Source organism: Xiphophorus couchianus, chromosome 11 (assembly GCF_001444195.1).
Source record: "Xiphophorus couchianus chromosome 11, X_couchianus-1.0, whole genome shotgun sequence".
Classification (NCBI taxonomy): domain Eukaryota; kingdom Metazoa; phylum Chordata; class Actinopteri; order Cyprinodontiformes; family Poeciliidae; genus Xiphophorus; species Xiphophorus couchianus.
This window is the reverse complement of record NC_040238.1, coordinates 2,979,903-3,101,798: the sequence shown is the minus strand read 5'-3', so window position 1 is coordinate 3,101,798 and position 121,896 is coordinate 2,979,903. Positions and strand designations below refer to the sequence as shown.

The window sequence follows — 121,896 nt, the reverse complement described above, 5'->3', positions numbered from 1 at the left end:
AAAAATATAGTATACTGAACATCTTTTCAGAATTTGCCAAATAGATTTTACTGGTATTAGATGGAAAGTAAAATTGGATGCTATGCCTTTAAAATGGCTTTACAGTTTAAAATACTTCTAGAGATTTGGTTCCATCAAGTGATTTGTCACACTGAGGACCTGCGAAACTATTCTTTAATCCCAAGAGTCTGTGAGAACTCCACAGGAAAACCTGGCAAGAAAGAGATATGTTGTGCTGTGACAAGGACACACTCCTACACACGGACAGAAACGACACACTGCAGGAAAGCTGACTGTGAAAGTAAACGAGCACGGCTATCTGCTCCTTTGCAGAGTTCCCTTGTGAACCGTAAGCCGAGGCCGAGGGGCCGAGGGAGAGTGGATGCTTAGCAACATCTAGTCTACATAGTTCTCCATGTCAACAGGGTGAGCATCCCTTTAGGCTCCATGATCCCTGCTTAGGGCTGCCCCACAGAGGAATGGTGCTACAAATGCAAATACTTTGAGAAATAGAAGTCCACTGACAACAAAGAAAGTTTATTTGTCAAGCTCTTGGAACAATAATGGTTGGACATGGGGGATGAGGAGGAAGTTAAAAAAAACTTTAATAAATCAAAGATATCTCTATTTAAATGAATAACATTTTAAAATGTAATTTTAACATCGTAGCTAAAAATTGGTTTAATGTATGTTTCTACCAGTTTTGCACCTTAGAGGCAAACTTTTTGGTTTTACATGATATCTCAAATTAAGTCCAATTAGATGTTTTGTATCTGAATATCAGTCATCAGGTCTTGCCACATTGCTATCTAGATGAGTTCTGGCCTTTGACTGGACCTCATCTTCAGAGTTACACTGACCTCTAGTCTGCTTCTCTGATAAGTCCCCTCTTTGCCTGGCTAGTCAGTTCGAGTTAATGGCCAGATTTAGGTTAAATTACCTTAACTTGGACAATATTTGCTCATCTGGCATGCTTTTCTTAATGTAAAATATTTTTATTATCTTTCCACTTCACTTTTACTCAGTAGATTCTCTTGATTTATCACATTAAATTCTAGTAAGTTACATGGAACTGTTGCTGTCGTGACAAAAAGGCACAGGATATATCATTCCTGAATCATTCAGAATCTGAGTATGTTGAACTTGGAATGGTTCCGGTTCCATTCTGGGTGTGATGTACATCTCATCGCAGCTCATCTGCGTCTCTGCATAAAACAATGAATCAGGACTGGCACACAGTCTGAATCATTGGATGCTTCCTTTTTTTACACGAAGAGATGAATAATAATTTCTTCCTTCTCTCCAGAGCTATCACATCCTGCCATCCTTTCACAACACCCACAACTTCATTGTGGCCAACTGCTCTCCGAGTGCCACATGGTGCAAACTGAATCAATCTCCCACTATTGTAAGGCTGAAGCAAGATGTTGCCTTTAAGTTTGACATCCACAATCATGATTTTGTTGTCTTTTGTATATAGCAGTCATAGATAATGCCTTCCATTAGAAACATTGATACTTGGTCAAAACCTGCTGTGCAAAAATTCTAAAGGTCAACACATTACTTCTCAGAACATTTTTAGGCAACAGGTATTTTGTCTTTTGGTCACATAGACTAATATTAATCAGTCAACCATCAATTGGTTAAATTCTCCTTAAGATCAAGGTAAAGTATAATTTTGTGCATTTATGGATCAACAATAAAGCATATTTAGCATTTTCTGTGTAAGTGAAAGTCACAATTTGCTGCAAAAAAAACATGCATCTAGTAGATGGACCAACAGTCAGTATAAAACCTTCACAATAAAAGAGAACTTAAAGTTGGAATTGCTTAGATGTAAATATAAGTAGAATTTCTTGGGAGCACATACAAAATCATGTTTACATTCTTCATCCAGTCTGACTGAACCTGACCTATTAAAGCCAGGTGTAATAGCAACAAGACATGTTTTTTCAAGGTATGAAGTAATAAGGCTATGCATACTTGCTAGACTTTTAAGATTTTTATTTGTGTCAATCTTTTATTTTAAAAAGGCCTGATAAAATATATTGACTGCATTGGTTGTTTGACCACATTTTATTGGCTGGTGTAACAAATTATGTCACAGCATTATAATCAAGTATGCAAACATCTTTGCATTGCATTCATATGAACTACAACTATGAATCCAAAGTAGAATTGAAATCAGTTTAGTCCCACGCTCGCCTGCAGATTGGGTCAGTTAGTGAGGTAACAGCTGCTGCAGCCAAGAAAAGAGTTCAGATTTTCAACTTTTCTGCTCCAAGTGCTGTGTTTGAGCAGAAAAGCTTTCCGCTTATCGTGCCTCTGGTCAACCTGCTCTGCTCTGGCTGCCAAAACTGCTGTAATGTTCAGTGGACCTACGGTTAAATAAACTTGTCTCCTGGGAGAACAGTGTAAAGAAAACTGCAGAGGCTTGTGTACAAACTGGATAAAGAGAGGTCTAAAGAGCAATGTGTAGTAGTGCCACAAGAAATCTAACTGAAATTTCTTCTTGAACAAATAAAAATACTTAGACAAGGTCACTTAGTTGCTCTGTTGTAAACATTACACAGCTAAGAAAACAGAGGAATTTGTTTTAATTTGACAGCATCTTGGGCCAATTTAGGCTCTTCTCTCTGGAAGAACATGTTTGTCCTTTTAACTATTAAATCTTCATGTGGATATTTGTTGATTATTTTGTGCATCTAAAACTGTTTTATAGGTTCTCTTAGATGTGATCAGCTAAAAATAGTTTATTTGATGAAGAAAAAGAAATCTGGGGCACTTGGGTTTGTTACTGATTCCCACGACGACTTCATGGAGTTTACGTTTGAAGATCAATGCTGCATGGAGCAAACATGCCATAATGAGGTTTGTTCACGTATCGCTACCAGGCTGAAAAGCCTGGTGAATTTGAACAGCAGTCACCTCCCCTCACTGCTGCTTTGTGATCCAAATAGATATATATATATATATTTTGGCAGTAATAAATAAATAAATATAGAATCGTGGCTGAAAATAGCTTTCCTTTTTTAAAAGGAATGGCAATGTTTCATTTTCTAGCAGCACTCTGGTCATGGTTGCAGGTGCAGCAGGGCGTGAAGACATGTTTCCTCAGGTTCCTCCTTTTCTTTTTTGTAATTCAAATTATTTATCCAGCTGCATTTTTTTCAACATAGTGCGTTTGTATCAGTATTCAAGCCATTTATCCCAAGTTACACGCATAAAGAATCAATCAAAGGAAAGCAAGACCTCTCAATGAACAATTAAAAAAAGATGGCTGATAAGAGAGAGAAAAATGTTTAAATATCACTAGTAGATAGCAACAGCAAAGTCTGGGGCTGGGACATTAAAGTAAATTTTTTTTAACAATAATCTTTTGTTTAATGTATCCGTACCCATCTTTAGCAGAAGAGCTAATAACTGTGAATTATGAGAGTGCTATATCTTTCTACTTTCTTTTAGAAATTGTTCTAAATGACTTTTTCACAAATATTATGACATTTATTTTGTACAACTAAATAAAAATGGAGTGATAACCCAGTTGCATAAGTGTGTACAGCTTTTAGCTATACGTTTGTTGAAATATGTTTCAACTCGGTTTCAACATTCAGAATTTTTTGATAGTCAAAGCACCACATATCTTGACTTTGATCACTGCAGTTTGCAGAGGTTGTTTGGATCTTTGAACTTATGAAGACACCTCTTGACCTCTGATCTCTTCAGGTGACCCCTCAGATTTGGACTTTAGCAAGGCTCTTCCAAAACTTTTGTAATATGTACTTATGCATACAGCAGCTTTTTATGTTTGTAAAAGTTTGCAGAATTGAACAACTCCAACTACAAATAGTTATTTTTGTAATCAACATGTACTGCTCTTGGTTTCTTTAATAATGGCCTTCTTAGTGTTCCCCAATTACACTACCTAAAAAATTTGCATAATGCCTTTCTAATGGTTAATGCAGTGCCTCATAGGTGACAAAGGAGAGCTGGTTTAGTTTGTTTTGCACTTTTACCTTTTCCTGAATGAGAGCAGACTTTCAGGAGCGGTATGGACAAACAACTTATCTACCATGAAGCTTTTAACTCATAGACTGTTTAAAACTAAAATCATTTCCATTCTCAGGCACTGCAAATGTTCAGACCTGAAAAATGAATGAATAAATAAATAATGATCCCTTTCTGAGAGCACAGGGAGTCACTGTAGTAAATATCCCCCCTCTCCGAGTGAAGGGGATTTATGCATTGAATGTCCGCTTGCTGTACTTGTAGATTTCTCATCGCCTGGCATCATTCAGTGAGCGGCGGTAATGAGAGATGGAAGTGCGAGAAGTATGCTGTTTATTTCAACCATCTGTGACTGGACTGAAAATTCCCTTTAATAGATTTTTTTGTGCATTGCACAGAAAGAAAGTGACTGTGCTCACAAGCAGATCTGTGTCAAGGAAGAGAAGCACCCATGATTTAGTTGTAAGAGCAATAAGTCGATTTCTTTTTCAAGTGAAAAATTTAAAATATCTCTGAGCTGGTGGTGGCCCTCATGGAAAAATAATAAATTATGAATGTCACTGCTGTGCTTGGGGACTGAATATTTTATCATACATTTTGTAGGAACAAATGCAAAACTGATTAAACGAATTTTGAGAGTTAAAAAAAATGTCAGAGGGAAACTATAGTGGGTGTGAAAGCCTGTGAATGAGGTTTTACCAAGAAGCTTTGAGATACAGTGCATTAAAAGAGGTTTTCATATCCTTTGAACTTTTCCACATTTCTTCACATCACAATCACAAACGTCCATTATTTGTTTGGGACTTCATGAGATAGATCAACTCAAAGTAGAATATAACTGTAAAGTAAAAGAAAATCCATAATTGTTTTTATATATATAAAAAATAAACAATATAGAATTTCCTTTCATTTCTCAATGATGTGCTACTTTGTGTTGGTCTATCACATAAAATGTTTTTTTGTCATTCAAAAATGAGAAAAAGTTAAAGGGGTAGAAATACAAATACAGAAATGCAAGGCAGTATTTTCAATATTTCACTATGTTTGTATGTTTGTATAACTTATCATGCATCAAACAGTAATGCTCTGGTTGTCTTTGTGGTTGTCGTTTTATATTATAAGATATTTTGGAAGAGAGACAGAGGAAACAAGTTTAACTCCTAGCAGATGGTCAATCATGATGTAAGCTGACATCTTGTTTTTCTTGGTATATAATTGTACTTCCTGAACAAATGATTACAGATTGAACTTGTGTTAATGCTACTGTAAAAAAACACTCAAATTATACTTTAAGAAATGCAGCAAAATAAATCACTTTAATGTTGCATGTCACACCATTAAAGTTGCAATACGCAAGAATATTAATAGGACTGATCTTAGAGTGCAATGAAATCTAATCTGATAATTCTATCGCACATCATTAAATTCAGCATTTATTACCGTAGCATTTAATCTATTTTTGTCAAATCTACATAAACATGTTTTCATTAAATGATGAGTTAATATTGTTCAGAACAGTCAGTTAAAAGCCATTTTGAAAACCATGTATACTTTTCCTTCCAGTTCATAATTATACATCACTGGTCAATTGGCCTGTCTACTGTCTCACAGGACACCTTTAAAAATATTTTAAAGTTCATGGTTGTTACCTGAGAAAATGTGAAAAGATTTATGGGTTGTTTTTATTTTTTTCTACACTGATAAATAAATTCAAAACAGTACTTATATTTACATCTTGCTTTGCAGAGTGTCTGTAAATTCTGCAAGAATGTGTTTTGTTTTCACTTCAATGCCTGTTTGCTTATATGTCTTTTGGTGTGAGGGTTATATGTGCAGATAAAGAAAAAAATACATATATAGAAACTTTTTTGAAAATTAATAGTTTGAATATCTGAACAGTTTAAGTGTTTATTTTATTTGAATTTCATCCAACCAGAAAAGGAACCTAGAATCTCAATTACAAGGGCACTCTGTCAATTAGTGCTAAAATAGAGCAAGCCATTAGATTCACACACAATAAACATTGAAGGTCACCAAAAACATATTCACAAATACAAACAAAACTTAAATTAGTCCAATTACATATGACAACATATGTAATTGGACTAATCAAGCAAAATTATCAGTCAAAGTATTGTTTAAAATTTTGATGAGGTTTATCTTTCACGCATCAGGAACACTTTCTGTCAACTAAACAGCTGTAACGGTGTGGGGTCCCTCCATAGTCTGGGAAGGAGAAAACAGAAGAGGGCGCTGTTGGGCGTTTTTTGAACCGAGGAGAGAAACCCCACACGTTGTTCCCGCTCAGTTACACTGAGAATCGCTCATCTGGGCTGTAAATATTTTATCTCTAGGAAAGTAAATATCCAAATACATTTCTGGAAAAGGCAAATCTGGTAATATTTAAATTGGAAAATCCATATTTGATTTATTGAAAGAAGCTTATAGCAAATCGAATCAAGCTGCAGACCATATTAATGTAGAAATAAAGGCACAAAGATGGATGCAGTACTGGCTGTGAAATCCCGAAAACTTTAAATTTGACTCATAAACAAGTTTGCTCATTTTATTGCAACGGCACGGCCTTCATGCATTATACATGTAGGATTACAAGTGTGATAAATATCGAAGAAAATGCACAATTGTGTTTTTTGTTTTGTTTTTTCTTACAGAACGTGCATGTGTGTTAGTATGACTGTGTGAACTAGAGGAAGAGGAGGGGGGACAGCACAGCAGAGGAGAGAAAAGAAGACACCACCCAACTCTGTCGGGAAGGGGAGGCTGAGGAGGAGAGCAGCACCACGGACAGCTCCCTGTAGCAGCGGCAGCGGCGGCGGCGCGGACTTTCTGCTCTGAAAGAAAAAAAAAACAGAACACATGGATTTTGATTTTTATACAATTTAAGAAGAGCAAAGAACATCTATTTTTATGACTGTAAGGACAGAACACAGAATCAGCAGCGAAGTTTCTCATCACTTCAAGGCGTTTTTTCTCCCCCCTGTTTGGACTATATCCTAAAAATAAGTTGATCTACTTTCTTCGAATGGAAAGCTTTTTTCTTTGTTTGGAAATACTACCAGGAACAAAAAAAAAAAAAAAACGCATGCAAGGCAAGTTTTCTTCACTCAATTCATTAAGGTTTCTTTCAGCGTACATATAATGCTGTTTTCCCCAGAGGCAGTCTACTGCCTGCAGCCACTAATGTGAGCCTCTAATTCAGTTTTCCACTCTCGCAGCACTGATTCTTTTCTTCCTCCACCAAAGTCACCCAGGAGGCGAGCTGCATGCCCAGCAACGGATAAATAAACATACACTAGTGGGTTTTAATGTTACCGAATTAATGTCGATGGAGGGAAAACGTAAAAGGGGATGGTTCTGAGATGAAGTTGGAGACTCTGTCACCAAATACAGGAGGACGCACCTTTTGACAGCCTTTATTTCTATTTTTTCATTATATTGAAAGCTCCTGCAGGGAGACGAAAAGAATGGCGCTGAGTGGAAACTGCAGAACTATTCCCAAAGACCTGCAGGCTTCAGTTCAGAACAGTTTCCCAGATGTTGTTGAGTTAAACGTAGGAGGGCAGGTTTATTACACCCGCCACTCAACTTTGGTGGGGACCCCGAATTCGTTGCTCGGTAAGCTGTTCTCCTCCAAAAAAGACGCATCTAACGATTTGGCGAGAGACCCCAAGGGCCGGTTCTTCATCGATAGGGACGGGTTTTTATTCCGATATGTTCTGGACTACCTCCGGGACAAGCAAGTCGTCCTCCCGGACCACTTCCCCGAGAAAGGGAGGCTCCGGAAAGAGGCAGAATACTTCCAGCTGCCCGACCTGGTGAAGCTTTTGACCCCAGAAGACATCAAGCACAGTCCGGACGACTTCTTTCACAGCGACCACGAAGATGGCTCTCAGGGTAGCGACCACCGACAGTGCCCTCCGCCCTCTCTGGTCCCCGCGGACAGGAAGAGCGGTTTCATCACGGTGGGATACCGGGGGTCGTGCACCATGGGCCGGGAGAGCCAGAGCGACGCCAAGTTCAGGAGAGTACCTCGGATACTGATCTGCGGCAGGGTGGCTCTGGCTAAAGAGGTGTTCGGGGAGACTCTAAACGAGAGCCGGGATCCGGACAGGACCCCGGAGCGATACACCTCCCGGTTTTATCTCAAGTTCAAGCATCTGGAGAGAGCGTTTGATATGTTGTCGGAGTGCGGTTTCCAGATGGTGGCCTGCAACTCCTCAGTCACAGCCTCGTTTGTCAACCAGCACACAGAGGACAAGATTTGGTCCAGCTACACTGAATACGTCTTCTACCGTAAGTGTGAAAATCTTTGTTATCGTGTTTTGCAGAGGGCAGTGGCGGTGCACGGTTGGATGGTGTCCTGGGACTTTGTGGGGGTGGTACTCCCAGTTACGTCCAGAACCAGACCGCTCAAGTCTTAACTAAACTGCTTCTTAATCAACCGGTCAGACAGAAACTTGTGGTTTAATGAATGGCAAATACACAAATAGTTATTTTATAGTTTATAGTATACTTTTGTAGCATTTTATGAAACTTTTTTTAGGGTTTAAAATGAATAATGGATTCATCATGCAGGAAACATTCACAGTTTGATAGTGAATCAAACTGTTAAATGTATCTGATTGATAATTTCTTTTCCATGTACTGTCTGGGGTCCAACTTCATGTTCACTGTGACTGGGAATTATTCACTCCCAAAATGACAGAGTTCTATGTGTGCTCATTTCTTAAACCAATTAAACTGGATGCTTCTCCCCTACCATACTTACCATACTGCCTTTATGACACAACTGCTATAACCAAAAGAGTCAGAAAAATAAACGTCAATTTGTTTTCTATAACCAGTTAATTCTTACAGTTTGACTATAGTTTGGTACTGATGCCAAAGAACTCAAAAAGAAACCTTGACTCGACAGGAAGACCATGAAAACCCCATACAGGAAGGTCTTGAGAAGGGTGAACCAAGACCCTCTTGCTGCAAAGCAAGAGTGCAAACTGTACCATAGTTCATCCAGTAGCAGTATTTGCTTACTGTAATAAAACACATTTAATGTTAGCTGGTGGGACTCAATTGGAAGTATGGACTTCATGTAACCCTTGGCCAGCTCGACAAATGACCACTAGGAGGCGCACCTGATTTGCCTGGAGACTTTATAAAAACATCTAAAAAATCTGATTGGTAGAGAGCAGCTTTTTTGTATCAGAGTGCTAAAACTCATACATTCGGTCTAATTTCCTTTGACACAATGCAAAACATTTTTAATCAGAGCTTTCTGATTTTATGAGAGATTTGGGTAAATAAATGCCTCATGTTTATCTCTCTGGAACCGCAGGGTACGTCTTCTAGGCTGCAGGCATGCACAAAATATTTCCACGCTTGGTTGGAATCTGAAGGGTTTTTTTGAACCGTGTGGAACAAAACCAATTAGAGATCACCTCTCATAATTGGGGTTAAGTCAAGGCGTTGTTATCACTCAGTGGAAGCAACAAACACTTAACTGACAAGCTAATTTGTGTTTTAATCTCACTGTGTTCAAACCTATTACAGCATGTTGCAGCATTTGGCTGGATCTCCTGCAAGAGTTTAAATTTCAGAAGATTTAACCAGATTTTAATCATTTCCCCTCAGCACTGAGGAAGCTGTCAGAGCAGTGATCTGTCATGGGGTCTGCCATTTCTCATCACGGTGCAATTTGCTTCTCCACCTCCTCTCTCTTTCAACCAGCCAGCACTTTCTTTCAACTTCTTGCACTTCCTTCTGGCTTTGCTATTGCTATCCTTCCAATTCTCCATCTGTGCGGCTCGCTAGCTGCTATTTAGGATTCCTGAGGGGGAGGGTGTAGGAAAGAGCTCATCATGTGTTTTATAGTGGCTGTTGTAAGATTTTATGAAGCCACAAAATGATCCATATTCTTTCACATAACAGTGCATGAGTTATCTCAAATCTGTGCCTGAATTCTTTGCACAATTACCAAAAACAAAGACAAAGTTTTCTCTTTAATCCAAAGAGCTTTTAGCACTGAGCAGGCTTGACAGGACAGAAAAGAAAAAGAGAAAAGAATAAATAAAATAATGCTGCAGTGCTGAAAATGACATAAAAAAAATTTGGATGGTGTCATGCAATGGGCAAGTGGGTGATTATTTCATCCTGAAGATAATTAAATGCTGAAAATATTTTCTCTCTTTTTCAAATCACTTAAAAAACACCTTGCACTGAACACGCATACACACATACACAAGTGCAGCTTTTGGCATAGCCTTGCGGTATTACTCACGTCTTGACACATTCAATCACATACTTTCATTTTTTATCAGTATTGTATGTAACAACACAACACACAGTAGTACATTAGTAAAGTAGAAGGAAATGAATACGAACATCGACATTTTCTTATCAAATGTCTTAATGCCCTCAATAACCTGCAGTGTTCCTGGATCTTCATGATGCTATTTGTGCACTCATGTTCTCAAATAAAGCTTTGAGGCCTTCATAGGAGCGTCGTATTTAAACAGAGTTTACATTACATGCCATGTGTCATTTTCATTCTATTTCTCAATTATGCACAACTTTGCATTGGTTGGTGGAATAAAATCCTAATAAAATATGTTAAAGTTCATTTTCTTAATGTGACAAATGCAATCTTTCACATCTCAGTCCTCAGTGTGTGGTGAATTTGTCCGGTGTCAAAATTAAATAAAATATATTTTTCTCATTTATTGTGATGTAGAATTTATTGCAAACAGTATTAATCCTTGATTTTTTTCTGAATTCAAGGAAGAAAAAAAGCTTTTGAAAATGTCTTCATATTTACATAATAGCATTAGGAATTGAAAGTAACACATCTCTTCAGGCATATTGTTATCCCTCATCTTCTTGTAACAGATTTCGGTCTTTTTCTTCTATAAAATTGATCCATGCATTCTGTATCAAGGATAAGTTGGAACAATAGTCTCATACTAAGCGAGTGAAGAATAGCCTTTTTGTTGTGCTGTGTATTTCTACTGTAAGATCTTATATTAGTGATTCTCCTGAGCTTAAAGTCCCTCCTTCCTGTGGGAGAAACCTCACTTGATTATCTTATCACACCCACTAATATGTAAATGTTGGTTACAATCTGGTAATAAATTAGTTCCTGCAATGGTTAAATAATTCAAAGAAAATTCATGAAACTCAGACTTAAGTGAACCGAGGATCTCAGAGTCTCAATTATATTGAGGGAGACAATTTTTCTGTCTGTTTCTGCCTCAGTCCATTTGTTTCCTTTGGGAAAGAGTCAGAGCAAACATTTTTCTGATTTGAGTGTGTACTCAAGGAAGAAAATGTTTCCTTTTTCGAGTCACAGGAGGTCACTCGTAGTTTCAGTTAAACAGTATCAGACAGCTTGCTAAGCTGCCATCATCAATACACAGAGTGAGAATCTGTTGGAAGTGGGAAATATAAATCCTGGAGTTTTTCAAGATCAATATTAAAAGTGCACCGAAGTTATTTTAGCTGTGGTTATCTAATAGCTTACATTAAAAATATCAAAAATATTTTTAAAGTATTTTTTGGGTTGACTTTAGCCTGGTAAAAAACCAACAACTTGTTCTAAGCTTTGCTTCATGCAGAGAATCTGGACACTCAGCTAATGAGAAATGATTGCTTCCTGAAATGGTGGACTCTGTTGAAGTTTTCAATTTTACCCAATCACTAATGTTTGGTTGCAACTTATGTAATGCTTAATGAAGCTTACCCGAAATTGCGTGGACTGTAAACGACTCCAGGGGGAGTAGCGACATCTTTGCCAGCAGTAAAATGTCTCCTTGTCCTCTGACTTTAATTGCTCAATACTTGGAAGTGTGGCCAACAAACACAATGAATGGCTTTGTTTACTTTCTCAACTGCTATTGCTAAGCTTCATTTTAAAAATGGATGAATGCCTGAATGTAGTGAAGCGCTTTGTGGTCTGACAAGAAAGTCAGCCATAATGGTGAAAGTTCATTATGTTAGTTTTGAAAGCTGGGCAGTATAAGGTACACCTGTGCACTAATCATGATGTCAGATCAGCATTGATGTGGCACACCTGTGAGGTGGGATGGATTATCTCAGCAAAGCAGAAGACCTCACTATCAAACATTTAGACAGATTTGTGGACAACATTTGAAAGAAATGGTAATATTGTTTATCTGGAATGAATTTTAGATCTTTGAGTCCATCTCATGAAAAATGGGAGCAAAAACAAAAGTGTTGCGTTTATATTTTTTGTTGAGTGTAGTAGTTACCACTGGTTTGTAAATTCTCCTCATGCATCCGTAGGTTCTCTGTGGGCACTCAGGCTTTCTCCCACAGTAAAAGAAGACATGCATTATTCTGGCACGGTAAATTGCCTTTAGGTGCCCTTAGGTGCTTGGTGTATACCAGCCTTCTCTCACAACCCTGCAAGTATCCAGAAAGTATGGAGAATGGTTGGATGGATAGTGCTTTGTAAAAACTTTTGACTTACAATATTCTAAAAAAAAAAACATACAAACCCAGAGACGAGTATGGTAACCCACAGATGTGAGAAGGAAGCATTTTTCCTTTTTCTAATAAAAACCAGATTGCATTTAGCACTTGTGAAAACTGAAATTAAAGAATGTTTTGCATTCAGGTTTGAATATTCACAGCTTAAAAGTATTATCAAATCCTTCAGGTGGCTGACAATAAAAACAAGTGAATAGGCGATTTTCTTGCAATGTCATGCGACAAAACTAAAAAAATGTGGTAGTTTATGAAACATTTCAAAACATGTTGCAAAGTGCCTCATAAAAATACAATTTGCTCATTTTTCATTTTCTTAATCGTAGGTTTAATGTCTACCTATTTTGATTTGACTTTCTTTCAGTTAATTGTAATGTGTATTTATTTATTTATTTATTTATCTAGTAAAGAGAATGCTGACTGTCAAACTTCTAAGTCCCAGTTTTGATATTATCACATGTTGACACAGCTACCAGCTGCTAAGGAAGCACATGAGAATAATTTAGTGGGCTGGATTCAGGATAACTGAGCTCTGCATTAATGGCCTCCATGAAACACAATGACAATGACTCTGGCTCTCATAACTCCCAAACGTAGCTCTAACAAGGTAAATCAAGTAGTGGTGAGAGCTGCTAACAGGAGAAGCAAACACAGCTTGTTAATGCAATACCTGGCAGCATATCTGTGGGCTGCTGTTGCATCTTCTTGCTTACTGACAAAAGTAACAGCTTCTGGATTTTGCCAACAGTTGCTCATTAGGAGCAACTCACTTGGAGCTGAGGGTCTTTACTTCAATGCAAACTGTACACACAATAAGATGCACACTCATCAAGAATGCAGGGCACACAACAGCAACCAAGTAGTTATGTGAAAGCATACATGCTCCCTGAGAAGCATGCAGGGAGCTTGTTTAATGCTGTAGTCACACAGTGAATTAAATGCATCATCTGACAGACTCTTGTTTATTTGACTAGCTCTTCTCTACCCCACCCCATCCTCTGTTTTCGTCCTCTTCCATCTCTTTTCCCCTTGTCTTCTCCTTTCATGTATTGTCATTTTGCTCCAGTCAATCACAGCTGTCTTTTCTCTCTCGTCTTGGTTCCCACCTTCCCCTCTCTCCACTCTTCATTTCGCTGCGCTGCAGGGACAGGGAGCACAGTGGCGGCACCAGTTGCCTTTACATGCCTGACTGCACCGTCACGCCTCCTGTCTCACTTCTTATTCATATCTCTGTCTGTCTGCCCACCGCCACCAATTTTGCATCAACCGTCAAATTCGGCTGTCTCATTTCAGATTTGTGTGATATCAGGTCTGATTTTTATATTTTGACCAGGCTTTACTCAACTGTGTGCTTTTAAAATTAAAATACAATTGTTGAGAGGTCTTCCAATTGACTTTTACACAATGAAGAAAATTTCTCAGCTCAGAGTAGAAGAATCTGACTACCCGGTACAGTTCTGCCCTTAACCTTATCGATCAGCTACGGGATAAATTGCGGCATCAGCTCCGATCTAGATCTTCCTAATTTCACCTCAGACATGCTGATGCTGCTGAATGGCTGCAAACCCTCACAGCCGGACTCTTTTCAGAACAGAGGAATCTAGTTTATATTATAATTGCTGTGTTTTTATTATGTCTGTAACAAAAAAATGGTTTCTATGATCCATGTTCACATATATGTGCTTATATTATTACCTATGATGCCTCAACATGCCATCTACTGTTATTTTAAACAATAACTGATTAGTACTGATACCCACTTGACAGCTGAGTAGCTTTTAGCAATTAAGATTAGACAATTAAGTCAGAAGTTTACATACATGTATAACGTTCATTAATTTTTATTTAATTCTGGGCTTTTTTTTAACTGTATTGTGAACTCATTATATGAAAAACAATTTTGATTTGACTAATAATTGGTGAAACGTCACTCAGTATGTTGGACATGAACCATAGCTATCAACAAGCTTCTGGGATAATTCTGACCGGACCAGTCTTCTGATCAGAAATAGAAGAGCTCATTTTAATTGGATGGTTTCCTGGCACTGACTCGGCTTTTAAGCCACGTCCATACATTTTCATTAGGGCTGAGGTCAGAGTCATTCCCGAAGCCTAATGTCAGCCTCCAATATCCATTCTAGTTTTGACTAGACTAGTTTTGATGTGGGTTTCACTGGAATACCCAGTTGTGTCCAGGTTTCCCTCATCTTACTCAAAATACCAGATGAAAATAAATTGGTCACAATGATCAAAAGAACACTTCAACACCACTGGAATTACACACACACTTCACTGCAAGAAACCAGTTTAAGTGAGCTTCCCCAATTCTGAAATCATTGGACAAATACTCAGACAGCACAGTGTTGATGACTATAAAAAATGTTTGATTACTTTCCAGCTTAGCAAAGGACAATCATCCGAATGTTATTGTTTAACCAGCATGAATAATTCTGATCCCATGTGAAATAGACAGATAACCCACAATTCATTCATGTGTTTGAAATGTGTTTAGATTGTTTGCTGTAATGTCAGTTCACTGCTAAAAGCAAATGGTTTGAATACAACAATAAAAGCTCCAAATGTATATTTATATTCCTATAATGGATGAAGCAGCTCTTAGAGAGAAGCAAGACCTCTGTGTTTGAAATAGCTTTAATTGACGACAATGTGATCTAAAGATAAACAATACATTCTTTAGCACTAAACACAAACTCATTTGTCTTTTGCTGACTAAATAGTGGAGATGCTAGTTCATCAAAGCAATAACACTTTTTGTTTTGATGCTGAAATTATTGTTGAATGAATAGGGGCAAGCTGCCCAAGTAAAAACTGTTTAGACATGGACGCTGATCTCAGTCAATATGGTCACCGGCAGTTTATAATGTAGTTCTGCCCTTATAATAATTATGCAACACAAAGACAAAACTGTTTTGGTCATTTCTACAGCATGGATATTAAAAACAAACTTTTCTTCTCTAAACATTTTTATAAAAACTTTTTAAATTATATCAGATCAGATATTAAACTTGATTTCCTGAGGCACCCTGGACTACTGTAATTACTTAAAAACTATGCAGCTTATCATTTCTTGCTAATGGTGATTAATTTGAAATATAAGAGATATTTTTGAATTACTCTCTAAAAGCATCCACAACACTTTGATGAGATTACTTACTTAACATGACAGATCTGTAAGGAAGATAAATGCAGAGTGCGCTCTCTTTATGCTGTGAAAATGGGGTGTTTTTTCTAACTTTGTCTGCAAAAAACTATCAAATGAAATCTGTGTCCTTGAATTTAGTGTTCAGTCCACTGCTGCTCAAAGCTAATCGAGCTATAGTAAAAATAAATGTTTGGAGTTTTATTTGTAAAAAATGTTTAAAAGTGTGTATCATCTGCCTTCCATTTCACAATTATGTTTATAAAATCTCAATAAAAGACCTTAAAGTTTGTGGTTGGAGCGTAATAACATTCGGACAGATTCAAAAGTTACAAACACCTTTATATGACTCTGTATCTTTTATCCTGGTTGTTTGTGTTCAGTAACTGACATTTAATTTCCAGGTTCACCGAAAGAACTCTAAAATTGCCCACTTGAAAGATTCAATTTTTTCATGCCAAACGCCTCAGCCTCTTAGGTCAATTTCAACTTGTTATTCAATACCCAGATTCACTCCACTGACTGCAGGTATCAGCCTCTTTCTTTCTTTCTTTCTATGTATTTTTGGTTGTTTTTTTTCTTATTCAAATTCTTGATCATGTCTGGGGGCGTAAAAGGCTAAATGTATTTACCAATTTGCTGCATGTCTGCAGTGAATGATAATTAATCATCTCTGTTGGCAGCACTTTATTGAATCCACTTGAGGGTCTAACAGCAAAGCTCTCAACAGAATCATTTAAAGACAAACATGAAATAGTGGATATGGCATCATGGAAACATTCTTAAAATTTGGTATGTAAATAGAAAAATCTATTTTTCTGGCTTAGGATGTATTTTTCCCAGCTTTAGCTTTAACACAACAAAATGCCATCAGGTGAAATGAGTGTCATCACAAAGGGGGCTTTCATGTATGCCACTGTGCGCCACTCTGCACCATTAGCTTGTTACACATAGATGAGTAACTCCTCGTGGGGCAAATGCGTTTTGGCAGGTGGAAGCGGTTATGGGCTAGTGCTTACTTTAATGCATGACCCATGCTGCACTACTTGAAGCATTCGCATACCCGTTGAGCCATCAGCAAAACACACCTGGACTCCACCAGCTGCAGACATGCATTTATACTCGCACACAGCCGGCAAACCTCACTCATCAGCAACTCATCAGGGTGTTCATCCCTGCGAGATTCTCCCAGACCTGTCAGTGATGACATTAGGTGCAAGAGCTCCATTCTGCAAGCGTGTGGAAAGCGATTAGTAGAGGCCAAGACAAGCCTTCACCGCTCAGTGGAGAGTCTTGATCGGAACAGCTGCTGAAACAGCCTCAGCAAGAGAGAGGATCAGCCTATACCTCAAATCTGCAATGGTTGGACTGGGAAAGAATAAAGACAGGAGGAAAACACGGTTTGATCTTTAGCAAAGATAGCCATTATTATGTGGTTTGACTGCCCTGGAGCTTTGTCTAATGCACTGAGCTGGCTCAAGATCATGCCAGGCCCAAAGCAGAATTTAATTTGGGGGCCCACTTCCAGTTAAGCTCATCCCCCTCCTGGCACCAACACCCCAAAGTCAGCAATTAAATTGACCATGTTTCACAGTCTTTCTTGGCTTCAAGATAAGCAATATTATGTCCTTCATGAAATTAATAGCCATAAATAAAATGTGAAAATGTGCTTATCTCTCTAACTTGCTCATTTGGTCTGGCAGTCATATTTCGTGTGCAGCTTTTCAATACAAACTCAGCAGAGTTTGGAAGGAGGCGCAAAGTTTATTTGCATTTGCTTATAAAGAGATTGCATACAAGTTGGATGAGATGCGAGTCAAACAGCAGGAATGAGTAACGTAGCAGAATTAAATTACATAGCTCATCTAGATTTTCAATTGAACAGAATTTTTATTTAATTTTGTCTTTAAAATATTTAGAAATCTTCAGAACAGGTTGTTATAATCTGAATCTGTTGTAGTCTGTGTGAGAAGAGGCTCTGCTGACATTAAGGACCCTAAGCAGTGATTTAGTTTGGTTTATGACTTGGACTGGCTCTGCCAACACCATCATTGTTACACCTGTCTGATGACTTATTTTGTCTAGTGTAGTAAGACTGCATGTGTGAAGCAGATGGTAGCACCCTGGTTGTTAATGTCAGACTGTTAAATTTTACTTTATATCCCTTAAAAACAGCTTGAGATTCTTCCAAGTTTCCCATTAGGCTCTTATTTTGTTGGCTTGAGGCATCCCAAATAGGCTTACAAATGTAAGGTTTGGAAAACAGCCTTTCATACTCCACACAGTCAAATCTGATATTATATTCTTATCATTAGTTTACAGAAACATAAAATGTCAGCATTTTATTATAATAACTGTGCTGCAGCAATAATGGGTAAGAGAAGAAGGTGAAAAGACAAATGATCTGTAAAAAATAGCAGAGGAAGCAAAGAAATATTGAGGATTAGAAGAAAAGTGAATTCAATATTTACTTTCCAAATCGAGTTTACTTGAACCTTAATGTTATAAAGAGTACCCAAGAGTTTAGAATGACGAATGTCACCTGATTGGAACAATGTTTTATACTTATTTCTTTGTGAGACACCACAGAGAGACGTGGGACCCAGGTTGCAATAAAGAGACAACAGCTGAGACAAAAGAACAGAAAAAGTGGGTCAGACATGGAGAAATTACAGACTTTCTTGTTTGTCTCGCCTCCCCTTGACCTTCTCCTATGCAGGCTTACCGTAGCTACGTAACGTAGACTCCTATAATCCCATCCCCTGGAGACTCTGCAGGACTACAGAGCTCTGACAGAAAGAGACCGAGCCAGGAAGAAATGAAAAGGAAAACAAAGTGAGCAAAACACAAAAAAACAAGTTTCCCACAGTCCTGTAGGACAGCCTCCCCTCTCTGCCATCTATCAGTCCATTTTCTCCTCCTCTGTGACTCTTGACTTTCTGTTCTCTCCCAGTTGGTGCTCACAGCTGATACAATGCTGATGCTCTTCCCCTGTTGTGTTGGAATAAGTGTTCCACAGTGCGATGAGGTGTAGAGCGTTGCTATAATGACAGAAGCTGCGGCTGGAGAGACTCTTCACAGGCCCAGCTCAGCGGCTGGCTGCTGCAATGCATCAATGCTTTAATGGCCCTGTACTTTCGCATGTCCTGATTGGCTGGAAATGCAATAGACACAATTTGAATGGCTCACAGAAGTTCCGCTGGATTTGAAGTTGCCTTGCTTAATTACAGCAGCATCTGTTTTCTTTGTGGGATTGCAGTTCTCCTGCCATTTGCATCTGCGTCCACAGTGAGCAGATATAGATAACAAACAAGGTTCAATAAATTCTCTTTAATTTGTTATTATGTAACATGGCTCTGTGAGAGTGGGTTTAAGTTTAAAATGTGTCACTGAGAAGGTCACTTGAAATCTATTATTGTTTAAAACTGGGAAATATGAGACAAATTGAAAGTTTTCTTACATGAATAGAAATGCTCTTCTTAGATCCTCGATGGTGTTGATCAACTGTAGACCAAAATAATAGAAAAAACATCTATTTGAAATGGAAATCAGTAAAACTTGTCTGGTTCTAGTCTCTGGCTGATTGACCGTTGCATCTCTAGCAACAGTATTAATTTAAGGCTTTCTAGGCTTCCAGGTTGTGAATGGTGAAAGATATTATTGCATATTTGAGCTCTTTTCTTTTTCTTCTAAACTGTCTCTGTAAACCTAATTCATAGCAACCATGGCTCCTTATAATTACATGGCTCTCCTCATGCATATCTAACTCCCAAGCCTAAATCCCCAGTGTGCCTTAGACAGTGGAGTTTCACTGTCCTGCACGGAAAATTTCACCCAGGCTTTTTCCCCAAGCATGCTGAGTTCACTGGCTTAGACAAGCAAAGAGATACAGGATAAGAAGAAGAGGAGAATGAGCATGGGACTTCTGACTCAGTGGGTAACTGACCTGGCCAATTTAAAAACGCTCCAGATTTAGGAAAAATAAAGCAGGAATGAAGACGGAGGGGTGAATGGTTATCAGAATGAGATGAGGTAAAAAATGGATGAAGAAGCAGACAAAAAGGAGGGATATATTGAACTTTTCATAGATGAATATGGTGGTATTAGATATGTTTTATGTTTAATTAGGTTACACATGATTATGTGGAAGTAAAAAAATGAGAATAAATTCTATGGCCTGGAAGGAACATATCATATCAGTGAATAATTTTAAGCACTTTCTGAATGAAATGTAAAGGGATAGGAGGAGATGGTTGGGCGTTACTAGGAGGAAGCATAGAAAAACAAATCCACAGTGACCAGGTTACAGTTCACGTAACATGCACATTTTCAAACAAAACAGTTAAGGTGCATTTGTCTCTTTTACAGAAACAAAACCTGTTATACTTCTTCAAGTTTATTCTATTCCGTCATGAAACCAACTTTGCTAAAAGTGTGTGTCCTGGCAAAGACATTTAAGGAACTTTTCCTTATAAATTATCTATTGACTAAACATGATTATGTTCTCACTACAACTTAGGAAGAGTCTCACCAAGAATGGTGTAAAAAAGTCCATGCAAGAAGGCATTTATTCTACCTTTTTTACCCAGGCATTATTCAAGCCTGGGTAAAACATAAATAAATAAAAATATAGAAAAATACTGCAGTTTGAGATTTTTTTAAACCAAATCTGTTGTTTCACAAAAGCCTTTTCAAACTAAAAATTTTTTAAAGTTCAATCAAAAAAAAAGAAGAAAAGTTTATTAAGGGTTTTAGTTTCCATGATGAATCACCACTTAATGAATAAAATGTGATGTCAAATGAACATTTGAAGCTCAAAATAACTGTGACAGTCGGTGGCAAGCTGATTTTTTAGTTACTGACTTTTTTTAAATTGAGTGTAATAATACTTAGTAAAGGGGAGTAACAAAGATCATAACTGGACCCACGAGTTCTTTTAAATTAACACCCAAACCTGCTGATCTGATCACCTGCTGGATGGAAAATCTGGGGCAGCTCAACCTTTTTTTTATTATTTCTGATACACTCTGCCCCTGGCATATTAATATATAGAACTATTCCCTGTACAGTGGTACCATTTTATTGGCCGGATAAACTGAATCTTGAGATGTTTTTACCATGATTCTGCTTATCTTTGCTCTTTGATGTTGGGGAAATGCCAGCAGTAAGTCAAAATTTCTCTGCATCAAACGTTACCTGCAAAATTAATAACATTTAATTATGCAATTTTAATGTGGACTACAGTGATTTTGTTAACATTACATGTAATGATTTGTCTGAAGGAGCCATCATCAACTTCTTGTTTTACCCTTTTCATGCAGGTCTCATGCTGTTTCACAATCTGCTGACAAACTTCTCTCCCCTTGAGCAAATTATTTCAGGGCATCGTGTTAAACAGCTTGGGGTGAGCAAAAGCTGTTTTCTGCTGCTAAGCTGGTTTTATTTTTTGAATAAATTAAGTTTTTGATCTTGTCCCCTTAACATTGGGATCAAAGACTAATTTCACATGATGGGGTGTTTATATCAGTGTGAAAGCTTTTAACGAACATTTTCCTCACCATGACTTTGTGGGTGTTGTGGTGAAACTATCTCATCAATGACCTCTTATTTAAAGTCACTTTTCAGGTTGAGCCAATTGAATTTGAAAATGAATGCTAATGGCAGACTTTGGATTTTTTTTTTGCAAAACCCTTTGAAACCATATCCTTTTCCTTCCACGTGAGTGTCTGCTCTGCATTCTAATGTGACAAAGGTTCAACAGGTTTTCCTGATGCTTGCAAAGCCCTGCAGGTCCAACTTATCTTCTCATATACTTGCATTTTTTCCTCTTAATTTCCAAAGATAAGTGTCTGATTAAACAGATACTAATTCCTCAGAGACAGGTCCTTAAAACATCAGAGCAAAACTTCACAGTTTGATTGTTTTCGGATCATTTCTTGCTTCTTTGTGCCTCATTAGAGTCACACGTTGTCACTTTCCCAGCAGAGGTCCACAGCTTGATGGAGCATATGGTCATACTGCTTTAATTCCATTCCACAGTGTCTTGTAGCTTCCTAGGGCAGAATGTCAGTGGCATTTCATTTGGAAGCGGCAGTGAAGTCTTAATGTCCATTAAAAAAGCCAGTGGCACTAATGCAGAAACTCCAGGGAAATTAACTCAGACAGAAATTACAATACTAGCTTGTGATACATGCCCACTGCGTCCTTTTTGGTTCTGAAAGCAGAATATTGAGCCTGATGAAGGAAATAACATTTGTTTCAAATCTATTTTTATCATTACTGTGAGAAAACATGTGATATGTTCATACAAAAAGAGGAAAATGCTAACCTAATAAACAGTGGCAGTTTCCAACATGTGTTCTATAACTCTTTGTCCAGGGTGGCATTGTGTCACTGCTAAAAAAAGCTAAAATGTAATTTTAAGAAACTTTCTATTGCTTGTTAGCATGTCTAAGCTAAAAAAAGGGGGCATGAGAGGTGGGGATATACTCTCTGGTGTTGCACGTAGCAGAACTGATTATAATTGGCTCAAAATATGAGGAGTGACAAAAAACAGAAGGTGAATGTCTTCGCCACCCGGACTGAAACCCAACACACAGGATGCAATAGTGATGGTTGTAATGTTGGTAAATTTGAAACATTTTTCAACTTTATTCTGTAAAATTACAGGCTCACATGTGCAGGTGTCGGTGTATGAGCTCAGAAATTTCCCATGCACAAATTTTGGAGGTTGCTTGACTGAAGGAAGGCAAGGAATTGACACCTTAATGCACATGAGAAATTAATTAAGAGAGAGCAATGGCACCTCCAGTGTGTCTATTGGTTACATCCAAACTGGAAGTGAAAGTTGGTATCTGAGTCAAGTTTCTACATCAATTATTAATTGTTTAATTGTTTAATTGTTTTTTAAAAGCCTCTGGACTGAATTTGAAAATGAATGTATAATTAGAACCGTATCACTGGAAAGTAACTATTCATAGCACCATTTTAGATTTATTTATATCTCTATTTTTCTTTTTGCTAAAAACAAAAGGAGAAATATTTTGGTGCTGTTTGGGGTTCAGGATAACTTAGACTGAGAGAAGCAGGAAAACCACATTATAAACATATGCTGAATGATTCTGCATTGATCACAGATTGTCCAAAAACACTGGTTGGTTTATGAAATGTACAAAGAAAATGAGCAGTTTTCACAAAAAAGTTAAACTGTCAATTATTACCACTTAAAAGTTTACTGCCTGTAAATTGCATAAATTAAGGATTAATATTAAGAGCTCTGTAGTATTAAAACAGCAATTCACTTATAAGGTGACAATACTTTAAAGTTATGAGACAGGAGAAGTCATAACTCTAAATTTTAATTCTGTGTCTCATTAGTAATCCCTCCGAGTCATCTTAGTCTACTCAGCTGCTTGCAAGAACATTCTATTATTGCTTCTTCAACCCTAAGTAACTGTGAAGTTCATTAAAAATACTCTCATATATGATGGGCTTATGTTCACACCATGCATGCATAACCCCCCTCTTATCCAAATGTACACATAGAGGTTGCCTTACACAAACAGCTCACAGATGAAAAATGGTTCTCATTAGAGGGATGATTATAATTCACACTGCTCACTTGAACACACTTCACTGTTCGGTTGTGTCCCCTCTGTTGATTTATGCGAAGCAGGGTTGATTTTGATTAATGCCCCAGGATTCATTACAAAAGACACAAAATGTTACCCACACAATGACCCATATTGAGCTGGGCCAGAAGCGCCCCTGATGGCCTACAATGTCGGCTTCAGTATGTTTCCTTGGCTTTCATCTCAAGCGGCTTTAAAGACAAAGCTGGATTTACAAATCAAAGCTCTCACCTGAACCAGTGAGTTCAGTTCTCTGGTCTCTAGAAAGCTTTGAATGCACCTGGCTGAAGTATACATGTTCCGTAGTTTAATGCCCAACTTAGAGTGCAGAGTGGAGTTTTAGTGGAATTTGATTATTAAATAAGTCGAGAGCAACCACACCCTATATAATTGCAAAAATTTCACAAAAATCCAAAGACAAATGAGACAGAACACTTTCAAATAGATTTGAACACTTTCCATGCAGTTTGTAGTTTGACATATTAACTCACTTTAGACATGACATTAAACAAAATGTTGTGACAAAGATCATCTACACCCTAAGTGCAGTAACCTATACAGTAGATTAGTCAGTCAACCAATCAACTAATCACAGCCAAAGTTAAACAAAATGCTTTCATGTGAAGAAAGAGCCAATCTTTGTAAAATATACAGCCATACATGACAGGGTCAATCACTTTCAGGTACACAGAATTGATTGACCCCAAGTGGCAAAATCATTTGTAGCTGCATTTGTCAGAAAATAAAGCCACTTCTTCCAGTCCTGTAAGCCATTTTAAACATTTAACTTGGAAAACATCAAGTAGATCTCTGTCAGAAAGCCTGCATATAGAGTAGAATGAGATAAAATAATTTTGGTAGAATCATTGCAATGAATAGAGCTACATTACACTACTGGCTCGATCAAAGAAAGCTATTATTTAACTGTTTTTATTGGTTTCTCTTAATAAATGGGCCACTCCAAAGATAACTCATAAAAAACTCACTCACTTTAGTTGTGGCTTTGCTTGGTTAACATTTGGTGGATTTTAAGAGTTTAAGATTTTCTTTATTTTCTGTTTCAACAGCAAAAACGAACAATACCAAAACAATCAAACAAAAGATTTCAGTATCACACCAAGCCTGCGCCGCTGTTTATTATTCACGCTGAAATAAATTATTGAGTGATGCTCACAGAGGACTGTATCATCTGTGGCAGCCCAAAAGATGCCATGGCTGTTGGCGAAAATAATGGGTTGCAAAGTTTGACCCAATGCATCCATACCACTTCTGCGATGATCCCCAAAGCATCCACAATATTATTTGCAGAGTGTGGATAATGATTCGCCAGCTGTGACCATGTGTGATTATGGTCTGCTGTTTGTAAATTTGTTTTGCAGGACAACAGCGAGTTTATCAGGGTGTAAACATCTGATAACACAAATGCACACAGGTACACACTCGCACACATTATACAGATAAGATCAGACTGCAGTCCAGCTTAGAGACACATTGTTTACTGCAAGATTAACCTGGCTGAAGCTTTAGAGGGATTAGTAAACAGCACGTGTCCTCCTAAATCAACACACCAGCACAGACCAACAGTCGATTCTGTAAACTCCAGCCATACCATAGATTGAAAGTCTAGATCTGATCTCTGGAGCGTGGTAATGCTCATTTGGCCGTGAACATACTCGGGTCTGCTGGGGTGGGAAACAGGCAAATGGAGCAAAGCATTTATGCACATCCATCGGATCAGAAACTTGTTTAGCGAATTAAAATCATTACTGGCTGACATTTAGATACAGTGATCCCCTGTAATCATTAAAAATCTCTCATCACTGGTAAAATGGTGGGATTAGAGCCGTAATGTAACTGTGACAAAGAATAATGACTCCTCCTCAATGAAGAGCAAATCTCATTCAACCTGGTTCACTCTTTGTGCTTTTTGTGTGCTCCTGTGAGCGCTGGACCGGTGGCCTTTTCAGATTTAATTCTGATGTTTTCATGCAACACCCAAGAAGAAACAGCCCTCTCAGAGATCGCTCTTCCCCCAGTTCCTTCTCGTAACTTCACCCAGCCTCGCCTCTCAGTCACGCTTGGTTGCACTAATGGCCCAGCTTTGTTTTTTATTTCTTCAGCAGACAATTTTACAATTGGAAAGATGTGCCAGATTGCACAAACAAACAATGTGAAAAAAAATTGGTTTAAAATAGACAAAGCAAAAGCAAGTGGGGGTTAGTCAACCAAAGACTCAATAAATATTCAAGATGTTTCTCAGATGCAGATTCCTTCATAAATAAAATCAATTTAGAATACAAATCCTTTGGTCCTCTAGATGACTAAAGGTTATTTAATTTTTATTTTGTGTTTGTACTACTATTGTGTTGTTATTATTATTGTTAGCTACCTTAAAGAATCTTAATAATGAAGAGTCCAATATTAAGTAAGTTTAACATTATCTTACATATTTATGTAGCAGAAGAGGTCAAAGAACATTAGATCAGAAATAAAGGAGTAATGGTAAGAGTGAACAAGATAAACAATTTGCTTCCCTAAAATATAATGCGTGTATATTCCTGTACAATTTTTTTTTTTTTTTTTTTTTGCAGTCAGATATTCTGATATTACTCTAAATTAAGTTTTCATTTGTACCTTTGCTGCTTTTTAAAAACATTTCCATTTGATACCTGACCATATTCAGAGAATGGTTTCTGAGTCTGAACACTGAATGAACCATGTGCAGTTTGCTTTAACCATCCTTAAAGCCAACAAACAGCTCTACAAAAATATCACCATATACCCAGATTGAGTCATAGCACACTGATAGTTTTTTTGGGCTGAAATGTATAAGTGGGCGTTGAATAAAAAAAATGCCAAAAGCAATTTTTTGTTTCCATTTGTTTGTTTTTTTTCTTTCAGGGTCACGCCTTTCTGTTCTGTATCTGCTGCTTTAAGCATTTGATTCTCAGCCAGATGAGCCGATCAGATAGTTTCCTCTGGAGCGTTTGAAGCACAAAAGCATTATAATAAGAGCCCAAGCCTTTGTTTTCCATGAAAAATACCTGGCTGGTGGTTTACTGAGTCAGACATTACATTTCAAGGAGCAAAGCTTATAACATGCTAGATTTTTTATTGCCGTTTCTTTTACTGGGTTTAGAGTGCTGAGATTTTCTGGTAATATAGTTAGATCTCTTAACAATCCTTTTCTACCTTCCCGTTTCCTGTCACTGTGTCCTTGACTGTCAGCTGAAATTAGTTTGTGTCTTTACTGCTCACTCTTTTATCTCTTCCTGACTTTCCTTCTCTCTCAATTTTTGCCTCACTTGACCATTCTTTGTCCTGCAAGAGTCTGGTTTAGCTGTTATTTGGCTATAGTTTTTTGTGAGGGCGTTTGATTTCGAAGCTTTGTATTCATCTGAGTTTCTCTTTTCTTTTCTTTCCAAATGCCCCAGGACTAAATCAGTCACAGTCAAAGTATTTTCATTATTTTCTTTTGTTTTCCAGTCACCTTCTCGCTCACTGTCGAGGTACACTCTGGCACAAAGGAGGCATTTTTTGGCCATCTGCCACTCCTAAATTAAAGCTATTGGATCTAATCAACAAAATGTGGTCATCTAAGAACATTCTGGACAACACATGTCAAATAATACAAACTAATAATAATGTTAAAGTCTAAAAATACTGAATTACAGCATAAATAACTAAAACCTATGAGTTTTAGTTGGTTGTCAGCATTTTAAACTTATAATTAGAGATAAAAAGTAATTTCAGATCTTATAATGCTAAATAAGTCTCCTTATAATAAGGTAAAAAATAAAAAAAAGAGAAAAATCCAAATTAATATTGCTCCCTTAATGGTAATTTCTTTAGAGCCTGTCTGACCTTCAGTTACTGCCTGCTGCTTCTCTCACAGCACCTCCAACAACTTCCTGATCACTACCAAGTTTCAAATAGTTTAGATTTTCTTGCAGGATTGAACAAGATAATCCAAGAAATTAATTAAATAAAAAAACTGATTTATCTACGTACGTAGTCCAACTAAAACAAACCTCTATTCTTGATGCCCTTTTGTCAAACTCAAATCCTCTAGCGATTTTCTGGCAGATTCTGTGGTGTTTCCAGGCCAGATGAAACATTTAATCCTTTCATCATGTTTGGAGTCCGCCTCAGGGTCTTCTATTAGGTTTACGTGCTCAGAATACCTTGATAGCTATGGCATTCTTGTAATGCAGAAGACCAGTAAATCTTCTTTGGGCTTCTTATCTTGGTCAGAAATCTACTCAATCTGTCTTAGAAAGGCAAAACTAGACACCCAGTAAAATATACAGGCTTGTTATTGCAATCATACCAGGTACCCTTCATGACTGAGTCCCTTCACAAAATCATGCAACACAGAAGGATGAATTACATCAATGACTTTAAGTTGTACTGTATGAGCAGGTTATTTTCAATGTTTTACAGGTAGATTGAAGAGCTTGAAGTTCACAATGTTCAAACCTGCCTAATGTAAAACCTACAATAATGTACAAACTATCAAATTACGATGCAACACTCTCACAAGATGTAATTTAGAATTAACTTTATATAGTCTTCAAAAAACCACGATGTTAGTGCTAACAAGAAAGTTTGATGAATTTACAGACCAATGTCTATTAAAATGATATTTTCACTTGAGTTTTTGTTGCGAATCTAATGTAAAAAATAAACTGAAATTTACAGTAGATGGGTTTTTGACTCCAGGGTGAAGCTTGGATATGGTGTCCAATTTTCTTGCACTGGCATGTAGTCTAGTAACTGACTATGTGCTTTTTGACAATGGGGTTGAATTTGTTTCATAGGAATGATGAAAAGTTTCAGACAAAGTCAGTACCAAGTTTCAAATAGTTTAGAAACTTATTTTAATGTTTAAAATAACATTTCATGTCTTATGTTTATTATTGGCTGAATTGACCTTTTAACTTACTATTGTGTATTGATAATAATAAGTTTCTGATTTCAGAAATATGTGAACAAAACACACATATAAAAAGGTACTGTATAACTTTGCTTTGTCCTCCTCTGGATATGCTTGTATTGGTATAACAAGGGCAAAGACATGATTTATACAAGAATATCTAACTCTCTACATTTCATTTTTATTCTTCTTTCCTTTAGTTTAAAATGTCAGTTGTTTTCAAGTATTTATATTTCTATGCATCCTTGTATGTAAATCGATAAAAGAATAAATATGTGACGGACTGAAATACTGTAAAAGCTGAAAACAGAAAACAGTCTTGATAAAAATGATTATAAACCGAAGATACATTTTGTGTATAAGAAGCAATGTAGACACAACTTATCAATGGTCTCCTTTTCAATTTGCATTTCCAGTTCACTCTATCCATCTTCCTAATCTGATAAGCTTCCCACTAGTTGCCTAAAAAAAAAAGATTTCTGCAGCATGATTCAACCAAACCCATGTTTCACAGCATGTTCACAGTGATGTGCAACGTTATCTTTCCACAACACGAATTTGCACTCTCTTTAGGTAACAAAGGTTCAGTTTTGCTCCTATCTGACAAGAACAGCTACTTTCCTGGTTTAAGATTCCCCACAACTTTATTCTAAATCTGTCTGGTATATCTGGTGTGTTTCTTGACTTTCATAATACTATTTGTTCACTAATATTCTCCAACAAACTTATGAGGCTTCCACACATAGATGGTCTCTATATGATAATCAGGTGGCCTTTAAAGGGAGCTCAAATTTATTTAGAATCAGTAGAATAACTTGGGATGAATGCAAATGCATGCCAAACGTTTCTTACTTATATTTGTAAATACATTAAAACCATATATCTATCTGTGCATCTTTTCCTTCTATTTCACAGTTATGCAAAACGTTCTGTTAGTCTATCCATTAAAATTCTTCTATAATACATCCCGGCTTGCTTTATTTTTATTTTTGCGAGTCATTATGAAATGCATTTTTTTGTTCATTTGGATTTTGAGCATCTGAATTGCTCCTCTTGCGTGACTGTCTCATTTGCGCTTTTCCAAATGCTATTTAAATGCTTTTAATGTATCTCTTCATTTTATGTCACATTAAGTGAAAGCAGACTGCTTCGGTTTTGTTTTGCTCTTTCTACATTTGTTCCTTATGTAGTATTCTGAGCGCATCTGTTGATCATTGCAATCATGTGGGAGTTCATTTGTATTTGATGAAAATGTCATAAGTATCAATTAAAGGATGACTAATTCTAAATTTTGAAGTAATAAATTTGAATACACTTCCCTACTATACATGCACTCTAAAGAAAGTCAGGAATCCACTGGTGTAGTAAAAAAAGTGAGGGATGTCATATCAGTGGGTGGGATGCTAATATGAATGGATGCTTCTCATATATTTCATGCAGCTACCAGTCAGCTGAAGTGATGACTTTGTGCATTCACATTGAACGGAGGACTTCTTGTGATCAACTTTGTTAGGGTGTGATGAATGTGAGCCACAACGACTTCATTTTGGGGAGACTAGGTGCGCCTAGATGTGATGAGTTGGTTTCTGAATTTAGTTGAGAGCAGCTCTCAGACTGATGGAGTGGCTGCAGGTTCTCATGTAGGTAGAGGATTGGTTTCAGCTCTCTGTATTCCAGACAGTTTCATAATGTTGGTGAACATTCCTTCTCAGATGTCTTGGAGTTTTTATGACCTTGATGATCCAAATATTAGTAAATCATAAAAAACTATCATGTCGGAATTGAATTATGCTGCTGTACCCGTCTGTAAATATGATAATTCATACTGAACAAAATTTTAGGAAGGGAAAGGGTTTTTTTTCTTTTAGGTTTATGACTTGGGTTAGTTAAAAAACCATTACTTGGATGCTGCTTGTACGAATGTGTGACACCTGTCTTTTCTCACATTTTGCTTCTTCAGACAGAAAAGTCCAAACATCCTCCACAATAAGAGTGCAGTGCAGCACACAGTTGGTGCTGGTATAGCAGAACTGCCTGACTGAAAGATTAGGCTGAGGAGAGGCGACTTTTGTTTCCAAACCAGACTGTGGCACAGGACGCGAGGCGGAGGGAGGGTGGAACCAAAATTTTGCAATCATTTCTCTCTTTTTAATTTGTTAATTTAAAAAGTACAGCACATGATTCCTTCATCAAGACTTCATATTTGTCAGGAAGTAGTTCACTTTATTTTTACACAATAACCTGTTTATTCACATATGCTGTGACACATGCATTTAATCAGAACTTTTCCCACATTTTAGTGACAGTCATCTAATGCTTTATGCATGTTAGTATCATTCAGTTACCAAATTACATTGACCCCCAAGCTGTTGAAACTACGTGATAGGATAGATGATGTGACTGACATGTTTACCTAAAGTTGCTCAGAATGGCATTTGTTAAGATAATATAAATTCATGTGTTTGCTCCATGGTATCTTATCCTGTTTCTGCTGAGATAATGTTTTTTTCTGGATTGCTTCTCATATGGCCTCTTGGGAGTAAACAATCTTCTTCTGTTTGCATCTAAACAACTCCATTAGGACAATTACTATTTAGTTTCAGTATTTCTCAAAGGCACCTCAACTGTGGCAGGAAGAATTACACATCCACTCCTACCCCTTCATTTGCTTTTATAGCTGACAGCAAAGTAAGGCTATAATCTTTGTCTGACTAGGACGTTTCTCAGGTGCATCCCATGCATTTTCTGCACCATAAATTGTAAGGTCATGTCTGATAGAATAGGGGGTCTGATCCGTTATTATCAAGTGATATTTCTACTCAGTGGGCTGACTTTCAGCACTGCTTCACTTGCTCCTGGATCATCAGATAAAGCAGCGGTCTGACAGGGAAGATATTGGTTGGCAGAGCCTTCAGAGGCTCCCCTCAGTTCGTGATGGCAGCAGTAATGGTGTGCATGTTCTTAAAAATCCATCAAACAGCGCAACGCCACACTTAAAGATTGCTACAACACAAATAGAATGAAGTTCACATGAAACAGACACAAAATGCACAGTTTTTGACACACAGCACAACATTTAAATCAATGTAGTACACCACTGGGAAGGTTCTTCATACTCTACACTTTGTATTTTTATCCAATACTGGTCACCTACGTCTCCAGTATGAGACGTATAAGCTGCTGTGTTTCATGGAATAGTTTCAGGATGTTTATCTGACAACAGATGTAATTGGATTTGTTCAGGTAAACCTAAAAGGGGAACTAAGGATTATTTCCCTGTAAGCATAAAAAATGTGGATAGTCATTATTTAATGAGATTTCAGACTGTAATGTTTAAGAGTTAAACATTGACAAAGTTGATGTTTGAATCTTTTTGATAAGGCAAATTCAAAGAGTAAGTTTGTTCCTGATTGACTTTAACTTCAGTAAATATAAAGTAGTTAAATTATTAATTAATTAATTAGATTTTTATTTTTAAATGAATTCACAACTTAATGAAATTTAATTTTGAAATATGTAGATAGTAAATTGACACATTGGATAAAATTATATGTAGTTATTATTATTATTATTATTATTATGAAAAATTGTCTGGTTTGTAGCAGTGAAGGGAAACATGGACAATTTTTGGTAAATGGTAAGAAGACTGGCATAACCTTTCTGAACTTTTTCTCCAATCTTTTTTCAAAGCATCAGGTTTATATAAGAAAGGGAAGCTCTTTAATGTTTAAACCGACTGCTTTATCTAACTCACCATCCACTGCCCATGAAGGCATCTTTGAAATCTAAAGTTTATTTTGTGACACTTAGATGATGTACCACATGATTCAAAACCTGGCGGGACATCATGGAAAGACAAGATGAAAGAGAAATCGTTTAATCTTACTGAAACAAGTCTTCAATTTATGGCTGTGCAAGAAAAATACAAAGAAAACGGTTTGGTGCTGAACCTTTCAGAGAGACGCTGCTTTGAGGTCTGCCTGAAAACAATTTTTCACAGTAATTTCCAGGGTTGAGGTCTTTGAGGTTTTGATTGTTTGGGCTGAAACGTACTTGGTGCCTTTTTGTATATTACAATTCTGGTGCTGATGGCTTCAGGACATGTCTGATTCCAAATTTAATTCACTATTGAATTCCATTTCTATGTGTCTCAGTGTGCTCTGGGGACTTCTAGCTTCATAGCATGCAGTGAAAAATAAAATATTCACTGAGGTGCCATCCTTATTTCATAAATGTTCATCTTGGATCTCAGGAAATAAGGTCCCAGGTGGCTTAGACAGTTAGTTATCACACTGTAAGAAAAGGAGTTAAGAGATTAGTTTTTCTAAATACCATGTATTTATCTCTGATGATGAACAGTGGCAGTTTCAGCATCTGCTTAGTGTTTTGTCTTTGCATCATGACAGCTTAATGCAATACTTCCATCTTTGCTGAGAGTGTGTTTTATTCATATTATCAGAAATACTGCCTTGTTTAAAATAAAACAACATAAAACCAACTGCTCTACTTTAAACCCTCAAGTTTACATCTTGTCCAATAAAAACTGTGAAACTGTATTAAAATGTTTTAGACATACACTGAAAATAAACTGCATGTGTTTACACCTTAAACCTTTGGTCATTTTGTCTCATTTCAGCCACAAACTTAATGCATTTAAACTTAATTTTATGTATCATCCCACTTTACTCTGTTGGACCTCATTTAAAAAATGGTCCAGTTCATAAACAATATTACTAAATCATAAAATTCATGCACAAATGAAACTTTAACTTGCTGGTTGGTCTGGTGAACACAGTACAGATGCTTGCCTGTGGTCCACCACTTCCCCAGCTGTTCTGTAAATCTTTTTTGTCGGTACATTTCACAGAAGAGACTTTTGAAGCTGACAAACACCAATAAAAACGGCTTCTTGACAGATGAGATAAGAATAGGCAACATCTGCTACAGACATCAAAGTGTTGCAAAATCAAAGTGGGTGCAGGTTCGTAGCTGTCCAATTCCTAGGCTTAGACTGATGTTAATGTGTTAAAAAAAATCTACTGCAGGAGTTTAACAGCTGGGTTTCCAGCTGGGAGTTTATAAATCATGTGTCGGTAGAGGTGCTGTTTTTTTAGACGATGACTTTAAACCATTTAAACAGCAGAGATAATGAGTGGTTCTCTCACAAACTGCACTTACTGTTGGCTAAATAATAATAATTTTTTAAAGAAACAGAAAATATCAGTGCTAAGATTGACATAATGGTTGGTATTTTTCAGTTCCGCAAAACGTTTCAGCAAACAGTCTAAATGCACCGTTTATGTCATTCCAGGATGCTCATCATTTATTAGTTCAGGAAAGACTGCACTGTTTCCATTAATAAATTACAGTGTTTTGACCTGCAGTTTTGTTTGATCAAATCTCTGCAGGGAAGGTTGCTCTGTAAGGGAAGTTAGAAGAAAAGGAAGATATTGAACAAGGAGAGGATATTGAATTGAAGCATCCAATAGAAGAAGTGCAACTTTATCCAAGAAGGCTAAAGCAGTAAGTCTAAATAGATACATTTTATGACTGACTATGTATTTTCTATATTTCTTTAAAAGAGAATAAGTAAACAATTATTGTAGAAGATTTTCACTCATTTAAAAACTGTTCTTAACTTAACTGTATTAAAAACTAAATCAAAACAATGTATATCACCATCTGTTGTAAGCAGTAATAAAAATAAACAATCACATAATAAAACCATGTAGCACAAAAAAATTAATTTCACTTTGGGACATCTATGCAAATGGGTTTGTATACATAAATCCAAAGATCACTGCCATTCAAATGCAAATTAACTTACACATAAGTTAACAACAAATCACAACTGTAAAAAAAATGCAGCTCCACATTTTTTAGATTTTTAATAAAACCTTGACAATTCAAGATTACTTTACAGTTGGTTCATCACAAAAAAGTCCATGGGATCACATGCAGGTTTTTCAACAATGTATACCAGGATTATAAAGAATGACCAACGTTTTCAGTGCTACTATAAAGCCATTTTTATTGAAGTGAATCAAGATGTTTTAGCAACACCCAGAGAAGGAGGATTTAAGCTAAGGTCATCTCTCAAATTGCTGCCTGTCTAAGTGTCACTGTGATTCTGGAAAGAGTGGCAGCAGCCTCTCAAACTCTGACAAACATACACTCTGTCAGTTGGATTTTGAGTTTGTGCTTTATGTTATTTTGTCCACTTCTCTCTCTTCCTTTCCTTTCACTTCCTCTCATTTAGTTTCCTATTCTTAACAATTAACATAAATCAGTTATTTTAACTGTCTTTAAGAAAAAACAAAAAGACTACCACTACCCTCCGAACCTTTTCAGGCACAAATCTTCCTCTCTAAAGTACTAAATATTTGTTTCCGAAAAATCTGCAGCTGGATCAGTGTATGAGCTGATTTCAAAGCTGAGCTCCTCTGGGAACAGATGCCCCACTAATAGAAAGAGGACAGACATGGAAAAAACAAAAAAACAAAAAAAAACACACCTGAGCATAGCTGTTGTCAAGAAAACTGGTATGAGGTTTGAGATCTATCCAGGTACACACAGAAAAAGGTGCATGAAGGCCTGAAGGAAATAAAGCAATCTTGTGTTTTGATTTATAATGATTGAGTGTTTTGATAATGATTAAGTTGAACATGGATGAATACAATAGGTAAAATGACTGTATGTAAGCAATCACTGAATGATTCTGAAGTGTACGAATCATGATCTGTAATAACATGACAACAATGAAATGATTAAGGTTTGATGATTTATAATAAGTGAAAGATATAGTTAAAGATAGATATAGATAAGACATAGTTTTTAATGTTAAAAGGAAAAGGGGAAAAAGGAGAAGGGGAACTTGTGAGTTCCTGCTGTCGCAAGCAGTTCTGAACAGATGGCCAGACGCACAGGATGGGTGGGGCGGTATGGTTGGCTAAGAACAACACGCTGAGGAAAGGACGGTACTTTCCATCCCAGCCAGCAGACAGGAGGGGCCGACGGGGGTTTCCGTGAAATCAGCAGATGTTCAGGAAACCACGTAAACTAACACTCCCCATACACATACATGGCAGAGAACTGTATATAAGCAGACGGAAGAGGAGAAGTTCTTGTTCTTTGTCTGCGGCACCGAAGTAGAGCTAACAGAAGAAGCAGATCGAGGAAACAACAGCAGACCACACCCTGGAGCCACGGGAAAAGCTGAAGCTTCTTGCCGCCAAAGGGAGACAAGTTCCAATCGTCCAACCCGGGTTCCTGATTCGATCGTCGGTCTTGCCTCAACCCAAACATTGCAACAGACTTGGAGAAAAGACAAAGGTTCCGGAGGGATAAGGAGTTGGGTTTTCAAAACAATTGAACCCTCTCTACTTTGCTTCTATTCTAAAGAGGATTTTCCACACAAAGGACAAAGATTCAGACCAAGGTTTTCGGACGTTCCTGTTGCTAAAGATCCACCACCAACTGGGTATGAGTCGAACTTGCTTCCTAAAAAGCTATCTCAGAATCTGCGACATAGGTTAGGGAAAAGAGACAGTAGGGTATGATTATACATGTTGATCTTATTACACTGCTCTTGAATTATATACAATTGATTATTGATTTGTATGTCACATATCCCTGCTTAAGCTTGCTTAATAAATTCATACTCTAAAATTCTAATGAGGTTGGTGGACATTGGAATTAATTGAGTCATTTACTCATTTTTCAGTTCTTTTAATAAAGGTAAAACTAATGTACATGGTCCTAGTAAAGAGGAGGCTTCATAATTTCCTTTGGTGAGAGTAAAATAATGACCCAGGGACTTACATCCAAGTCACTAAATCTAGTCTAGTCGGTTCCAAGAGCTAGTTATATTTTAGAAAGCGAGCTACCGTTAACAGAAGTGGTTATTGGAATTATGCAGCTGTGAGGGCTACTCAGCTGATTGTTTCTTAACTGAAAAGGGTCGTAACTTCTGGATTGGAGGTAGTTAGAGCTAGACGAATCGCTTTCGACACCAGTTTAAATAGATTATCTCTTATAGATCTCTCTTAGGGTAATACCCAGGTCTTAGAGATTTTCCGGACCTGTTAGACAGAGAACTGGTCAGTAGTCAGCCCCGGAGGGTTGTGACGAAGTGGGCGGGGCTAGCTATTGTAGGATAACGGACACTGTGTAGTCAGTATTTGAACAACTACACATTCTTTTTATGTCATATCTTTGTATAATCATATATTTTTTTTCATCCTTCCTATAAAAAAGAATAATCAAAACCTAATAAATAAAAAAACCTACCCTGCCATAGTTCATTTTTTTATGCTACTTGTAGTAAAATGACAGTCAACCCCATTATGACTTTAGGGTTTTATTTCTTTTGTACTTGTGCACATGAAGAGTCTGCCACAAACTTGAAGAAACAAATAGTTATATAATGGGATCTGCTTTGTGTGTTTTTCTCACATAAAGACATAATAAATTATTTGTAGAGTTTAGTAATATATTTGTGGAGTAAAGAGAAGACAGCACAAAATGGCATTAATAAAAATAATAACTTCTGGTATAGATCTTAGATTGCTATGGCCACTTTTTGTTTACCCTCAATGTTGACAGATGTGCAAAATCCTTCGATTAAGCAATCTGTTTTGGAAATATCTGGTGGCTGAGAGCCAAAGTTCACCTAGTTATGTTATCATAAGATTACAACCATCAGTCATAATTTATGGGCAATTCGTTGTAACAATGTCCTGAAATCATCTATAAGACGTTTAATCAATAAGTGTCTCCTTATTTAGAGACCAACCATCCATCCATCACTGTCTATTCCAGCTCATCCTTGCAGAGGGGCTGGTGTCTCTCTTCGGCAGCCATGGGGAGAGAGGCAGGTTACACAGTGGGCAGGTCGCCAGTCCATCCAAGGGCAACAGAGAGGCACACAGGACAAACAATCTTACACACACACACACACACACTCATACCCAGGAGCTTATGTAGATACCTAATACACAAAAGTACTGCGTAAGAGAAGGGAGGATCCATCCAGCTATTAGCTATACCTGCTTATCTGTGCAGGGTCACGGGGGCCGGCCGGATGGAGTGCCACAGTGATCAAACGGACGTTTTGATACAGAGAGCAAATGTTCATTTACCAGACCGTCTTGTAGTTTGAACGATAAAGAGATTTCACTTCAAAAATAGTTTCTGTACAGTGACATAAACAGAGACATATTAATACAGCCACAGTGCTTAGAATAAATGTGCTAACATGCAAGTCTGCCAATCAGAGAAGTCTGGCTCTTGTGCTCCACAACAGCAAATTCATACTGTAACTGTACGAACCTTTGCAGGAAAAAGCTTGTGTTTTTTTTTGTTCCCCAACAGCAAACTGAACAATCTGCTATTTTAGATTATTAACTATTTTTATTGAAGGCTTCAGTACTACTTTATATTTCAGCTCCACACAACTATGAGATGTTCAGAGCACAATGTTAATAAATAAAAAATGTGTGTTAGAGGAAAACCTTTTCAAAAGAATAAAGTCAATAGTGCATTCATTTACCTTCAAAAGGTTTTAAATTAACATTTTAATCAGCAGTGTCATTACTTTGTAACCTACCAACCTATGAACAGACTGGCAACTATTCTGTCTTAGTTTATTTAAAATAATATGGTGTAACATGCTCTATGTTGTTTTGTTTCTTTTACCTAAAGTTTATCTTTACTAAAATTTAAGTACTGCTAAGAACTAAGTGATTTATTATCTCTGATTGGTAAAACAGAATAATCGAAAGAGGATGTACTCCTTTGTACTGTGACTATATCTTTCAGCTTGACAAAATGCTTTCCTGCTTACAGACAAACTACAGTATTTTGGTGCAGCTTTCTGCATCAATAAGTGATTTTAGCAGTCCCATACATTTCTAAGACCTGAGCATGTGGCAAGGTGAAACTGCAAGAGAGATGTTTTAGTTTATTTCTTAACAATAGTTGATCAATCAATTTAGGCATTTTTTTAATCAAGATGAAATCTTGATATGAAGCTTAAATACAGGCAGATTGATTTCAGACACCAACAACAGCCTCCATATTGTAAACACTTAATGTAAAAAACGGTTGGAATTTGTATTACAGAAAGTGATAACTAAAAGAACTTTCTATAGTGCTTCTTTTTTTAAGGTTTTATTGGCTCTAGTGGCCTTTATTTGACAGTGAATTGACAGGAAAGAGGGTAATGAGAGAAGGGGGAAGACATGCGGCAAAGGTTGCCAGGCCAGAAATCGAACCTGCAACAGCCGTGTCGAGGACTAAGGCCTCCATATGTGGGTTGTGCTTAACCCCTGCGCTCAGCACCCCAGAACTTTCTACAGTGCTTGAAACAAATAACTTGTTCCAAGCTGATATTTTAAAACAAGATTCCTTGACGTACGACTCCCTGTATAAATCAGATTCCATTTTCTATCTTAAGAACTACAGTTGCTGGTGGGACATTTTATTTTTGCTGACCATTGTGTTATAAACTGATGCCTGAGGTTGGTGTTCTTCGTGTAAGGCCGTCAATCTTTTGCTCAACTTCTTTCACCTGTTTTATATATTTTCTAACTTCGGACCTCAGAATGAATATAACCTTTGAGAGCCACTTGCCTGAACATAACTGCAAAGGAAAAGATAAATCATGATATGTGCACTTTATAAGAAAGTGGTTATGCAAACAGTGAAAATATTTGGCCTGTTAACGTTACCAAGCCCCACAACTTTGGAAAACACAGATATTTAAATAAACAGCAAATCTTGTACAACAAAGCATCTAAAAAGAGCCAAAAATGTGTATTTTTTAAAAACTTGCCTACTGTAAAGAGAATGCAGACATCTGAAAGAGACTTACTTATGTCTTTGAAAACACTAGAATATTCCCTCAACTTTGTAGGTATTATGGTTCTCTAAATTCAGGCAATTTTACAGCTGCATATTGTTAATTAATTAGAGGAAAAGATAAACACGTAGTGACAAAAGGTCTGTGAATCTTGTTTTTTAAAGGAAAATATTACTAATAGATTTGGTGCCTGGGGATAAATTCTCTCTCCAGAAGTGAGGTTGGAACCCTTCTACAATCAGTAGCCGGCATTTGTCCAGTAAATTTATCTTAATTTTCCTCCTCAAGCATGCTCTTTAAAGAAACACGATTTATATTCATGTCACCACCTGGGGGAGGTTTTCCGAACAACAAATCACTCCTGAGCAGCTTCAGCCGAAACAATCACAAGCTCTGGGTTGCACTCAAGAGCACAGCACTTACAGCCATCCATCTAACCTTTGAGATAAACCTACAGGTCAAGGAAATTGTTTTATAAATGCCACTTGGATGAGTGTCAGTGTGGTCATGGAGAAGGTTAAACAAAATTACAATATGTTAAGAAGGTAAGGGTGAATTTCACATAATAGATATTTTAATCAAAGAGTTTGCATCCTGCAGACTATGAGCAGTAACTTACATATTTTACAAGGATGACTCACAAATATTTTTAGTTCAACTTTACAACATCACAAACTCTGAACTATGAATCTTCAGAGACAGACATAAAAGACAGTCTGATGCTTTGAACTTTAATTTGATATATACTACAATTTTAAACTGTTTGCTCTGAACTTACAGTCTGATTTTTATATTAGACTGTAAATAAATGAACTTGTACAACATTTCTTTGCTGTCTTTTCTGAGAATTTCTTGTGTTAACAGGGAATGATGCTTTGAGAAATTTAACCTACAAAATGTGCTTCAATAAGTGGCAAGAGATGTACTTGTGAAAATATTATTTCTGCATCTTAAACGTGTACTACACACAAAGTTCATCATACAAGGGTTTCTTCTCATTCCTTGACAAAAACTCAAACTGACAGCTTGTACCACAGTGGTGTTTGCTATATTAATTACCCCATGTTTTTTAGGGTAATTAACAGTAGAGTCACTCTATTTTCACATCGACAAAAGGATCTGTTGAGGTGTTTTGGGCATTTGATCAGGTTGCCAAATATTTGCCTCTGTTTGGAGGACAAGCACGTCCTCCCAATGGGACAAGGAGATCCAAGAGAAGATCCAGAACTCGCTGGAGAACATATATATCTTGTCTGACCTTGGAATGCCTTGAGATTCAAAAAATTGAGCTGGAGGATATTGCTGGGGAGAGAGCAATGTCTGGGATTCCCTTCTGGACCTGTTGCCCCTTTGACTCAAGCTCATATAAGCAGAATAAACGCAAAGAATCGATGGGTAGTTTTTGGTTGAGGCTCTATATATTCACATGATAGAGCGGACTGTTTTCTGGAACACCTCACCATGAGGACGTCCAGAAGACATTCTAATCCATTCTATCTGATTAGGGCTACTAATCAACAAAATGACTTCTTTTAAGTCTTCCTGAATATGAGAACCTGGAAAACTGAGATGTTTCATTTGAAACAGCAAAATATTCCTTAAGCATTTTCTGAAAATGTGCATTTTTGTATTTTAAGCTTACAAAGTTAAGCACAGCAATTAATCATAAACTCTAGAGTGTGATTAATCTGATTTAATATTTTAATCGATTGACAGTACTAATAACAACCCACTTTATGTAATTTGATGTTTTAATTTGCTCCACAACATCTTTGCTGTACCTTTTTGAGTGGTTTTCTTCACTGAACAGCTAAACATTCCTTTGAAGGTTCTCTGTAATGCTCAGTGTGTTACGCCTATGGATCTTATGTCACTCTGATGTTGATAGATTTGAGTCTGTCTTAGGCCCAATTTAGTTTCTGGAGTAAGTTGCCATGGAGAGTTGCTGGGAGGGATTTTAGTGGCTACGAGTTTCAGAGGTTTAGAGCAGGGACACAGCCAAAACATCTAGGACATTTAGCCCTGAGGACTAGCATTGGGGAACACTGATACAAATCGTATGAGTGTGATTTTCCAATAAACTAAAGTGAGCTATTTATTTTCTAACAAAAACCTAAGGGTTTGTTTCTTATTACTGTGACTTAAAGATTAATACATTTCACCTTTCATCTCACTGTTCTGATCATATCCTCACATGGTGTGGATGTTGTTGCTTGAAAGCTCATTGAATTCATGAAGGAATAGATTTTCCTTGATGTTTTGGTGTTAGCCCTCATTATCCAATAACTAAGCAGGTAGTTCTCAGCCCTATTTTCACTCTAACCGGAGTTAAATTTGTAAAACTTCAATTAATTGATTTTGCAAAATCCATTCTCTATTTTCCCTTGTTCAGTTTCTGTGATTCTAAAATTGTCTCGCTGTGACTCTGCTAGAAAGTGGGTTACGATCCGATGACGTAACATCCATGACTACATTGTTTTCCTTAGTGAACACAGATCCTAAAACTTCCTTTGAAATTACTCTGGAATTGGGACACAGCTCCTTCATCTCTGCTTATGCGTTTCTCTGCGGTGCTGAAATATTTAAGCACCTCGTCTCAGAGCCACTGAAACATTTAAATGCTGCCTCTTTTTCACATATGCAGATTACAAACTGGTGAGTTATTTTCTATGTTTTAGAAATTCAAAATATGCATGTGATTTAGACATATATGAAATCGTAAAAACAAAAGTTTTCACGATAACATATAAAAACTTTTTGAAATGAGATGTATGATTTCATCACAGATTTTGAGGTGTTTATTTTATACAATAAAACTGTGCTTTCTGCCCACCCACACACAATTAGACTGTATTGAATTATATCTTCAAACATTTCCTTCTCTGTTTGAGGCCTTCGGAGGGAACATAAGTCTTTCTTCCTCAAAGTCTTATCCACATCAAAGTAGTCTGGTTACACAAAGATAGAACCAGACTAAGAGAAAGGGACCAAAGTGATGGAAAGAAAGTGAGGGCTCGCAAGTTTGCAGGCACATCGATTTCTGCTTTGACTTTCTCTCATATTCTGAGGCACGACACACCGCCTCGTCATTCCACACCATTCACTCCTCCGTGCACATGTCCATGCAGAATAGTACAATTGCATAGCAGAATGCCAGTTAAACAGCAGGGCTGTGTACAGATTGCAGAGTCTGTGAGTGGAGATGACTTCAGTGGCTTAAAGGATATTGGGCTAACAAGTCGATCCTGCAGACAAGACTCAGCGGAGCTATATGATCACTTGTGGATATGTTTACTTTCACTGTCTTCTCTCTCTTTTTGCTCTCTACCTCCTATATTTGATCCAACTCAGTTTTCTTATCTTTTGTCTACCTTCCTATATGTTTTATCCATCCATCTACTTCTGTCTGTCCCTCTGCATCCCCTTTCTCATTAAACTTTCCATGCTCCATCACTGATGATACTTGAGTTCTTCCCACTGCACCAATTTGCCTGGACAGAAAATTGTGTCAAAAAGTTTTCCCTTTACCAAGCAACCTCTTCTAGACGTTCAGGCTGATAGGACATGATGAGAAGGGTTTTAAGCCCAGAAATTGTGCAGTCATTGGAAGTCATAGAGGAGGTAGAAGAAGGTCCAGCAAATCAATTACAAATAGGGAGCTGACAGTGTTGTTTTGGAAGGCAAAAACACCTTGATTATTTTAGTTAAAATAAAGTAAAGTAACAGAGTGGGAAAATGTTTTACCTGTTGATTACTTTAAAAGAAAACTCCGAGACATGACCTGATTTATTTGACTATTCTTCAAAACTTTAAGAATAACGTCTGACTGTAGGGTAACTCCAGTCTGACATGCTCCAACTGTCTTGTAGTTTACATGAATGTACAGTACATCATAATAAGGGGACGTTCCCCACACATGCTTAATATTGTAAAAATTATTTTGTGATGCTATATTAGGATTTCTTCCTTTTGGTCTCTGTTACAGAATTTGAAGGACACACAGCCTCAGGTGTGCACACATTAACACCTGTAAACAGTTTAATGAATTTTCTTGAAACTGGGATTTGCATTTTTAAGGTAAGAACACTCAACAGGTGGGTAATTAAATTTAGTTGCAAGCCAAATGCTTTTTTGTTTGTTTTGAAAACAAAAATGCTCCACAGCTCTCAGTGTTTGGTAATGACGTTAATCAGCAGGAGGAATTGTGAGGCCCACATTCAGCCAAAAACAGCAGCGCAAATTAGAATACAGTAAAATGGACAATGACTCAGAACACATAACAAAAGGAGCTCAAGATTTTGCTCAGGAAACAGGAATGAGATTAGTCTGTAACAAGTTAATCAGCTTATTTCGAACCGATCAAGAAGCATTTGAAAGGGAAAGAAGATGGACCAGCAAAGAGAGATAAAAGACAGCTTCAAAGGCGGACACTCATCATTTGATGTTTGTCATGTCTTTCAGGTATCAGTCATCTTTAATAAAGATCTGGAAAATGTAAGTAAAAAGGAAGTTTTTTTATGCCTAACAAATTTACCCTAAAATAAATGTCATCAAATATACAAAACAAAATTTGACACTTTTTCAAAGGTTTCATTTTGTTAAACCTTCAAGGAGTTTCCAGTGAATCAGACTTTCTTGTAAAATACTTTGGATAGTTTTCATCTCTAGTACTCTGGACTTTTTAATTGTCTTTTCTTCAGGCTTTTTCTGGCTGCCTTTGCACTTTTGGTACCTGACTATGACAACACGTGGGATATTGTGTGCTTCAGAAAATAAGATGAAGAAAATTAAAGCAAAAAGGAAGACGTGTCAACGTGAATTAAATTCTATCTGAAAATGAGTCTTTAAAAAGTGATGAAGAGGTCTAAGAAAGACCTTACAGAACCTTAGAGTTGTATCATAATCTTTTTAAACTCTGCACTAAGTGCTAAAAGATTGTGGCTAACTATCTTGTTAAAGCTAATTGGTGTTTTATTTTTATTTTTAATTAACACAGTTATTCTTGGCCTGCTTACTGAAGTTCACTTATTAAAGTGAATAAAAATTGTATCTTTGTGAAAAAGCTAGATGCAACAGAGTCAAAGCATCCATCGTTAAACTGTTGCTTTATGATGCCTTTCAAAAGTATTTATCATCCTTGAATTTTCCACTTTTTGTAACATTGAGACCACAAACGTCAACATATTTTATTCTCTTATGATAAACTTAGAGAACATACTGCTTAATTATGAGCTGAACAGAAAAAAACATTGTTTTTTTAAATGAAAATAAAAATTAAACAATCTGCAAAGTGAAACTCTCTAGATCTACCTTTTGCAGCAGTTCAGCTGCTTTCCCTGAATGCTTTTCTCAGAAGGGATGCAATATTTATAGCATGAATTAAAACTGTAATAAATTTGGTCCCATGATAGTATAGTTTTTCACTGTATATTCATGAATGTTATAACCAACACACAACATCTTACATTTTTCCCAAACTCAGCTGTATATTCTAATTCACTTGTCTCCATAACAACTCAGTAATCTCATAACACAGAGCACAAAACATTAAGGGGATACACAGAAAAAAAAGATTAAAAATACTCTTCTATTCTTTGTCAATGGCTTGTATAACTGACAAAGGTCCAACTGCCCTGGATGCTGAGTGTCTTGTTGTTGCCCAGCCTGCTTTAGGGCCATAGTATAATTCCTTCACATTCAATAGCAATCTGATTAGAGCACGAAATTGCCTTTCCGCTGAACCTCTTAGTGCTTTAGCAGTTTCTCTCTCCTAGCACCATATTCTTGTTCCTTTCACCATCTTTCTTTTTCCCCTGTCTGCCTCATTCGTTTTCTATCTTTATAATTACTGCATGCCTTTCTATCTTCTTCACTTCCTCCGCTTATCCATCTTACTCCTAACTACAGCCGTAATTTCTTTAAAACTGCTCTACGTCTCTCTTTATTTTGTGCTTTCAATTCAGTGTCACTTCATCTGATTCTCACCGTCTCTTTCTTTCACATTTTCCCCATCCATTTCCTTTATTTTTTGTCATCGCCACTTGTGTCTTGTTATTTTCTTTATCCACAACAGCCAGAGTGAAAGCTGTTCTCCTGTACTTTTCCACGTTCACCCCATTAGCTCATTAGAAGCTGCAGCTAGATGTACATTATTCTGCTCCCAGGGGACATCCTATCACTTTCACACAGTCGGAGAGCCACAGAAGAAGGCGTGTACTGAAGGCGAGTGCTCCAGCACGCTTTGTTAGGTGTGTCTCAGGGTTGAACGATTAGCAATTACCCTGTCTGGCTAAACTTTAGGAGGAGTTGATGGAGTCAGCACTCTCTTCCAATCAGACAGAAGAATAAAGATGTTTTCCTCTCAGAATAAATAAATATTTGATGTCATTGTGTTATACAATTTAAACGGTATGAGATTAGATTTTGCAGTTGGCTGTTTATGAAAATTTTGAGTTTCTGAATAAGATTTAAAACTAGGGAAGGACAATCTGCTGGTAACAAAAAGTACAATGAAAATCATATACATTAGCCTATTAATTTTTTCTAATAAATAGGTCCAGGGGCGTGCTGTGGTGGCGCAGGGTGTTAGCACGACCCACAAAGGAGGCCTTAGTCCTCGACGCGGACGTCGCGGGTTCAACTCCCGGTCCCGACGACCTTTGCCGCATGTCTTCCCCCCTCTCCTCACCCTCCTTCCTGTCTGCCTTCTGTCAAAAATATACGAGCCACTAGCGCCACAAAAACTCTTCGGGAAAAAAAAATAGGTCCAGCCAGTGGTACAAGAATATGCCTTGTATGTAGTAATATCTTGGAAAAATGTAAATATGAAACATGACACATTATCCTTATTTACTAAGGTAAAGTTGTTTAACTGTGGCCAATGGAAGACAATGTATCAGTGTAAGATGTGATCTTGAAGTGTTTGGTAAATTGGAGATCAGATGGAATTATGATCATATGGATTTGAGACTGAATCTCCCTCTTTTTTGACCCCCAGCTTTAATCATCATGAGCCCACTCCCATCTGTGACCAGCCAAGCATTGCTAAGAATAATCAATCCACAAGAGAAGCATAACTCCTGATGATTCCCATCCATCTTTCCATCTACCTCTATGGTTCTGCTGTTACCCTGTCTCCTCCTCAGCTCTCTGGTCTGTTACCTGAGCAGCAAAATGATGGATTTGTTTTCATCAGACCTTGTGACCTCCCCTCTAGCCGTGAACTGCGTTGGCCAGACTGAAAATGACATTTAGCCCACAGCTCCCCACCCTGTCTCTGTGAGGTCCATGCTGGACCTTTAAACTCTGAGTCCAACTGGCATATTTACTCTGCTGATACAACATATAGAGAGACAAAGACAAAGGGGAGAGCAGAAATGAACAGAACATGTACTGGCAATGGTTTGTAACTGAGTGGAATAAAACACTGTGTGAACCTATTACTGATACTAGATTGCAATATGACAGAGAAATAGTCTTCTATGCATGAAGAATACACTCAACTTGTATAAAAATATTTCTAGATAACTTTATTCATTGATGTTATAGTAAGATGTGTGCATGTATTCCGAATCTCATCTCTTATGGTTATCCATACTCTCAACTCTTCCACAATGCCTTATCACCACCCTATAATAGTGGTTAAAATTCGTCTTTGAAGTGAAGCGCTCCTTCAAGAAGCAGATACACCTCCCACTGACTCATTCCACATAAATATAGACGACTTAATATGCTTGTATGCTTCATGTAAATAGCTATCAGTCATGCAGCAGACATCAGTATACATTACTATTATGCATTTCAGACAGGAATATGACATACTACGAAATAAAGTCATTTATATACCTGAACTACACTTTTTTATATTTATGTTCTACATTAAAAAGCTTATTTGTGATATTAAAATATGTTTATTTAGAAATTATTTCCATTTATGAGTGTATTTGAAAGCTCAGCCTTTATTCTCTTCTTAACTGAAAAGTAGGAGCTTTTATGGGCTAGCCAGCATTGTCCAATAGTCCTACTACTGGAGCAGCTGGAAAGCCATGCCACTTAGAAATGAAAGCTTACGTGGAGAGAATACACAGCAAGGAGCAAAACAGGATTCAGAACGGTATTGATGGCATTTCAATTAGGCATTTGCAGCTGTGTCATATTTCAACAAATCCTATACTGCATACTTACAAATCAATAACTCACCCAGAAGAAAACATTTCAATTTACAATTTGATTTATATTTTATCATTTACAAGCAATGTGTCTAAATCTGGGAACAATTTAATAAAACAGCTGTTACCTACCTATGTGAATTTACAGAATTTTATTATTTTTGTACCTCATATGTAGACAACTTTACATTTTATCTTTAATGTTATTACTAGTTGAATAAAAAAACACTGTGAACAAAAAAACCCAACTATCATATAAACTTGATTGATAAAGCCTTAATATCTCAAAAATGTAATTGAGAGAGGTCCAAAACATCTTCCAATGAAAATGTCCACAAATAAACATTAAAAATGCACAAATCACTCCATAGTTAATTTTGATGTGGGGATCCAGTGACATTACTTTGAGCTTTTACAAAGACGTATATTTAAAAATCCAAGTGCTTCACCCCTCCCTCTCACAGATAAAGCTCATCTCAGCTACTTGCATTCAAAATCTGATTCTTTCATCATTTCCTATATCTTTCTGACCAGAGGCAAGAGCTGGAGTTTAAATCAACTGGCAAAATTTTACCTTCATCCTGGCTGAGCTCCATGATCACCACAACAGCATCTGCAGCTGCAGGAGTTCCAGTATCACAATCTAGTAATTATGATTCACACTGCAAATAACACAAAATAAAGCGCAAATCAAGCATTTTAAGAGATGTTCCATTCACTTGTCAAAAAGTCATAAACCATTTTTTTTTTAAATTCTGTATCAAGTGGGTTATTAAAGAGGGATTGATGTTTCTCCAAATCCCTATTTAACACAGTGACAAACCACAAGACAACAAAAAGCAAGTGTACCATCACATTAAGCATGCTGTTTGTTTTCCAGTTGCAGCATGATCACATATTTGGTGTGTTTGGGTGTACAACTTGCAGTACAAGTACAAAGTTCGCGAAGAAACAGGCAATCTGCATTCTAAAAGCATAGAGGCACATCTCTGGCTCTTGTGTAAAAGCTCTAAGGGATTGTAGCAGCATAATGTACTGTGATACTGCTTACCGATGTTAGATGCATATCTTTTAGCAGCTTCACAATGACACAAAAATGTCACTTTTTCTATCAAGTCCTTGGACCTTTGAAATTGTTCTCCCATCACTTGTTCTGTGTTTTACATTCTCTGTGGTTTTCTGAGTAACTTTATGACAAGTTTTCAACCCCTACAAGCTATATTGGTGCAGACAGTCGGTGCAAACATAATCCAAACAAATGTTAAAGAGCGATGGTATGCCTCCTCAATTCCACTCCCTCAAGGTCTCACACAGCAAAATCCCAGCACTGGAAATGTCAGACACACTCGCAGCTCTCCCCCTCTATGTTTATCTCGTTCTCTGAGGAGGCAAATATCCAATTCTCCTTTTTTATGCATCTCCCACTGGCTGTGGATTTGATGTTAGCCCAGCTTGTTTAGGCCTTTGATAGGAAATTGTCAATCTGTCAATCTATTTGAAAGATTGCCACTCATGTGATCTCAAAATGTACAAAATGGAGACATACTGTATGTGACTGAGCTTTTTCTTATTGTTTTATTCTAGGTGGACTTTTAAAGACTGGAAGAAAATAAGTTAGGGGATTTTGCGCTGATGGCACATTTTGCAGCTTAGGTCAATAGTGTACACTGCAACAACTACAGCTTCACAGTATATCAAACTATACATGCCACCGCAGTGTCAGTTTGTGCCTTATTACAGTTACACAGAGCTGCTTTTATGCAATATTTTAAATTGCTTGTCAATGATATATTTGGCCACTTGGAATTCCTGATGATGGCAAAGGAATATGAAGATTATCATCGCCTTAATTCTTGGTTGATGAGGCAAAAATGCATTACCAAATGTTTCAGGTAAGGCTTTGGGTTTCAGTGTTAGTGTTTGTCAGAGGTTAGCTTTTCTAACTTTTTCAGTTGTTCGAACCTTTGCTTAAATCTGAATCATTTTCACTTTGTTTGCATTGTTTTGTTTTGTGTTATATGCAAAATCTCCACTAACAGCAGTTCTTTGATTGTGAATTCTTAGGCATAGTTGCATAATGAAAAATGCAGTGAAAAAACTCCAGAATGTGGGGGACAGTTTACTCCGTAAAGGTCAAAAAGTCAGCTGCTGATGAAGTGGACTGGCAGCAGGAAGAGGATGTCAATAGTGCCTCAGAAAAACGTTGTCACTCAAGAGTGTCACTTCATAAGGAAATGTAACTTTAGGCTGTGTTACACAACAAGGACCAATATCTGAGCAAAGGTTTCATAATCTCATCCTAACCAAACAAGAAAACAGTTGGATATGTTTGATGGATAAATGAGTATGTATTTAAGAAAAGCAGGAATACAATTCTACCTAGAAAAGACAACGATAAAGCACTGGTTAATATTTATGAAGGCTGTAAAAGTATGGCATTCGTAGTAAAGGGGTGCATCAGTATTCATGAAATGGTGCCATCTATGAAGAAGTGCATATTGCTTCCAGAATTTCTTTACTTCCCATAGTAAGTTTTTCTGTGAGATGTGAGGGAATGACCATAACACACTGTGGAGACGTGCGATTAGGTTCATAGCTGGTAAGGCAGTAACTTAATCATAATCAGATTTACAAATATATACTCCCTGCATGTTGTTGTTTACATAAGGAAATTTTGTGCATGCAAAAAGTGCTGGAGGGCAAAAAGACAATTTTTTCACATGCCATCCGTAGCCGTGTTGCCGCTGTAGAATAATTCCATTAACTCAATCAAACTTGAAAATGTAGACATTATTAATTTTGTGCTGTGCTCCACAGCAAAGGGAAAACCCGTTAAAGTACAACTCAAAACCACTTCTTTCTCGCTCTCTGTATCAGCGCAGCTACGCGCAGACTTGTTGCCATAGCAACTGATAACGTCACAAAAAAAAAACACTCAAATGTTTTGTACACAAAGAGCAGAACATTCAGTCTGTGGCAGTAGTATGGTTTTAAGTTTAATGTTTATTTTTCAAGTATTAAGTGATTGCTGTGGTAAGAGAAGAAAACTATAAATATATCGCTGCACTTGACTTTACTGTATGGTTAGCTCGCTGTTACTGTCTCTTACTCTGCAGTTGTGGTGTCACAATGCCATGAGGCAAGAAAACTGCTTGTCTCACCTCAAATCTGTTCTCTGCCGTTTATGATCACTCCTCAGCACACGAATCACGTTACACACATACAGTACAGACCAAACGTTTGGACACACCTTTCTAATTCAATGGGTTTTCTTTATTTTCATGACTACTTATAAGGCAAGAAATCCCACTTATTAACCTGACAGGACACACCTATGAAGTGAAAACCATTTCAGGTGACTACCTCTTGAAGCTCATCAAGAAAATGCAGAGTGTGTGCAAAGCAGTAATCACAGCAAAAGGTTGCTACTTTGAAGAAACTAGAATATAAGGGGTATTTTCAGCTGTTTTACACTCTTTTGTTTAGTGCATATTTCCACGTGTGTTATTCATAGTTGTGATGCATTCAGTGTGAATCTACAATGTCACTAGTCATGAAAATAAAGGAAACTCATTGTATTAAAAGGTGTGTCCAAACTTTTGGTCTGTACTGTACATACGCTAAATTATGGAAAATCAGTTAATATATTAAATGTTTTTTAACCATTTAATTAGCGACGTACAGAACCTAGAATCACAACTGACTGCATGAAGTCACAGACTTTGCAGCAATCCCTCCTCCTGAACAAGCATGTTGTCAGAGCGACCATTCAGTTGCATTGAGTCATTAAATTTGTAACAGTCTTGTAAACTCAGACTTGTTCCCCAGTAGACAGTGTATGGAGTGAAACTTTAAAGTCATATGGAAAACCTCATATCCAAGTTATACTATTAACACTCACACTTATACAGGAAAACAGTTTCTCACTTATGTACCACTATGTGTGAAAGTGGTACATAACAGAATTACTGTCATAAATATAATGAACTAGCTGAATATGTTCAGATACCAAACCAAGACAGAAAAAATGGTAGATCTCTCTTTTCAGTTCCTAAACTGTAAATTATCCACATTTTCCATTAGTATAACACGTAGAGAAAAATCTATTTGTTTCTTAGAGCATAAAAATGGAAAAAATGATATAAATAATCTGATCACTTTCTAATTATTTTATGTCACATTTTTCCCATTACACATGAAAAACTTAGAAAAAAGTAAGCCAATTACAAAGAAGTGCAACTCCAATTACATAAACCCTGGTATCTAGCTTGGCAGTGTCAACTAGCTGAATAGGACCCTTGCTGTGCTTAGACATGGCCTAATTTGTTTTCCCACTAATTGCATCTAAAGAAAGCTTAAAATTAAGGGTGTCAAGTGTCTCCTAAAATTAATCTTACGGTTCAGTCTTCCACACTGGTAATTTATTAGCAGGGAACTATGTTCATTCAAGACTAAGAGGAAAGTCTTGAATGAAGACTTTCCTCTTAGTCTTCATTCAGGGACTAAGAAGACTATCATCATTTATTTAATGATACCAAATAAAGAAATAACTGACGTAAACATAAGGAATGAAGAAAACAACAGTAAAAGCCATGGAATGGAAAAATGGAGAACAATAAAGGAAAAACAGAGGGAATCACAATGAGGCAGTATGCCTCACTGAATAGCCAGAAGCACGCCTGCAGGTGAGACATCTAAAGACTCGCTATTATCGCTGCAACTTTGCTTCCCTAAGCCCCGCTGATATCTTCTTGTGGCTAGCATATTGAGGTCAAGGCGAGTGTTGTGCTGGCAGTGGAGGTTGCATTTCTGGCCACACTCCAGATCCTCTGAGCTACAGATGAGCTCAGGGCCCAACGCCTGGCATGGAGAGAGGAGAGGAAAGGAAGAAAGACAAACTCACAGTGGCAGTCTTAAACAGTGGGCCTTGCTCTATCTCACACACATACACCTAAATGCAGACAAAGAGAGAGGTGCTGAGTTTCTTTGGGTAAAGTGCTCTAAACAGGAGATACATAATTTTATAATGAGGAGTTAGAATAAATATTTCTCAGTGTTCTAAACATTTAAATAATGCATTCTTTACTTTTTGATAAATGGCCCAGAGATGACCTGCTAATGTTTGAATTATTTTGCAGCACAATATATTAAGAAGAAATATAATCATAAAATTGGGCTGCACAGTGGCGCAGTTGGTAGAGCTGTTGCCTTGCAGCAAGAAGATCCTGGGTTCGATTCCTGGCCCGGGGTCTTTGCATGCATGTTCTCCCTGTACATGCGTGGACAGTCCCACAGTCCTCCCACAGTCCAAAAACTGTTAGGTTAATTGGTCTCTCTAAATTCTCTGTAGGTGTGTGTGTGCATGGTTGTGTGTACAGAAAATAGATGGATGGATAATCATAAAATAGCAATGCTGTGTACAATGCCATAAAATCTTATGTTGTGCTTTTATCCTGAATCCTAACGAGCAAAGTTCATCCTCAACCAACTTTCAGCAAATTGAACTATCCTGCTGATAATAGCATCTAACTAGAAAGTTTGATGACTTGCTAAGTTCACCAACCAACCACTCAAAAATCATAGGTAAACTTAAGAGGTGTCTAGATAAAGAGGACTGAATGAGAGCTTAATGACCACCTAGACACTGTGTCTAGATACAGTTAAGGTGTCTGAATCTCAGAGTACTCCATGGAGTACTGCTAGGAGTTTCCAGAAAGAGAACGGGTGAAACATTGGAACACTGTACACTGCATTCAATGGCACTTAGCTATAAAAGGCCTGAAGCAAATCCATGGCAGTTACACTGCATTTTTTCAAATAGATTTGGAGCTTAGATCTGAGAATGATGTGACATTCAAGTTATTCTAGTTCTAATCTGAAAAAAACAGTAGATCTTTCTAACTGACGTCAAACTGTTATTTGGAAAATAACTAAATGATAATGGAATTTGTTCATTAATATAGAATAAACATCACTATGTGTGCCACTAGATTAATAAGAAACAAGACGTTAGTAGTGCTAATAAATAAAAATATCTATTGTAATGCATGTGACAGTTATGTTGGATTCATTTGTATTTTTGCTTGGGAACTAAGAAAATTAGATTTTCTTACTTCAAAAAAAGTGTAGCTTTATTACAGATTCTGTGGTGTGAGAAACCAATTTTCATATAATATGTTTTTATTTTTAAGTCTACAACTTACTTGTTACTAAATATTTAATTTATAATTTGGCCCCAAAAGCTAATGAACACAACATAATCATAAAACAACATCAGATTATTTCTTTTAACAGCAACATTTTGGCATATTCTGATTTATTAAGTGACTCTTAAGCAAGTTCCCTTTAAAGATCCCTTTAGCAAGTTGATTTAAAAAAAAATAACTAGAGACAATTCCAGCAGCTTTTTCTGGTGTTACTGGAAATACATGGAAGCAAGTACTGTTCTTACTCATTTTCTGTGAGTAGCAGTTGTTGCCATGGGCCCTTTGCCCATCCCAGCTGGAACCAGTTCAATTCCCCCCTCATCCCTTCTCCAAATAAATGGTGCAAGCACAAAACCTCTTACTGATCCTCCCATGGCCAGGGTGGGAAATATAGAAATGCTTTTGTCTTAATCCTTAACTTCATATTCTGATTGTTGATGTAAATTATAAACAAAAATGATTAGAATTTTTAAAGAATTATAAACAATCAGAGAATGGTTTAGTTTAACTTTACATAGGTTTAAAAATCAAACCAAGCTGGCTGAAGGCTGAATGTATGTTTTATGGTATTTGTTTTTCAACTGCAATAGATACATTGTATTCCAGACCCAATGAGTCATCCATCATTTTAAGCATTAATGATTTTACTATTTCAAATAATAGTCGGAACAAGGTAAAGACTATCCAACGTGGGGCCACTTGTGCATTTCTAAAAAGATGTCAAGTTGATCATGGAAACTTTTCCAAATTGTTCTGTTTAGTAGTAGATCAGTAATCTACTACTGATCTGAAAGTGATTTCTAATAATTGTAGAACCCCACTCAAAAATAATAATAATAAAAACACTAAAAAGACAAATGCTACTTATCCAAGAGACAAAAATGCGTCACGTACACTAAATCAGAGTTTCTTAACAAAAGGCAGCTGCTCTTTCATGCACTTGAATATAATAGAAGTATGACATTTTTAAAATGTAAACACAAGGCAAATTCATGGACCTTTTAAGAATCCTATACTTTTCTTTTTACTTGCCATGTGTCATCAAAAATCTTTAATATTTCCCGTCACGTCAGTCGCCCCCTGAGCATAAAGAGGACTGAGTGAGAGCTTAATGACTATAGCCCAGCACTACATTTCTCTCTGTTGTCATAAAGTGCGTTCAGCATAAAATCTTGGCCTACAATGCATCTCCATTAACCACCACACTATTCCATTATAGCCAGGCTGCAGACCAGTCACGCCCATTCTACTTTGGAAATAAATTACAAGGACTGAGAAATGTGAAGTGTACAACCATATAAGAAAATACTGTAGGGCACCAAGAGCACAGCAGTGTGTTCAGCGTTGAATTGGAACTTAAAGCAGTTGAAATTATTAAGTTGAATTGAGATCTTTACCTCCACCCGCAACAAAGATTAAAATACAATTCCCTCATTGGTCAATTTTGAATTAAAATCTTATTTATAATATTTAAAATTTGTCTGCCACTTTGTTAAATGAAACTACCATGTATAGTTAAACATCACAGGCAACCAATTCAGATGATTTACTAAATAGCAGATGAACTGCAAGGTCAGCAAAAATGCCATACCTACTTATCCAAGAATCTGTTTGAAAAATAGCTTTCATCTTTTCTTTCCAGTCTTGAGTCAGCAGTTCAAATATATCTACATGTAAATCCATCAAATGCATCTCAGAGATTGATAGACCTTATTTAAAGCAAAGAAAGCAACAATATAACTGTGAAGTGGAATGCAGCACTCAGAAGTCCAGACAAGACAAAAAAAGAAAGAAAGAAAAATTCCTTATTGTCAATAAAATGACAATGTCTTTTAGAATGCATGTCATAAATCTGGTAATCATGCTCTCAGAGTCATGTCTACACAGTATGAATTAAAGTAGATGCAACAGTTTATCTAATGAGTTCTAGCCAGTTGCTGTCAGGATGACTTCATTCGATGATGCCCGGATAATTACTCTTAAATCATTGAACTACTCTTTAATCATCTGTTTGTCGGCATTTAGGTTTCTAGTAGTGATAAATGAGTGAAAGCTGAGACATAAACAATATGTAAGAATGGAAGGGGTAGGAAGCTTTGCTATAACACATGGCTAGATATTTAGAGTTGTGTTGAACTACATCATAGTCGCAGCACACACTTTCAACAGAAATAGTAAATGTTGTACTTTGAACAATAAATTGTTGATGTGAAGAGATAAAAAGAAATCACAAAAAGAGAGATATTCACTTGCTGAAAAGCCAATACAAATGGGGAACAAGGGCCTTTTGTAGCACAAATTTGAAATTTGAAGTTTCCTTGAAACTAATATTAAAATGTTTCAAGCATGAGGTAAGCAGCATCATGCTCAGACTGTGTTTCACTGCCTTTGGAAATGGTGCATTCAACACATATTTGATTTTTTTAACAAATACCATCCTAAAATAATCCCATTCAAATTCATCCTAAAAAAACCCAAAATTAATATATCAGTGAGTGCATGTATTCTTCTGACTGACCCTGTCTGAACTACCGAAATTATTCTGCCGTCTTTGTAAATTACTGTGCTTTTGAGTCATGCAACAGTTTATTCATCGCATTATTAAATAGAATGACTAGCATTACGTAACGCATGTGAAGAGAATAAATTAGCAATATAACTACAGAAATGAATATTACATAAAAATTTCAGAGTGGGCAACTGTATTACAAAGTAATGAAAATACAATCTATATACAGTCAGTCTATAAGTTCAAATGTTATTGAAAAGTTAACTTCTTTTAGTGACTAGGCAAAGTATTGTGTAGATTAGCTTGTTTTCAAGACTTTATTTTTAAATGATGAATTTCCACACAAACACATGGCATCTAAGATAACAAGATGAGAGTAGAGCATTAAAAAACATTTTCATGCAGAAATGTGGGCTAAACATATATTTAATACCTGCTTATGAATTGACATTCTAAAAAGTACTTTAATCTGAACAACAGGCATCAGCAGAATTCTAAATTATTCAAAATTACTGTAGAAATTATGACAGATAAAACAACTGTACTTTTACCTTCAGGCTAATTGTCTTTTAAGTAAACAGTAAAGTCTATTTACAATATCTAACTCTGAACATTTTCACTTCTACTCTGTGGTTGAATCTCTTGAAGCACAATATGTTCTGTTTGATGTCAATAACAGAACTTCTCCTTCTTTCCTCACTCTGCTATTAGGACTTGAATTCTGCCAGAATGAATCTAACAGCATTTTCATTCCTTATAAGTGCTCTTTAAAAGGCACTCTGTAGCTAGTGCAGTTTCAGTTCATAAAAATATAATCTAAACAAAAATATTCTTGGTCTGTTTCTTTTTTTAAAATTCATTTGGAATGGCTTAGTGAGCTTTTGGAAAGAAAAGCGCCTTTAAGTTGCTTATTTTCAATTAATAATTCAAATCCTTTTTGAATATTTCCATCTAATTTAAGACAATTTTGTTTTTTATTTTTGTTTGATTGCATAGCCTGTCAGAATTGCAGCAAATGTCTCACATAAAAACAAAATCTTTCTTTTGGAGCTATGAAAAAAGAAGTTATAAGATACAATTTGAAAAATATTCACTACCCTGAGGAAAACCCCCCGCAAAGACAACTGTGTGAGTCATATGCAACCACTGAGAGGTAAACAACATTCTGAAAGGTCAGTTTAGCTCATCTTAAAAATATCAATGACTGTGAATAAAGTCTTTAATGTACATTTTTATGTTTATCATATATATAAATATTAGAAAACAAAATGGTCATAACATCATTATATTCATTTAATGCCCAATTATAATGAATCTGCTGAGGCTAGTGGATCCAAAATAAACAAACACCCCTTGGCATCTCCTATAAGCCCAGGTCAATGTATTTAGTGCCAGTTTTTAATGCATCAGCATATGTAGATATAGTTTATGGACGTATTATCATGTCATTATCTGATAACTTCATTAGCTGCATGGAAAATGGAAGTTTAGCAGCAGCACTTGTGATGTGATTTATATTAAAATAGACCGCTGATCCAGTCTGTTATAGCTCTCCAATTTTCTGAAGCCAACTAGACATGGAATGAAATAATACTTTATGTACAGCAGCAAAATGCACAAGCAGAAACAATTCCCAGGTCATTTCATGCAAATTCAATCTGATATAAATGAAAATTTGAGTATCTACTTGTACTATTGGAAATAGGCAGCTTAAATAGTCCCCTATACTTGAACTTGCCAGCAGCAAGGTTGATGAACAGAGCCTATATGAGATTTTAATGTGAATAATAGAGGTTTCGTGTAGGCTAATGTTCAGAATAGACATTTTTGATTAGAAAAAAACTATAAAAGCTTTTGAGGTCCTGTAATACATCTGGAAATCAGTTTATGGCACTGATCATATGCCTCACAGCCAAGGGCAGCACACGCAGAAGTAGCACATCAAAGGCAGTTTTACAGTTGGAAGGACAAGATCCAACTGAGTTTATTTGTTTGCATTTCCAGTCAATAATGATTGGGTGCCCCACTGCGTTTTGGAATTTATAAGCAAATGTGGGAAGAAAATGTTAGTGTAATAAATGAAAGTGGTATTTGATTAGCTATTTCTAATTAAAAGTTGCATCCTGTTTTTCACTCCATTCTGGCCCTTTGAGGATGCAAAAGGAGGGGATCACCCAAAGCCTCTCTGGTGTCTGAGAAAAAGTTGCCTTGTTTGCAGAACTAAGCAACTATTAAGAAGGAGCGCATATATTTCACAACACAAGCGGTCACTTAGCTATGGGAAATTACTTTTGATCATTTGGTTTCTGTGGTTGAAAGTTTCTTTAATGAGATGCCATGGAAAGTATGGGCTGAGCGATGCTTTGCACGGTAATAATGCAGCTCTGACCCTCCCCCATCTGTTGCCACACACCAATTAAATAATCAGTTAATATCAGGTTTTTATACTGTCAAGATTTTTACATAAAGAACTAAAAGACAAAAGGAATTATATTTGTAAACATTTGTTGAAAGCTACTAAGAAATTTATTGTGTATTTACAACATATAAAAAAATCCAAGATAAATGTAAATGTCACAGTTGTCATTATTTTAACTGTTGTAATAAATCCTCCCAAGTATTTTAATCAAAATTACACATCTTTCACAAAAATAATATAAAAAAGAGCCTGTTGATGTTTTATTATCTCCACTTTAACTCCCTTTTTCCATTTTTTTCGTTTTCTATATTCCTCTGATAAGTCTGCCTAGCACATCTGTCCTTACAGGTTCTTTGTTATATCATCTCTGCTAAATGATGTATATCCACTTTGGACCCTGACATCTCAGTTATGATCATCTCGTGACAGCTGGAGTTACTTTGACACAGCTCACCTCCTCACTGACTGATGGATTTTATCTACTAGTTCCAAACATAAAAGATACATCATGCAAATGCTCTAGATGTTCATGTTTTGAAATAAGAACTCTAGAAAAGTCTTGAAAAGTCTAATCCTTTTAAAGACAACAGTACACAATATATTAAAAATAGATCGTAAAAACAACCTAAGTTGAAATCTTGTGTGTTCACTGAATAAATTGTTTAGATTTTTTATGTAGATATGAGTGTTAGAGAACATTTTGTCCTGTGAGCTGTTGTTGCTCTGCTTTTACTGAAATCTTTTAATTATAAGATGCTTGCATCAGTGAACTCCAATTTATACTAAAACATTTCTCCCTAACTCAACCGGCGTAAAAATGTAAATTTTTCTCATCTTCTCGTTTTCCCTTTTCAATTGTTCTATTTATTACAGCAGAGATATCACATCTTTACACTTATATTAATCATCTCCACTCATTCCTGTTCATAACAGTATTAATGTGCCTCATTTCAGACTAAATTCATTTGCATGTACTCTGCAGACAATAGATCTTTAATGTTGGTCTTCTCGTTTTATTCAGCATTTCAACACCTTAAAACTAAGCTAATATCTGATGTGTCAGAGTGTTCTAGGGAGGTGGATTTTCACATAGCTTGTACCCCTTTATTATTTATTTCATTAGGTGGCACAGAGTTGCTTGATTGAAGTTATTTACAATTTTTCAACTGAGTAACTAAATTGATTCTTAGGGCGATGGGCAAGATAGAAATTATTTAGAAACAGAAAGTGGTCATCATAAAAACATATTTTCTAACAGTAATCAGGTTTTAATCTTATGGTGTTTATCAAGTTCTTCAAATAACACACCAACGATTCTGTAATATATTCATCCACATAAACAAAAACAGAAACGGTGGTGAAAAACTAAAGAACGCCCCAAGAAAAAAACAATGTACCAAAAACATCATAATGCAATTTAAAATGTATTTTTGAAACTTTGTCATTAATGTCCAGTAGACTATAAAATAAGGTTCTAGAGAAAAGCAGTGGTATTCAGATTGGCAGCAGCAAGCAGCAATCTTAAAAATAGGTACTACCGTGCTTCTCTATGGATTTTTTTTTTCATCCACATGCAAGACATACTGTCCTACACGGTTAAAATTAGTAGAACGAATGTTCTTAATCCTTAAGCTCAGATGGTTTAGGGTTATGCCTGAAAAGTCTTCAGGATGCCTCCAGAGTGATCCATTTTTAACTCAGAAGAGAGATCAAGAGTAAAGAAGGGAAGATTCAGCATTTCAAGCAGAGATCAGTGAATAAAATCATTAGATGGATAGAGTAATGAATTAAAGAATTGTGAGAGAGCTTTAAAGTGTCTCTTTAAATATGCACACAATTAGTTCATGTTTTTATGCTCAAATTAAATTCTGAGCAATGAGGGCATATTTAGGGCACTAATCACAGTCGTAGTCGGTGAACAACTATAGAGCATACAGAAAAAAAAATCCAAGTTTCTGATTCTTCAGCTTTAACTTTGTGTTTAGAATTGCTGAACAGATGAGACACTATTTATTAGAAAACTCAAAGCACAGAAACGTATCTGAATCATAAAATTTTGATTTACTAACTTTTTCTAATTTTACAAAGCTAACGACTGACCAAAAACAGGGAAAAATAAAAACACTGGTTTAATAATAGTGGTACAAAACATTATGTGCCTATTCTGGGCCAAAAATTAAAAAAAATAATCACAATAAAATAAAACATGTATTACAATAATCTTTCACATGAATGGGAGAATGCTGATTATTTTTGCTGTGCCATGCTGGTTAGTGCTAGGATTATCATCAAAAACTGATGCAAAACCTAAACCAGATAGCCTTCCATATTTTTTGGCCAGACTAAAACAAAGGTAATAATATGTGATGGAAGAATAGGGAAAATAAGCTACACTAAGATAAGGATATTTGTTATTCCTGATGCTAACTGTTTAGTTAATAGATGTTACAGAGTTGCGTAGTGCTCATTCATCTTGCTCCGAAGTGATTTGCCTTTGATGTCAGATTTAGCTCTTGAACTTTGAAGTAATCTGCATTGCAAATAAATGCAACATTATGAAAAAAAGAAGAAAGCATTTTACATTGTAATGAGTCCAAGATTGAACAGAATATTGCAGTGTGATGTTAAGTGGTTGTGCAAATAAAACAATAATAATGACTTTGTTCAAAATGCAATATTAATTAAAAAAAACAATTCTAACAAAACATGTTAAAATAAGGGTAAAAACAATGTTTTGAAATAAAACATAATTATGAAATACTACAAATAAATATTGACATTGTCAAGAAAACTGGTATGAGGTTTGAGATCTATCCAGGTACACACAGAAAAAGGTGCATGAAGGCCTGAAGGAAATAAAGCAATCTTGTGTTTTGATTTATAATGATTGAGTGTTTTGATAATGATTAAGTTGAACATGGATGAATACAATAGGTAAAATGACTGTATGTAAGTAATCACTGAATGATTCGGAAGTGTACGAATCATGATCTGTAATAACATGATAACAATGAAATGATTAAGGTTTGATGATTTATAATAAGTGAAAGAGGTGATTAATGCTTATGATTAATGCTTAATGGAAATCAGCACATAGTTTTTAATATTTGACTGTGTTTGAAAGTTAATCAGAGAAAAGCATATAGTTTTTAATATTTGACTGTGTTTGAAAGTTAATCAGAGAAAAGCATATAGTTTTTAATGTTAAAAGGAGAAGGGGAACTTGTGAGTTCCTGCTGTTGCAAGCAGTTCTGAACAGATGGCCAGACGCACAGGATGGGTGGGGCGGTATGGTTGGCTAAGAACAACACGCTGAGGAAAGGACGGTACTTTCCATCCCAGCCAGCAGACAGGAGGGGCCGAAACCACGTAAACTAACACTCCCCATACACATATATGGCAGAGAACTGTATATAAGCAGACGGAAAAGGAGAAGTTCTTGTTCTTTGTCTGCGGCACCGAAGTAGAGCTAACACGAAGAAGCAGATCGAGGAAACAACATCGGACCACACCCTGGAGCCACGGGGAAAGCTGAAGCTTCGTGCCACCAAAGGGAGACAAGTTCCAATCGTCCAACCCGGGTTCCTGATTCGATCGTCGGTCTTACCTCAACCCAAACATTGCAACAGACTTGGAGAAAGGACAAAGGTCCCGAAGGGATAAAAGAGTTGGGTTTTCAAAAGCAATTGAACCCTCTCTACTTTGCTTCCATTCTAAAGAGGATTTTTTCACACAAAGGATAAAGATTCAGACCAAGGCTTTCGGACGATCCTGTTGCTAAAGATCCACCACCAACTGGGTATGAGTTGAACTCGCTTCCTAAAAAGCTATCTCAGAATCTGCGACATAGGTTAGGGAAAGAGACAGGAGGGTATGATTATACATGTTGATCTTATTACACTGCTCTTGACTTGTATACAATTGATTATTGATTTGTATGTCACATATCCCTGCTTAAGCATGCTTAATAAATTCATACTCTAAAATTCTAATGAGGTTGGTGGACATTGGAATTAATTGAGTCATTTAATCATTTTCCAGTTCTTTTAACAAAGGTAAAACTAAGGTACATGGTTCTAGTGAAAAGGGGGCTTCATAATTTCCTTTGGCGAGAGTAAAATAATGACCCAGGGACTTACATCCAAGTCACTAAATTTAATCTAGCCGGTTCCAAGAGCAAGTTATATTTTAGAAAGCGAGCTACCGTTAACAGGAGTGGTTATTGGAATTACGCAGCTGTGAGGGCTACTCAGCTGACTGTTTCTTAACTGAAAAGGGTCGTAACTTCTGGATTGGAGGTAGTTAGAGCTAGACGAATCGCTTTCGACACCAGTTTAAATAGATTATCTCTTATAGATCTCTTTTAGGGTAATACCCAGGTCTTAGAGATTTTCCGGACCTGTTAGACAGAGAACTGGTCAGTAGTCAGCCCCGGAGTGTTGTGATGAAGTCGGCGGGGCTAGCTATTGTAGGATAACGGACATGGCGCCCAACGTGGGGCGGAGCCAAGTAGGCGGGCCCTAATAAACCAAGTCAGTAAAAACAGAAGTGTGATTCTGAATAGCTCACTTGGATGGTTAACTCTGAGGGAATAGAGTTAACGGTGACTGATAAGGCCGTCAGTCACAACCCTTGCAGTAACTGTATAGCATGCAGGTGAGGGAAAGCTTCTACTGAGGATAAGTGATAGTATCCAGACAGTGAAGCCAGTAGCCAACACAGCCTGGACCCATCCCTACTCAAGAGCGCAAAGAGAGGCTTTGGGGGATAGGCAACTCGAAGACAAAGACAACTATGGATGACAAAGAAAGAGGGGAACTGGATCCCCTGCAAGAGCCAGCAAAGGGACAAGAGGCAAGCAACATCAGCCGGGATGGAGAGAGTCATCAATCCCATCTTTCCCAATCCACATTATCACAATTGCCTGTATCGTTGATATTACTCGGTGATGGATTGGATTCCTGGATTGAGGTAATTAGGAGGGTTTTCTTTGAATCTCACTACACCATCAAAGAGGACATGGCACGGAACTTAATGAAGTACCTGGTGCAGACTCGGATATACTTTTGCACACAGCTTAAACATGGTCACCGACTGGGAGTCGTTAAATGCCCGGTAAAGATAACCAAGAAATCGGAGATCAGAGAATGGCTGGAATGGTTCGCTGAACTCCTTGAAGGATGGACGATTGGTGAGCTGCGGATGGTCTACAGCCCCTCCGAGAAATACGACAGCCTAGTGAAGACAGCTACATTGGCAGCGGGCATCGAAGGGATCCTGGTGAACCCTCTCGCCAGTGGGGTGCGCAAATACAAAGAATATACCGAGGTTCTGCAGAGACTTTCGGCCTTCAAAGAGACCCGAGGAAAAGAGCAGGCCCCAGACAAAGCGGAATCGGAGGTGGCTGAGGCCCCCTCTCGACTGCCCAGCAGAGCCACAACACCGACTAACCAGCCGAAGCAAGATCAGCAGGACCTGATAGATCTGACGGAAGGTGATGACGATATCCCAGCTCGACCGGGAGCATCGAGGAACGACGAGATCCCCTCTGAGCAGTCAGAAGAGGAAAATCACGAGGGGTCGCTCATCGACGGTTTCGCTGAGGAACAGTTGGAGCAAGCGGCCAGGGATTGGTCCCCTCGACGGGGTCAGGAGTTCGGGTTTCATCCCCGAGTCCACAGCACGGAAAGGAGGCAGCTACTGCCACCTACGGAGACTCCAGCGGGCAGCAGCTCCGACGAGGACGGGGAGGAATCGGATGAGGAGCTATGGGACCCCGGCCGCCCTAAAAAGAAGACCCAGAAGTCGGATGTTTGGAGGAGCACCCGAGAGTTGGCCAAAATACCATCAGAGACCATCAGCTTAAGGCTGCAATCCGGGCTCATGATTTACCAGTTTATTGGAGGAATATGGGACCTTGAAGGTGACGGGCTGATTGTGTTCACCAATGATAAATACAAGATCCACAATCGAAAGTTTCGACGCAGCCTTAAAAACCAAGCTGGGAAATATTACCAAAAAGATTCAAAGGTGTTGGAGGCTTCCTGTAGTGAAAAAACTAGAGGAGACGTAGTGATGATGAAGGGCTACAGTCTCCCTTATGGTGCCGTAATCCTGGTCCCAATTGATGTTTACAAGAAAGGAGAGAGTCTGGAGGAGTATCGGAAGAAGATGTGGCATGGACTCGAAAGGGGCCTGGTGACCGCCAGCAACGAAAGCATGAGAAGGGTGATGGTGAGCGTGCAGGGACTAAGATCGGCAGATTTGCCAGGGGACACCGCCAGGGCGGTCACAGAGAACGGAGTGGTGAACATAGCCAAGACCAACAGTCATTTCTTTGTGTTCAAAGAGGTGGTGGTGGTGGTTGACCCCCGTATGCATCGACTCCGTACGGAGCAAGGTGTACGAATGGCAACTGAAATGGAGGAGCAATGCCGCATCAGCCACCCAGCAAAGGAGATCAAGAAATATCCCTTAAAAATACCCCAGAGTGAAGTTTCAAACGCCACCCAGACCAGCAAGGCCAAGGTTATGGAGCCACTCAGGATAAAGTTAAGGGAAGCACCAGTCGGGCCAGAGTCCCAGGCAGCAAGATATGTCAAAGAATTCTCATTCGAGGGAAGCAGCAGTGAACTGAGGCAACCCAACACGGACAGAGTCAAGAATGAGCAGCTGACGGTCCAGAGAGAAGTAGGACCGATGAAACCAGCCAAGATTCAACCGCTGAACTCCCCCAGTAGGGAACCTCTTCGACAACAACAGTATGAGGACATCAGCGATTCGGAGGACGGAGAAGAGCAACAGGAGATCGAACATTCAGAAGAAGAAGAAGAGAGTGATCACGGCAGCATCTTCTCCGACCCAAAGCAACCACCGACAGGACATAAGACACTCCGAACAGGACAGCACCGAGGAAAGAAGAAAGAAATAGAAACCTTTGACATCGAGGGTTCTTCTGAGAGACTGGCGAGAGACGTGACCTGGGGCCCCGTACAGGCTAAAGACGGACGGCGTACATATGTACCAGAGGTCGGTCAGACAGAGTACCAGATTCCAGCAGGATGGGCCAGCAGGCTGGGAGACAAGGTGCTGCTCGAAGTAGAAGCGACAGTCGGGGAGTGGGCTAACATCCTGATGACACCATCCTGCTCTACCCTGACAGCACACTATTCCCTGACCACCAACTTCAGGAACGCATACATGGGAATTATGTATGATGTGATGCTGCGACGACTGAAGAAAGCGGCCTACAAGTACTCCAGGGAGACTCGACAGAAGCTGGACGAGGTGTCGGCTGATGAAGAGGAGCCGCAGGCGACGTCTTCAGAGCCAGGACCACAGATCCCGCGGGGACCACAAGGAGTGTCAGCCCAGCCACCGGCCACTACTACCGGACAAGATGCATACGCAGAACTAAAGAATCTAAGGCTGGTGATTCGGAGTAAAAACGCAGACGAAAATAATGAGGAGTATTTGAAAGATGTCTGGCCAACTGTGCTATCTACCACCAACCACGAAGGGGCCAAAAAGTTGTGGCTGACCAGCGTGACTGCGGACCCGATGGTTGGAACAGAGTCAGCACAGAGCAACTATGAGAGATTAGTGTTGGAGGACATGGACGACGAAGAGTCCCAGGTGAAGAGGGCTAGAGGACGGCTGGACAAAGGAAGCCGGTTGGAACCGCTTTGGCACACACTAAAGCAAACCGTTTCTCCCGCGAGGTATGTGAAGGTACTGCGTGAGGTGACAAAGGGACGAAGAGGAGAGATTGTGTTTGTGAAACTACCAGTGAGAAGCACAACCGTGGCCCAGATGGATGTGGCAGTGCAGGGATTCGACCTGGAGCAGCAGTACTACGAGGACAAAAGGAAGAAGGAGGCTAGCCAACCAGCCAAGCCGCCTGGAAGGGTCAACATCAGACAGCCATCCAACTTCCAGAACAGGCCGTTCCCGCAGGGCACACAGCCATCCAACTTCCAGGGCCGGCCGTTTCAACAGGGAGCACCACCATCCAATTTCCAAAACCGGCCGTTCCAGCAGAAACCACCAGGACCAAAAGGAAGACCGACCAACCCGCCGGCTTCACAGAATCAGCCAGGGAAAGGTCAGTTCCTGACGGATGAGGAATATAGGAAATTGAGCCCAGAACAAAGGACGGCCCTCCGTGAGTCCCGTAAAGCCGGGGCCGGAGGGTCACCAAAGTAATGGCGTCCAGGTCGCGGGTCATTTTAGAAAATGCCTACTGGGAAGGGGACGAAATCTACGCCAAAGTGGAGGGAGTACCCTACCTAGTGGACACCGGAGCAGAGGTGTCTATGACCCGCAAAGACCTAGAAACAGCAGGACACCTGAAGGTTCAGTTTGCTAATGGAAAAATAGAAGAAATGCCATACGGGACATGGAAAGGAGTAGTGTGGGTGAAAGGTCCTTACAATCTACTCACAGTAAAAGACTTAGATGAACTCAGTAAAAAGAAAGGCACACATCGCCGACTAGAGCGAAGGCTGACGAGCTTGAAAGCAAGGTTGGTGAAAGTCGGCCCGACCCAAACCGGATCCGGGCAGCAGGACTGGTACAAACCGATTGACATACCAACGGTGACAGAACAGAAGCTCGCAGAGAGTGACTTCTCCCCGGCTGGGAAAGAGAAGCTGCGTGAGATCATCGTTACAGCGCAAGTGGCACGGTTCAAGAACGATTGTGGGGATTTGGGTCCAAAGTTTGTTCATCACATTGAAGGTGGGGTTCATCCACCTGTTCGGCAGTACCCGCTGAATCCGGGAGCAGTCGAGGAGATGGACAAGATAGTGAAGGAGCTGAGCGCCATGGAAATCATCAGAGAGGAGCTCAACCCGATCACCAACAGCCCCATCCAGGCGGTGAAGAAACCTGAATCGGCTGGAGGGGGTTGGAGACCAGTTATCAACTTCAAGGCCCTGAATCGGAGAACAATAGCAAACCGAGCCAGTCTAATCAATCCCCAAGGAGCGCTGAAAACTCTTCGAGTCAAGAAGTTCAAGTCATGCATCGACCTAGCCAATGGATTTTTCTCTCTACGCCTCGCCAGACAATCGCAAGGTAAAACTGCATTCACCCACAAAGGCAAGAGCTATGTGTGGCAAAGGTTACCCCAGGGATACAAGAACTCCCCAAACGTGTTCCAGTCAGCAGTGATGGAAGTACTGGGGGACGTAGGTGCAACTGTGTACATTGATGATGTCTTTATTGCTGATGACACAGAAGAAGAACACCTACAAAGACTACAAAAAGTGGTAGAAAACCTCACCAAGGCAGGCTTGAAGCTAAACCTCAAGAAATGTCAATTTGGACAGTTCCAAGTGAATTATCTGGGTTTCCAAGTCACGTCGGACTTGGGACTCTCAGACGGGTACAGAGAAAAGCTGACGAACATTCAACCACCTCAGTCAGAGAATGACTTACAGAAAATATTAGGACTATGCAACTACGTCCGGGACCACGTACCCAATTATCAGAAGTATGCCAAGCCTTTGTACAAATGCCTGAGAAAGAGTGAGGACGACGAAAAGGACGGAAAAAGACCCTGGGTTTGGACAGCAGCGAATCAACAGAACCTGGAAGACTTGAGAAAAGCCATTCAAGCAGCTGTGAGACTGGAGCCAAGAAGTTTGTCAGAACGACTGGTGGCAGAGATCAGCTGTGAGAATGACGATGCCATGATCAAAGTAAGTAATGAAAATGGAGGCTTGGTTACCCTGTGGAGTTACACCCTGACTTCTGTTGAGAGGAAATATCCGCAGGAGGAGAAAGAGCTAGCGGTGTTAGCTCGTTACTGGGGTGTGCTGAAGGATCTAGCACAGGGACAACCAGTTAAAGTCATCACACAGAGCCAAGTTCACAAGTATCTAAGGAAAGGTACCGTGGAAAGTACTAAAGCAACTAACACACGGTGGGGAAGATGGGAAGACATCCTGCTGGACCCGGAGCTTGAGATTGGGCCAGCACAACCCACCAGTAAGAAGAAACCGCCAGAGACACCTGACAAGCCAGGACAACCAGAATGGACAATCTACACCGATGGATCCAGAAAGGGGTCCGACCAGTCGGCCTACTGGGGATTTATTCTGAAGCAAGACGGCAAGGAAAAATGCCGTCAGAAAGGAAAAGCTCCCGGTAGTGCTCAAGCCGGAGAAGTAACGGCCGTACTGGAAGGATTGCTGGAACTGGTGAAAAGGAAAATCAAGAATGCCAGGTTAGTAACCGACAGTTACTACTGCGCTCAAGCCCTTAGAGAAGACTTGGCCATTTGGGAAGAAAATGGTTTCGAGACAGTGAAGGGCAAGCCAGTGGCACACAGAGACTTGTGGAAAAAGATTGCTGAGCTAAAACTACAATTGGAAATAGATGTTGAGCATCAAAAAGCACACACGCATGAGGGAGCTCATTGGCGTGGGAATGATGAAGTGGACTGTTATGTCCAGCAAAGAAAGATCGTCTTTGTCGGTACCGAGAAGTGGGACAGCACTCCCAGAGGACGGGAGGTCCCAGAAGAGTACGTGGTCGAGGTCGTGCGGAGCGTGCATGAGGCCCTTGGACATGCAGGCGTACGACCTACCCGTAAGGAACTGGAGGAGTAGGATCTTTGGATCCCAGTGAAACAAGTCCAACGCGTGCTAAGGGACTGTGAGGTATGTGGACAATACAACGCAGGTCGCCGAGGGCAGCGGATGGAGGGGTTATCCATCAAAAGCACGGTCCCCTGGGGTTCAGTCTGCATGGATGTTGCAGGCCCCATGGGGATAACAGGAAGAAGAGGTGAGAAGTACCTCTTAGTGCTGGTGGATTCTATGTCGGGGTTTGTAACTACAAAAGCAGCCAGGAAAGCAAACGGCAATAGTGTTGTCGGCATGCTGGAACAAGTATGCAGTGCCCTGGGAATCCCGAAAGAGCTGCGCACGGATAATGGGACTCATTTCCGTAATTCACAGGTTGACCAATGGTGCCAGAAGTTTGGAGTAATGCGAGTTTACTCTCCACCCTATACCCCACAAGCTAACGGAGTGGTGGAACGAGCCATAGGGTTAGTGAAAAGCTGGATAGCTAAAAATGCTAACACCAACAGTTGGAGCACACAGGCGGTGGAAATAGGGCAGGCCCTGAACGACAGAAGCAGAGCCGAGAGGCCCGCCCCTGCAATGGAGCTCAACCAACGGCCGTTCACCACGAAGGAAGTGGGGCGGAGCTCCAGCGACAAAAAGGAGAAGCTGAAGCCCAGAGTGCCATTCCGAGAGGGACAGCGCGTGTGGGTCAAAGCAAGAGAGCAACCTGTAAATGCAGCAGTAAAACCCAAGTTTGAGACCACTGACATCGTCAAGCAAGTACTGGATAGGAACACAGTATTGCTGAAAAGAAAAGGGATTCAAGGAGTTGAGCAGCTCAAGCCAGTTCCTGACTAAAGTGAAACAGAAGCCGGTGAAATGGCCAGTGAATCGTGTACCATTCCACCCTATATCGGACTGGCCACCGTGAAAGGGGTGGTTATAATTAGAAGAACACCTTCAGGGATTTGGGCAGGACGAGCCCTGAAGAAATTGGATTGGGCTAAAAAGGGAGTCCTGTCGGAGGAGCGAGAGATGCTGATATGGGCAAGAGCTAAAAGTCGCTGTCCGGTTTGTTTAGTAAACAACCCACTCCCCATCACCTGGGAGGGACCGGGCCGTGAGAAACCCAGGCAACAAGGAGCCACCGCAGAGATACTACAACATCTCCGCGTCTCTCCGGTTACGGTTTTGAACAACACCATCTGTGGGAACTGCCGGGTAGGTTACCTGCCCCGACTTCAGTTGGAGACCCAATGGAGCTGGCAGAATGAAGAACCAAAAAGCTGTTATTGCGTCTGGGATGGGGACGATCTCCATCACTGTTCTACTTGCGAAGACCAGCTGGGGAGAGGAGAACTGACTTTGACAGGTCAAGCTGAGGGATGGCAGGTGACGAGATTTTACAGCTCGCTGCGATATTACAGAACATATGGACAAGTACAACCAAATCACGGGAGCCCCATACCGATAATATTACCGGGACCGTCAGCTCCCCCAAACACCCCGGAAGAAGTGGATCCATGGGTGTGGAGGAGGGAAGAAGGGCCCCATGATGTCCTATGGGATTCTGTTCATGCTGCCTGGCCGTATGAAGCTGCCGGAACATCCCTGTCATTTCCACCATTGAACACCAGCCACTCCCCTGTCATCTTCCGGGTACATCGGCCTCACGCGTACCAACCATCAGCTGAGGGGCTAAGTGCACTCCCAGATGACACCAGAGACCAAGCCGTTAATGGGGGTTGGACAGGCCCCTGGGAGCTGACCACATGGGCACATCTGATTTTGGAAGTCGTCAATGACTGCACAATTCCTGTGGTGGATTTACCGGACGTGCCAAGGGAAGATGGGGTACGCTGCTCAGATATGTATTACTACACCACTGAGGTGGACGGGTGGGGCAGCAATGCGGTAAGACCTAAGGAAAAGTCTTGCCTGTACTGGATAACAGCGGAGTCCCAGTTTCGGGATGGAGTATTGCAACACCCGGGAGGCGTGGCCCACAGAGCGGGTACGCCCTCCGATCCTAGCACCTCCTGCCAGATTCAGCTGTCAGTGCGCATGATCACCGTCCCCTTTAAAGGAATCTACTCCGTCGGAGCAGCCATCAAAGTGGTGCCAGACGGGCAGAATTACGCCACCGTGTCCTACACCGAACCGGAGCCTCCTAAGAAGAAACCTAAGACCCACGCCTGGCAGAAGCTCGCTTCAGCATTTCCATGGAGGAAGAAGAACCAAGACTAACGGATAAACCGGAAGGGGAAAAACGAGTCGCCAAGTCCCAACGTCAGTTGAAACTCACAAGACGGAACGGTACAAGGGTTTTTGTAACTAAAATGTTCAAAGTAGGAGCTGGAGTCTCGTCGGGACTATCAGATAAAGGTCCGTTTCTAAGACTCCCTACTACCTCTATACTACTTGATATGCCGAGAGAAGATTTCACTCCTTCCAATCCGCTCACCGAAGCATATTTTCTCAAGTATCTCATATATCTTCGACCCACTAATTTCCAGTGTACAAAACATGTGGGGGAAAGTGAAGAGTACACGTCACCCCCTCCAACGAAGCCACATTTATTCATCCCTACCGCACCGCCTGCTTGGCAAGGACGAGGGTCCAGTAACACGGTCCATTATGCATCAATTTCACCTATGAGCCCAAGATCTCTGCCATGGACTTTTAATACAGTGTATCACAGGGTACAGGGGATCGAACTACGGATAAGGTGGGGTCCCCATTACCTTGAACCACTGCAAGGACTGTATTGTGAAGTTTCACTTAATGACATGATTATTTGGACCACATCACCAAGTATGGCAAAGACCATAGTAAGGAGGGAAATGAATCCAGAATGTTATATATTTAATAACACCAGGCTTCCATTGAAATTGGAAATAGACAGGGTCTACCCCAATCCACCACACCAGAGGACTTTTACCCCGTCAACCTGGGGGTACCGCACCAGACTAACTTTGCATGGGCAACCTTTGTACACCTACATCTCAGTACCCGCCCCAATAGGGTGCAATCACGAATCTTGGTATGACCAGGCGTTGAAAAACGGCACCGCCCAAGGCCCGTTTCCTCGGCCGCACTATTGGAGGGTGTTCCACTGGAAGTGGGTGTGGAGGGGGTTGGAGCCCGACTTACCCTACCCCTCTCCTATATTTACAGCCTTGCAACAGAGAAGAGCCACCAGACGGGTTGCGAAGAACCCTGCTCAACAAGGCTGCATCAAGGCTTTAAGAAAAATTTGTACAACGCCTGATGCACCGGATCCCAGAGAATCACTAATCTGGCCAGGATGGATGCCATCGGCATGAGGCGCAAGCCTACAGACCAGGGTTGGCTGGATTCAACATCGGATTCAGACAGCTCTACTGACACTGACGACGACTCGGACACCTCTAACGAACCTTTGCTACGGAAAACGACTACGATAACAGGAAAATCCCTTTGCCTGAAAGGGCTGCTGACGCTTCTTGCTTTGCTATTTGCTGCTGCTGTTCTCGCTACAATCTTCTACTTCATCGGAGTTGGACCGTGGTACCTTACGCATACAAAGGTCACTTATGGACATTCCAAGTATGCCACCTTCAACTGCTGGAATACAAGCACCACGGCTATTTTTGTGCCATGGGACAACGAAACTTCTGCCCAGAATCGAACCGGATTATTCGCCAAAGAAAACGGCAAAAAGTATGTGGAAAGCCGAGCCTACAAATTGAACGACTCCTCTCTAGACGACCTCCTGAATCGGACCTGGGAGATCTACGCCTATGACTTCCTCAACACCGGAGCGCTCTGCTGGATACGGGTTCTACAGCGCAAGGAACGACGGACCATCAGGTGTAACTGGATTCATCCGGATCGAGGATTTCCAGAATGGCATTGCAACATGGCTTGTCGATCACTACTACTGTTGCCGAACCAGGGGTACTGGGATACCGAAGTAGTATGCCCGGCCCCGCACAGGTCCTCAGGCTGTCGGGCCTGGCTCCCACGAGGGGAGTTTTGGGGTGACTATCACCTAAATTGCAGAGAGGATGTCAACATCACAGAGCAATCGCGGGTTAACAGCACCTCCCGAAACGACTTTCTCGATTGGGCAACGAGGCCGCCCCCCAACGACAGTTTGACTAACATTACGGCCTTCCTGATTCGACAAGGTCCAACACGGTTTATGTACCAATCTGACCAGCAGCATTGTTATAGGAACCACTTTAGGTGGTTAAATGCCTGCCTCTGGAATAAGTTTGTCAAATGCAGGGGCCAAAATTATATTGTCACAGCTGTAGAGGAATACCGGTCGGATTTCTGGCACTCTGTACGCTCAATACGGACAGAAATTGAAACCTGGCTAAATAACACATTCCCATGGACATATATAGCCAAAGACCAAACGTTCTTTGAGGGAGACTTCCCCGAGGGAGCAGTTCGCTCTCTTGCTGGGTTAGATGACTTTCACATTGCCAACTTACGTACTCAACCCCTTCCAACTCCTGATGACCTTCTGAGCGCTCCTAAAGGCGACTTTGCAAAGATTGACAAATGTGTTGCGCGCAGTATTTTTGACAGCCTTAATAACACTTGCTGGGTGAAAACCCACTCGTCACCACGATGTGACCTCGTACAAACTAGCAAGACCTTCTATTCCACCTGGAGGTATCACTGCCCTAGTCCTGACGTCCTTCCGACCGCTAAATGGGCTTTACGGGCCTGGTATGAGGATTATTCTCGGAATTGGGACTGGGAATGGTGGGGACTTCAGCAAAAAGAACTTCAAGCCTGGGTTATACCCTGTCTCCGTGAGTCTACCAATTATTGGATCAAGTACCAGTACCTCTCCACAGTTTATTCTAAGGATCGCATGATTTGGCCTGGGGTTTTTTGGAGACCTGAAAACTACGTAAACCCAAGACCTTGGCGCATGACTTGTAAAAATAACACAAGAAACATCCTCGAATGCGTGATTGGTTTGGCTAGAAGACCCTGCCAAACGGTTCGAGGTTGGGAACGCTACTGCGCACAGCACTATGCAGATGAGTATGACACTCACTCTTCAGAAGTTACTTGGCGCAAAATCAATGGCACATGGCGGAGGGCTATAGTGAGCGGAAAGACCTGTACCGACGCAATCCTAGGTTACCACCTCCAGAAGCGCAAGAGTATTCTGGGTCTGCCAGTTCCCTTCATCCCAAACCCCTTTATAGCCATCGCCGAAGGACATGCTTTCCGAAAGAGTATATGTGATGGGAAAGTAGACCCCGGGTTTGACTGGATTGGACCTAATCTTTTGTATTCCAACCTCACCTGCACAATCTCTAAGGAGATTTGGCAGAAATGTGGCGAAGGAGCGGACCAACACGACTGTTTCTGGTATGAAACTATGGGAGCAACCATCGTGACCGCAATCACCGAGGTTGTCGAAGAGGCTGCTAGTGTGGTGGAAGGAGGCCTCCACATTGTTGAGCAATGGCTGCTGAGTGCGCTGAGTATGCTGTGGCCATACATCCTGGGCCTACTGGGAGTGGCCGTGGCTTTAATCGTCGGCAAAGTCGTCCTGGAGGTGTGGCTGAAAGCACTTTGTCGTTGCAAAAAAAGGGAGTACCAGCCCCTCCCCCCGAAGGAGGAGCCTGCTTCTGCATAAAAGACAGCTACCGTGTGCCTGCGAGCCATTCAATCCTCGCTGCAGCTGCCGACAACATCGGAACCAAAAGAACCACCATCGGACATCATGGCATCTAACTCTTCAACCAACACATCGAACCCCAACTCACTTTTTGCTCCAATTCAAGTGAGTACCCTTGAGCACTTAGGGGTTACCCTGGCCTGGTTACTCTACTGCCACACTGGTTCCTGGCCCAGGGGACATCCTATGAGGATCTTCGTTGCGCTACAAGGATATGTCAAGCTTATCCTACGACCCATCATCCTCCAGAAATGTGGGTTAGCTTCATCCCTCTTCGCTTGTTACCTGATGGGCCGTACCCGCATCAACTGGCGCAGGGGCGTTGTGGTCTGCCTATGGCTCGTCACCGACACCACAGCCCTGATACTGGAGTTGGTCTTTGGGGGTCGTCAAGCCACTCGAACCGCCCCAATTAAGATCCTCACAGCTATTCTAGAAGGGCTCTTCGCAGTATCTATCCTCGTCTACTTAGCGCGCCAAGCCTTGTCCATCAAAGGTCGGAGCAGGCGCATATGGCTACAAAAGTGGATAGTTCTGGCTCTTTGGGCAACGGTTTGGGGGATCTTGGTGGTCCTCTACTGGCTTCAGGAAACCTCAGACCTAGCCATCGTTGTATGGATGATGACCTACGCTGCAATATTCCATGATTCCGCTCATGTCTATGATTGGGGCGAACCAGCTCCAGATCACGACATTCCGGTTCCTGTGATTAATTCTCCCTGGCTGGCAGCCCAAGCAGGCACACGAGCTTAAACCAGTTACACTCTCCGCTTTCGCTTTTGCATATTCGTTGTGTTATTGTTAATCCGAAACCCCTAATCGTGAAGTTACCTAGGTTGCTGTTTCTTCTCAGGCACCAACCTGCTGTGTGGGATGTGGGATCGCCGCAGAGTCCTATGGATTCATATGGGTTGCATCGTCCTCCCGCTGGTGTCACCGTTGCGTGAGCAGCCGTATCACCGATGTAACGGCAATTCTCTGCGCCACAGGGCAAGGAGATTTGCCTTACATAGCGGCCTCCACTTCTCGATCCCTGGAACGGGTGCACAAAATAGTGTGGACCTCTGCCTTTGGCCAAGAAGACGACGCCCTTACAACATCTCCAATACGCACGGGACTCCTGCTGCCCGTGATTCAGAAGTTATGGGAACACCAGCTTACTCGACAATGCCTGCCAACTCTACACCTTCTCGATGGACGAGTTGTGGCAGTAGGCGAGTACCTTCCACCAGCGTGTCCCGTGTCGCCGGATATGTTTATCGATGTCGGATGCCAAACCAGCAGTGCGACTAACAGAAAAGGTACCCAAACTGAGATTCTCAGTTCATCTCACCAAGCGTGCCAGACAGAAGACACCCTCTTCGTGTCATCTCCTTCACCAGATCCGCCTTCAACCGATATGGATTTTCAGGATCTACTGACTGAGTTGGAGGGGTACTGTAACAACCCACCGACACTGCCAGACTCTGAGATGGATCTGTCTTCGCTTCTGCAATCTTCCCTGGAGGACATTAGCCCACCCGGATCAGCAGGATCTCCACTTCCTCCACAGTTGGACGCCGAATGCTGGATTTCTCCGCCGTCCAATCTGACGGAGTATGAGGTTGTGGATACCTGGACACCATCATCATCTCCGGTTGCCTGCTACGAACAGGACATCTTGACTGCGGATTGCGGTGATGGACTTGACCTCTTTTGACTTCGGACTTTGTGTTTTCTGCGATGCACCGTCCGATCTCAAGGAGGGGGTGTCAAGAAAACTGGTATGAGGTTTGAGATCTATCCAGGTACACACAGAAAAAGGTGCATGAAGGCCTGAAGGAAATAAAGCAATCTTGTGTTTTGATTTATAATGATTGAGTGTTTTGATAATGATTAAGTTGAACATGGATGAATACAATAGGTAAAATGACTGTATGTAAGTAATCACTGAATGATTCGGAAGTGTACGAATCATGATCTGTAATAACATGATAACAATGAAATGATTAAGGTTTGATGATTTATAATAAGTGAAAGAGGTGATTAATGCTTATGATTAATGCTTAATGGAAATCAGCACATAGTTTTTAATATTTGACTGTGTTTGAAAGTTAATCAGAGAAAAGCATATAGTTTTTAATATTTGACTGTGTTTGAAAGTTAATCAGAGAAAAGCATATAGTTTTTAATGTTAAAAGGAGAAGGGGAACTTGTGAGTTCCTGCTGTTGCAAGCAGTTCTGAACAGATGGCCAGACGCACAGGATGGGTGGGGCGGTATGGTTGGCTAAGAACAACACGCTGAGGAAAGGACGGTACTTTCCATCCCAGCCAGCAGACAGGAGGGGCCGAAACCACGTAAACTAACACTCCCCATACACATATATGGCAGAGAACTGTATATAAGCAGACGGAAAAGGAGAAGTTCTTGTTCTTTGTCTGCGGCACCGAAGTAGAGCTAACACGAAGAAGCAGATCGAGGAAACAACATCGGACCACACCCTGGAGCCACGGGGAAAGCTGAAGCTTCGTGCCACCAAAGGGAGACAAGTTCCAATCGTCCAACCCGGGTTCCTGATTCGATCGTCGGTCTTACCTCAACCCAAACATTGCAACAGACTTGGAGAAAGGACAAAGGTCCCGAAGGGATAAAAGAGTTGGGTTTTCAAAAGCAATTGAACCCTCTCTACTTTGCTTCCATTCTAAAGAGGATTTTTTCACACAAAGGATAAAGATTCAGACCAAGGCTTTCGGACGATCCTGTTGCTAAAGATCCACCACCAACTGGGTATGAGTTGAACTCGCTTCCTAAAAAGCTATCTCAGAATCTGCGACATAGGTTAGGGAAAGAGACAGGAGGGTATGATTATACATGTTGATCTTATTACACTGCTCTTGACTTGTATACAATTGATTATTGATTTGTATGTCACATATCCCTGCTTAAGCATGCTTAATAAATTCATACTCTAAAATTCTAATGAGGTTGGTGGACATTGGAATTAATTGAGTCATTTAATCATTTTCCAGTTCTTTTAACAAAGGTAAAACTAAGGTACATGGTTCTAGTGAAAAGGGGGCTTCATAATTTCCTTTGGCGAGAGTAAAATAATGACCCAGGGACTTACATCCAAGTCACTAAATTTAATCTAGCCGGTTCCAAGAGCAAGTTATATTTTAGAAAGCGAGCTACCGTTAACAGGAGTGGTTATTGGAATTACGCAGCTGTGAGGGCTACTCAGCTGACTGTTTCTTAACTGAAAAGGGTCGTAACTTCTGGATTGGAGGTAGTTAGAGCTAGACGAATCGCTTTCGACACCAGTTTAAATAGATTATCTCTTATAGATCTCTTTTAGGGTAATACCCAGGTCTTAGAGATTTTCCGGACCTGTTAGACAGAGAACTGGTCAGTAGTCAGCCCCGGAGTGTTGTGATGAAGTGGGCGGGGCTAGCTATTGTAGGATAACGGACAACATGCCCATCTCCCATGTTAAATTTTGACTTAACTTATTATCTGAACATTTTCTTGTCTTGTATACAATTAATTCCAAAAGTATTCATACCCCTTATAATATTAAATGTAAAATTATTCAATAAGAAGCTTATTTCAGATAGGGGGTAAGTCTCCTAATAAAGAAAATTCAGCATTGAAAAGGAGTATTCATTTTTTTTAAATGAATAATTTATCAGTGTATCAACATTTTTTTTAAAACAAATGTCTGTCTTAGTTCTCTTCACAAGTTTTCTCTCAGATTCAAGTCAGGACTCAACAGTTGGGACACTTCAAATTGTTAATATTCGATCCAGTTTAAAAAAAAACTTTTTAAGAATATGTTCGAAATATTTGAAAATGACGAGGTTATTAAACATTTTGGGCTTAACTGTACTGTATAGTGGTAGATTGAGGGTCAATGGAAAAGAAAGAAAAAATGAAACCTTGCCAACAGTACTTTTGACAAACTGCCCTGGGAACTCTGTGCACATGTATGGGGCATCACCAGCTTTGAAAAATACAGTGGCGGATTTAATATTTGTAAAGGGTTGTTCAACTCCAGTCCTTGAAGGTCACTTTGTCATGTTGATTAGGCAATTCATCCATTTGATTCAGGTGTTCCTCCCCGTTTAAAGAACAAAAAGCCTTAAACCTGACCTGAGTAGCTAAACTATTCAGAGGTCTGTCCAGTCTGGTCTTCTGTGTCAAAAACTTTGCTCAGAATCAGCAGCAATAAAACTGTAGCTGACACAGAGTCAACTACCAAGAATAAATCTATCTAAACATTGCTTCTGTAGAATGATTTACTCAAAAGAAAGACTGTAACATGACTGCTGAGTTATAAACTTCTGGCCTTAGTGCTTGAAACGTCTTTATGATAGAAAATGTTTTGTTACAAGCCAACTTTTGACTCTAGGGCAATTTTCTTAAAAGCACTAGACATGAGCGAGGAAACTGAATTGTTCTTTTTTAAATTATCTGCTTCTGATCATTTTAGTATTTGCATTAAGTCTGAACTTTTAGTATTAGGAGCTGTTGAGTTGTCTTTTAAAGGTCACCTTAGTGATTTATTACAGACTGAATATGTTGTTGTCAGTCCAAGTGTTTGACTTCAAAACCTAATCTCTTCCCTTGCCAGCAACTATATCGCTCTCAGAAGACGTACAGAATTCATGCCAGCGCTTGACTGTCAAGTCACAACATGCACCAGAGCTTCAAAACTCTGAATGTTTCTGTGTTGCCTCCCAGTGCTTTAGGGAGACCAGACAGAAAATTGAGTCTGATAAACTCAAGCTACAGTAATGAAAGTGTGGAGACATCTGTCTGTCTCTGAGTCTTTGGGTTTCTATGGCTTTTTAAAAATTGACTTGCAACGCATCTCTCTTTAAAAACGCGGATTGCATCATTACACTCCTCAAAGTCATTCGGTTGAATGAGAGCATTTAAAACGGAATCAGTAGTCTTACTTCCATATCATTTAACAGACATCAGAGGATAAGTTTCTAAATAGTTTTGTGTAATATTCAAGATGAAATGTGACCCATTAGCTGGACTTTGCAACTCAGGATGTTATATAATGTTACATTTTATTCTGAGACCATACAAAGCATGACTGTTTCTTTAGGAAAAAAAAAAGATTTAATTGCTTCATCCCTCAAATAATGTGTCATAGTGGTCCATAGCCCTGTCCCGTGCGCCACATCTTATTGGAGTAGGACAGTAATGCATTACAGGTAACCATACATATGTCAACAGAGAGCAGAAAGCTATGAATGTCAAATCAAATCTTCCTACTGACTGACCTGTGGAAAGCATACACTGCAAAAAGTCTGGGGAAAAGATAGGGGCTTTTGCTGGAATCTGATGCATTGTTGTTTTCTTTACTTCATATAAGTACAAGAGAAAGGTGGAGTGTGTTGAAGAGTCTTCTGAGGTTGTCTATTTTGCTTAGTCACAATAGCCTCCTGTCAACACATGGACGCACGCACTCCCTCCTCCTCTCTTTATCTCTCGATTGATTGCTCTAATCAGTGGGATGCAGTCAAGCTCTATGAGAGTGCCACGCTATTTTCCACTTTACTAACCCATGAAGGGTAGGAATACTCTCAATTTCAGCTCAACCAGGTCAGATGGAAAACAAGTCAGGTAAAAAAAAAAGAAAGAGGAAAAAAGGCAGCATCTTCATTGAAGAAAACAACTTCTCTTTAAAGAAACAGTGAGATGAATACTTTGAGTTTATGTGGGTGGCAGACAAAATTGACAATTATTTTATCTCAGTAGATTCAATTGAGTGTTACATATTTTCAGAAAGAATAAAAATCTTTTTATTTTCTTGCATAAGAGGAGTTATGCTGAAGAGCAAAGAGGTTAATCTGCTGGCAAGTAAGAAATCAGGGTGAACAAGCTGCTTTACACAAATGCTCCATGTAGACCAGAAACCTTCAAGATCATTCAAATTTAGGTTTACGCCTGATGATGTTGGAACATACTAAAGACTCAAAATATGATATTACTGGTGTGCCAGCAAAGGAATATAAAAAACTAGAAAATGTGCATACAATGTGAAAATTGTGTCCAACAGTTCCTTGCAGAGGTCTACAATCACTAAGTATGAAAATCATGGAGCAGACAATTTTACTAATGTATTTTTTTTTCTATCAAAAACAACATTTCACCCTCACTGTTTTTGTAGCTATCACCAAACATATCTGATCATTCTGTTTAGCAAAAATGGTAGAGCTTATTTAACATTGTTTTGTTTCCTGGCATGAACCCTGCTTTTAAGCAATATCCATGCATATTAATGGAGTTCAGATAGTTTAATATTAAGCTTTCCAATTCTTCCCAAAAGAAGTGACAATGTGTTTTTGGGAGGTTTTTTCACTGGAACACGCAACTGTAAATAAATATCAGACCTAAGTGTTGAAGTGAAGACAAAAATTTGGAAGTACTCATTCTTAATCATTCAGTTCATATTGTGCAATCGGCACATACAAGTGGCAATGAAGGAATCTTACCGCATGATGGTCAAGTTCTCCTTTACTTTGCGCAGTTTCCCCACTTGAAAAGGATTCAACACAGATTTTTTATCAACAGGATTCCACTCAAAGGACCAAGTATTTGTCTTCGTTTATCCGCCATCTATTTATCAATGTCAGGGCACTGCTCTTACAGATGGTCCAGAAGCAGGTAAAAACCTTTAAGCAATTTCAAAAAAAGAAAAAATAAACATTACAGACCCGTATTTTTTGGGTGTACATAAATTAATTTTACACAGCCTGCAAAGAAAATACTGAGCAAACTACAAAATAAACCACTGCGCATCAACCCACAAAGTGCTAAGTGAAGTGAACAAATTGACTAACTTAAGTTCTTTAACTTTAGACATTTCAAATTAATATTTACAAATGTTTATTTTTTGATATTAATTATGAATGTTTATCTATAAATATTGTCAAGTTATTTTACCCAGATACATTACCCATATGTTTAATAAATTAGTAGTCAAATCGAAATCCAGCAGTTAAAAAACAAAACCCAACAATCTTTCCAACCACCCAAATCAGCCATTAAGATTCTAGATTTCACCACTACAATATAATTAAGATCTGATATGACAACACAGGTGTTAACGAGCCGGTGGCTAGGCTAAAGCTAAAGCAGTCATGCAGTCATGCTTAGTGATCCCACAATAATAATACAGTTTCTGCCTTACCGACTGACTCTCTGCTTGTTTGTAGATGAATCATACCAGCAGATCAATGTTGAAAGTTGACACCAAACTCCCGTTTTTTTTGTTGTTGTTTTTTTTGCTTTGTGTTGCTTTGCCTGCCGCTTCTAATTTTTCCGTCATTGTCCGTCCCTCTTTATGGTCCGAGTATAACAACGACTGTTCCGCCATGTTTTCTTCTGGCTGTCAATTCTTCAGCTACCACAAGTCTTTTCTTTATTTCTTGTTCCTTTTTTCTTTTCACTCTATTTCTTTTCACTTTTCTTCTCTTTTTCCTTCTCTTCCTCTTCTGCTGATTTGACTTCACAATGATTCTGTTTGATATTTGCTTGTTTTTAAAGTGTTTTCAGGTTTTGCATTTTGATGCCTTCAAAGATTTTTTTTGTTCAGTCTTTGGCATATTTAGCAAATATGTATCCAAATTGCATCTGGCTTATCTATGTGGATAGCTCCAGATTACAGGTTTTTCTTTCTAGATTGGCACAATCACAGTTCAAGTTTACATTGACCTTGCTTGACAGAAAGAGTGATGTTTCAACAGTTCCCAGATTATGATCAACTTGATCACTTGATTTGATGACTGCCAGGACAATGATCCCCAAATCACACCTCATTTATTTTTTTAAATGGATAAAGCAGGCTAACATTGCAATGATCCAGAAAATTATGAGGACTGTGCTTAAAACCAGACAGTTTAAATTAACTCTACTAATTATGCCAAGAAGACAGGTGAAATGTTCTGCCGGAATTATTAAGCAAGAATACGATGGACTGTCATCATAGCTTAAGGGAAGCTCTTAAATTTTCTTAAATATTCAGTGGCTAAATTTACTTGACAAAGGAAAGGCTTAAATGAAATACAGTGAAATGAGAAATACGATTCTGCAGAAAATGAAACACCTGTCTTCAGATTGTGTGTTGCTGGAGACAATGAAGGAGAGTCAGACAACTACTGTATGTTTTATTCATGTTCATCTGACTGTTGCTGAATGCCTGTTGTTACCTTGTGCTCTCCACACGAAGTAGTGGTTGCAGATTTTGTGCATTCATGTCGACAGAAAGGACAGGGAGTGGAACAACAGTGTGACAGGGACAGCCAGAGTAGGAGAGGGTGATGGAGACGCAATCAGAAAAAAACTCCAGTGAGATGACATAAAAGGCCAAAGGGACAAGAGGAAATAAGAGATAAACAATTGAGAGAAAGAGTACCAAGAGAAGAAAAGAGAAATGAAAAAAAGAAGCTCAGACAAAAAGTGTGAGTCACATAGTGAGAGTAAAAAACTTTAAGGAAAGAGTGAAGAATGAAAGTGGAAGAAAAATCAGTGTGGGGATGTGGGTGTGTGTGTGTGTGTGTGTATGTGTGTGTGTGTGTGTGTGTGTGAGAGAGAGAGAGAGAGAGAGAGAGAGAGAGAGAGGAGTGGGGGCAAGATTAGGGAGGTGATATCAGACTGTCCATCAGTGTCACAGAGCTTGTGTCCTCTGTAAGTAATTTCATTCATCAGCCTGGAAGCTCAGATTGTGTCTGGATGGCCTGTTTACTTATTCTACATCATAGCAGCGTGTTACAGTATATGTGTGTGTGTTATATCTGCTTTCAGAATAGACCTCTGTTGAATCAACTCTGAATATTGATGTAAAAATACCAGCACACAATTTTACATCCTGGACCACATGGTAAAACATCAGCAACAGATGGATGTAATATCACTTCAAAACACACTGGTTTACACAAAACTATAGTACATTTACTCTGGAATATTCAAATTTGAGTAATTTACTATCATTTCATCATTAACTTACTTCCTACTGTTTTAAAGATTAGTTTTTGTAAAAGCTCAATATTGAAAACATACATCTCGTCATTACTTTGTAAAAACAATTGTATTCCTAATGTAATACATGATCCTAAAGAGCTTTGGGCACTAACGTTATCATTTTTGTATGCAGCAGAGGAAAACGCTTCACTGAATTATGTTTAATCAGCGCATTCCTTTCTCCTTCACTGCTGAGCATATACTTGAGACCAAAAAGAACCACTTAGCAAAAACCCATCTGTGTTCAAATGAGGGTTGTCATCCATCAAGCAACCCTGTGCTCTTATAGTGTCAGTGTGGTGGCTGATTGACAGGAAACAGTGCATTATGTTTAAAAGTGACACTAATGTACTGGTGTTGGTTAACTGACTGACTAATACTATGAATAAATAATAAATCTACAGCAGATCAAGATAATAACAGTATAAGTGTTAACTGGCAATGTGAAGGAAATAAATGATATATCAAAATGTTTAAAAAATTGGTAAAAATGCTTTATTTTCATATATGATCATAAATATACTACTTCATTGAGCTTTATTGATTTCTGTTATATGCGCTCAGAGGTTTGTCCACCTTTATTGTAATGCTACTCCTGACATGTTATTGGCTTGTTTTCCAGATTAAATTTGAAGCATCGCCCATCAAACAGCAAATCAAAGGATTTTATGTATTACGCCTCAGAAGCTTTAGATCCCACAGTGTTTTCTTGTGGACAGATGGCATCGACTGATATAGCTCATGTGATAAAGCTATATCAGTCAATAAAGCTCTGAGAAGTGATAAAGCTCGCTACTCAAGAACTCAAATTCCTATTCTGTATTATTTTCTTTTTTCTTTTTCTTGAACTTCTTTGACTGTTTGCTTTTTGTGTCATGGGAAAGAACATCCATCCTCTCCTCTCCCCACTCTCCTGTTTCCTGTTTTTTTTTTCCTTTTTTGTTTTAACTGGCATTTGGTCAGTTGTGACACAGTGTTATAAAACTCTGCACTGTGCTAGAAATCAGTGATTGCTACAATTTTCTAGCCCTGCTTTGGGAGATAATCTGGTGCAACCACTAGCTGCAAGCTTCAAATTAGGTTTTCAACTCTACATAATTCTCCCAGGGGAATGTACTCATTTGCTGTTTTGCATGAGTGTATGCATATATTCTTGGAGCTCAGAAATAAAAAGTGCATTTCATTTAAACACTTCGAATGAACATGCATTTATCAAAACGCTGTGTGGGTTGTCAGAGAACTGCTCACCAACAGTGAAGGTCTACTGTAAGAGGGTTTTTCATATGCTTCCAAATGCATGCCACTAAAGCATGTGATTATGACAACTGGTGCTCATGACGATGCTCATTTGTTTATGCTAAAACAAGAGCAAAGGCAAGGAAGTAGAAGTAGGCACTACTGGAGACGTTTAGATTATCTTCCATTTCTTTATTTCTAGTGAGGAAAACAATTAATCCAACTGGCCTCATTTTGCCAAATAGTCAAGATGTGTCTGATGCGCCTCTCATACATTTTCTCATCTATGCCTTTCTCAAGTATAATGTTCCCAGCATTTCCATCAGTCATCAAGGTCCATTAAAGAGCCGTTCATCTGAGAGGCCACTCTATGACATTAGGCGAATAATGCATCATTTCGGCCTGATGGGAGCTGGTGGGGGTAAATTAGTGGCACTGATTGAGAACCCTGGTTTACATTGATTACCTCTAAGCCGTTGGAGCGTGGAAAGACATTTTGTAAACCTTGCCTGCTATTTCATATTGAGCATGTGCAAAATATTGTGAAAGAGAGAGAGAAAAAAAGACCAACGAAGCAGTAATAAAGACAAATTAAAGCAGCGTTCATTTCACTACTGCTTGAGATTGAAAAACTGTTGCCTAGGATACTGTGAATTTAAACAGAGGAGGGGGGGAGAAGCAAAATGGGCTGAGAATGAGAAGGAGTCAAAGAGAGATAGACAGAAAAGGCAGGACGTGTCGTTTAGCTTTGTGCCTCTTATCGATTCCACCCTGTCATCACTGAGGAGACCACTTAGCCATTAGAAGATTAGGCTTGTAGTAGGCCTATATCTCACAAGGACAGCCAAGTTGATGATGATGAAGTAGTTCATGGAGAGCCTTCAAAATGAAGCGATATATTACAAATTCATACAACAGAAAGAGCAGCAAAACAGAGATATATTTTCTTCCTACAGGGATGTAAATCTCACACAATATAACTCTTTAAGGACATGCAAATAAGTTCACTAATAACTTCAACATTCATGCTATATTTTCGTTTTCTTACAAAATGTTTGTAAAAACGGAAAAAGACTGTGGAAGGTGTTTTTTTTAATTGCAGTGGGAATCCCTTTTCCTTATTTAAGATCCTTCTGTCCATACACTTGCCGAGCCTTGCAAAAGTGTTCATACACTGTTACTTCTTTCATCTATTTTCACATTACAACCTTAAGCTTTTTGCTATGTGATACACCAGGATGAATGGTACACACTGTGAAAGAGGAAACAACTGAAGAAGAAATTGACATTTATCTAACAAAGACATTTTTAATGTTATTTAAAAGTTCACTTTTAAACAACATTAGCCGGTGTGTGGAGGTGGCAGCAACACTGAGATAAAGTGGTAGATTTACAAGAAATGTTACAGAAACATAATCAAGAAAAAAATAGAGGATGAATATGTGTGCATTTCCAATCTAAATTTAGATCTGTATGTTTTAGTTTTAAGTTTATTTATGTTTTGATTATTTTTTAACTTTTCCATACACTCTCATTTGACCAGGGCACCTTCCCCCACATGACTGTCCTTACATGGGTTGCGGTAAACTTTAAACAGGAAGCCTTATGACTGTCTTTCAACAATGGCTTTTCTTTTACCACTCTTCCATGAAAGTCAGATCCTATGAATGATAGTTGTCCTATCGACAGATCCTCACTTCTGATCTGTTCATCTTTGCAGTTCCTCCAGAGTTGCAGTGGCGTTTTGGCTGCATCCCAGGTTAATGTTCTCCTTGTCATTTTTATTATTATTCCCAAATTGCTGAGGCCTTTACAGTTATTATTAGTGTGCCAGTAAATTTCAAGGTTGTAAAAGTAAAGGGGCTTAATACAGATACAGGGCACCCTTCTTAGACCTTTGATGTATGAATTCAGAAAATCGTGTGTGACTTACCATTAATACATCTATTACATTCATTGGATTGCTTTATCAGAATGTATGACAACTTGCACTGAGTCATTTCTAAATCTTTTTAAAACAGTTTCAAATTGTTCCCAGGAAGACATTACTTTTAATTTTACAGCAGGATGTAGGTTTCCTGCCTGTGGGTACATGTGTCTGCAAGTCCAAAAGAATAAACCGTTTTGTATGGGAAATTTAAAAAAAACATTTGGATATGCATATGCACACGGGGCAATGTCAGAAGGCTGTGGAAGAGGTAAATGTAGGGTGTCAGAAGATAGCCTGCCTCAAGTATATTCAAATAGATACATGTGTGTTCATGCATGAATAACTAAAAGCACATCAAATAGAGACCTACATGCACTCTAGAACTTTGAAAAAAGGCAAGTGTCTTAATGACACTTAGCCTTACACCGACTCTTCAGACCAAGTGAAAGTCTGACTATGCCAAAAGCTGTTAAAAGTCAATGACCCAGCAAACATTGAAATTCATTCACATGATGCAAGCCCATGAATCAACTAACTTCAAAAACAGCAGCAAAACTCTCTGAACACTTTGGCTGAGATTCACTCCTCTAGCTTTTACGGCACAGAAATTTAAAGTGACATTCTCTTATTTTTTTACTTATAATCTGCCCAAGGTTTCTTTTGCCAAACGGATGGTCTTTAGTGGACACATTAGCAATGACACATCACTTTACTGCCACTTAGACATTTGTACTCTGTGATAGGGTTCTCTTGCTACTCCTGTCTTTATGTATGAATGTGTATGGAGAGAGATAAACATGCGATATTCCTGTCTCTCTGTGTTTGGTTGCTGTGTCCTACTTCCTCCACCTACCAGTCATACAGAGTCCCTAATGAGGCCCCTGGGAAGCTGTCAAGAGCTTGTGCTTCTCCCAAACAGCTCTGCTTCCAAGTCGATTTCAAAGCTTTTGCCTTTAAGGCTGCACAGCCTATGAACTGCCAGGTTTGGTAACCAGCCGTCCGATTTTGTCACCATTCTTACAAATGCTAACAGCAGCAGATTTGGCATGGCTGCCAGGATATTTGAAATAACGCTGTAGATCCATTTGTTCACACGTGTTTGCACAAACTGACAAACTTCCCTGACAAACAAGTCGACACGCACCCATCTGGTTACAAGCCTTTGCTTTATGTGAGCTGATTTAATTTAGTCTCTCCTCTCCCCAGTTTCTCTGTCTCATCATGAGTGCTCTTGGAGAGATTCAGTGATTACTTAAAACAAAGAGGTCCCATAAAAAGTGAAGATATTGCTTCACACTCAACAAATACATGCAATTCAGCAATACAATGAGCGTCTAGATGGAGAGAGCACAAACATGCAGAGATTTACAGCAATGAAGAATGCCACCTTCCCTGAAGGAAAAGTCAGATTCTTTCCAGTTCACCGACCATGCTTTTCTTCCATATCCCACTTTGAGCTGTTTTCCTGAAATCTTCCCTACTGAGAATACTTCAGGTGAAATGGGACAATAGCAATGAAACATTCTTCACCGCTAATATTCAGACTCATGCTTGTAACATAGAGAGGATACTTAAAGTGAACTGTAAAGAGGAAAAATAACTCTCAGCTTCTTTTGTTTCAAGAGAAAGCTCATGGACATGAGATCCCATAAAATGTGATTTCACTTGCAGAATAGCACCAATGAAATTTGTTACCTTGGTCATACAGGTTCTTCTTTTTTTTCCGTCTTTATATTACCATGAGAATGCTTCTCTTGTAAATTATTACAGCCTTAAAGCCCATTTTCCATTGTCCAGTCTTACTCTAACCAGTGATGTCTGGTTTGGTACCATCCAAGTAGGGAACATCTAAATTGCGGTATGTTCTTTACTATTATGGGGTGAATATGGGCAGCCATGAGCTGTGGTCGACAATCCAATGATGCTGTTTGCAGCGACACTCGGTAGCGACGACCTCGAGGTTGTGGTTTTGATGGACTCATATAAACTCAGAAATGTGTTTCTGCCTTAATGACAAACAGCCAGAAATGTCACATAGTTCAGATTAAAGGCTAAAATGATGTTACATCTCATCCTCCATTTAGGTGTTATTATGGTTTATTTAATTTTGTCTTATGAAAAGTCATTGCTGGCCCAAATAAAATTAAAACAATTTAGATTAGCTGATTTGTTTGCTATACATAAAATATATTTATATTGTGACACTTTATTTCTTAAACATGTTCAACCTTTGGATTTAGGTAAATCAGTGAAATGATGTAAACCATTTGCCACACATGAACTTTATTGAAAAGAAAAATCAAAACAAAGAATAAAATGCACATCACAGCAAACTGATGTTATGTAATTCTGGCATTTCCCTCTGGCTGGTGAAAAATCTGTAACAGAACATTGATCAAACATCTTTTCTCACTTCTTCATTCTTCGGAGAGACGTTTTGCTTGCAGGACTGCAAAATCACAATCATTCCAAAACTTGAAGCATGTGCTCCTGCTCACAATTCTTCTTCTTGACACTGAGCAGTTCTCTCATAGCAGACCTATTAAACATTTAAGTCCTCTAAAAACCTATAATGCAGAAGAGTTCATATTTGTTATGCTTGCTTCGTCATTGTACTGTGGTCATTTATGGATGTGTTGCAACTGACATCAAAACCTGCCAACCCAATCGATTATGTATTGTATCTGGAATATGTCAGTAATGATTGTTTAGAATAATTTAACTCTCCAAACAGTCACTTCATCCACATACACACCAACCACAAGATGGACAACACAACTGCTGCACAAGCACTTGATAACTTTGTTTGCACAGTCCACAGACTGAATTATTTAAATACAATTGTTCTTGCATGAAAGAGATTGACCATTTTCTTACTCCAGTATGTAAAAGTATATCTTGAAAATATTTTAGGGAAATAAGATGAAAGACTCTTATACAAGTTTAAATCTTTCATTTTAGATATTTCCACAAAGTTAAATACATGTATTCACTAAGATTTTCTGCAGCATCTTGGCACACAAGTTGTGCGATTTAATTGACTCAACACTGTGGTGTCAATGCTGATAAAAAACAGCCAGTGTTCTGGGATGTTCCTCTACCAGAGTGCCTAACCTCCTGGGATTCATAAACAGAGACAGCTGCAATCAGTGGCACGCCTGCACAGTCTGGTACCATCAGCATGTTTCATTATGTTTGCAAGAGTGCTCAGTCCTGAGCAGCCACATTTTTAAACTTATGTTTCTCATTTATTTGAATTTTTTAGGGTCAGGCCCCAGTGAAATATGCAAAAAAAAAATGTATTCAAAAACTTAAAATCCATTCAACATTTACAATGATGTTTTTCAATCTGTGAAGGCCAGGTAGCAATGTTTTCCAAATTTCCACATACATTTGCAATAGGCCTTTAAACCTAATGAAACCTTGTTTACTATTCACAATATGTATTGCATGCAAACATTTAGTCCTATATTTTGTGTGTGAAACCAAACCACTTCATTTGTACTTTTGTATTTCTGGATTGACTAGACCGTTTCTCTGAAGAAGCAGTTTTAAATATAGACCTTCATGTTTTGGAAGCAAAATAGCACCATCAAATTTTGGCCCTCATCACTTCTGTCCAGAATTAATTGCAGCTGACTATACTTGTATGCAAAGTCAATTAGTAACCACTTTTTTTTATTTTCAAGGTCATTTGGCCCAGTTCTGAAACAGTTTAATCAAAATTGGTCATGTGACACTGATGTAGCACCAGACTGAGTGTTAAACTGAAGCAATGTAGGTGGCATGGTAGTTTTGCATGGTGTTGAAAATATAGGAAAAATAAAATATTGGCTAGATACTGATCCTAAATGTCATGCCCAATTTCTCCTGCAGTTTGGAATATAAACTGGACGTGGACAAAAAACGTCAAACTATATAGAAGTCAAGTAATCCACAGGTTAATATTACCAATGTAGCATGATTTAATGTGGCACAGGACAAATCCATTTAGAAGAATTTGCACCCATAGAAAATCAGTCTTGGGCGGCGTCGCTTGACACGTTGTGGGCGGCGTCGCTTGACACGTTGTGGGCGGCGTCGCTTGACACGTTGTGGGCGGCGTCGCTTGACACGTTGTGGGCGGCGTCGCTTGACACGTTGTGGGCGGCGTCGCTTGACACGTTGTGGGGGCCGTGGCGTCGCTTGACACGTTGTGGGCGGCGTCGCTTGACACGTTGTGGGCGGCGTCGCTTGACACGTTGTGGGCGGCGTCGCTTGACACGTTGTGGGCGGCGTCGCTTGACACGTTGTGGGCGGCGTCGCTTGACACGTTGTGGGCGGCGTCGCTTGACACGTTGTGGGCGGCGTCGCTTGACACGTTGTGGGCGGCGTCGCTTGACACGTTGTGGGCGGCGTCGCTTGACACGTTGTGGGCGGCGTCGCTTGACACGTTGTGGGCGGCGTCGCTTGACACGTTGTGGGCGGCGTCGCTTGACACGTTGTGGGCGGCGTCGCTTGACACGTTGTGGGCGGCGTCGCTTGACACGTTGTGGGCGGCGTCGCTTGACACGTTGTGGGCGGCGTCGCTTGACACGTTGTGGGCGGCGTCGCTTGACACGTTGTGGGCGGCGTCGCTTGACACGTTGTGGGCGGCGTCGCTTGACACGTTGTGGGCGGCGTCGCTTGACACGTTGTGGGCGGCGTCGCTTGACACGTTGTGGGCGGCGTCGCTTGACACGTTGTGGGCGGCGTCGCTTGACACGTTGTGGGCGGCGTCGCTTGACACGTTGTGGGCGGCGTCGCTTGACACGTTGCCTAATCAAAGCCACCTCATCAATTTCCATTTGCAGTGATTGATTCAATTTACATACATGTAGTACTCCCTCTCCCCCTTTTCTTTAGTAGCCTAGGCTGCCGCTCCCCCACCATAACCTTTATGTCCATTTATAAAAAGATTTCAGACCTTACCTTCTTTAGCTTGTTGCTTCAACATAACAGTCATGGTTGGTTGAATGGCAGTGCTCCTCTTCAGAGAAATATCATTTTCTGACAATTCTGCAAATCAGACCACATTGTCATTTTCCTGACACTTTTAAAAGATGGCTTCACTTGTCAACTTACCGTCTTGAATCTTTTGCACACCATCTCTAGCGAGCAGCCAACTTGATCCTATGGACAAGACTTAGTTTTGTTGTACATTTGAAATGGTTGTTCAAATCTCATTAAGGTGGACATATCATGCTTTTAAATCCTTTTATACATCATTCACTTTGCTATAAAATGTAGAACTCAGATACTTTGGTCTCAATTCCTTTGTTTTTCTTAACTCCTAATTTACCCGTTCTGAGCAGAATCCGAAGGCCATGGTGTATATTATCTATGTCTCAACACAGCTTTGCTGTCAGTTTAGCTTCATTTAGAGCCAACTGCGTTGCTGTGTCCCTCCCAGTCTCAGAAGCAAAGAGGAACTGACCTCTTAATGGAAAGTATTTTTGAAAATTCCTCGATACAGAGGCAGTGGTTCGCAAGTGTGCCAAAACAAATTCAACCTATGTGGCTACACTCCCTGAGGGCGGAAAGTACAGCATAATGAGCCTTTTGACTTGTCTGCATGCAACTTCAGCACAACTGAAGTTGGATTTAGTCATTTACTGTTCAACTTTTTAGAAGTTGCACAGCAAATGCAGTGGCATCATAGAAACATCACAGTGAACAGAGATATTGACTGAAATCTTACCCAAAATAAGATGCTACACAATGCCAGGAGATAAGTTAAAAAACAAAAAAAGGCTAAAAAGGTGGATTTAGCATGATATGTGTTCTTAAAAAATGGTCTGGATTTTTTTTTAAAGCACCAGTAAGCCACATTGCACTAACAATTACATACAAACCTTGAAAAGAGAAACAGAGAGCATACAAACCTTTGTGAAGGCACACAGCCACCACACAAGCAAACAGGATTCCAACACAACCCATGGCTCCTGTTTCTACCTGAAATGCAATCGCTATCTGATGCTTAAAAACCTTTTCATGTGTAGGTGGCACAGCTGAAGTTGATCAACTGTAATTGGGTTTCTCTCCTGAAAATACTTTGTTCTCAATGAAAGCAAGGATTTCCTGTGACAGTCATGTTATGTAACTTGAGCTCACATGAGAACATTTGCATAAACAAGCACAAATTCAGCTACTTTTTAAAAAATGGGTTTAGGGTCTGAAGCTACTCGTATTTTACATAACTGTCTACATAAAATAAACTGAGATGAAGATTAATGATACACTTAATCTAGAACAATCTTTATTTATTATTTCTTAAAAAAAACATTTTTCCTATTATTTTTCCAGGCCTTGAAATTAGATCACTCTGAATGATTTTTACACCATGGACAGAAACATCTCATTTAGTTTTCTTAAAATTATTTTTTTAAGCTTCTTATTTCATCCTGCATTTTTGAAATTTTCACTTCAATGAGACAAATTGAGTCGTCATTTTGAATAATTTGTCAAACAGCAAATTTATGTAATGTGTTCCAAACCTTAAGTATAAGAAATTACCTTTTCTATTGCCATTCATATCACCAGATTTTGCAAACTATTCGCATTATCAAGCTTGAGGCACCAAAGTGAAAAAGGTTGCAGTGTTTGTGAACCTTGTTGACCAATAAGATATTTTCTCCTGGGTGCTGTGGTGGCGCAGGGATAGCGCACAACTCACCTAAGGAACCTGTTGCAGGTTCGATTACCAGCCTGATGACCTTTGCTGCATGTCTTTCCCCTCTTTCATTACCCACTTTTCTGTCTAACTATTCTCAAATAATAAAAAAAACCCTTTAAAAAGACATTTTCTCCTCTGGAATCCTTACTGTGTTTTTGGGGTTTAAATTTGAGTAATTCTGTTTATTTTATATTCTTCTGTTAAAAGATGTTTATCACTGGATTGGATGTTTAACAGAGCTTGCGTTGATAAATTCTGGAATGTGTTTATAATTTTTATTTAGATTATGATAAAATTTAAAACATAAATTTTTGAACCCTGAATATACTGCAACAAATATGTACATACTGATTTCTGCTGTTTTTAACTATAAATAGATTGAAGAGCATGGCTTGACAATCTGAGTGGCATTTTGCCAGAATTGATTGTTTGATCTCAAAGAAAACTTTTTACCAAGTGTTTATGTTTCTGTGACAGTTGGTGAATTTGCATAGTAAATGTGCAATCAATGATTGTACATATGCAGAAACATAAAGCTTTAATTGATGAAGGAGTTTGCTGATGTCCTAAAGCACAAACTGACAGGAGGAAGTGATATTCAGAGGGAAGGATAGAAATAAAAAAAAGGAAAAATATATCTACGTAAGGTACTTTTCTCATGTAGTGTTGCTCTGAAACAATGTGCAACACTTGTATTTGAGGTTGAAAAAAAATGTCATTCAACCAAATAAACAATACAAAACAATGTGATGCAGCCATGAAAAACACTACAAAACATACAGAAGAGAGAAAATGCTGGCAGATAAAAACAACTTGTTTTATAAAGCTCAACACACAAATGCATCATTTTACACCGCTGTGCAAGAGACTAATAATTTAGCAATGCAAGAAAGACAGGCAAGAAGAAAAATGAGTGGGAAGGAGGCGATGTAATTCTTCATTCTTGTTATCTATTATGCCAAGCTTGCAAATATTGTTCCGACCAAAAAGATGCTTATAGGAAGAAACAGCCCGTTGCATTCTGAAAAGGAGCATTATTATTTAAAAACTGACATCTTTGCCCAGATCTCCATTTCAGGAACACAGACAGTTTAATCAATAGCTGACCAACCAAGCTAATCTTCTCAAAGCTAAATAGTAGACAGGAGAGATGTAAAGCAGACACATGATTTGACCAGCATCTGTCATGGTGAAGTGTCCTTGGATAAGATACTGAATCACTGCCAGATTTAATTAATATTCTCCTGACCTCTTCTGGAAGCAAATAAATGTAGACAAAAATCACTTCATTGATGTGATTCAACCAGTTTTCAAGCATAGACGCATAATTTGAGAGTAAAATTTAGTCAAAAACTTTGTACAAATTATGTGACTTAGTAGCAGGGAAATGTGAGAGGAAATCAAACGTAGATGAGATTCCTCTTTTGTTTCTCCGTGAAAAACTAGAGCTGACACGTACCTTAGATCTTCTCTGTGCCCTTAGTCTGTATTTGAGTTTCTGAACTAAAATAGAATCCATTTTGTTATGCTCATACAGATCCTGACCCAGAAAGTAGATTTTTTTCCCTATTTTACCAATGATTTTATGGCAGGATGATGTGACACAGGGAGGACCATGCTGTCAATGTCATCTTAAAGATTACAACATATACATTTCAAATAAAAAAATAGTTAATTTAACACTGTAAAGCTGCACAAAGTAACTACAGATTGAGCATGCTGATCACCTTATTGTAAAAAACTGACTGGAAAACCCAAAATGTTTAGCCCCTCTCAGATTTTAGCTACCATAAACCATAAACCAAGCTTTATGGATCCAATTTTTTCTTAAATATCATAGATTTTAATTCAGCAAGCTCACAGGCGTATGTGTGCTTTCAAAATGTGCAGCCATTGTTACAAAAGCAAAGGTGCGTGGCATACAGTTGAGCTGAATTGGCATGAGCGCATTCATAAAATCTGTGTTGAAACATTCCCCAATATTATCTTGCTGAAACTTATTCAGTACAAGTAAATTTGTTGTGAAACAGCAATGTTGTCACCTTGCAGCTGATTGTCGAGCCGTGTTTGTAAAACATGTGTAGATCTTAAAGGAGCGTTTTGTTCATACAGCACCAGTCTAATTTATGGTGTTTATATAAAAACTGGAAAAATTAATTAATTAATTTATAGTTATGTTTAGTCGTAGTCCAATTAGATTTATTTTTAATTCATTCCACTTTGCCATATAATTGTTAAATAGATTTATAGTAAAATTAAAAATCCACACAGTCTGATTAAGTATTGTAGAATACAAAAATGAATAAGAACAGAACAGCTTGAAAAGACTGATTAGCAGTTAACCGAATCCTACAGCTGATGTCAAAAGTATAGATGAATTGAAATTGTTTAGTGCTTTGTAAATTTTTTATATGATAGAATAAAAACATTAATTTCCAGCTCATGCTGTTCTCACAAACTAAAGGTATTCAAAAAGAACTCATTGAAACTTGTATATGTATCTTTATGGGATTGTAGTTCTTATGCATTTTATACTTTGTATGATCACAGAGTAGTCTGTATGGGGTGATGGTGTGGGAAGCATTGTTAGGCATCTGACAGTCATGATGTTTACCCATTCATAGTGATTGCTGGTCATTTGCCTGAGATTTTATTTTTAATAACCAACATGCTTTTAAAATCCTCAATAGACATTACATTCTAGCTTTGGTTAACCATTGGAACCAGAAAAGGTCCTCTGAGGCTACAGAAACATTTAAAATAGAAATCTCTCGGAAGAAAAGATAAAACAGAAAAAAACATGTAGGAAACTGAGCAGGGACACAGACCCAGATGGCGGAGTTGAGATTTTGTTGTGCCAAGATCATTTATCTCCACTGAACAGCCTCCGAGTGCAGAAAGGCTGTATGACAGAAATCAATCAGAGGGCAATCGTCCATACAGAGGCACTAATGTTCCAACCTATCAATACAGGCAGAGCAGAGAGGAGAAGCACTGCAGGAGGAAGAGAAAGGTGAAAAAAAGCAGATGAGGTTTTCTGGGCTTTTCCTTAAGTAAGAAAACATTTCCGGTGGAAACCTTATTTTTCCTGCAGCTCAATGTAAGAAGGAAACAAAAATATTTTTCTCAGAACAAACCAACATAATAAAGTTAATATCTGAGTCTGTTTTGATTTACCATTCAACATTCTGGGTCAAGCAAAGTTGAATGATTCCACTTGAGTTAGTGAAGGCATTTTAAAGTAGCCTTTATCCTCAATTATGTGCTCCATCAGCTCATGCATTGTTGATATCTGACATTTAAATTTTCATGTTTCCCACAGCTTCAATGAGTAACTTCATAGTTCCCAGTTTGGTCAACTCTCCATTCAACTGCGCTTGAGGGTCCTTCAGAACCTCTTGTAGAATATAAGCAGCCTAGATTTATTACTTGATTTCGCCTTGGTGTCCATAGGCCGAACAATGCAGGGCTGATAATAAAAGCTGAGTCAAGTCACAAATTGTGGAAGAAAAGTAGCTGATTCAAAAATAGCATAAATTCTTGTAGTTCTTGTTGCTGACATCTAAACAGAGGCCGTACACAGACAGGGAGAAGCATGTCAAATCCTTTAGTTACTGTCAGCTTCTGTATCTATTGCATTAATTTGTCAAACCGTCTGCTATTTACGAATGGAAATGAGAAAATCTTCTCCATATGTTTACTGTGCCTGACAAAATGATGAAACAAGGTGGAAGGATGTTGCTCAATACTTTAAAAATATGTATCATGATTTCATTTTTATAGCTAACAACTTAACAGATTTAAGAAATCCAGCTAATGCACAATGTAGAGTAGAATAAACAAACAGTTATTCTGACATAAACAATTCTATCAAACACAAAGTAAAAAGAGAAAAGGACAAAGAAGGGATTGTTTTTGGTAAATTATGTACGTATACATAAATACTCATTGAACTTGTCCACATTTTGTCATGTTACAACCAAAACCTTTGTGCTATAACTTTCTTCCAAATCACTTATTTAGTAGATAGAGTCCGTCTATTTTATCTCAGTATAAATACAATTGTTCTGTCAAGGTTTCAGAGGTTTTTCAGTGAACTTTATTGAAAAACCAGCTTGACAGACCAAAGGATAAATTAGACAGGTCAGAGACAAAGTTGTACAACCTGTTTAATGTTTGTCCCAAGTCATATAGGAGGAGACACAGCTAGCATGGACAAAAGTGCTCTGATGAATTTAGGCCAAATTTAACTTCTTGACAAAACATGAAATCTTTTAGGGACAAAAAAAGAACTTCAGGCTGTGGCACAGGTTCACCTTCAAACATGCAACCCGAACTAAAATACATAAAACTAAAAGCATAGTTTTATAATATTTTGTAAAAGTTCAAACCAAAATCAATTTTAATGGCAGTGATGGAACTGACTATTGTTCATAAATACTTTCTATCTAGTCTGACTTTGCTTGTGCAATTTTGCAAAAAACAATGAGCAAAAGTGTTTTGTCTCTAGGTGTGCAAAGGTCCCAAAAACGACTTCTAACTGTTATTGCAGCTAAAGGTGCTTCTTTATCTCATCACTCCCTGAAGAGTCAAAAGCAAATGCATGTCATTTTATTTCAGATTTTTAAGTCTAAGAAATATTATGCCTCCTTTTTCTTCCATTTTCCCATCATACAAGACTTTGTGTTGATGTTACATATTGCTGTTTGTGGGTTTTACAGCGACAAAATGCAAGAAAGATGTGGATACTTTTTTATTGTACTGAAAACATCATTTTTGATTATGCAGTGTTTGTATAATTGCTGCATTGCTTTCATTCAGCTTGATCCCCAAAATAAATAAGCTGTTCAAAGGATATATTTTATGCCCTGCAGCTGCTCCTTTTAGAAAACAAGCAGACCAACTAATTCCTAATGAGAGAGCATGATAAATTCATTACAGTACATACCATTAGCTTTGACTTTGTGTGTTGTTGAGTTTATTTATTTCATTATCTCGAGAGTGTGGTGTGAATTAGCTTTGCTGTCCAGAGCTGACAAGAGTAGTAGAGGTTCCTGCTGAGATCAATACATCAGTGCCTGTAGCTGTTGTTGGGGGCTGTGGTGGGTTTATATGTGTGTCTAATAGCATGTGACACTCATTAGACTTCAATCAGACCTTCTGCCCACCTGCCTGAAAAAGACAAGTCAGTGACCACACAACTCCACTTCTGCATGTCACACGTCTCACATAGACATGCACCGAGGAAGAATGTGCACGCTGAATGATGCATACCAGAGGCATGGCTGACAGTCTGGCACCTCTGATGACACGAATGGAGACGCCACCTGACACCAGAATTCCTCTTTCTGCACAACATAACAGATAATAGTTCCAGACCTCGTTGTCACTTGCTCTGGGACGCAGAACAAAAGGTGTGCAGAATCTGCTTTCAAACACATCTGCACACAGACACACTGATAATGCACAAAATATGTGGAAAAAGGCAGACTTACAGAAAAGCACAAACTGACCCATAACACTCTATCATTTGGCATGTTTCTGCATGCACATACAAATATTATCATCCATGATTAAACAAACACTCACACATGCATGTATTCAAGCCTGAAGTCAAGCTTGAGCATGTTCTCACATTAGCGCTTGCCAACAACACATTGACATGACCTGTGGCAGATCTATAAGTAGAAATTCACAAACCCAAAGGCTCTAATGATGTAAGCTGCATAATTCACCTCCTTGTTTTAGAAAAATATTCTATTACCAAATGTGTAGCAACAATTGTTTAGAAATGACCCATTTTTATCCAAGCCACCATTCAGTTTGAGGGGCAAAAGGGACATTTTCTCCACTTTCAGTATTGTTCAAACAAACCCAAAGCAAGCCCCTTTTGTACTGTAAAAGGTTTACTTTCCCATTATTTTTATCGGTCCCTTCTGCACATTGGATGATTAAGCACTCTGTTAAAGGCTCCTAACAAATACTGTATCTTTGATTCACTTCCATTCTAACTTTTATCCAGAGGGTTCTACTTTAAATTGAATAAAAACTAAATATTCTCCTTTTAGATCCTTTTTTGCCCTTATTGACAGAAAAAGCTAGAAACATCTAGTTAAACGCTGCACATAGGTGCAGTTGTTAGAATAAAATTCCCACTCTGGAACCAAATGCTCACACTATTCAAAACAGGAGCACATCAAGGGTCACATGCATATTTCAAAGACTTCATGTTCTATAAAGTACATTATATTTCCTCAGGTTTCTGACCTACATAATCTATGTTTTTTTTAATTCTTCAGTATGACAAATTAAACAATAAGGAGGCATATGGTCATTATTTATAATGACCATTTATATGGTCATTGCAAACTGTATAAATAGTGTGAATAACAAGGTATGGACATGCTGCAATTTAAATGACTAAGTTTAGCAAAACAACTGACAATTTATACAAATACCTCCAACTTGGATGAGAAATGCACTAGTTTTCTCTGGGATAATTAAATGTGAACAGTTTATGTTGCACTTTAAAATATGAAACATTGACCTTTGAAGCAGGAACCTCTAACAAGGTAAATGTTGACACTTTCAAAAGGTGTTTGTATTTCAAAATTCTAGACTGAGGATGTGTGAGCTTTCAAATCTTAAGGTGATGGTGAAAATAATACCTACTGAAAATGTTTACTTTAAAGTCATATTAGTGCTATCTATGTTATATTTTTTGCTTCATATATGATTCCAGTATCATTTCACACGCGAGTCAATTTCCTTTGTACCTAATTTACATAGATAGTCATTTAACTTAGTTATGCAAGATAATGATAATGTCTTTAAGTAATATGAACATTAAAGAAAGCCACAGGAACAAACTTTATAGTTTCATCCTCCCTTCCCATTAGCATGACCACAAAACCATTCAGTGTTAATCCCAATGAGAAAATGCTCATCTGCATATTTACAGTTTCATTCTTCACTTCATTTAGCAAAGAAAAAAATCACCACTACCATTACTTGGTGTGCTTTGCTTTGACTCACTCATCAACACCGCATATTTAACTCTCCTTTTTTGTGAACGTAATTAGGGTATTACTGTGAAATTACAGAGACACCACTCACTTATTTCACAGATCTCAATTATCAGTGCTTAACTTCTCCATTTGCTGTAAAATGTTTCTTTCCCTCCTTTTTTTTTTTTACATATAAGATAGTCAAGGAGTTTAGGATTTCATAGGAATAAAAAGTGGTCAAAATTACAAATCTAACTCCTTGCTAGCAACACTGGAAACCTGTGAATTAAATTGGATTTGAAATGAAGAACTAGAAGGAGGTAGATATAATTACCAAATGCCAGAGTATAATCACAAAATCATATATCAACTGTACAGACACAAGGCTCCACAGACTCATGCTCAGAACAAGGCTCTTTGAGACATTTGTTATAACAGTGTTTGCCACAAGGTTCATTTTATGTGGACAAGCTGATTGTCTTGAAGCTGACTCTCCAGAGACTGGGCCCATTTTTCAAACCACTGGTTATGTGCCTGCATCTCATCGATCAGCGGACTCACTGTCCCCTCAGAGCAACATGAATTAACTCGTGTTCCTAAACACGGCCTTGAAGGAGATTCTCATTGCCATAATTCTGTTTCTTGGACCTGGATGATTGCGTTGTTTCATACAGGTCATGCATTTTTAGAAGAGCTGCAAATTTTACACTAACTGATTGCATTATTGATCTCAGTGGCTTCCAGCGCTCTAAATCCCCTTGTATCCACTTGTTGGTCTCATGATAAAGGGTGAATGTTTGCTGGGGAGGCAGTTTTTGTCCTGAGCATGCTATTTAGCTGTTCTATATTGTGCTACTTTGATTAGTTATGCTAGTTATTTACTTGCAGTTCCATGGAATACATGTGACAGTTTTTCTTTGACCAATATTAAGATATTGAAATTGTTGTGCACAGCACAGTATTATTGCACTTTTGTAAAAATGTCTTGAAAATATTTCAAAAATATGATTGGGAGATTAAATTATTGCACCAAGGTTGCACCAAGGAACTGGGATAATTGTGCAGAAACAGGAAATTAGTAGTAGCAGTAGCAGTCATCATAGTTGTGGTATTAGTGTTAATATTTGCATTAATTTCAGTCATTCACATAATACTTTTAACATATTCACACCAAAGACCTTTTGCATCAAACTCTATATGTTGTTAAGAAATATTTGGTCATGATAAATGAACTACTGCCAAAGTGAGATTGTGTCTTTAACAGTGGTAAAGGTAATACATAATTAAACATACATTAAAATAATATTTAACATATACAAACATATGGAAAAGTAATCCCAGGAAAATGAGAGTATGACCTCTACAAAAACTAGTTTGTGCAAAGATTTTTACAGAGAGGTGTGTATTGTTAATTTGACAACTGCTGTCCATATACTTTCATATGTGTAACTGTGTAATTGCTGTTTGTCAAAAAATCCCTCATGTCATTACAAGGGTTTAGTTGTTTTTTGAGTTTCAAACAGTCATTATAGCTCTCCTCACATTCTGTAGTTCTAACACATAGTTGCAGGCAACTATTCACACTGTTGTATTTCACCAGCAGAACCCGAGGTTTTTATTTGCTTTATAGTTTGCCGTTTGAAGTACAGAAGACAGAAAATGTTCCTTCAGGCTTTAAATGAATAATGTTTTAATGGCAGTTGTGCAAAAAATAACCAAACTGGTTACTGGTAAAGCCACACAAAAGTCTTGTGCCACACAAAAGACAAGATACCAAATGATAAGAGATTCACATTGATCAAAAATATTTAGAAAATCATTATTTGCTGAGATTAAGCAGCTGCTCAAAACTGACAAGTAGTTTATGAGCAGCTCAACATCTTTATTTGATATGTTTTGCACAGTCTACTTGTGAAGTTGGTTTTATAGATCAACTTCTGTTTAGACTGTTTAAAGAGTGTGATCAGAAAGTGATGGCTGGTTCTGTTGTCTTTAACGTTTTTAGGCATTTTATGAATAATTACAGAAATACTTCAATTGGATAACTTCTGCTTCTGCTTATATTAAAATTTTAATGGGTCAAACTTAAGCTAAATATCTCTGGAAAAGATTTTCTTATTTGGAGCAAAATTTATCTTAGCAAATTGAGGTGGTGAGAAAAAAGCTTGTAAATCACACAGGAAGAGTGAAAGTTGTTAACCATGACTTGAACTTAACAATTAGACAGATTTCTAAAGTCTTTCCAAACTAGATTTAACACTATCTGGTTTCTTGCTAACTTCATTTTCTCTCTATTCCACTTGTATTTGCAGGGAAGAGTCTGTGACAAAGCGTTTGAAACTTGTTGTCTTAATTATAATTATAAATTATAATACTTTATTGGGTTTATTGGGTAGCCATTATCAGTCTCTACTTTGCTAAAAATAGCTTTTTATCCTTATAAAAACTCATATTAAATCACCAAATATTTTATAAGAGGTTTTAATTATAGTATTGAAATTTCACTGTGACGTTTTAACCTCAGCATTATCAAAGCTTCATGCACCCCCTGTGATCATTGATGCCCCCCTAAGGGGAGGGCATGGACCCCAGACTGGGAAGCACCACTCTCTCTGTATGAAGGCGTGCACACTAATGTGTGTTTGTGTCTGCAGGAGCTGAGATGTGTAAATGCCAGCGGTAATTAAGAAGATCCAGAGCTGGGATGGTTGAAAAAGGGGGTTGTGTTCTATTTCTGTCAGTAGCTTTGATGGGTGAGGTTTACTTTGAACACAGAAGGCACAGTGTGTAAGAAGGGGTGTGTGTGTGTGTGTGTGTGTGTGCATATGGGATCTGGACCCAGTGTTAAGCTGTCCACAAAGTCCACCTATTTATACTCATAAATATAGTTATAGTGGCTGTTTATGAGTAAGACTCTGAGGAGCAAATATTTGTCTATTATGCAGGCGCCACAGCTATTAACAATCCAAATATGCTTCAGAGAATAAAGAAAATTAAAAGCAGGCAGAGTTTTATTTTACATAAAGTTATTTAAACGCTTAGCAATACAAGGAAAACAAAAAATGAGCCAATATTGTACCTAATGAGTAGAAGATGCATGACAGCCAGAATCTGTCATGATTCTGGCTGTCATGTGGAAATAAATATAAAGTAAAGCATTTCCTACAATCATCGGTTAGGGTGGGGCATGGAGGGTGTTTGCCTCCAGGGTTTTGATCTACCCTCACTAAACAACGAAGAGTCCATCAGCAACAGATACACTCTCAATTATTCAGGAGGTTAGCATGAAAAATGAATGGCTGCTTCCTGTAGTGAGAGGTGTGGTGCTGCACTGGTGCCTGAATGTTTCAGGCAGACCAGTGCGTTTACAGCAGATCTTAGTAAAGGCGACGGTTTCCTCTTGGTGATATGTGGATGGGTGCTTTTGTTTCATTACTGACTGAGACCACAGCTGCTGGACAGATGCCTCGATCTCATCAACACAGAGGAACTCAAATGTTTTCTTGTTTAGCACTCTGACTTGCTGTTAGGATGTTTTCTGGGGTCATTGGGTGCTTTAGGTCTCTAAAAAGATCAGAAATGTTTGGATGACCCAGCCAGGGCTGTGAAGACCCCATCTTATTTCTGATTAACACTATTCCAGTGAAAAATTCCCCTAACTGCAGCCAATGTAGCGCTTGGCTGTTGTCTCCCTCATATGATCTTATACCTTTACTAAAGACCTGTGCTGGTCACAAGATGGTAATCTGTGTACAAATCCTATGAAATGACATAACTAATAAAGAATTATTGATATTATGTTGTGTTTAGTTTATTTACAGATTAAATGTTTTCTGTTTGTTGTTGCGCAACACCCCCCCTCCTTTCTGTCTCTACTCTCTCACTCTCGTACTTCCTCTTCTGAGAGGGGAGATGTGCTACCAGCTCTCCGTCTAACGGGTCCGTTGAGTTTCCTAAATCTGCTGGGATTTACCCTGTCCAGAACTGAAGTAAACTCTGTTTAAGCTGGTTTCGAGAAACGATTCGCCTGGTTATCTGACGGCCTACATCCAGGTGTCCCACCCTTCTTCCCCCTGTGAATTAGCCAGACTGAGCAGCCTACAGCCAACTAGTTTCACAGAGCACACCTGTTAACGGTCGCTCGTTCTCTATTTTACAACTTGCATTTGTTATTGAACCAGGTAGGTTTTAGTAACTCGGGCGAGTCCCAAGGATGATGTTTTAAATATGGGCTACCAGCAACCTAAAAACATTTTCCACCTCTTCCTCTCCAGAATCAAACATCATAGCTATTTTACAACCATCAAAGAACTTTAAGGTGACTCATTAACTGAATGTCCACAACATCTTTAGATTTTCTTTATGCTAAATATTTTATTAGTAAGGCATTTTTGCAAGGGTCAGTACAGCTTAATTCAGTAGCAGAAATAATCAAATAAGTAAAATCAATCATCTAGTCTATCTTTCCCTACTGCTGATACTGAGTACTAAAAAAGGGAACCTTTGAGAGAGACGGACGGAGTTTGGCGTTTCGAACCCCAGACCTGGCTTGATGATGAAGAAGGTGTTGCAGCAGGAGGAAGATGTTGATCGATGAAGGCCAGGATCTCCGCAGGTCCGATGAACTTCTTCTCCGCATGGATGGTGAGGTCACACAGGACTTGGTGCTGGCAGGAAAAAAGGCACCAGTTCTTCTTCCTTGTCTTTGTCTTCATCTTTGTCTTTGGGGTCAGAACCCAGCCGATGAGAGAAGTGCGATTCGAAGCCACAGATTGTGGGCCAGACGGGTTGGTCTCCATGAGCAGGACAGTCTTCGTCTCTGTGGCCCCGGCTCTTCTTCAGCTGCAGAGTTCTTTGTCCATCTCTTGGCTCGAAGCTGCCCGGAGGATCCAACGAACAGTTCCTCTTTTGCACCCACCTTATATAGGGTTTATCCACCCTTTTGGTGCGTTTGCATTGGCTGTCTGCTTAGACAGATGATCTCATATCCATCACTGTCTTAAGAGACATCATGTCATGATGTCTGTGCCAATGTCTCAGGGTTGCTCAACCTCCTATGTCCCTTGCCTGCACAACCTTTCACCTACTCTCTACCTCCAACATATCAGTGATGTTTAATTGCAGTTATACAACCTTTTACACCTTTTCAAGTTCAATGTCAAAATCACATTTATATCACATTTATTTTCTTTAGCTTCTCTGATTTAGCATTCATTTATAATTTTATAACCATAACTTATATCACATTTATTTTCTTCAGCTTCTCTGATCTATCATTCATTTATGATTTTATAACCATAACTTATTAGTTACTCTTATTATGATCTTAATGTGAGTTATTACAGATGTTTTTCTGAAAAGAAACCAAGAATAATACATGATTCTAATTATTTACTACTAAAGTTACAGTTACTTGTTTTTCTTGTAAGTGTTCCCACAAATATAAGTGTAAGTATTATTACAAGTAAACCAATATTAATATAAGTATTTTACTTTGAATCTTATCCAATTACTAATAATGTTTAGATTTCATTCTTTAAAACTTTACCTTTAAACTAAGGAATAGTCTCAGCTATTTTTATAAATCTGCAGGCTGGAAACTTCCTCTTTTTCCAGGAAACCTGCTTTTCCTGTTTAATGACTCTCTCTGACTGACTATGATTTCTTATGATTAGATAGAAAAAAGTAGAATTAAAGCAAAGTTTGCATGAGACAAAAACAACACACACAACCAGATTTATTTTATTGACACTTAAGTCTACTGTTGGGCCTAGATGTCACTTGAGTGATTCATTTTAAAGATAACTTTATTTATTATTACTGTTAAACTAAAATCTCCAGCATGGGGAAGCGGGATGAGCTCGGATTTTCTTGACATGTTTCAGTTCTTTATTTCAGTTGCATTGTGACATTTGGCTGAACATTCTTTCAGGTAGGGAGACTTGCGATCTTTCCTGTTCAGGGAGAATGTGGGAGAAAATGTCAGTTTGTTTCTTATAATTTCTATGGGTTTAATTTGAGTTTGGTAATTGAGTGTTTACCTTTTCTGGTGCGTCTCCTCAGCAGGGTGGAGCGGCAAAGAGAGACAAATGCTTCAGGTGCTGCTGAAAAGCTCCTGGAGCATGACCATGTTAATTAAGAGGAGTAATGCTCTGAGGATTTATATTAAGTTAAATTTCTTCTTTGTTTGACCTTAGATTAGTTTAGTTCTAATGATTTGCATGCATGTACTGTAAATATTTATGGTGCCATTTATTGTTTTGTATTAGGTTTGTGTAAATAATGTTTTCTTGTTTTGTTTTTGACAACCCTGTTACTTGGTACGAGTGGTGAAATTGCCCAAGGTATTAAAGCCAGCTTCTTTGTCTCACTGTGTAATGGGTGTCGGTGGAAATGCAACATGCAGCTCTGAATAAATCCACCTTGACTGCATTTTGCTGAGCCATCGCCGGTCAAAGTAACATTATCTATCTGAAAACAAATTTTTGCATTTATTCTAGTTATACGTGTCTCACATTAAATTGATGAGATTATCTTAAACATCTATGTGAAACAAGCAAGCAAAAACAAAAGAAGTATTTAAGGGAGCAGATACTTTTTCACAGTACTCTACATGTACATATATCAATTTTGAACTTCTGCTTTCAATTTTAAAAAGGTTTTTAGCTCTTTGTTGATGTAAGTGGGTCGTGCAATGCAGGATTAACAATGCAGGAATGTCACACGTTTGCCCTCTTCTCTTTTAGGATTAGAGTGGTGGAAAGCCAGTTATTCCTGATGCCATGTCACTTTGTTCTAGGTGATAACTATTTGGCACTGGCTGACTGCTCATCTTTGTCTTCCCTATGGCTTCTTACTTTGTCTTTCTTTTTCTTTCTGAATAATTTGTGTCTTCCTTTGTCCTATTGTCAAGTTTCTTTTCCTTCAAGCAGATTGATCTAGAAAGAAAGGAAAAAGTGGGCGGGAAAAGAAGCTCCCCATGGAATCTAATATTAGCTCCTGTTCTGCTTGTCTTGTCTCCACAGGTGGTCCATCACGCTGGTCTTCTCCTCCATGTGACTGCTGCTGCAAGAACCACAAGGGTGATGGCGAAGGCGAGAGTGGCACTTCGTTCAACGAGCTTTCAACCTCCAGCTCAGAGAGCCAGTCGGAGACCAGCTCTCCCCAGGGAACAGTCATCAGAGGTCCAGTCACCCGTCAGTCGCACCCTCATGCCAAGGTCCAGACCCTCGACAGGCCACCTAAGAAAGGCCCAGTTAGCATGATTCAGCAGTCTGACCAGCGACGAAAGAGTGACTTGCTGCGCACTCTTACAGCCAGTTCGCGAGACACCAGTGGCTGCAAGAAACGACCCGTAAAAGAAAAGCCAACGGTTCAGGAGGAGCTGCAAAAATGCATTCAAGACTTCCACAAGATCAAGATCCCAGAGAGGTTTCCTGGAAGGCAGTACGTGTGGCAGACCGACCTGCTGAGAAAGTACCGCCTTTGAGCCTGAATTTTGGAGGGAAGCATGGAGGGAGCAAGCAAGCACACGGCCAAGGATCAGTTTACGTGTTTTTCCGTCATGAATCTTTTCAAACAAAATCAACTTTGAGGAGGACACTTCATGACAGGATGTTGAAAGTCAAAAGAAAGAAATAATCATCAAAAAAGGCAGTTGCAAAGGCTCTTGGTAAATGTAGTATGTACAGTATGTGTTTATATGTAGTTTAGACCAAGTAAATACTCTATGTATGTGCAGTAACTTGCAGACTGCATCAGCATTGGACCAAAACAGCAGATCAGCTAACTGATCAAACAACTGAAATCATTACTGGCTGCACCTGGTGATACTGATGGCTAATGGATTGCACGGACTGTAATCAGCCATCCTTTTGACAGAAAAAATTACAAAGCAACATTTCTGATCCAACAAAGACAAATTGTATGAGTGCGGTGGTGTGTACGTGTGTGTTTGTGCCCAGGTGGCCTGGAGGTCAAAGATAAATCTGCATCGGGACTCATCAATAATTTATGCAGTTCCAACAGAGCTCTCACCATAAATACTCCCTGAGATCTCTGCTGCCACAGTGGCACAAACAGCTGGGCTGATTACTTTACTTTTAGGTAACATTTGGAGAGTCTTGAGCCAGAAGGAGGCACAATTTCATCAGCATATAAATTAATTCCCCTTCTTAGAGGCAGGTTATGTTGCAAATGTGCCCCAAGAGCACCAAGCAGCAGCACATTGCTCTAATTTTTACAAAGCTGCCTGAATGTAGATCAACAGTCAGTTGTGAGGGATGAGGGAAAGAGAAAAAGCAAAGGTTTGGTAGAACGGAGTAAAACTCCAACACTTGGATCACAGTCATCATATTCACATAAACAAAACAAAAAAAATCCTCCTTATTCACACTGAACAATAAATCATGGTATAATTAAAGCCTCACTTCGTTTGACAGTGCCATACAGACAGAAAAGGCTGTACTAGTGGTGTTTTCTAACTCTGCCAACACGGTTCAAGGCTTTCCACACTTACTGTTGACAAGCTAATCAATAGTTATTGATGATCGGTCTGATGAAAGAGCTGATATATGTAGTTCTTGTTTACAGTTACTAATGAAGTCTTTGGGTTTTTAACAAAAAGATGCAACTCGTGATTCATTTACTCTTTTAGTCATTACTCTTGTATTTAAGTTAGTAGAGGCAAGGGAATGTATTGCAAAGCAGCAACAGACATTAGTATAGCAGTGATCTTTAATAAAAAAAACTGCTACCATACTAGATAAATAAAGTTACTTTACCTTTTTATTGCAATTATAATGGAAAACACTAAAGTCCAATTTAAATTATGTGGTTTAAAATCGATGACAATCAGTTGGTAAAAGTTTTTGTATTTATTTAAAAAAGAAAAAGTCTTTGTCAAACTAATTATTTTCTTTTTGCCAGAGTACATTTCACTTGCTGGGTCATCTGAAGAGACGTTTCATCAAAAATAAAAATAAAAATAGAGAATATGCCTCATTATTGAGATTTTTGAATGATTGCATTAAAGTAGTTGGCTGCAGTTAACTCTTGATATGTTATATTCTCAAAAGTATTTTCTTGTCCCCTTTCAAACATGAACTTAAGTTACATTCCACTCTTAATGATATTTAGAAACATCTTGCACAGCATAACATAGTAACAGAAGCTACTGAGAGGAGGATAGTTGGTCCTTTAAAAGACTTCAAACAGCTGCAGGACTCTAGAGGACTTGGTCAATAAGATGACATCAACATTAACCATTACTACACTGAGAGTAAGTGTGGAAATTTATGCTTTATAGAAAATGCAGAAATCCGCAAATACTTTACGTTAAATAAATAGAATCAAAATCTGTGACCAAAAATTGTCAATCAAGAAATCCCTAGACAACGGCAATACACTTAATATTAAACAGTGAGAACAACAATGAAACGAAATACTGTTGGTCCCCAGCTAACTGTGCATGAAAAAAAAAATGAAGCACTCAGAGAAAGGCTCCTAAAATGACATATAAATGGAATAAATGTAGTGTCTGTTGGAGGATATTTTAGGTGTCATCAAGGTATCTGTCTTGTGTGTAAGTAAAAAAAAAAAACCTTCAAACAGCAGCAATATATTTGGAAAAGAACTAATAGAAATCTGACATAAATTATTTTATTGCTTTTGAACTTTAATATTCTTAAAGTTGAAATGATTTGGGTTTTGAAATGATTAAAAATGTTTGTTATTCTTTTATTATTTCAAAGCACGCATTATTAAAACACATATAACAAACTTACTAAATACTTATCTAGATATAGGTTTATTTAAAAAATGCCCCTACAAATGCTTTATTACTATAGTTATTTTTATATTCAAAGGACTTTTATTTCAATATAATTACTGAAATGTTCTCATGCTGGCCACAAAATGAATTTAATGTGAGAGTTTGCAGAGAGCTATTATTCACAGATGCCCATTTATCAGCTCAGATTTATAGTAATTTATAGTAGGGCTCAGGAAACGTGTTGCAGTAGGTTCCAAATAAGAAACAGCCACTCTCCTCATGTTAAATGCGAGGTATAATAAGGCTTATTTTTCTATGTTTTCAGAATATTTCAGTTTTACTTTAATGTATTTTATAATTTTTGTTTAAAGACCAATTCTTTTCACCTGGGCTACATGTCATATGTAAATAAGCACAATAAATCATATTCAAGTAGAACAATGTAATATACTGTGTATATAAAACATCTCGATCCGCGGGGCGCTGCTGCTCTGTTATCTCAGTGATCCAGTAGTCCGCTTAAAATGTGTATGACGCTCTTTGTTTTGGCATGTAATGCTTGGCCATCACAGGTGAAAGAAAATGAATTACATATCTGTATATTACAACAAATTTTCTGTCATTTCATTTAGGACAACAGTATTAAAGGGAACAGTCAGCATTTTTGTCTCCGAATGCTGCAGAAAAAGTCAAATATCAGTAAGATATTTCAATAATCAGATTTTATGTAAGCTGAATTGTTCAAAAAGGATAATTGACTAAAAGTAAGTTTAAATTTGAAATGTGAAAGTAAATGCAAGCTGAACAGGAAGAAATTGTATGGTGCTGAACGTGTTTTACAGTGATTTATCAGTAGGTCTTCTATATTTTAGTCCAAAGCATCAGTCATGGATTATGCAGCCATAACTGCGTGGAAAAACCTTTTCAGTAAAGTTGGAATGCAATAAAAGTGCATTGTCAGGGAAAAATAATAGTGAAAAACCATCTGCACAAAAGAATAACAGCAACCAAGTGTACTCAAAACCAACAAGGATAAAATGAGTAATTTTGTTGAGTTCTTGTGACTACTCAATACATCCAATAGTCATGTTTGCTGTTCTACTTTCTGCATGAAATGAAACAGTAATGTAAAGCTAAAATTCAATAAGTTGAACCTATTTCATGTTGCTAGCATCCACATGTTTTATTTTTCCACAGTAGAGTACATATTATGTAGGGCCTTTTGAAAAAACACCTTAATTTTTTGATAAATATACATGTACAAGACAGAAGAGAAGGAAAAAGGATCAAATTTATTCTCCTAAGGCCCAGAATTGTCAGCAATATTGAATACAGTGTCAAGGAACAGGTTTTTTTGACATTGTTCCTGTCAATATCTTTGAAACTCTCTGCAAGCTCATAGAACTATAATATAAAACATGTGATCAATATGACTCATTTTATGTCACATGCCAGCTGACATTAAACATATGTTTTCAATAATTCAACGGGTGAACATACATATTAGTTTGTTTTTTCTGAAGCACAACTGAAAAAATATTCAGGATCAATTATTTGATCACTGGATTAAAAACCACTTAATTTTAGTTCAATCTTCTGTTACCTGAACTTCCATCAATATTGTTTAATGCTTGAATTCACATATCTGACAAGCATAAAGGTTCAAACACACATTACATTACAGGGAGAAATTTCTGATTGTCTCAGAGCGAAAGGTTGCATAGCTTTTAGCTCATATGGAGTTTAGAAAATATTAATACCCCTTATATATTTTTTTCAGATTTCACATAAACACACACTTATCTGTACTTATTTATTTATGTTTGCTTGTACAGAATAGTGTATCATTGTAAAATAATACACTATGACAAATACAAATCTGAAAAGTGTGGTGTGAATATGTATTCAGTACCCTACTCCGACATCCCTGGATAAAACTCCTTCATAAGTTATTTAATTAGAGATTAGAGTCTGATATGTTATTTCATCTCAGTATAAATGGAGCTTTTTTTAAGGCCTCAAAGGTTTTTTTTTGAAGAACCTTAGTGCACAAACAAATGACACATCAGATAGGTCAGGGAGAAGCTATAGAGAATTTTAAAGCAATGTTAGGTTATACAATTATAACCCAGCCTTTCAACATGGAGCCAAGTTGAAACTAACATCACCAAATGGAGAGCATGACAAATCTGCAAACCTATCAAGGCATAGCCATCCATTTAAACTCAGAGGCCTTGCAAAGAGAGCATGAATCACAGGAGCAGCAAAGAGGCGCGTAGTAACTCTGAAGGAGGAGCAGGAACTCATAACCCAGGTAACGCAGACTACCTGCAAGACTTTGGGAAACATTATGTGTGGTGGAAAAAGAATTCTCTGAACACACCATGCTTAACATAATTGGTGGTGTAATTTTGGGATAAATCTAAATGTAAATGAGAATTGTTTGGTAAAACTTTTAAAGTAATGCTCACAAACACTCTCCATCCAATGTGACTAAGCTTTAGTTATACTGTCAAGAAAACGGATAATTATTTCAGTTTCTAAATGTTTAAAGCTGACTATGACAAGTGTTTAATAAGGAAGGAGTTGGCAGAAATCAGGTGCACACCACACTGTTCAGAGTTAAATTTTTTTAAGTTTTGAAAGCCATGTACTATTTTCCTTCCCATTCAAAGTTAAATGCTACTTGTCTACATAAAAATGTATTAATTTTTGCAGTTGTCTCCTGCTGGAATGTGGAAAAACATCAGGGTGTATTGATAGTTTTGCAAGGCTCTGTAAAACTGCAAAGTTGCATTTGGCTTTCTTGCACAGTTCATTTTCAGTCCATGTTTAACAGGAAAAAATAAGCTGCTACCAGGATCTGTGTTTGCTTGACTCTGTCTGCTGCTTCTTCTTCTTTTGTTTTGCTTTGATACATTCTAGAAACAAGGTCATCCATGCAGCTGAAAGTAAAAGTCATTTGTAAGCATACGAATGATTGAAAATTTAAACGAACGTTTGACACCTGGTGGCCTTCTAGAGTTGTCTATAGCTGTTTTTGCACAATGTATAGAATAATCTACAACACACAAACAGGGAAGTATTTGAAAGCAAAGAGTTGCATCCATGTCCAGCACATCAGCACAGACCCAACTCATATCTATCTTCAAACATTTTGAGTGCATGAGATTATATGAGGTTCTTTCTGCTTGAAATTATACTGATTAATGTAAATTAGTAAATCACGTGTGCAATTTATGTCTTAGGACAAATGTGATGTTTGAAAATGAGGAAAGCCTGAACCAATGTAAAGTTTGCCAGTTTATGTTATTTTGCAGTACTTTTTATGTCTCAAACTGATTTCCTCCCCTAACGTTTTGGCCATGGCCTTTAAATGAAACCCAAGCACATGACTGAAGCCCTTGCTTTGTTTATGCTGCCTTTGACGACCCTGCCAGGCAAAAAAAGCAAGTCATAATATTCCAACATCACAATGGCAGACCTGGAGTCGTGTGTTTGAAGCAAAAGGGTGTGTTTTGATGTATGTTGATGTGACACACATTACAAAAAGAAAAAAAGCAACAAAACATTGTGAGCATGTTGGTATAAACTTATGACAGATTTAAATTAGTCTGTTCTTGTGAAATGAGTATGTGACAAACGAATATTTGACAGAAAAGAGAACATTTAAAAAAAAAAAGATAAGCACAAATGTGTCGATTGTTGCTGTTCCTCCACTGGTGTATAAAGTTCTTAATAAAACAATTCTGCAACATGGCTAAACTCCTGCAAAACAAAGCAACTCTCACGGCAAGCTTGATGTTAATAGAAACTTGTTACACTACAAATCATCATAGAACTTTTAAACATTATTTGCTAACTGTAGCATTTCATAACCCTGTCTTTAAAAATATTTATTTTTTTCCTTTGAACTGTGGATAAAAGTAATTCACCACAGTAAAACTGAATTTCAAGGAGTCTGACATCTGTGCTGAGAGTTGCTCTGTATTTAAGGTGTTATGTTCTGTTTCTATGTCTGCCTTTATAGACAGTACAATTCATTTGAAAGTCTTTAGATAAAAAGCTGTCATTTTGAAATGTATGAGTACAACCAATAAACAAGATGAACTATACAGCTACTAATAAGTAAAGCTTATTTTTTTTAATCATGAATATACTGTATATGTACTGATTAAAATCCTGTTTACTGTAGTGGAGCAATCATGCAAAGGACATTTTAGAAAAATTAATTAGAGTTTATTTGGAAACGGGTTTTTTTTAGCAAAGTTACTAGTGCTATGATGTTTATCAACACTAACATTTCAGGTTAACATATTCAATTCAAGGAATGTTTCATATTTAAATATTTTTAGGTAACAATTAGTAAACCGAGACATCCTGTCTCCTTAGAATATTAATATAGAGTAGCACAGTTTCTCATTTCTCTTGGCCAGCCTTAAAAATGGGGAGGAAGAGGAAGAAGGTTTCATTCAAAAGTGGCACATGTATTTTGATCCTCAGGAAATGGCAACAAGAAAACAAGCACTTGTCCAACCTCCTTATATCTGTAATCAGAACAATAAAAAAACCCTACTATAACTATAACTAGGGCAAAAAAAGCTGGATGAAAACCATCTTGTTGGGGCATCAGGTGGTGCAGTGATAGAGTGGATGCCCAGCATACAGAGCCTACAGACCTCAACGCCGCCATCCCCGGTTCAACTCCCATGCTTGATTTCTTTGTTGAATGTCTTTCTCCCTTTCTCTCTCTGCCCACTTCCTGACAGGTTACTGTTAAATAAAGGCCACAAAAAATATTTTGAAAAAAAAACAACATCTTACCAACATGCAGATGTAAGATGTAAGAAAACCCATAAATAAGCCTGAAACATACTCTGCCATGTAAAAAAAAAAATTACGTAGCTTGAACAAATCACACTGAGCAAGTTCAATATGACAATAACTCTTGTCAGAATGCATGATTAACTGCTGCCACACTGTCATGTCAGAAAGGCACAACAGACTCATTAGTCCAACGACAAATAGATAGCAATTTACGAGACCTAATGTGTTTATTTTTAAGATCACACGCTGGAAAAATGGAGAGGAGAAAAAAAATACAGCGATAGATGTCCTCATTGTTGGGTGAAATAAGTCAAAAATAAGACTAGTGTTACACTGCACACTTTTCTGAGAAAGTTTTGGACATGATGTGATATTTGTCAGGTCATCCTTGGTTGAGATAAATTTTTCTATCAAACTGAATGACCATGCACCAATTAAATTTTACGACCAGAAATTTTTTTTCATGACAAAATTTGTGTTTTGATGGCTGATATTTGCACAGTGTGACGCCAGCTATAGAAAAGTGCAGTAAGGAAGGTATCCTGCAGGTCACGAAGTCTTCATAACAAACTAGATTTGATCAAGCTGCAGAGGTTCATATGATCAGATGTCATGGATAACCTACAACTGCTGCTAACAGAAATTGCCCCGTATGCGCTGCTCAATTCACAGATGTGCCATCACCACAATAATGAAGCACCAAGATTTTGCCAAAAAAGATTAGGCATGCCCACAACAGTCAAGTGAGGAAATATTTTCATTATCATGCAAAACAAGATGCACAATGCTGTTTTTGCTAAGACAGAAAGCCTCTCCAAGACACTAAAAAGACTATGTGATTGATTCATCACTAAAGGTTAGACTATGTATAATCCCCTCTCCTAGAGAATACACGTAATTATGTCTATATGTACAACATAGAGTGAAAACATGTACACTTTTATTATGCTTAAATATGTTTACTGTTAAAGTGCGGTAATCTATATACTTTTTTAATATTTGCAATAACGGCAGAATTTTCTCAATGGTATTTACTGTATTTACTGTCTCATGTTTTATTGTACTGGTCTGTAATTTAGGGTTCAGTAAATTTATCAAATAATCAGCAGAAGGCCCAGTTTCACATTGTAGACTAAATTTCAGTGCTGTGAAAAGAGGAAATGTTTTATTTCTTTACAGGGATTGAACATTTTATGATTTTCAACCTGACAAGAGATAAACTGCTTTTTCAAAATCAAAGGTCAAATTCTACCTGAAGCAGAGGAATTTAGGTGAGTTGGTGTCTTGTTTGTGAGTGACGGTTGGATGAAAGGGCAGCTGGATAGGCAGACTGGCACCATCTACATGTGGACTGAGTCCTAGAAATAGTGAGCTGCTTCAACAAATAGTGAAAACTTGGAATAGATATGTTGCCCCTCCTTATTAAAAGAAATAAGCTGAAGGAGTTGCACCACCTGATCAAGACGCTTCAAGACGCTGGATCAAGACCGAGGGGTTTCCTGGGTTTGTGACAATGGAAAGAGATCTGAAGACACACTCAGAACTCGCTTATGATTATATGCTCCTTCTGTCTTCAGAGTGCCTGGGAGTTCTCCAGAATGAGTCTGGGTCTCCCCCCTAGAATAGCTAACTAAGGCTTGACCCAAACTCTTAATGTGGTCTTAATTGTAAGACCACAGATGAATTTTCTAACTTGTTTTTCCTATCATCAATAATCAGTTTTTCTCCAAACTATCTTAAAAACTGGCCTTGAACAACTTCAGTTATTTCAAAATGTCACCCTGCCAAAATTGTCATATAAAAAAACAAATTACCCATTGTTAATGCAGATGATGCCTTACATTTGTACTTTTTTAATTTATTTTTTTCAAACATTGGGATTTGAAACAATAATCTGGAAATGAGAATAGATCAGAAATTAGGTTGACCTTTTCCAAACAATGAATGACATGAGATACAATCTTAATAAATGCAGGCCTTTTACCTTTTCCAAGCCCTCAGACCAAATCTTCAAGGCCATTAAATTATCTATTTAGTATCAGCATATGGAGAGCAATCTGCTGCCAGGCTAGCTTATCCCTAGACAATATGGTTAATTATACAGATTTCAAAGTCTCAATCGGGAGGAGAAGAGCTGGTTGTGAGGGAAGAATGTGCGTTTCATGTCTCTCTTTGTGGCTGCCAGCTTTCCATGGTAGGGAAGAGGAGGATGAGTATGCATGACAGGCTTAAAATAGCATCAGTGGGATCAGCTATCTTCTCAAGATCAGGGAATGAGGGAGTGCATGTGGCTCTCAAAGCTGGCTGGATGAAGAAACTGATAATGTAAGAAAAAGATGGACGAGGGGATAAAAGTGTAAGGAAGATGGCGATAAAGGGTGTAAAAAGAGTAAAAGGTATTGAATTGGGATGAAAGGTGAGAAAGGAGAGAAAATGAAGCCAAAGTGAAGTGAGGGAAGGAGTGGAAGATAAGTGGTTGGAAAGGATGACAAGAAGGCTGGTGGAAGGATTTACAGAAAAGAGAAGGAAAATATAAAACAAAAAAGACTGCAGGAATGAAGCGTGGGGTATCAAGACAGTTGGAGGAAGAAAAAGGGAAAACAAAGAGCCAAAGAAACAACAGCAGCGAGAGCAAGGTGTGTTTGAAAGCATGCAGAGCTTATGTTGGCTGTCAGGATCCATCTCCAGGATAACAACTCCAGTTACATGATTTTTTTTCCACATTACAGATGAAAGTGTGCGCTCCTGCACTACAGTCAGATCAGCCGTGAGTATTGCCGTTGTTACCACAAGTCAGGCAGATTTTTCTCAGCAACACTGCTGAAAGTTAGACGCACTGCCAGGCATTGTGGAGCAAACAATGGTACAAAGCTTTGTGCATAAATGGCTGATCCAGCTTCAGCTGCGTCCTGGAGCCATAATCACAGTGACAAGATTAGTAAAAGCACATTAAATCCCTTATCTCCTTTTCTCAGTGAATTGAAATGAGCCAAAGATTACTTGAGGTCTTGGTATGCAATAAAACTCACAACTGATTGTGAACTTAGTCGAACAGGGACATTAATAACAGGCTAAAATCTATTGAGAGCTAAATGTGCTAAGGATATTATGTAAATATTCTTATCTAAAATTTGAAATGCATAGACACATGACTTGTTAAATATATTGTTACTTATCCATTCAATTAGTTAATATTCCCATGCACAGGCAAATTATTAATTATTCTATTGACCTTACTAATCTAGGTTTGTAGTTGGGACAAATATTATTCAAGTTAACATGAATGATCCGAACTAAACTGGTAGTGCAGGTTAACCATTCAGATATTGGGGTCTCTTTGAAAAGGGACATTTCATTTATGTTACACTAATAAAGAGCACCATTAAATATCTCAGTGCATTTTCAGTCTTTTTAATACATATTAATAATCATGTAACATTTCATTTATTTATAGAATTTTGCCATTGGGGCATTCCACAATAACAGTAGTAATTTATATATTCACAATTTTTGTCTATGCATTGTAGTCATGTCTAGTCTTTAAGGTGATTACTCATAGTGCAGTTAAACAGATTTTCCTGAAAAAATATAAAGATACCTCATGCTGACCTACATCTTTATGTTCGGCTGTAAAAATTGCTTTTGAGAACCGCATGGAGATGTTGCTAGTAACAAATCTTGGCAGTGACCTTTTGTGAGGAGAAGCATGACCTCCTCATGCATGGCCAGATTTCTTTGGATCCTAATGTTTCATCTGTTTTGGAATTTTGAAAATTGTTTTGGTTTGAGACGATTATGTGCATTTTATTTATCCTTGTGAAGGGTTGGTAACTTGATATTTAACGCAGAAAAAAAAAACTATGTTATTGGGCAATGTTTCAAATATTTCTTACAGAATTTTGATAATTTTCTTTATTAGGTAAATGAAGGAAATTAATTAAAATTTGTTTACAAGTCCAGAGGGACGTAATATTATGCCCTCTTCTTAACACATTCAGTCATTCCGAATTTCTGTCTTCAGAACAACTTTGAATTGACTTCCATTCATTGTCATTTATTTCTAGAGTCTACCTGACCCTTAACCTACACCTAACTATTATCTGGAACACACCTAACCCTAAACCTAACCTAAACTACTTTTACACTTATACCATGACCTGAAAACTTCTTATAGGGCCTTGGCTATGAGCCCCATAAAGAGCAGTTAGTCCCCACAATGTAGTAAGTGTTACACACATGCACACACACACATCTCCAGTAATACATGCTCCAAACAATTTAGATTTGTACAATTTCAATGCAGATAGACCATGGAGATGAAAAATGAGTCTCTTAAGGCAAGAATCCTTTGATGGAGCATATAAGCAACACAGTACATGACAGGCTGCCAAATCGAGCCCTACAGAGCTCCCCTGCTGATCGCTGATTGCGTCACTATCTAGACATTTTCCAGCTGGAAAGTTACTCTTTCTTCAAAAAGCATAAAAATGAGGGAACTGAATGATTCACAAAAGTAGATTTTTAAAACAGTAAATAAGGCAATAAAAATAGTGTTTCATGTTAATCAAATATCCGTTTTAATTAAAGTGTTAAATAATGCCTTAACTAAACTAAAACACAGTATTACAGTCATAATCAGATGTTTTTAAATTGCTGAGTTTTGTACAAAAAATAAAGGAGGATTTAAGTATTTATGAACCAAACAACATATATCACATCTCCTGCTCTTATGCTCAGACAGCACCCCTCTGCTTCCAGTGTTAATTATGGTTGTAGGTCAGAGATGCACCACAAATCTATATTACAAAGATAAATATGATGTGAGCATACCTGCAGGCATAAACATTGTTATCATTGTTATCTACCTCTTACCCTTTGAACAAGCATCAAATAGAAAGGACAGTTTTCTGGAAGTTTTTCTCTTTATGTTATGTTATTCCATTTTATTATTTATCTAATAAGTGGTTATGGGCAATAATTAAGCAAGAATCATGTTTTGCTTGATTTGTAAGCCTGAATCACAAAGCTTCGGAGCATTCGCTAAATACCACCACAGTGGCAGCTTCTCTAGGCAGTTTGTTTGCACAACTATTTGTCTGCATTTGTAAATTATCAATTAAAATTATAACAAAGCAAGCACATAGAACACATACAGTATATGCTTAATGCTTTGAAAATGATCCTTTCTTAAATATTCCCCACATAACGTAGAACGGCTTACAACACCAGGGCTGCACAGTGGCGCAGTTGGGTTCAATTCCCGGCTTGGGGTCTTTCTGCATGGAGTTTGCATGTTCTCCCTGTGCATGCGTGGGTTCTCTCCTGGTACTCCGGCTTCCACCCACACTCCAAAAACATGACTGTCAGGTTAATTGGTCTCTCTAAACTCTCCTTGTGTGTGAGTGTGTGTGCATGGTTGTGTGTCCTGTCTGTCTCTGTGTTTCCCTTCGACAGACTAGCGACCTGCCCAGGGTGACCCCGCCTCTCGCCTGAAAAGTTTGCTGGAGATAGGCACCAGCACCCCTCCTAACCCCGCCAGGGTCAAGGGTGTTAGACAATGGATAGGTGGACTTACAACATAAAAAATTGGGTCTTGTGACTGATCATCTTATATGACCTGACAATATTAAGTTATCTTTATACTTCTCTGTCTCTCATCCTGATGGTATTATAAATTACTGGGACCATAACACTTCTCCTTGCCATCTGTTTTGTAGGCAGATATTATGCTACATGCTGCTTCGGTGAGTGTTATTTCTTTGTTATTTGGTATATATATATATTTTTTTACAACACAGCTTATGTTTGGAAAACTGTGGCTATATTCAGTGACAGATTTATAACCAAAAATCACTTTCATCATAATATGACACAAAGTGTAAAGTTTTGAGTCCATAATGCTTAATTCTCTTTGAAAGCTAATTTTTAGTTAAACTGTTATTTAGGAAAGTTTTTGAGTTGCGACAAATCAAAATTGTTTGTTTAAAAGATCAATGTAGCTCATCAAGGAGGATACTTGCCTTATATCAAAATGTCTTTTGTTATTCACCACTGAATAAGAAAAAAAGCACAAGAGGGCTTTAAAGTGAATTTCTAAATTTCCTGATTTGATTCCCAATACAAGTTTAACACAAGTTGCTATGTTTTTTCTAAAACACTGCATGCCTCTAATTCTTTGATTTAAAAATAAGTTTTGTAGTTTTTTTTATTAAGTAACAATGCAGATCATTTTTATTTAATTAAATAGTGCTTTTTTTTTTGGAAGTGCAAGAATCAATCAGTGCATCAGTTCTTACATAAAAATGAAAAAAGAAATGCTTGCTGGATAGTATATATATATATATATATATATATATTCACACACTCCAAATTCCCTCAATCTGAACTGGCTCCTATTTTCATCTCTTTGTTGCCCTGATAATATTTTTAGATATGTTGACTCACATTATGTGGACGCCTGTGCTATCGACAGCTTGTGTATCTTTGCAGCTGATCCCAGAACAAGGAAGCCAATCAGCTCAAGGCAGCTCAATCAGGAAAATGTGTCATTAGTGATGTTTGAAGGTGTTGGATAGTGGACTGAAATTATATTCCACAAAATTTGTTCCGGAAAGCTCTGTTGTTCAGTCCCAAGACAAAATGCCAAAATTCATAGGTGCCAAGGCTGAATTAAAAAGAGACATGTAAAAAAAACGAAGCTGCCACTACATATGTAGCACTTTT

The 121,896-nt window shown here is 38.4% G+C and overlaps 2 protein-coding genes and 2 long non-coding RNA genes across 6 annotated transcripts in view; 1 reads left to right on the top strand and 3 right to left on the bottom strand.

Moving 5' to 3' along the window:
* Nucleotides 1–6,674: 6,674 nt before the first annotated feature.
* LOC114153547 (uncharacterized) lies at nt 6,675–82,041 on the bottom strand. The gene is made up of 3 exons (XR_003597348.1): nt 81,879–82,041; nt 81,181–81,360; nt 6,675–6,860 (listed from the first exon to the last, which is right to left on the bottom strand). It is a non-coding gene; the product is annotated as an uncharacterized LOC114153547 (long non-coding RNA).
* Nucleotides 6,859–114,467, top strand: kctd16b (potassium channel tetramerization domain containing 16b). Of its 2 annotated transcripts, none has more exons than XM_028032161.1 (2): nt 6,859–8,322; nt 107,600–114,467. In XM_028032161.1, exons 1-2 carry the CDS (start codon nt 7,494–7,496, stop codon nt 108,061–108,063), a joined length of 1,293 nt encoding a protein of 430 aa, XP_027887962.1. In that variant the 5' UTR covers nt 6,859–7,493; the 3' UTR covers nt 108,064–114,467. The 2 variants fall into 2 exon arrangements, with proteins under 2 accessions (XP_027887962.1, XP_027887963.1); XM_028032162.1 differs by lacking the exon at nt 107,600–114,467 and adding an exon at nt 33,664–33,765.
* On the bottom strand, nt 90,554–92,869 carry LOC114153546 (mucin-5AC-like). 2 transcript variants are annotated; one of them, XM_028032164.1, is made up of 4 exons: nt 92,777–92,869; nt 91,977–92,024; nt 91,824–91,910; nt 90,554–91,670 (listed from the first exon to the last, which is right to left on the bottom strand). In XM_028032164.1, the coding sequence occupies exons 1-4, from the start codon at nt 92,829–92,831 to the stop codon at nt 90,799–90,801; spliced, it is 1,062 nt and encodes a 353-aa protein (XP_027887965.1). In that variant the 5' UTR covers nt 92,832–92,869; the 3' UTR covers nt 90,554–90,798. The 2 variants fall into 2 exon arrangements, with proteins under 2 accessions (XP_027887965.1, XP_027887966.1); XM_028032165.1 differs by having other exon boundaries at nt 90,554–91,646.
* A 5,960-nt stretch (nt 114,468–120,427) lies between the features above and the next one.
* LOC114153397 (uncharacterized) overlaps nt 120,428–121,896 on the bottom strand; it is a 24,130-nt gene continuing 22,661 nt past the window's right edge. The window contains exon 3 of the long non-coding RNA XR_003597318.1: nt 120,428–120,743. This is a non-coding gene — a long non-coding RNA (uncharacterized LOC114153397). The remainder of the gene's footprint in view (nt 120,744–121,896) is intronic.

Excerpts from the sequence above, each read along its gene's own strand:
- LOC114153546 (XM_028032164.1), bottom strand. The coding sequence starts at position 92,831 with ATGGGTTGTGTTGGAATCCTGTTTGCTTGTGTGGTGGCTGTGTGCCTT. Across the intron at positions 92,025-92,776 it reads GGCTGTGTGCCTTCACAAAG|GATCAAGTTGGCTGCTCGCT; the intron begins GTTTGTATGCTC and ends TCTTGTCCATAG. Across the intron at positions 91,911-91,976 it reads TGTGCAAAAGATTCAAGACG|AATTGTCAGAAAATGATATT; the intron begins GTAAGTTGACAA and ends TCTGATTTGCAG.
- kctd16b (XM_028032161.1), top strand. The coding sequence starts at position 7,494 with ATGGCGCTGAGTGGAAACTGCAGAACTATTCCCAAAGACCTGCAGGCT. Across the intron at positions 8,323-107,599 it reads CACTGAATACGTCTTCTACC|GTGGTCCATCACGCTGGTCT; the intron begins GTAAGTGTGAAA and ends TTGTCTCCACAG.